Here is a 144,179-nt window from a genome sequence, read left to right as displayed (position 1 = left end):
AAAGAATGAATGAGCAAATGTATTTCTAGTTGCATGCTTGATGGTAGCAGACAAGCCTGTCTGCTAGAGAACAGTAGGACCAACGTCGGAACAGGTAGCTACGCTTTCTAAAAGCAAAGAGGTTACTATCCTTAGTATGGTCCTGTCCGTCCGTTGTCATGTTGGTATAGGAAGCTGCCCCTCTGGCCACTTCCGTTTGTATTTGTGAGCCACCCCTCAGGAAGGGACCAGTCAGTCTGTCCGCGGCGAGCGTCTGAAGTGGTAAGATCTCCGACTAAGCGCGTGTCTGCTAAGTCCGTAGGACAATGGAATTCTTAAGTTCAGCATAACTGAAAATTTAATCACCTTTATTTCAGGTTTAGCTCTAAAATATCTAATGTTATCTTAAATTGCAACGCAGTGTAATTCGAGTATGAAGTTCAGAATATCTCCCGGTAGTTGCTTTGTCACTACTTTGTGAGTAAAGTGGAACCACGTGTTGATGATCCGTAACTCTAACTAAGATCATCAATCTTCAGTGCGAATGTGCGTGAGATTATAACGTCTCGTCTTGACAATATTTTTCAATATAGCAACTTTTCTTTATGTTCAACCCACGTGGGGTGTACTTTGTGAGACCAGTACCACATGCTTATACAATTGTTTGACCCATCAGGTTAATAGTGAGACGATAGTAACCAGTTCGAGGATTTTTTTTGTAAATTGCGTTTCGATGTAATTTATTTCAATTATCAAAATTATTGTGGAGTTACACTCTTTGTGTAAACCAAGTTGATCACGTGACGCATGTGGTGTAAGCATCAAAGTGGCCCTCAGCTATTCTTTTCGGGAAGATTTCACAGAGAGTTAATATGAATTTAGTATACCAGTGTGTGGTAATTTCATAACGAACAGGATTGCGCTACGAAAGTAACTTCTTTGGGTGAAAATTGAATCGGTTGGTTGTGGTTAATTTCCTCTTGCATATGTTTCAACGTTCTTCGCGTGTTGTTTGTAGTCTCCCAATCTTGGCTCCCTATTTGATGTGTTCCGTAAGGTTACAAACTCACATTTACATAATCCTAAATAAGGCACTAGTTTAGTTATGAATCAAGTTTGATATACTGAAATTTTAACGGAACAATGATCAATGTTAAAATAAATGTCCAAATATACACTGATTTATTTCTTTTTATTTAAATTGCCTTTATATATATATATATATATATATATATATATATATATATATATATATATATAATCACCGGTTATCGTAAGATGAGTACTAAAAGATTATAATTAATGTTAGTCTGGTTGGGAATTTGGTAAGCTAGACTGGATACCTGGTGAAACAGTTGCGCAGTAATGCAAGGTTAACTTCCTCAGATAGCTCACAGCTTTTAACCCACTTTTATGGTCTTGAATATCAGCACAGAATTCGGAACAAATTAATGTAACAACATTACAAAGTCTTTTCGTCTCTGAGAACTATAGCGCCCTACATCCATTTGAACCCGCTTACAGTAAAACATTCAACTTTCTCTAGGATTTTTAACCCTCACCTTCCCCTCCACTACCAGACTGCCTATTCCTTGAATCCTCAGGATGTGTGCTGTCAACTTATCCCGTGTTTTAATAAAGTTGTGCCATAAATTTATTTTTTTCCCAGTCCGATTCAGTGCCTACTCTCTTGTTATTCGATCTCCCCATTTAATTTTCATCATTATTCTCTTGCACAACATTTCAAAACATTATAGTCTCCTTTTGTCTCAACTGTTTGTCGTCGAGGTCCCACTTTCGTACATGGCCGCACAGACACCTTCAAGAAACACTTCGTAAAGTTTAAATTTATATTCGATGTTAATAAACTGATGTGTCAAAACATTGTAAGCAAGAACTGTTACCTGCTGCAAGATGCTGTCGTGTCACTGAAGACATCAAGTTTGAAGAAATGCAGGTGGGGAATAGTGTTCAGTATTTCACAGGTGTGATGGTGCCTTTGTTTACCACAACAGATACCACACACACCCAGGTAAACGCCGCAAACAGTACACTGAGGTGACAAGAGTCATCGGATACCTCCTAATATCGTGTCGGAGCAGCTATGCCCGGTGTAGTGCAGCAACTGGTCGTTGGAAGTCCCCTGGAGAAATATTGAGCCATCCTGCCTCTACGGTCGTCCATAATTGTGCAGGTGATGCACTTTGTGCACGAAATGACCCCTAGAAGTGTACTGTAAATGCTCCATGCGATTCATGTCGGAAATGCGGCTGCCAAGTCATTCGCTGGAATTACCCAGAATGTTCTTCAAACCAATTGCGAACAACTGTGGCCCAGTGACATCCCATGTTCTCGTCCATAAAAATTCCATTGTTGTTTGGGTACATGAAGTTAATGAATTGCTGCAAATGGTCTCCAAGTAACCGAACGTAGCGATATCTAGACGATGATCGGTTCGGTTGGACCAAAGGACCCAGTCCATCCGATGTAAACACAGCTCCCATCATTATGGAGCCACCGCCAGCTTCTTCAATGTCTTGGTGACAACTAGGGTCCATGGCTTCGTGGGGTCTGTGTCACTCGCCAACCCTACCACCAGCTCTTGTTGTTGTTGTTGTGGTCTTCAGTCCTGAGACTGGTTTGATGCAGCTCTCCATGCTACTCTATCCTGTGCAAGCTTCTGCATCTCCCAGTACCTACTGCAGCCTACATCCTTCTGAATCCGCTTAGTGTAGTCATCTCTTGGTCTCCCTCTACGATTTTTACCCTCCAATACTAAATTGGTGATCCCTCGATGTCTCAGAACATGTCCTACCAACCGATCCCTTCTTCTAGTCAAGTTGTGCCACAAGCTCCTCTTCTCCCCAATTCTATTCAATACCTCCTCATTAGTTATGTGATCTACCTACCTAATCTTCAGCATTCTTCCGTAGCACCACATTTCGAAAGCTTCTATTCTGTTCTCGTCTAAACTATTTATCGTCCACGTTTCACTTCCGTACATGGCTACACTCCATACAAATACTTCCAGAAACGACTCCCTGACATTTACATCTATACTCGATGTTAACAAATTTCTCTTCTTCAGAAATGCTTTCCTTGCTATTGCCAGTCTACATTTTATATCCTCTCTAATTGGACCATCATCAGTTATTTTGCTGCCCAAATAGCAAAACTCCTTTACTACTTTAAGTGTCTCATTTCCTAATCTAATTCCATCAGCATCACCCGACTTAATTCGACTACGTTTCAATTATCCTCGTTTTGCTTTTGTTGATGTTCATCTTATACCCTCCTTTCAAGACACTGTCCATTCCGTTCAGCTACTCCGACAGAATTACAATGTCATCGGCGAACCTCAAAAAGTTTTTATTTCTTCTCCATGGATTTTAATACCTACTCCGAACTTTTCTTTTGTTTCCTTTATCACTTGCTCAATATACAGATTGAATAACATCGAGGATAGGCTACAACCGTGTCTCACTCCCTTCCCAACCACTGCTCCCTTTCATACCCCTTGACTCTTATAACTGCCATCTGCTTTCTGTACCAGCTCTTGTCAACTGAAATCTGGACTCATCTTACCAGGCCACGGTTTTCCAGTCGTCTAGGGTCCAACCGTTAACGAGCTCACGAGGGGCGCTGCAGGCGATGTCTTGCTGTTAGCAGAGGCACCCCCGTCGGTCGTTTGCTGCCATAGCCCATTAACGCCAAATTTAGCTGCACTGTCCTAACGGATACGTCCGTCGTATGTTATTTCCCGCAGAGTTGCTTGTCTTTTAGCACTGACAAGTTAAGGCAAATGCCGCTGCTGTCGGTCGTTGAGTGAAGTCCGTCGGCGACTGCGTTGTCCGTGCCGAGAGGTAATGCCTGAAATTTGATATTCTCGGCAGACTCTTCACACTATTCATCTCGGGATATTGAATTCCATGACGATTACCGAAAAGGAATGTCCCATGAGTCTAGCTCCAACTACCATTCCACGTGCAAGGTCCGTTAATTCCCGCCAAAGTGCTGCCAGTTTATACCTTGAGTACGCGATACTACCGCCTTCTGTATATGTGCATATCGTTATCCCATGGCTTTTGTCACCTTAATGTATTTTTTCGTCAATCCCATCAGTAACTCCTCGCTAGTTATTCGATCTCCCCATTTAATCCTCAACATTCTTCTGATGCACAAAATTTCAAAAGCTTCTAGTTTCTTCTTATCTCAATTGTTTATCCTCCAAGTTTCACTTTCGTTCTAGGCCACATTCCAGACAAGCACCTCCAAGTTCGACTCCCTAAAATTTAAATTTTTATTCGAGCTTTATAATCTTACGGACCAAAACATTATGACCAAAGGCAGCTGTCCGGCTGAAAGGTGCCATAGCGTCGGTAAAGACATCAAGTATGAAGCACTGCAGATGATCTGTGACAGTGTCCACATAGTTTACAGCTGTCACTGTGCCTTCGATTAGAAATACAGGAGCCTCGGGAGGCCAGTATAATACCGCCCCGCCAGCCTGCGTCTGTGGTGTGGTGTGTGTTTCAGGCAGCCACTGAAAAGTCTCTTTAAATAATAAAGATATGGACTGTAGTACTCTGTTGGAATAATAACAGCTGTGCAGTAGTGATAATGAATCGTAACAGAAAATTGTACTTTCGTAATGTGGAGGCAAAGGTGCCCTGTAAGAATAATTAATTGTCGTAATGGAAAGTTTTTCGTACTGTAAAAGTTACCAATCTGACTGCAAGAATTTTGAACATTCATCGCTGGATCTTGCAAGCAAGCAATTAAAGGTCTTTACATAGATAGTCAGGCAGCAGTTAGAGTTGACGGTAAATTGAGTTCATGGTTCAGAGTAGTTTCAGGGGTAAGACAAGGCTGCAACCTGTCTCCACTGTTGTTCATATTATTTATGGATCATATGTTGTAAACAATTGACTGGCTGGGCGAGATTAAGATATGTGAACACAAAATAAGCGGTCTTGCATATGCGGATGACTTAGCTGTGATGGCAGATTCGATTGAAAGTTTGCAAAGTAATATTTCAGAGCTGGATCAGAAATGTAAGGACTATGTTATGAAGATTATCATCTCCAAAACGAAAGTAATGTCAGTGGGGAAGAGATATAAACGGATTGAGTGCCAAATAGGAGGAACAAAGTTAGAACAGGTGGACGGTTTCAAGTACTTAGGGTGCATATTCTCACAGGATGGCAACATAGTGAAAGAACTGGAAGCAAGGTGTAGCAAAGCTAATGCAGTGAGAGATCAGCTACGATCTATTCTCTTCTGCATGAAGGAAGTCAGTACCAAGACTAAGTTATCTGTGCACCGTTCAATCTTTCGACCAACTTTGTTGTATGGGAGCGAAAGCTAGGTGGATTCAGGTTACCTTATCAACAAGGTTGAGATTACAGATATGAAAGTAGCTAGGATGATTGCAGGTACTAGTAGATGGGAACAATGGCAGGAGGGTGTCCACAATGAGGAAATCAAAGAAAAACTGGGAATGAACTCTATAGATGTAGCAGTCAGGGCGAACAGGCTTAGATGGTGGGGTCATGTTACCCGCATGGGAGAAGCAAGGTTACCCAAGAGACTCATGCGTTCAGCAGTAGAGGGTAGGAGGAGTCGGGGTAGAGCAAGGAGAAGGTACCTGGATTCGGTTAAAAATGATTTTGAAGTAATAGGCCTAACATCAGAAGAGGCACCAATGTTAGCACTGAATAGGGGATCATGGAGGAATTTTATAAGGGGGACTATGCTCCAGACTGAACGCTGAAAGGCATAATCAGTCTTAAATGATGATGATGATGATGATGATCGCTGGATCTGAACAGTTGCATAACTGAAAATAGGTACAAATCATTGCTAGACATAAACAGTTGCATAAGTACAGATCATTGCTGGACATAAACATTTTGTTACAAGCATATTGTTTGTGAATTATTAGGGTATACTCTCAGTAGTGCAAACTGCAATACAAGTGCAGACTATTAGTACAGATAGCAGATAGAATACATACATGCACTGCACAGAGTACTGTCCTAAGTAAAAAAAAATGTTTATCACCACCCTAGGTTGCGGCACAGAAAGCGTCCTCTGAGCACTAAAACCTGTAAATAACTGCTAACCATAAGTGCGTAGGCAAACTAATGACAGGTTGAGGGAAAATATCGCAGACCCACAGACAATGACTGTATAAATATTATTTGAAAAGCACAGTGAGACCATCTTGCAGATCCACTGGCACTGTAATCAAAAGTATTTGTTACAACTGACCAGTTCAGGACCATCTTGCAGTCCCACTGGCAGCAACATCAGAAGTATTTGAGAGAACTGACCAGTAAAGGACAATCTTGCAATCACACTGTTTGATATCACTGGCCAGTGCAGGATAATCTCGCAAACCACTGGCACTGACATCAGAAAACTTTGGTATTGGCAGTAACGAGGAGATAGCAAGCTCACAATGTGCTAAAAAATAGTCCATCCACACTGTAGCAAGAACCTAACCACTCATTACAAACATGTCTACACGAATCATTCTGAGTACGTATAGTCTTAAGTGCAGTACAGGCTAATCACAAGCCAGGGTATAATCAAATATAATATGAAAGCTAACAGTAGCCCCCAATGAAAATATTTCAATAGCTGTGCAGAGTGCAAATAAAATAAAAATGCTTCATTTAAAACAAGAGGGTATGTCTAGGAAATGAAATACAATGGTGAACTAGTATACAAATTACATCTAAAAACAAAATGAGAAACATATTTCCTTAAAGAAAAAAAAAACGGAATGCAGTACATATGAACACTGACGAAATGGCTTCAAACTAAGCAAGTAATGAGTTTTTCGAAAGTTTTTAAAGTCCACATGTCAAAGTATTGTGGAAACTTATTTGCTGTGTGACACGAATTTGCAACTTTAAAGTGCAAAATATCAGAATACAGTACATCTTAACACTAAAGAAGTGGCTTAAAAGTAAGCAAATAATCAAAGGTAGCAATGTCAGATAGAAAAGAGTATACATAAAGTCCATTAGGTCAGAGTATATACAAATGGCAATGGGAACACGCCGTTACATTCAGCGTAATGTGCAAACTTAGTTGCAGTATGACAAGAATCGTTGCATACAAAGTTATAGTGGTGGCATGTGAAAAATAGTTATGAAGAGTAAAGTATGTCACAGTAACATAAGACAGGTCTATAAAATAGTTGCTGTATACATTCAGAGAAGTGTGCAAACATAGTTGCTTTATGACGAGATACTTTCCATATGATTTCAAGAACATCTCTATGTTAACATAAAACATATTTATAATAATATCTAGGCTAACTGTCTCTGCTGAGTAAACACACACAAGGGAAAATAGGAGTTCCACTAACTATGAGAACAAATAGGAGATGAGGAGAAAAAAGCAGGTTTGTATAGCGCACTAGGCCTATTGTACCTGTGGAAAGAAGTAATTTAAAGTCATTGATCGTGCGTCAGCCAACATAGCAACAAGAAGTATTTGGCCAAAATAATGAATGTATGTCAGACTTGACAATATAAATATTATCACATAGCAAAAAAAGAGCAATCATCAGGCAACAAGAATTTAGGTATCCAACCACTGATCACCATAGGGAAAAAGAAATCAAGTCTAGCAAAGCAGCAAATCACTTAAAAAGTAACCATAATCTCACACCTTCTATACCAAGAAAAAAATATCATCATGAAATCTTAAGAAAATATCATCATCATCCTCATCCACACAAAGTCTCTCCTTACTATAAAATCTTCAAAAGAAATACATCATAAAGACTCATTGCAATACTAGAAATACATACAGAATATCATAAACATCATATTATTTGAGGACAAAGGCAGAGCCTGACCTATTCTCAATGCAGTAAGACTTTTAAAAAATGGATTAGTATCGACTTTGAAAATTCATCAGGGACAAAACCACGATACATGGTCTGCCAAAGCGTCTGCCACATGCGAAATACCTGAACGCTTACCATTTATTTCTGTATGTTCCAAGCTGACTGTACCAAGCTGCTGAATTACATAGATCTGACACTCCTTAACAAAATTATGGTAAGACGATAGGAAACATTTGCAAGCACAAGGTGGGTATGTAGCGGTTAAGTACATGAAGTTAAAATGTGTTGGTGGTAAAAAAAAATTACTAGACTAAGGTTCACCATAAAAATGAAAGAAAATATACGCCATAATCTATAATGTATCTGCTTATAGGTAATAAACCAATTGCAAAGCACTCTACAATCTATCTAAAACATGACAAATAAATGATAGTATGAGCTGCATACAACATTCTTGAAAAGACAAAGCATAGGTATGGAAAATGATAAGTCACAAATTAGGTGCAGTAGTATTAGTTGCGTGAGCATGTTGTCTGTCAAACTGTGTGTGTTTCCTAATTCATTCAGTACATGTGAGAAAATAATAGCTTCCACAAGAACGAATAGTCAATATAATGCAGTCGATCATTATTAGGCAAGATTAAAAATGTCATAATGAATATTAGTGATTAGACCAGAAATGTACAGCACTGTCAGATGTAGCAGGGCTGTAGCCTGTTGTGTTGCTCTCATACAGAAAAAAATATTTACCGAGTATATCCAGGTTTGCATAAAAATCTCAAGAAAGTGAAAACTGCATATCATACAAAAGAAACTTTAGTGTAGCAGCTACTATTGTCAACATGCCATGACTGATCCAAACTCATCTTTTATACTTATAAACCAGAAATATCATCACGTGAAATAAAATCTACTTCAACGATAACAGGGTCAATAAGCCATAACCATTACCTCAATATTGTTCATCATCATCATTATCATCTCATCAGTAAATTCACATAAAACATTATATACATAAGCCACATAAATCAGCCATATAACTATATTAAGTATCACCAGTAATGATCATCCACAAATACACAAGTATGCAGTAAACTTCATAACACAACTGATTTGAAATATGCCAAAATAAAATTCCCTGTTCTGTCTACATCAGTCATGTCGCACAAGTAAAACACCTCATAGCCATAAGTATAAAACATATAATATTGTACACGAAACTATTTCAATGACAATAGATCCTGAAAAAATGCAATTGTAGGTCTGAGCAAATATTCCTTCTGACAGTAGACAAAAATGTATGAAAGCAACAGGCTGTAGATAGCATGAGATGAATGGTAGAAAATTCTCCTGAGTAATAACAAAGTGAAACCAAATATAGGTACAAGTGCAAAGTTATAAGATAAGAAAAGACAAATAGGTTGTAGAGATATCAGTCCGGTAGCAATCCAGAACACAGAGGAAGTGTATTGTTTGTAAAGCTGTGTATGTGTGTCCTATTCATAGAACTCTTTGGCAAGTCACAAAATCAGGGAAAATCGAACATTATAAAACAATAAATAACAAAGTAGGTTGAGGTCATACGAATCCGATATGGAACAAATTCTCACTGTAGGTACGGTGTCTGTAAAGATGAGTGAGTGTGTCCCATTCGTGAAATTATTTGACGTTTTCAATATGGTATACAACAATGCTACGTTTGGTTCTTATACTTCCCACTTCCAAAGCATTCGGATGACAAATGCGACGAATTCTGTATGGTCCATTATAGCAAAGAAAGAATTTGCTGAACAAGACTTTTCCTTTATACGACAATCTGTGTGATCTGATGTGTACTTTTTGACCTACCTGAAATGTTCGTTTGATTCCAGAAGACTGCTGGTTTTGAATCCTCTTTTCTGCAGCCCGTTTGATGCTTCGTAAAGCTATTCCACAATTTGATGGTGTCGTAAGCAACGTGACTTAGGTATCGGTACAAGTTCTGTGTCCTGTGGCAGTTAGTTTTTCAGCACAAGGTACGAAGAAAGTAAGGTAGAAACGTTGGGAATAGAGTTGATAATATCCTGAAATGTTTAAATGTATTTGTCCCAATCTCTGTGTTTCTTGTGCCAGTACAATCTGCATAGTTTACCTACCTCTTTCACAATGCGTTCAGCTGGATTTGAAAAAGCATGATAGCGGGAAATGTAAATGGGCTTAATTTTCCTGCTCGAGAGAGTGCGAGTCCAGTAATTTGACCTAAATTGCCCGTTGTCTGAAATGACCTCGTCAAAGTGACCAACTTCTGTTAGAAAATTCTTAACAAAGGTGTCGGACACATTTTTGCGAGTCCTTTACGCAAAGTTGAGAATGAAACAAGTTTCGAAGTGAGCTCTATAATTACGAAAATATAAGAGAAGCCTTGTCCGCTGGTAACAATAGGACCGAATGAGTCGACGGCTGCTAGATGACGTAATTCCACAGGAATGATCGGATACAACTGAGCATACAAGGAAGATGTTGTTGTCTTGGGTTTCTGGCATAATTTGCACGTCATAACAACACGATGAATGCGTTTTCCATGTTAAAGAAATAAGACGTTTGACGAAGGATGATAAAGCATTTGGGGGCTCCATAATGAGCGTATGTAGGCCTACCAGATAAGTTTTGAATATACAACACACTGAAATTGGCGTGACAAAACTGTTGAAGAACCAGACGAAGTGTCACCAAGTGAGAGAGATAATGTATCAGGGACAATATTTTCAACACCGGGTACGTCTACCAAATAAGAAGTGACGGAATTTGGAAAAGGCCCACACGACTACTAAACATTCAAGCTGTTTTATTGAATAGTTACGTTCAGCTGGAGACGCGGCTAGCAAAAGCAATGCTTTTTTCAACAACAATGCCGTCTTATTCGCTCTCTTGAAACAAATAGACAACCATGGCCCTTTTGTAACTGACAGTGGCCAAACAGAAGTGAATAACCAGGATGAGAAAGTAGAGAAGGGTTCAATAAAGCTTGTTTTAAGCTGACAAATTCTTGTTGAGCTTGGTTGTACCAGAACTAGTTGGAGTTTTTGCCGCCAAGTTGGCACAAACGTGGGGTATCGAGAGCCTTGTAACACACAAAACGACAGAAAAAAATTACCAAACCGAGAAAACTGACTTGACGTTTGGAAGTGGATGTGGTGATGTCACGGACAGCTTGCAACTCATCCGGGTCCGGTTCAATGCCAGAAACAGATTTGACGTGACCTAAAAATTTGATGTTAGACTTGCCGAATTCAAATCTGCTGAGGTTGACTGTAGCAACATGGCCAGAAAAGACTTGCAACAAAGAATTCAAGGTTTCATTGTGTTCATACCTGGACTTTTCGGATATGAGAATATAATCGACATAAGCGGTAATCTTATTTTTCAAATGGTCCGGTAAAACAGAATTTAAACCTCTGATCAATGCTGCAAACAAAATGTTTAATCCAAACGGAAGTTTACAGAACTGATGGAATATCCCAAAACAGAGAAAGGCCATATGTTTGCGACAGTTGGGGTGCTATTCAGTCCGCCATAAACTGGATTTTAAATCAAGAGAGGAGAAAACTGTGACGCCTTGAAATTTCTGAAGAATATCCTCCAAGGTTTGCGGTCTATCGGTTTCCGGAATAATAATACTGTTAATTTGTCTCGAATCGAGAACAAGCCTCACTTACCATCTTTCTTCCGCACAATATGAAGCGGACTGTTATAAGGGCTGGCAGCCGGCTCAATAATATCTTGTTGAAGCATGGAATTTCTGAAGATAATCAAAAGGAATGGTGTAGTGTCGACCAACAAAAGTATTGTGGCTTAACTTGAAATTCAGAAAGAAAACCACGAATAGTGCCAGGTACATTATCAGAAACGTGAGCAAGAGTTTGTAAGAAATCCCGTAATTGTTGTTTATGAAAATCAGTGGTGGCTTTACTATTGTCAACTTCGCTCTGAATCGTGTCGAAAATGTGAATAACAGTACCGTCAACGTTGTGCTCACAGACCGGATCAGCAAATTTAAACCGTGTGGTGTACCGGTCGATATTTCTATTTGAGGAAAGAAAATGCAGGCAATTGATTTCTTGTTCCTCGCTAGAGAGGCGCTGATCAAAATTTAAAGATACCATATTGTCGTCGTTTTGTAATGTAATACAAGAGATGTTAAAATCCAGCACTGCTTTATGTCTGTTTAAGAAACGCCCAGAATGACTCCAGTTGTTAATAGTGGAACGATAAGAAAGTTGTCAAAAATGTGTGGCCTTGAGGAGAAAATTTTAAATGAGATTTGATTTTCAACGCTTTTACCGGGTACGGCACCATTTATTTTGATTTGATTGATAGGTAACATCGGACAAGAATGATCACAACTGCAGCGGTTGAATGCTGCGTCACTCATGACAGTAATGGGAGAACCAGGATACAGAACTGCTTTTAATACGTGTTTATCAATTTGTACGGTAATAACAGGACGATAAAAATGTTTCAGAGGCTGTTCTGTTTCATGTAACAGTAAATTCCTGATGTCTTCTAAGCGGATCATACGCTCTATAATGTGTGCGGAATGCGATGTTCCCTGTGTTGGCGCGGCTTCGACTTCATCTGACGCCTGGTCCGCTGGTGATTATTGAGTAGTGTCTGAATTGTTCCGTGCATTGGCAGATGCGACTTCAATGATTTGACCAGTACGCTGGGGATTTGAGTAATTTAGATTACTCTGTCGCGGGTGCAAATCTGAATCTTATTCATTTCAGCATAAAGACTGAGTTATGACACACGCTTCCCCCAACGATTCACCGTGCTTTTGTTCTCTGACTTGTCTACATAGTCATTCGGCAAGCGCCTGTGAATATCTGCGATGCTCTGGATTCTCGCCAAAATAAACTCAAGGACAGCTTTTTGCTTCGAACGCACCTCTGTCACAGACGCCATTTTGAAAGCTACATATAGCGCCGCCCACAGAACAACAAGAAAAGAGAAGCGCAACTCCCGTGTTTAAAGAGGGCAACACTGACCGATAGCAACGCCTCTAGTGGTATGGAGATGAACTAAAAAAGGATAAACATTGCGGGTTGCATCCCTCCTAGCTTATGTACGCTGTTTTTTTTTTCTTTTAATTTTCTTATCTCAGTTTTCTGGGCGTGCTATGTAATTATTTTGGGTAGCATCATAATAAAATAATAGCACACTGCAATACATCAGTGACAACCTATTATTCAGGACCATTTGTAGTCTAATTTAGCTGCAACAATTTTATTTAGCTTCAGCTATTTAAGCTACAAGCTTGTTTCGACTTACTGTCAGTTTCAAGTGTTGCGTCTAGTTTTTATGACGCGCAAAACATCCTGGAGCTCTTATAAGTTGGTAGAAATCAATATAAGTGTGTCAGTTTACAAGTCTACTCTTGACGTTTGCGTCTGACAGTCCCTGCTTCTATGATCTTTTCCTGAGCAGCAACTGTCTGGCGCAAACATCAAGAATACACTTGAAAACTGACACACTTATATTGATTTCTATCAACATATAAGAGCTCCAGGATGTTTTGTGCGTCATAAAAACTAGACACAACACTTGAAACTGACAGTAAGTAGAAACAAGCTTGTAGCTTAAATAGCTGAAGCTAAATAAAATGGTTGCAGCTAAATTGGACTACAAATATTTCTGAATAATCTCATACTTTGACATCTTATAAGCTGTGGGGTCAATGCAAGAAAAAACTATCATTAAGAGAAAAATCGGCAGTTAAAGAGGTTCAATTAAGAAATCTTTGTCACAGTGTTAATGAATGAAGAACTCTAAAATTTGTTACAATTATGTTTCATGACTAATTTCTGAGTAACTGCCCAGGAAACGTGCAGTACTGACCATTAATTTCTTGAAAAAGTTCCTACATCTTACAACTGTAAACGCATCAACACAAAAAAGAAGACATCAATATTAAGTACCAAAAATAGGAAAGGTGGATAAAAACAGTGAAATGAAAACAAAACTTACTTTTTATTTGTTAAGCACACAATAAAAATTTCACTATGAGCAACAGTTTCACCTGATTCACTACTGATATTAACAATTTCATATGGAACACCTGCCACATGTTTTGGAAACTCACCCCTGTTTAGCCTATGCTTAGTTTCATTCATAAAATTTTCCTCGAAAAAATTATCTTCACAAACAAAATAAGTAGCACAATTCACATCTGGTCACAGTTTACAAACACTTTTCCGCTTTGAAGCAATCCTTCAAGTAGTTTTGGAAACCTGTTGAAATGCTTGTTCCTAACTTTCTCCGTTGAACCGATGTAATATCCAGATGAACAACCAGGGAATTTACAGGAGTACTTCTACGTCAATCTGTTGTGTTGAATATTCTGAAAAACATAAAATTCTTCATCAAATAAAACTACTACTGACATATCAAAGTTACTTCAGTAAGCAAACAGAAATCACACAGCTTCATTCACGACAGGAGAGAATACATTTCATTTATAGGCTACGAGATTATTTACTGAAAATTAAATGTCTTACCTTAGGATTAATTGCGGACATTTTTTCTGCAGGAAATCTCTTCAGTTCCACTGTGAACTCTATGAAATTGAAAGTAATAAACGTGTTTATAATGAAGATGAGTAGTATGTAAATATGAAACATAATCAAAGACGACTGTAACCGTGGGCTTCAGTACAGAGCAAGACGATATAATATCAATAACCGCCATTGGACAGTTCTCATTGGTCAATTGCACCCTCGTTTGACCCATAGCGCCTCTAGTGGCCTGGAAGGAACTACCCGGCTTGTTGCCTCTTCTCCCATATGGCTTTCACCCCCGTGGCGCCGCCATCTATCGTAACTTCATTCAGCTACAGAGGCTGAAGCTAAAGTATTCCAGTATGTCCCACAACACAGTCGGCATTTTTAAACTGAAATTGACCGAGAAAAAAATGTGTTATGTTACATATTGTGTTGCATAACTTACTGAATGTCTCCCGTAGCCAATTGCAGCCCGTATAGTCGCTGGAATGACTGTCCATTCGCCTTTGCCCCCTTACGTGTGCTGATGTACAAACTTTAATGCCTGAAGTAACTTTCGCATGAGGTCTCACTGCCAGGTAACATAGCTAGATGAATCTTGGGCCACACATAGAAAGACTTGCCGTATGTAGTACAAAAGGTAATGGAAAGACATACGCAATTTGGCGAACAGAAATCGAACTTTTGTTGTTGTTGTTATTGTTGTGGTCTTCAGTCCTGAGACTGGTTTGATGCAGCTCTCCATGCTACTCTGTCCTGTCCAAGCTTCTTCATTTCCCAGTACCTACTGCAGCCTACATCCTTCTGAATCTGCTTAGTGTATTCATTTCTTGGTCTCCCTCTACGATTTTTACACTCCACGCTGCCCTCCGGTACTAAATTGGTGATCCCTTGATGCCTCAGAACATGTCCTACCAACCGATCCCTTCTTCTAGTCAAGCTGTGCCACAAACTCCTCTTCTTCCCAGTTCTATTCAATACCTCCTCATTAGCTATGTGGTCTACCCGTCTAATCTTCAGCATTCTTCTGTAGTACCACATTTCGAAAGCTTCTATTCTCTTCTTGTCGAAACTATTTATCGTCCATGTTTCACTTCCATACATGGCTACACTCCATACAAATACTTTCAGAAACGACTTCCTGACACTTAAATCAATACTCAATGTCAACGAATTTCTCTTCTTCAGAAACGCTTTCCTTGCCATTGCCAGTCTACATTTTATATCCGCTCTACTTCGACCATCATCAATTATTTTGCTCCCCAAATAGCAAAACTCATTTACTACTTTAAGAGTCTCATTTCCTAATCTAATTCCCTCAGCATCACCTGACTTAATTCGGCTACATTCCATTATCCTCGTTTTGCTTTTGTTGATGTTCATCTTATACTCTCGTTTCAAGACACAGTCCATTCCGTTCAACGGCTCTTCCAAGTCCTTTGCTGTCTCTGACAGAATTACAATGTCATCAGCGAACCTCAAAGTTTTTATTCCTTCTCCATGGATTTTAATACCTACTCCGAACTTTTCTTTTGCTTCCTTTACTGCTTGCTCAAAATACAGATTGAATAACATCGGGGAGAGGCTACAACCCTGTTAACTTTTGTTAAAAAAAACTGTGCTGAAACCGCGATTTATGACGGCCCCCTTGGGCATTATGAACCACAGGACATGCTTCATAGTTGGATCTGTGATCACCATGGACGGTAATGAACGTTTTCCAATGTGCTTCCGGCCGCCCCGGTAGCTGAGTGGTCAGTGCGACGGCCTTTCATGCCAAGGGGCCCGGGTTCGATTCCCGGGTGGGTCGAAGATTTTCCTCGCTCATGGACTGGGTGTTGTGTTGTCATCATCATCTCATCCCCATCCACGCGCAAGTCGCCGAAGTGGCGTCAACTCGAAAGACTTGGACCAGGCGACCGTTCTACCCGACGGGAGGCCCTAGCCACACGACATTTCCATCGTGGTTCCATGTTGAGCACAAGCCTGGTAGTGAGTACTCGTGGTAGGGAGTTCCATTTCTCCACCAGCAAGGTTGACAAATAAGAAAATCTTAAAAGTATCAACTGGAAAATAACAAGTGCTTATTAACAGCTCGACCTTACGGGCCAGGTAATAAATGAAATTAGTCAAATTCTGCAATAAGTAAGTAATGGCCACGAATTTATCAGCAAGCCAGTGTTAAGGGCCCCAGTACACTAACAAGGGAGGTTAAGTATTAAAACTGGATTTCAAAGCCTTAAGGGCTGTAGAGCTTCCAAAAGGGAGGCCTGAAGGGCCAATTCATCAAGGTAATTAATAAACAGCTCAGCCTGAAGGGCTGGCCGATGGTTAAGGTTAGGCAAATCAACAAATTTATCAGTAATCGAGCCTTAAGGGCCACAGTACATTTAGAATCCACATTAAGCATTAAAAACTATCTATCATACAGCGAAAGAATTCCCTAAAACTTAGCAACCTTAAATAAATCAATTGATAATATCCAGCTTAAAAGCTAGGAACAACAACACATGCATATACTTCTAAAAGGTAAACTTGCGTAAAATCTAAATTTAAAATGCAAACAATCGCACACCAACATGGCCATCAACTTTTCCAAAGTTTAACCATAGTTGTTGAGTATGAAATACAAGCAGCTGCAAGGCTACCAATCAGTCATCGTGCCCCAATATCATGGTTTACAATCTTCAGGCAGTACGAAACAGGAAAAATACAAGGCGAGCCCCAAAGAGGAATTAAATGATGCCCTTCAATTACAAATCATTAAACCGCAGCGTAAAGCTGCCACATTTCCCAAACTGGCGCAAAAGCCAGCAGCTCAATCGACACTGTTCATGTAAGTAAACATACAAATAAAATTCTCTAACCCTGTAACATTTTCAGTCTAAAAGGGGGCTGATAGTAACATACGGTGTTAAAACAATCCTTAAGATAAACACATGAACCAACAACTTTTAAGGTGTGCACAGCCACGTACATTACAAATTTCTTTTCTTTCTCTCACATACATAGAACACGTAGGCTTGGAACTGACTACCAAATTGGTCACAAGAATCTATAGACAGGCACCAATACATCAGTACCTAATTAGACAGTCCCCTAGTGTGACATGACAGTGCAACAGTTCAGATTCACAGCCTTTGACTCAACATGTTCTCCTATCCTCGTTGTACAGCATCGACCACGCCCAGAGTGCCTACTGCATATTTTAACCAAGCAATTCACGCTCACGTCGACGCCTAACCGAGGAACCAGCCCAGCAGTCCAAGAACAACCTACACACTCCAAGTCAAATTCCGCAAACGCAGTGCAGAACTAACATTCAACCTTTTTCCTTCATAGGTTCAGAACCGGCGAGCTAAACCGGTGGACGGAAAACACACAATGTCGGCGGCAGAAACATAAAGGAAGTCGCAAACAGCACCCTAATACAAGGCAATAGCAAGTCAAAAGCACAACGGCAATAGCGAAATATACTCAACTTCAGTCACGGAGGAAAATCTGCCGCCCTCAGTGCTCAAAACGTTCCCGCAGGAACCGTCCTCGGCGACTCCCACTATTCTCCGGAACAGCAACATCACAGCTCCTTATTTCAGTTCTCTTCCGACAAGAACAAGCATAATCGGAGCTAACGGCTTCTCCAAGTCAGGCATGCTATGCCACACAATCAATGCGCCCAAGCAACTTTATGCCTTCTCACACCATAACACGTGGAATGCCAAAATGATGACATTCGACAATACTGGACGTATTCTCGTGTGGAGAGAAATGGGAACATTTAAGCCCGCCGAGGAACATGTCGAATTTGATCATTTTCGCAGTGCACGTGTTACGGTGGGGAGGCATAATGTTGCCGGGCCTCCAAAACATTGAATACGGTACAATCACCGGTCAATGTTATTATGATAATGTTCTCGTTCTCGATGTGCGTCTTTTCAATGGTGATTTCCACCTTGACTTCATTTTTATGGAGGACGATGCGAGACCGGGTCGAACAGCGCAGATAGAAAAGCTGCTGGAACGAGAAGATATTCGGTGAATGTAGTAGCCTGCCCGTTCCGCAGACATCACAGTTTCGATTTCAGAAAGGCTGCTCGACTGCGAATGCTATTTACACATTCACTCATCAAATTGTACAAGCTTCAAAAAATAAATATCGCCAGTTGGTATTTTTTGTGGTACTCTCTAAGAAAAAGTCAAGTTTCATGGAACTGATGGCTTTACACATACCTGGTTTGAATCATACTTGACAAACAGAATACAAGATGTTGTGCTGAATAACTCAGACAATGTCAGAAAGATAGAAAATTTTAGTGACTGGGGTAAAATCCACTTGTCATTAACAATTTCATCAAGACTACCTCTTTGCCATTTTTTCCCTAAATCTGTTCTCCAAATCTGATGCCTTTCCTACCTCTTTGAGTCTTTCTATGCTTTACCTCTCCTTTGCCGTTGAAGAGTCTGGGAAACAAGGCAAGAAAAGAAATAGTCTACCTCTGTAACGAGATATATGACAAAGGGGAATGGCCTGAGGACTTCGCTTCAACAGTTATGATACCAATAGAGAAAAAGAGAAACACTAAAAAATGTGAAGAGCACCGGGCCATCAGTCTAATTTCTCATGCAGCTAAAGTCTTGCTGAGAGTGTTGAATAGAAGGTTATATGGTAAGCTGGATAGAGGGATTGCAGACGAGCAGTTCGGATTTAGAAGAGGAAAAGGAACAAGAGATGCTATTGGCCTGCTAAGAACTATAGGGGGAAGATACGTGGAAAAGGGTAGAGAAATCTTTGCTGTTTATAGATTTAGAAAAGGCTTTTGATAGAGTTCAGTGGAAAGGAGTAGATTGGAAAGAGAGGCGACTGATACAGAATCTATATTTACACCAGAAAGTAAGGATAAGGATTGGAAATGAAATGTCAGATGGAAGCAGCATTGGACGAGGTGTTAGACAAGGTTGTTGCCTTTCCCCACTGTTGCTTAACGTCTACCTTAAAGAGATTATTGCGAAAAGCTTAGATGGGAAAAGAGGAATAGGTATTGGTGGAAAGAGAATAGAATGTATAAGATTTGCTGATGACATGGTATTAGTGGCAGAAAGTGAGCGGACAGTGAATAACATGCTCAAAGATCTGAATGAAGCTTGTGTGGAATATGGGATACAAATAAACACAGCAAAAACAAAGATTATGGTCATCAGTACAGGACGCAGACTTTCCAGTATTAAAATAGGACAATCTACCATTAGACAAGTAAGTGAATTTAAATATCTTGGAAGCACAATAACTGAAGACTTGAGATGTCACCAGGAGGTGAAAACTCGAATTGCCATAGCGAAGGAGGCATTCAACAGAAAGAGGAGACTCTTATGTGGCGAATTAGATAAAGGACTAAGGAAAAGGCTTGGCAAATGTTTTGTCTGGAGTGTGGCACTATATGGGGCAGAAACGTGGACACTGAGACGAGAGGATGAAAAAAGGTTAGAAGCATTTGATATGTGAATGTGGAGGAGAATGGAGAGAATAAGCTGGATGGAAAGAGTGAGTAATGAAAGAGTATTGTAAAGGGTTGGTGAGAGAAGATGCCTGCTGAAGGTTGTAAGAGAAAGGAAATATAACTGGTTGGGACATTCATTGAGAAGGGAGAGCTTGCTAGTAGATGCTTTGGAAGGATTGGTTTGTGGGAGAAGACAGAGGAAGAAGGAGATACAAGGTGAGAGACGACATAAAGGGAAGAGGAAATTATGCAGACCTGAAGAGGATGGCAGAAGACTGGACAGCCTGGAGAACTACCATGTGAAAACCTGCCTTTAGGCAGAACACTGATGATGATGATGGTGATGATGATGGGGTAAAACCATAAAGTTAGTCCTACAGGTTTCAATTTCGGGTCTACTCCTATTCGTTGAATATGTGACTGACGTTCCACTTCACATTCAACAAGCAAAATTGGTACTTTTTGGGGATCCTTCTGGTGTTGTAATAAATCCCATCAGAGAGAAAGTAACAGAAGAGTTAACATATGATATCTTCCAAAGAATTACGATGTGGTTCTCGGAAAAAAGATTTCCTTAAATTCTGTAAAACACACACTGCGTTCAGTCCTGTACAACAAATACAGTTATACCAGCAACTGATGTAGCACATGAGCATGAGTCAGTAAATAGGGTAGAATGATCTAGAATTTTTGGTGTACATATATTGATAAAAACTTGAAGTGAAAGAATTACTCAACTTCTCAAACATTTAAATTCGGCTACTTCCTCTCTTCGTATAGTGCTAGTCTTTGAAACAAACGTATCAACTCCTGACATATTTTACGTATTTCCACTCAGTAATGTCGCACGGAATAATTTTCTGGGGTAACTCACCACTTTCAAAGAAAGTATTCATTTCACAATAGCGAGCATTAAGAATAGTATGTGGTATTCACCCGTGGATATCATGTAGTTACCTCTTGAAGGAACTAGGCATTTTAACTGTGCATTCACAATACGTATTTTCGACACTGAAATTCGTCATTACTAGTCCATCACAATTTGAGAAGTGATGTCCATACCAACAACACTCGAGGGAAAAATGATCTTTGTCACCCATCGTTAAAGCTGTCACTGGCTCAGAAGTCAGTACAATATGTAGCAACAAATACCATATTTTCGATCATTGCCCAATAACACAAAATGTTCCACAGGTAGAGAACCAAGTTTTAAATCTAATTTAAAATCACTTCTCCTGGACAACACCTCCTGTTCCATTGACGAAATTCTAATTAAAAAGCGGTAGCCAGATAAAAGCTGGTTTTTAAGTGTAGTTTCATGAGTAGGAAAAAAATGAAATTGTTTTCGTTAATATTAACAGTAATCGTATATACATGTCCTTTAAACTGACTCGTTCTACATCATTCCCGTAAAAGTAACTAATTTTTGTTCGCCTCAATGTGTATTTCTTTCGGTTACATTTTTTACTATACTGTTGCAGGTTTTTGCATCTATGTTCCAAGTTTCGTCGAGCTGTGTTGCTTGTTTACGACTCATCATTCGTAAGCAACTTCCGTCCTTTAAGTTTGTCACACCAGTGTGCTTCGCTGACCACGTCAAGTCACTGTGACGCCACCATTCGGCGTTCAGTGCTGCGGTAGGCCGTGGTCACGATGCGATAAGACATCAGCGTACTTTCCTAACGATCGTAACGTGACATGCTTATTTACACTTCCCTTTAATGCTGACTTTACGTTTCTGCAATGTCATCGTGATAAGGGGCAAATTTACCGGTGACTCATACCACGTCAAACGCCAACAACACTTTCTGTAAATCAAGATAAAAACCTGTGCGTGTTGCGTAGGTCGGAACCAATGATTCATTGGTCAGTGTGATAACCCGTCTTATAGCATTCCGATCATTATCTGGGCAGTGTAACATGTGTGTCATTGAGGAAACAAAGGCTTTGACTAAGATGAAAACGAAAGCCGGTCCAACGGAGAATGTTCGGTCTTTTAGGAATTACAGTGTTGAGAAAGAATGGGCACGATGTTATGACAATCCAAATAGTTTCCGATAACCTGCTGATGTTTTGTCATCAACCGTAAGATTGGTTTGACGACATTTTCGTTTATCGTCGATTGTTATTTATTGTCTTTATTTCAGCATAACTGTTATACCCCACATCATCTACGACGTCCCTTATGTGCTCATAGTTGTCAGGCAAGCGCTATCGCACTTTTCTTTCATTCCTTCATCTATAATCCGTAGACCCCCCCTCCCCCACTTCAACTGGTATGCAATGTACACGACCGTGATTAGATATACCTAAAATGACTGAGAAGCGACGATTCTGAATTACACTGTTCGTAACTATGTGAAAAATTGTTCAACTAATCATTACAATCGTAATTCAGCACTTCCTCTTAACGAAGACTGAAAGCAAAGAAATGTAATTACAATTATCAGCTTAGACTGGTGAGTCGAATTTATCGTTATCTGCAATTTGTATTTCAGTGAAATTCTAATCATGCAGTGAGATAATTCATTCGGCAGTCCCAAAGCTAGCTTATTATAATTAGACATGAGTTCTTGTAACTATGCCGTTCGTTGTGACCGAGCAATGCCGGCACGGTAGCTCAGCGTGTTCGGTCAGAGAGCTGGTTGGCCTCTGTAATAAAAAACTGAGTGGAAGGATCAACATACGAACTTGACCGGATCTCATGTGACGTCCGCATCGACCAAACACAACGACCAAACACGAACAAAGTGAAAAAAAAAATGCTGTTCTAGGCGCTTCAGTCTGGAACCGCGCGACCGCTACGTACGCAGGTTCGAATCCTGCCTCGGGCATGGGGGTGTGTGATGTTCTTCGGTTAGTTAGGTTTAAGTAGTTCTAAGTTCTCGCGCACTGATGACCTCAGTCCCATAGTGCTCAGAGCCATTTGAACCTTTTTTTTCCTTGTAACTATTAATAACATGTTTGTTGATGGGGTCAGACATTACTTCTAGTATTGTAAGGATTTTAAAATATTTAGTTAAGTCAAAGTTCATACTCAAAACTTCAAAATTCATTAAAATAATTATCTACCGAATGACAACTTAATGGATCAGAGCATTACGCTACATGATAATACTGAAGTAACATAAACTCACTATAATACTTCCCATGGCGAATTTTGATGGGCTAACTGCTACAAATACTTAAAATCACTCTTAATTTTACTTTATTCCAGCGATGCCAGTGAAGTTTAAAAAAAGAAAAAAACATCACGGGAGATAAGGATTAAATTCTGTAATAATGAGTTAGATTGTTGTGTTGGCAGAAGAGCCAACACCGTGTTACTAGAGGAGGCCGAAATGCAAGCGTTTTAGCTCACACAGGCTGCCGTGAGGAGGGAAGACCTGTACTGACGTGAGGTCTGGAACATGACGATGAATTAGAATTCAGAAAGCGGACGTAATTAGTTTGATACTTCACTTTAATCCATCAATGATGAACGTCGCTCTTGACGCTACATGATTCACAATTTTATCTGTTCAGAATACATGAATAGGGCCCCTTGCTAGGTCGTAGCAAATGACGTAGCTGAAGGCTATGCTAAACTGTCGTCTCTGCAAATGAGAGCGTATGTAGACAGTGAACCATCGCTAGCAAAGTCGGCTGTACAACTGGGGCGAGTGCTAGGGACATTCTCTAGATTAGACCTGCCGTGTGGCGGCGCTCGGTCTGCAATCACTGATAGTGGCGACACGCGGGTCCGACGTATACTAACGGACCGCGGCCGATTTAAAGGCTACCACCTAGCAAGTGTGGTGTCTGGCGGTGACACCACATAGATCACCAACAAGTTTAATCTCATAACAATGCACCAGCGGTATTTTCTGCCCTGTGGTCGTTAACGCCCCAGTTACCTACCTTTCCGGCAGTGTGTCTTTGCTCGTCGATGCTTTCCGGCACGGCGTGTAGTTCGACAGCCTTTTAAATTGTTTGGTTCATGTTGTGCATAGGCCGGTATTACACTATCAAATTTCTTTGTCAAAGATTTGATCAAAGATGTGATCCAATATTCCGTCCAATATATTTGACAAAGATCTTTGACGTAGCGCTAGAAGGGGTGTTACACTGTCATCAAACTTTTCGTCAAAGTTCAAGGTGGCAGACAACAACTTGTTATTAACCGCAGCAGTTCTCCGTACCCCAATTGTATTGTGTGCACATGCGGAAAAGAAGTGGGGGAAAAATGGAACCATACATACGAGGTTGACAGTCTTAAAAGTCCTGGGATTACAACTTGATAATAAATTCAGTTAGGAGGAGCACACCACAGAACTGCAGAAAGGCCTTAACAAATCTGTATTTGCAATTCGAGTGTTAGCAGACATAGGCAACATAAAAATGAAAAAGCTTGCATACTTTGCCTACTTTCATTCCATAATGTCATCTTCTCTCTTCTTGTGGTCTTCAGTCCTGAGACTGGTTTGATGCAGCTCTCCATGCTACTCTATCCTGTGCAAGCTTTTTCATCTCCCATTACCTACTGCAACCTACATCCTTCTGAATCTGTTTAGTGTAGTCATCTCTTGGTCTCCCTCTACGATTTTTCCCCCCACGCTGCCCTCCAATACTAAATTGGTGATCCCTTGATGCCTCAGAACATGTCCTACCAACCGATCCCTTCATCTGGTCAAGTTGTGCCACAAACTTCTCTTCTCCCCAATTCTATTCAATATCTCCTCATTAGTTATGTGATCTACCCATCTAATCTTCAGCATTCTTCTGTAGCACCATATTTCAAAAGCTTCTATTCTCTTCTTGTCCAAACTATTTATCGTCCATGTTTCACTTCCATACATGGCTACACTCCATACGAATACTTTCAGAAATGACTTCCTGACACTTAAATCAATACTGGATGTTAACAAATTTCTCTTCTTCAGAAACGCTTTCCTTTCCATTGCCAGCCTACATTTTATATCCTCTCTACTTCGAGCATCATTAGTTATTTTGCTCCCCAATATATATAATGACATATGGGATAATATTTTGGGGTAAATCTTGAAGTCAAACAAAAGTTTTCAGAGTCCAAAAGCGTGTAATACGTATTATTTGTGGAGTAAATTCACGGACGTCCTACAGAAACCTCTTCAAAGAACTGGGTATACTAACTACTGCCTCTCAGTATATATACTTCTTAATGATATTTGTCGTAAATAATATTTCTCTTTTTCCAACAAACAACTCAGTTCATACATACAATACCAGGAACAAAAATGATCTGCACAAGGACTTAAAAGCACTTACTATAGTTCAAAAAGGGGTCCACTACTCAGGAACACTCATCTTCAATAATTTGCCAGGAAACATAAAAAATTTAGTTAGAAATAAAGATCAGTTTAAAAGGAGCCTGAAAAACTTACTACTGGCCAACTCCTTCTACTCCATTGGCGAAATTTTTAATAGAAACAAATGGTGTATTGTATTTATTCATACTATTAGTATTGTTATTTCAGCTTTAAAAAAATCGACATGTTCCACATCCACAAGGATCTCCTCAGCACGGATCTATGGAACGAAAAACTAATCTAATCTGGGTGAAGCCGTGGGTTTTACGACGACACGATAAAAGCATTCAACAAAACTTGTTACGTGAGCTTACAGTGGAAGACGTCAAGTCGTAGATCAATTACTTAAGAATGGATGAGCATACATTTCTGTATGTGCTCAATGAAGTGTATCCTCATATCACAAAGCACAATATTCACTAAGAACTGCTACATCTTCAGAAGACAGGCTCACTGTAACACTCCGATTCCTTGCTGCAGGAGAGGGGTATGTTATGCTAGGTTAGGTTAGGTTAGGTCAGGTTGGGTCAGGTCAGGTCTCCAATCTTCTTAATCTATTTTTGTATTCAGGGTGCCTCACGTTGTAAAGCGCCTCATCAGCTTCAGACATCTCTATTAATTTTGTAGTTGTCGGCACACACCAATTGTATTTACCGGCAATGGTTATAAAAACACTACAGACGACAGAACGCTGCAGCGATGCTAGCGCTCCATGTGGTAACATGTCACATTGCAGTGAACAGAAGACAAGCGGTTTCTTTGATCAAATATACAGCGAGGCCCTAGATTTGATCAAATATTGGACGACATTTGACAAAGTCCCTATTACACTATCAAATATCTTTGACAAATATATTGGACAAAGATATTGGACAAAAAAATTTGATAATGTAATACCGGCCTTAGAGTGGTTATTATTCCCTTGACTGTTTTTAAACGCCAATTTCTCAAGACGTAGTGCTGTTCGTATCCTCGTCCTCGGCCAATATTTTCCAACGTTGTGCCGTTGAACGAACGGAAGGGAATTGGTTAAATTGTTGGTCGGTCCTTGGCCCGTCACTAGTTTGGGTTGCCATCCGATTATTTAACTTCAACTCTTGGCTACTTGTCTCACCTCACCTAATGTTTGAGCTACCTTCCCAGGCCGATCCTTGGAACACTTCTGAGCACCATTTGTTCTCTTTGTTTTAGATTGTGGTGTTCATTTTAGTTTGAAGTATTGTGCGAGGCCTTCGGCCGTGTATTGATACAGTTCTTTTTAAATTTTACATAACGGCTTTCAGCCGTGTTAAATTAAAATTCTGAAGATTGGTTTTTATAAAAAATTACCTTAAAATTAGTTATATCTGAAATTGTTTGGAATCCAGACCGTAAACCGTTAGTTGTTTGATGTGTTATGTGTGACCTTCAACCCAGGATTTACGTGAACCCCTTTTAATAAGGCCTTCAGCCGTGTGTATTCTTTAAAGGAAATTTTTTTTAAAGAAGTAAGGGGTTTATTTTATATTGTTTGCCTGACTTGTTTTTCAGGCCTTCAGTCGTTGTTTCAAATTTGTTTGTGGCCTTCAGCCGTGCATGAAGTTAATATTTCGTTAGTTAGGCTTTCGGCCGTTCTGTCGTAAATTTAAAAAGAAATTTCTTGGTTGAAAAAATTGTTTATTAATGTGTTATAATTATAGTTGTGCTTCAGACGTGTAGTGTAGGCCTTTAGCCGCTAATTGTTTTAAATTGCATGTTTTTCTTTTAAAAGGCCTTCAGCCGTTGTTTTTGGTGTGGCTTTGGGTCTTCAGCCCAGAAAGCATCTCAAGTTCTTTAACTAGGCCTTCAGCCGTATTGCTTAGTTGTGATCTTTTAAAAGAATGTGTAAATGAGTAGTTCTTAGAAAAATAAAGTTGTATGTTTGATTGTGCAACTCACAGTAACTGTGTACGGCCCCATCAAATGGCTCTGAGCACTATGCGACTTACCTGCTGAGGTCATCAGTCGCCTAGAACTTAGAACTACTTAAACCTAACTAACCTAAGGACATCACATACATCCACGCCCGAGGCAGGATTCGAAACTGCGATCGTAGCGGTCGCTCGGCTCGACTGTAGCGCCTAGAACCGCACGGCCACTCCGGCCGGCACGGCCCTATCCACAATCATAACTTTATCCTGTGCGCTCTCTACCAACCTGGTTTCATATAGAGTATCCTGTAAGAAATTACTCAATACATGTATGAAATTAAGGTGGGTCTTCAACATTTTTGACTTACGAAAAACCACTATCATTGAGTGACCGCTCCGCTTAAGACTGGGGTTGCAAATGATTTGGTTGCGTAGAAGAATATGCGATTTCTACACGATTGTAATATTGCTCTTGTTATCAATGGACAATTTAACAAACTCCGAAATTTACAGGGTAATTTTTCCCACCGTGTACAAACTCTGTAGATCGATCAGTGAGAAGATAGAGGACGGAAAGGTCAAATGAACTGAAGTCCGGAAATGCAGGATTTGTATGCTAGGGACTATTTATCCAATCATACCATGCTACTGCAGTCTAACACGCGCTATACCATGCAGCCATAGTTCCAGTATGCGTGAGAGTGTGGTGCTGTTCCTCATACGCCATGCTCTAGCGCCGTCTCCTGCCATTGTAATTGGTAATGTTGTGTCCGATTCACTTCTCTTGCTCACTCACCTTGTAGTGGATGTGATACAGCGTTGTACACAATGGTTCCGTATTCGAATCGAGAGCTTGCCGACTGGTGTCTACAGGGTGGCGCACGAAATGTGTTACCAATTGTTTCTTTCACAATTTACGACGCACATTAGATATCCCACTGGTATCTCCACAGCAGTATCAGCAGAGCTTGGAAAAACAAATGAGTTACGAAATGACGTGTAATTCACGATACTGCCGCTAGGAGACTAGTAAGCAGCAATGGCTGACAATGGAAGACTGACGACACAGCAACGATCGGCAGTTCTGTTACTGTTTCATGAAACGAAAAGTCTTGTTGTGACTCAGATGCGTTTTCGACAACAGTTTAACACACGATTGGTCCCTTGCAAGAAGACCATCCACAGGTTGTACCATAAATTTGTACAGGAAGGAACAGTATTGGAAGCGAAGCGACCTCGGCGTAAGCCTGTTTGTTCGCCGGAGAGTATTGAAGCGGTACGAGTTGCTGTACAGAGAAGTCCCGGGAAATCGTGTCGAAAGGCAGCAGTGCAACTGGGAATATCCAAACGCTCCATTCGACGCATTCTTAAAAGTGACCTCCATATGTACCCATACAAGATGACTTGTGCACAAGAAGCTCACTGAAGAACACAAGTGCCGGCCGTTGTGGTCAAGCGGTTCTAGGTTCTGGAACCGCGCGACCGCTACGGTCACAGGTTCGAATCCTACCTCGGGCATGGATGTGTGTGATGTCCTTAGGTTAGTTTAACTAGTTCTAAGTTCTAGGGGACTGATGACCTCAGATGTTAAGTCTCATAGTGCTCAGAGCCATTTGAACCATTTTTGAAGAACACAAGCAGCAGAGACTACTGTTTGCTTAGTGGGCGGAGGTTAGGGAAGAAACTCTCAACAACGTTTGGTTTTCAGACGAGGCGCATTTTCATTTAGACAGTGTGGTTAACAAACAAAATGTACGCTTTTGGGCCACTGAAAACCCACAAGTGCTTCACGAACGACAACATTATGCTCCGAGGATTACAGCGTGGGCAGTATTTTCCAGTCACGGATTTATTGGACCCTTTTTCTTTGAAGAAACTGTGAACATATTGAGCTTGTGCTGAGTTAGAACAAATCTTCGCAATAGCTTCATTCCAAAGCTTGTTGCTACTGCCTTGCCCTTGAACACGCCCTTCATGCAAGATGGAGCAAGGCCACATACTACAACACTGTTTTGGAATTTTTACACGAGCATTTCGACATGCGCATCATTTCACTCATTTTTCCAGGTCGCTTCAATGACGGACAAAATTGGCCGCCCATTAGTCCAGACCTCAATCCATGTTAATTTTTTCTTTGGGGATACCTAAAGGAAAAAATTTTCCCGGAACGTCCACGTGATTTAATGGAGCTCAGAAGACTTATTCTTCAAGCTTGCAGTGAAATTACGGAAGACATGTACCGTAGGGTAATCACTAATTTCAGTGTTCGTTTGAAGGAAGTTAGGAAACGAAATGGTGGATATATTGAGCATGTGCTGAGTTGGAACAAATCTCCATGGACGGCTCTTCATTGCAGTTTATGTTCCTTTCAGATTGTATTGACAATAAAGATTATATTCAAAAACAAAATGGTAACACATTTCGTGCGTCACCCTGTACTTGCTGAAAGGCAAATGGTAATGGGCAGCGGTCAGCACGGTTATATCAGGAGACCTATCCCCCTCGACAATACAACCACAGCATTCGATGTTTGCAATAATGTTTCGCCGTTTGTCTGAGTCAGGGTCGTCTCAGAAAGTAGGATATGATGAAGGTCGTAACCGAAATGCTCGGACACGAGACTTGGAGGAAAATGTGATTAACACTGCGGAAGGCAACCGCCATGTCAGTACCCGGCAGTCGGCCGGCCAGCACAGGAAAGCCAGACGACCGTGTGAAACATTCTCCACGACGACTGTTACTAGCCATATCTCTTACTGCGTGTCCAGGGCTTACTAGCGATGTAGACATTCCACACTGGGAGCAGTTTTGTTACCGGTTTCTTCACCAGGCAACCACGATTCCAGGATTTGTGTAACCCTTCCTATTCACAGATGAGACCACCTTTAAGCGGAGTGGTATCTTCAACTTCCATAACAGTCATTAGTGGGATAGTAAGCAGAAGCCCCATGGTATGGTGGCAGCTAATCATCAGCATCGATGCAGCCGGAATGTGCTGGTCGGGATAACAGGCGACCGTATTTTAGGACCAGTCTTCCTTCCACGTCGCCTGACAGACCAGAACTATCTGCGTTTCTTGCAGGTGACTTTGCCTTCCCTGCTGGAAGATGTGCCACCGATGATCCGAAGGGTCATGTGGCTGCCACATGATGGTGCTCCATGCCACTCCGGACGCATCTCGAACGTGTCTTCCCTGCTCGATGGGTCGGATGAGGGGTCTATGTGCATGGCTTGCTGGTTCACCGGATCTCAGCCCGTGCGATTCCTGGTTGTGGGGCCCTTTCCAAAAGCCTCGTGTATGCAGAGCCCATTTCAGATGTAGAGACACCGGAGCAGCGTATTCATGCTGCCTTTTATAAAATGACTTTTTTATTTAATAATATAAATACGAGATTTATATATGTCTTTGGAGAGAGAGAGATTTATTTTTGATTGAGATTTTTAGTTTAATTCGTAGCTGGTACCTGAATTTTGGTTGCTGCCTCCTTGAATGATCAGCTTCTGCACCAGTTGTTGACGTATTGCAAAATGGTTCAAATGGCTCTGAGCACTATGGGACTTAACTTCTGAGGTCATCAGTCTCCTAGAACTTAGAACTACTTAAACCTAACCTAAGGACATCACACACATCCATGCCCGAAGCAGGATTCGAACCTGCGACCCTAGCGGTCGCGCGGTTCCAGACTGACGCGCCTACAACCGCTCGGCCACACCGGCCGGCTGACGTATTGCAATTTGGAGGAAGTTAGTTACTTGGCCGTATTGCGGATAGCTCTGAGCCCAACTTTTCGTAGCTTTTCATACCTAAGGGACCACTGTTGCAAGTAAGTAAGTTCAAACAGCAATCTGCTTCTCGTGAGTGTGGTGTCACCGCCAGACACCACACTTGCTAGGTGGTAGCTTTAAATCGGCCGCGGTCCATTAATACATGTCGGACCCGCGTGTCGCCACTGTCAGTGATCGCAGACCGAGCGCCACCACACGGCAGGTCTCGAGAGACTTACTAGCACTCGCCCCAGTTGTACGGACGACTTAGCTAGCGATGCAACACTGACGAAGCCTCGTTTATTTGCAGAGAAGATAGTTAGAATAGCCTTCAGCTAAGTCAATGGCTACGACCTAGCAAGGCGCCATAGCAATTGATAGTTATCGTATGAAGAATGTCTCATCAAGAACGATGTATACAAATGATGGATTAAAGTTAAGTACTCCAGAAGCTACGTACTTTTCTTTATGGCATTCATCACGTATCCTGTTTCAGACCTCACGCCATCCTGCGTGAGCTTATAGCGTGCATTTCGGCCTCATCTAGCAATATAACAGTGAGAAAAGTAGATTGCTTGACACACCAACTTCCTTCAAACTACACGCCCTGCTACATCAAAATTGCCCAGTGAAGTTCAGCGCCATACTATTGTACAAGAATATAATCCAATTAAATTCTATCGATTGATAGACCGACAATGAAGTTCACCTCCTTTTCCAAAAACAAGATATTTCTATTCTCTCTTCCAAAAAATTTGTACACATAAATGTTTGGCAACTCTTACACATACTTCACTCGGCTTTATCACTAGAATATCAATTTTCGTTAGATGTAACAATACGTTCTGAGCGATGGCCTAGCAACACGTCCTCTTTCCACAGGATACAGATTAACAGTCCTTTTTTAAAATAAAATCAATTGTCTTTTTTTTTAGAGTCCATACTCAAAGATTCTCTAATACTATCGTTGCGGGGGTTGCGCGCTAAAGAGTTTCTTGCTGTCCAGCTGCGCTTCACTTCACTTCAAGTACTTTTTGAATCACATTTACATTTTTGGTATTTACATACATTACTGAGCTTCTCAGAATAAAATCAGGCACAAATTAGTTAAAGAAAAAAAAGCAGTCAGGCACACATAACATAAGACTTTGACACTGTTTGGATGCAGCCTGGCCGATGTGAACGTGCTAGAGTGTGTTCACGCATACGTGAAGGCACATGGAAACAATTTTCGAGCTTCTAAGTCAATGCTATTGACAAGTACGGCGTTTTATATAAAATATTTTGATAATCGAAAACGCACTCATCGATCATTGTAGGTTCCTTTCAAGTGACCTAGAACCGCAATATTTGGCAAGAGACTAGGTTCAGCAGCAATATTAGTCGATAAAACGCCAAAAGTGCTGATTTGTAATAAAATATCACGTAAAAGTTCCTTTTTTGCCATTTGTTTCCGACTACCACAATGTCCGACCATGAGATAGCACACCTTTCTCAGAGTTAGGGGTACAGGTACCGCCGGCCGAAGTGGCCGAGCGGTTCTAGGCGCTACAGTCTGGAACCGCGCGACCGCTACGGTCGCAGGTTCGAATCCTGCCTCGGGCATGGATGTGTGTGATGTCCTTAGGTTAGTTAGGTTTAAGTAGTTCTAAGTTCTAGGGGACTGATGACCTCAGAAGTTAAGTCCCACAGTGCTCAGAGCCATTTGAACCATTTGGTACAGGTACCGAGTGGAAGTTTATGTCACGTAGTAATATTTTCGGTCCCTTCGTTGTGTGCAAAACAGATGCTTCTAAGTAAACTCAGTTGATAAGAACAGCGATTTGTCACATATTTTGGTAATCGAAAACTCACTCGTCGAACATTGTAGGTTCCTTTCAGTTGACCTAGGACCGTACTTTTTGGCAAGAGACGAGGTTTAGCAGCAAAAAGTATTAATTTGTAATAAAATATGTAGATCGTGGATTTCCGGGTATAAGTTCATTAGACCTTTTTTCTTCCGTACCCTCTCATAGATCAGTCGCTAGCGTTAGTACACATTGGAAAAAATCACACTGTATATGTCACAATTCACCACTGCACCCTGGTGAGAGTGTGATCTATCTGTGCGGCGTAGAAATTATTTTCATGTGTCTCACACTGATGAATTACAGGGAGCGAAGCAACTTCCTCATACCATCGAAAGAGGTAACTGAACATTATGAAGTTAGTTAAAACTGCGTGTCTGTGTGTGTGTGTGTGTGTGTGTGTGTGTGTGTGTGTGTGTGTCTGGTGTGAGTGATCACGAGTTAAAGCTATAACGACGGATGATGCAGTTAGATCATTCTTTCGCTTACAATTAGATATCGATAATTGCATCTTTATATCAGTTCGGAATTTCTTTTATACTTGGACGTCCATTGTAATTATTCGTGAGTCATGGCAATGATTGCTACCACTTAAAAGCCGTGTTCATACTCAAGAGCTACTTCAAAGTTCAAATCTGTCAGCTGGCATTACCAGTTAGTGAACTATTGATTCAAGAGTTGAAATATCCCGCTGCTTCGAATTTTATCATTTTATCAGCATTAAATGGTATTATCTGTGTGAGTATGTTCTGTGTAGTCCGAACTCATGAGATTATATCACTTGCTATCCTGACCATTGACCTTAAGCATCACATGTACGTTGTTGTAGATACGGGGGCATCGCCGAACTGTTTGGGAAGACCCATCTATCTCAAGTAGCAGCCAGGGGGAGAGGGGAGGGGGGGGGGGGGGAATAGCAGTAAATGGGTTTAGAGGGACAGTCAAGGCGAACCATCTGCAGGAGCTGTGACTGTTTATTTGTTAGTTATTCCTCAAATGATACATACAGTTCATTTGCCAAATAAGTAACAAATAAACAGACACTTACACTGGTCACCAAAATTAAAGTAACAAACGGAAATTTTTTTAAGGTTGCGTTTATTTTGCCGCAAAACAGTGTAAACAGTTAATAGTAAAGTAAAAACAATTTAAAGAGTACAGAACGTAAACAAAAGCAACATGGGGAACGATGGACAAAAACGTTGTCCGTTTCTTTTTTTTCCAACTTAACAGATTTGCACACGTATTCCGACAACTGGTTAATGTGCTCGGTGTGAGATGTGACCACCTCTTGCAGCAGTACAGGCAAAACCATGACGGGACATGACGTCATCTATCTCGTGTTGAGGCAGCTGCCCTCATTCTTCCCTCAAAGTTGCTCACAAGGGCTGGAGAGTGACTAGTGGATGGTGACGTGACGCAGTTTGTCTTCGTGGTGCATTCCAGGCATGCTCTATGGGATTCAAATGGGGAGAGTGACCAGGCCACGCTGTGAGTGTCGTGTATTCGGTTTTACAGAAAACATCAAACAGCCGTGCTCTATGACGTCTAGCATGTAATGGTGCTTGAATTACGTAACCATTACGGCACCTCACCTCAACTTCTCGATACCAGCAATATTCTACTGTGTTTCTGTAAAGTAGTTAACATATTTCTGAGACAACATTCAGATTTGATTTCATTAATGTAGAGGTACTTTGATACATCGATATGTTTATATTGCAATGATATTATTCTTATGTGAATTCTTTCTTTTGTCACTGTGATCTTTGACGTACTTGTAACTCTCATTTTTGGGCGCGTACGCGGTTATTGGAGAGTCAAGTCTTGGTCGTCATGTTGAAAAGACGCAAATTGTAGTCAGTTTATAAAATGTGAAATTTAACAGTGAGGAAGATATTTTCAAGTATGTTTTATAATATGAAGTGATGTTTTCTGTGTTACGTAGTATTGCAACAAAAGTAATAAAAAAAGAAGTGTAACTTAAATTCAGAGTGCTGGTTACTTTTTTACATCACCATTGTGCTAACTTGCAAAAGTTTAATCTTCAAGAATGGTTTATGAAACTTTTGAACATCGCAGAATAACACCTAGGCCTCTTTGAATCCGAGCTTGGAATCATCACCACCTAGATTTTCGACGATTGAGCCATGAGTTCACAACGAGACCAGCGTGGGAAACACGAAAAGATGAGTGCCTAGTTTATCCATTATTTCATTAAATGACTTTAGTAACTGCGCTCTAATGACACCTGCCACGTAATATAACTTTATTGTTGCCAGAAAATGCAATATTTAGCAGCGTGAGCAACACTACAATCACAATTAATATCTGACCTTTGTTGTGGTAGGGTTGTTAGGAGCATTATCGTCCATCAATAGGAAGTCTGGGCTAACAGCACCTCGCAACAACCGCACGTGAGGTGCCAAGAACTGAAAGCAGTTAAACCTTGCCAACACACCCCCTTAAAATTTCATAAAGGGGCATTCAAGTGGTCAACATAATCACTGCCCACGCTATTGGGGATCCTCATCGATATCAATCTCTTTCCACAATGTTTGAGTCCAGAAATCATGATCCACATTACCTCCAGATGGGATTCGTTGAAAATCACTCTCTAGACCAAATCGGGGCACTTCTGATTAGATTAAATTAGATTAGTACTTGTTCCATAGATCAGGAATACGACACGTCGTAATGATGTGGAACGTGTCAGGTTAATAAAAGGTGTCTATACAAGATATTACATTAGAAAAAATATTACATGACACTCAATATTTTTAATTTTTTTTTTTGTGAGGGTTGGGAAATTACCCACTTACTATATCCAAAAATGCATCTAATGAGTAGAAGGAGTTGCCATTAAGAAATTCTTTTAATTTACTTTTAAATGCTGTATGGCTATCTGTCAGACTTTTGATGCTATTATGTAAGTGACCAAAGACTTTTGTGGCAGCATAATTTACCCCCCTCTGAGCCAAAGTTAGAATTAACCTTGAGTAGTGATGATCATCCTTTCTCCTAGTGTTGTAGCCATGTACGCTGCTATTACTTTTGAATTCGTTCGGATTCTTAAAAACAAATTTCATAAGTGAATATATATATTGTGAGGCTACCGTGAAGATTTCTAGCTCTTTAAATAAGTGTCTGCAGGAGGATCTTGGATGAGCTCCAGCAATTATTCTGATTACACGCTTTTGTGCAATGAACACTCTTTTACTCAGTGATGAGTTACCCCAGAATATGATGCCACACGAAAGCAGAGAATGAAAATAGGCGTGGTAAGCTAATTTACTCAGATGCCAAAATTTGCAATGACCCTAATAGCATAAGTAGCTGAACTCAAACGTATCAGCAGATCCTCAGTGTGTTTTTTCCAGTTCAACCCCTCATCAATGCATACACCTAGAAATTTTGAATATTCTACCTCAGCTACCGATTTCTGATCGAAGTCTATATTAATGATGTCATTCCATTTACTGTGTGGAACTGTATATACTGTGTTTTGTCAAAGTTTAATGAGAGCCCATTTGCAGAGAACCACTTAATGATTTTCTGGAAAACATCGTTTACAATTTCACCAGTTAATTCTTGTCTGTCCGGTGTGATAGCTATACTTGTATCATCGGCAAAAAGAACCAGCTTTTCATCTTCGTGAATATAGAATGGCAAGTCATTAATATATATTAAGAACAGCAGAGGACCCAAGACCGAACCTTGCGGCACCCCATTCTTGATTGTTCCTCAGTTTGAGAAATCACCAGTTTTTTTACATATTATGTGAACTGAACATTGCATATTCTGTGTAAAGAACATTGCCCCGCTATTCGACCGTTCAGGCAGTATATTGACGGCCCCTCTGTAGACGTTCCCTTCTGCGAAGAGGCGGCATCGGTATACACAGAGCAGGTCTCTGACAATAAAACCAAGATTGCCGAAGCCTTGTGTACACTGTTTGCCTCGATACATCACATCCAATGGATGCTGCGAGGTCATATGGCAGTTGCCGTGCAATATTGAAGTGTACCATCATGGTCTAACATTCAAGTAACGGCCTTCTCTTTCTGATGCCTCAAGTGGTCGGCCTTGCCCTGGTCTTTGGGACACAGTTTCGGTCTCTATAACCCACATCCAAGGAACAGCAGAATGGTTTAAATTTAGCCATCCAGCCACATAAGTTTGCGACTGTGCTGCTTCCGTTTCTTCTATGACCCTTCAAAGCAGAGAGCCTCGTAGGCGTCTTTTTTGTGCCATACTGCACCGTCTGTTTTTGTATGCCCATCCTTTTAGCAGGAGGTCTCTGGGACGACGGCCGTTTACTATCGTGACAGAAAATAAAAACACCTTTGCCGTCCTTATGATTTTATTTTATTTTGTCGCTATCGGTTTCAACGCTTCATTGCGTCATCTTCAGGCTGTTTTTATTGCGGTACAAGTTTATTTCATCCCCATGTATAACCCATCAGTTGGCAGCACTACTGGATACGCAAATAATGTGTCAGCACTGCAACCATCAACTGCCAACTGTGACTGTGTCAGCGATTGTGGATGTGGGACTACCCGGCAAACAAAATGACGTGACCACCTTACAAGGTAAGCTGCTGAAATATAGTGTTACGTAAACGACTGCAACCGGCTGGTCACGCAAGAGCAATACAAACACTTGGAAAACAAATGTCCAAGTGGTCTACAACAATTTCTACGTCCTTTCAACTTTCAAATGACCTTGTTTTCCTCCTGCCACTTCTAAAGCCAACATCTTTCGGCGGAATAAATACGGAATTTCCATTTTGTAACGTACTTTATATAGAACAACGAATCTTCGAGAAGTAACCGAAGCCCTTAATAGATCAAGCTCAAAGGGAACCTGAAAAATCAGTTATAATAAAACAAAAATGATGCACAATCGACACAGTGAAAATCAAATTGTGTTAAGTAATAACGAAGCCATAGGAGTTCTTGGCGACATTTTTGTCTTTTAGGTCACATAAAAAAATCACTAGATGGATAGCAAAAGAAATGAACAGCTAAGCAGAAACATCCTGGGACGTTCTCGGTAAATACTGTAGATTTCGAAACGTTTCTCCTAGTGAATCTGAAATGAAAAGTGTGCAGGTAGCTTGTGCATTATCAGCTTAGACGAATGACAGTTAGAGACAGACGTTCAAAATAATACTATACAAGAACTGTGTGTTCATCAGCAAGCAATGGACAGATACATCTAGGGAACTATTAGGTCAGGTAGAAACAACAAGCAATGTAACAGGGAGCGGAATAGAGTGGAAGACGTAATTAGTTTCAAAATTTACCGTTTGTATTGTGGTTTGCATTTTACGTATATTACCCGACAATGCGAAGGGGGAACGCAGCAGAAGCAGGAACTAACATGGTCGCCTGTCTAAGTACAGTCCCTCTCCTGTTAAAATACTGCTCGTTGTTATGTCGCAGTGCAAGCATAGCGAGTGGGATAAATGTCCTCGCAGTCATTTAACGTGATTAAATTTGTTGACAATGAGAAAGAGAAGGGATTGATCGTGCCTGCTGAGAGGGCGACGGAAAGTGCAGCCAAAATGTTAAAGCTGAGAAACGGAATTGTTTGCAAAATTACGTAAGGGCAGACAGGAAACCTACAGGAGCGGAATTCAACTTTAAAGGTCAAATAAGGAGAAGCAAGGTGCTTACAGTACGTAATCCAGTGGCGACATGAATAAATGTACGATGCAGTGCAACATTTTTTTCTGGAAACAAGTTGGTTTTACTCATGATTCCCCATTCTTTCGGCTGCAAAGCACTATACAAGGTGATTTTTTCCCTCCGTGTACAAACTCCAGTGACTGATCGATGAAAGGATACCGAACAAAAGAGATATAATGAACTTATGTCCGGATATGCGTTTTCCATGCTAGAGACCATTTATTCAATCATGCATTGTTACAGAGACTGCGCTCTAATATGCGCTGTACCATGCAGCCAGGGTAACAGTATGCTGAAGAAGGTTTCCATGTACTTCAGAGTACGCGTGTACGCGCCGTAGCATGTTCTGCCTCACACTTTCACATCGGCCAGGCAGCATCCGAACAGTGTCAAAGGCAGCACGAATACACTGCTCCAGTGTCTCTACATCTGGAATGGGCTCTGCATACACGGTACTTTTGACGTCACACCATAACTATCGCACGAGTACAGATCCGGTGAACGAGCAGGCCATGCAACTGGAACCTCTCGTCCGAACCATCGATCAGGGAAGACACGAGTAAAATGCGTCCGGATGTTGACGGCGAAGTGGGCTGGAGCACCATCGTGTAGCAGCCACGTAACCCTTAGAATCATCAATGGCACTTCTTCCAGCAAGGGAGGCAGAGCCACTCGCAAGAAACGCCGATAGCTCCACCATGTCAGGCGACGTGGGAGGAAGACTGGTCCCAAAACACGGTCACCTGTTATCCCGACCACCACATTCCGGCTGCACCGGTGCTCATGATTAGCTGCCACCATACCGTGGGGCTTCTGCATACTATCCCACTAATGACTGTTATGGAAGTTGAAGGTACCACTCCGCATTAAGGTGGCCTTAGCTGAGGATAGGATGGATGACACAAATCGTGGAATCATGGTTGCCTTGTGAAGAAACCAGTGAGAAAACCGCTCCCGATATGGAAAGTCTATCGCTAGTAAACTTACCCTGTACTGGCAGGCCAACTGCCTGGTACTGACACGGCGGTCGCCCTCCGCAGTGTTAGTCACATTTTCCCCCGAGTCTGGTGTCCGAACATTTCGGATAGGTCCTTTATGATTTCATGCTTCCTAAAACCACCCTGTCTGAGACAAACGGCGAAAGCCGGCCGTTGTGGCCGAGCGGTTCTAGACACTTCAGTCCGCAACCACGCTGCTGCTACGGTCGCAGTTTCGAATCCTGCCTCGGGCATGGACGTGTGCGGTGTCCTTAGGTTTGTTAGGCTTAAGTAGTTCTACGTCTACCGGACTGATGAGCTCAGTCGATTTGAACTGTTGTGAGAAATTGTTGATGTCGTCGTTTAGCAGATGCTGCATCTGTTTGATGTCTCTGGTGCTCATATTGAACAATACGATATTGCAGTGCCTATGTTGATGAAAAGAACGATGGAATTTTCCTTCGAACTTGCATGCATGTCCGAAGCTACAAAAACTGTGGCGACTACAGCCATTATGATAAACATGAAATGTATTCACATTTGCGAATATGAACAACTACCATATGTACAAGGTAATGACGATGGTGAAAATGAGTCGTCTTTCCCTTATAAAGCAGATGGTTTCTTATATTCACAAGTTTGAATACGTTTCATTCATACTGAACAAACAGTGTAAGCGACTGTTTACAATCAAATCAACATTGACTTTCTCACTTGTTTGACATTTTCTGCAAACGTTCTGTTCCCAATCTCTTACATATGGGAATATTTCTATACGTCTTTTTTTTCACTACTGGCCATTAAAATTGCTACACCAAGAAGAAATACAGATGATAAACGGGTATTCATTGGACAAATATATTATACTAGAACTGACATGTGATTACATTTTTACGCAATTTGCGTGCATAGATCCTGACAAATCAGTACCCAGAACAACCACCTCGGGCCGTAATAACGGCCTTCATGTGCCTCGGCATTGAGTCAAACAGAGCTTGAATTGCGTGTACAGGTACAGTTGCTCATGCAGCTTCAACATGATACCACAGTTCATCAAGAGTAGTGACTCGCGTATTGTGGCGAGCCAGTTGCTCGACCACCATTGACCAGACGTTTGCAATTGGTGATAGATCTGGAGAATGTGCTGACCAGGGCAGTAGTCGAACATTTTCTGTATCCAGAAAGGCCCGTACAGGACCTGCAGCATGCGGTCGTGCCTTATACTGCTGAAATGTAGGGTTTCGCAGGGATCGAATGAAGGGTAGAGCCACGGGTCATAACATATCTGAAATGTAACGTCTACTGTTCAAAGTGCCGTCAATGCGAACAAGAGGTGACCGAGACGTGTAACCAATGGCACCCCATACCATCACGCCGGGTGATACAACAGTATGGCGACGACGAATACACGCTTCCAATGTGCGTTCACCGCGATGTCGCCAAACACGGATGCGACCATCATGATGCTGTAAACTGAACCTGGATTCATCCGAAAAAATGACGTTTTGCCATTCGTGCACCCAGGTTCGTCGTTGAGTACACCTGTCTGTGATGTAACGTCAAGGCTAACCGCAGCCAAGGTCTCCGAGCTGATAGTCCATGCTGCTGCAAACGTCGTCGAACTGTTCGTACAGATGGTTGTTGTCTTGCATACGTCCCCATCTGTTGGCTCAGGGATCGAGACGTGGCTGCACGATTCGTTGCAGCCATGCTGATAAGATGCCTGTCATCTCGACTGCTAGTGATACGAGGCCGCTGGGAACCAGCACGGCGTTCCGTATTAACCTCCTCAACCCCCCGATTCAATATTCTGCTAACAGTCATTGGATCTCGACCAACGCGAGCAGCAGTGTCACGATACGATAAACCGCAATCGCGATAGGCTACAAACTGACCTTTATCAAAGTCGGAAACGTAATGGTACGTATTTCTCCTCCTTACACGAGGCATCACAACAACGTTTCACCAGGCAACGCCGGTCAACTGCTGTTTGTGTATAAGAAATCATTTGGAAATTTTCCTGATGTCAGCACGTTGTAGGTGTCGCCACCGGCGCCAACCTTGTGTGAATGCTCTGAGAAGCTAATCATTTCCATATCATAGCATCTTCTTCCAGTCGATTAAATTTCGCGTCTGTAGCACGTCATCTTCGTGCTGTAGCAATTTTAATGGCCAGTAGTGTACATTCACAGCACCAGATCTGCACCTATTGGCCAAAATTGGAACTAATTTTTTCCCAGTATAAATATGTTCCACAATAACACATTAGTGGATCTATCGAGTTTGACTGCCACATGATAATTACAGCTCATACCGGACATCTGTGAGTAGTGCCCTATAATTATAACCACTTGGTATGTTTCCTTACGTTTTACATTTCCGACGTTCATCTCTTTTGAAATTAATTTATGGTTTTCAACTGGTTTGTTGTCATTATTGTTAACGAAATAATGTTTTTCGTTTTTAGCATAGGTTTACAGCGCACCCTGTAACTTGGTTGGTATAACGAACAGTGTGTTGTAACCTGCCTCATTAGTGAACAGGGTGTGTTTCTTTTTTTTTGCCTATTTTTAAAATGTCATAAAATGGTTATTTGTTTACATTTTCCGCTTAGTTATGTAGCGCCAAGATATACATTCAGACTGCAGCGTAGGTAGACATAGTCTCTACCAGAATGGGTATTTTATTACCATCTAACGTTAATTACTTTGAAATAAGTTTAACCTAAAGCAGTTATCTGTTTCTTGTTACTTTTACGGATCGGAGGTTGGCCATTTAGGAACTGAAACTAATAACAGGTTGTAGAGTAATGTACTTTTACGATCAAGACAATTAAAAAATATTACAATTTTTTTTAAAGGGATGTTAGAAATTCAGAGGGTCAATGTATGCTTTCCCGGCGTATACAGCTGGCGAAGAGTTCTCGGGCTTCCAGCCGGGTGGCGGTGTCTTCAAACTGCGACGTTTCGACGAGTGACATACTCGTTATCTTCTGGCGAAGTGCCGAGACTTGGTGGATGCCGGTCCCTTTATACCTGCGGTGTGCCCCCCACCACCTGGCCGCGGGAGGCTGGGTCCAGTGGAGCCGGCGGGCGGGGTGGAGGGGGAAGCGGGTGCGCCGTTCGTGTCTCCGTCAGAGCATTCCTGTCGCGTCTCGTGAGCTGGACGGTTCTTGGTGCGTTCCTGGCGTATTGCGGCTAATGCTGGATTTCAGGCCGCGCTCAGTTGATAACCTTCGTCCCTGTTCACAAGATTCTCGTGGACCCGTATTTCTATTGATCCTTTGATGACGCTGTCCCAATAGCTCCCAGCTCGGCACAGCACCCTGGTGTTCTCGAAATCAAAGGTGTGGTTTCCTTTGATGCTATGTTCAGCTACAGCAGATTTCTCTATCTGTCCAAGTCGGACGTGCCTGGTGTGTTCCTCGCACCTTTTCGAGATGCAGCGCTGCGTTTGTCCAATGTACTGTACACCACATTCGCACGCAATGCTGTATATACCAGGTGAGTTTGAGTGGGTCTTTAGCTGAGCCCAGCAGCTCTTTCGTCTTCGGCGGTGGTCGGGAGACGGTATTTATGTTTGATTTTCTCAGTAGCCTCCCGATTTTGGCTGATATGGGCTCAGCTAAAGACCCACTCAAGCTCAACACACCTGGTATATACAGCATTGCCTGCGAATGTGGTGTACAGTACATTGGACAAACGCAGCGCTGCTATAGTCAGGACTATAGGGTGGGTAGGTGATTATGTTCCTCTGAAACTTCTAACAACCCGACCACAACAAAAGGCCAAAAATTAATTATGATTGCAGTGTTGCTCACGCTGCAAAATATTGCATTTTCTGGCAACAACAAAGTTATATTATGTGGCAGGTGTCATTAGAGCACAGTTGATAAAGTCATTTCTTGAAATAATGGATAAACTAGGCACTCATCTTTTCGTGTTTCCCACGCTGGTCTCGTTGTGAACTCGTGACTCAATCATCGAAAATCTAGGTAGTGATGATTCCAAGTTCGGATGCAAAGAGGCCTAGGTGTTATTCTGCGATATTCAAAAGTTTTATAGATGTGTTTCATAAACTATTCTTGAAGATTAAACTTTTGCGAGTTAGGATAATGGTGATGTAAAAAGTAATCATCACTCTGAATTTAAGTTACACTTCTTTTTTATTACTTTTGTTGCAATATCACGTAACTCGTTTAAAAACACCACTTCACAATATAAAACTTACTTGAAAATATCTTCCTCACTGTTAAAGTTCACATTTCATAAACTGACTACAATTTCCGTCTTTTTAACATGACGACCAAAGCTTGACTCTATAATAATCGCTTACGCGCCCCAAAATCAGGGTTACAACTATGTCAAAGACCATAGTGACAAAAGAAAGAATACACATAAGAATAATATCATTGCAATATATACATATCGATGTATCGAAGTACCTCTACATTAATGAAATCAAATATGACTGTCACAGAAATATGTTAACTATTTTACAGAAACACAGTAGAATATTGCTGGTATTGAGAGGTTGAGGTGAGGTGCCGTAATGGTTACGAAATTCAAGTACCATTACGAACTGTTGCAGGAGAGCAACGGTTTGCCGAGCGATGTGTGGGCGAGCTTTGTCACGGAGAATGTGTACGCCCTTGCTCAACATTCCTCTTTTCCGGTTCTCAATTGCTCGTTTGAGTTTTTTCAGAGTCTCACAGTACCTGTCAGCGTTAATTGTGGTCCCAGCGATTCAGCTTCTGAACAGCATGGCGGCGAGCTGGTATGACATGGGCATACAAAAACTGCCACAGCGTCTACAAAAATGCATCGACAGAAATTGTGATTTATGTCGAAAAATAGCTAAATGTTTAAACTGATGTAAACCATTGTAGAAATAAACAGGTCTATGTACTTATAAAAAATAGGAGGCCTTACTTTTGGGATTACCCTCATAGTATAGCCTTCTTCAGAAGTCATAAAAAATTGTCAAAATAACATCTAGACCAGTGATACAGTCAACACACAAACTTCAAAATTATGCAAGTGAAAACATATTTCTTATATACACACTAATAAATGAAAAATGTGTTAGCCCAGCGCCTGTGTCAAGAACAATAAAATTAAACTTCCTGGCAGATTAACACTGTGTGCCCGACCGAGACTCGAACTCGGGACCTTTGAATGTCGCTGGCAAGTGCTCTACCAACTGAGCTACCGAAGCACGACTCACGCCCCGTCCTCACAGCTTCACTTCTGCCAGTATCTCGTCTCCTACCTTCCAAACTAATCTCGTCTCTTTCTGACAATAAAATTACTTCGACAGACTCAAACCTGTTTCGAACATAGGTAAAATTACACATGGCACCGTATGTCCTCCTTCACTACCTCTGTTATACTGGGCGCACGGTCATCAAGTATGCTGCACCCAGTGTACCATAGGAGGCGCTCACCACAGAGAGCTACGTCCCATCGTTTATCAGGCAACTAGTCAATACATACGACAGTAAATTAATAACAAGCCTACATGTGCAAATGAAGGACCATACACTTATTGATACAAATGTCCAATACGATCATTATACGATCATTATAGTGGAAGAACATTAACGATTTCATATAACAATGTTTGTCATATCACAATTTGATACAAGACCCTTGTAAATAGGCGGAAAAATAAACTCCTCCTGCTGCTGAAAAGCTACCATGAGGTGAAGAAGAAGACCATGAGCTAGAGATGTCGTTCTGCTTCACGAGGACAGCAAACTACGGCACTTGCGGAAGAAAGCAGTGGTACAAGAGGTGTGGCGCAGCTGATATGATAAAATAAGAAGCCTCATTCTGCAGCAACTGGATGGCACAAACATTTGTCAATCAGCTAAGATGGTCATCTCCCTCGAGGCAGACCAGGATGGGGAGGATGTTGGGGAAAAAGAGACTCTTGCGCCATTCGTTGGTGTTTTATGCCCTCTGCAGCATGTGTATATAACTGCGACTGAAATTGTAATGGATGCTGTGGATAAGTCCGTGATCTGAAGTTATTGTGTTGAATCCCTTTAAATATTAGCGAGCAGCAATATTTGGTGAGTTGGTAGATGCGCACCGCAACAATACACTATCATATGAAACACCGGTTATGTGGTACAGGTCCTTCCAGTCTGGCCAAACAAATCTGAGTGTTGAAGAATGAAGAGGCACACATGTTGAAACGTCCCCTTAGAAAAATTTATGAATGAGCGTGCTGATAAACCTCTTACGTTACTTGATTTTCAAACAGCTGAGCAGAACTGAAAGTACTCAGACATTTCTCTCTTTACTTATTCTGATCAACACTAAGCTGACACACAATATTTTTAGCGCAACGCAATCTGACTTTCAATAATCCCTACAAAAGAATGGCCCTGACTAACAATAACCTATACCTTTCATGAACCACTTACCTCACAAAAATCTTCCTTACTCGAACTACTGCAATACAGCGTGCGCCAATACTGCAAGGTAAATAAAAGATTCTAACTACTGAAGGCACTAACTACTGATAGGCATAGTTAGCAAATGAAAGATTTTGATAGAAAACAAACAATGAATTTACCTTAATAGTGTTCAAAAGTCATTTTTTATATATATATATATTTCATGACATCCAGTCTTACAAATTTACTGTCTCTGATGGACACACGTCCAGATCATCCTATCTCAAAACTCCGCCATCCCTCTCCCCACATCCACCACTGCTGGCGGCTCACCTCCAACTGTGCAACGCTACGCGCTGTTAACAGCCAACTGCCCAACACTACAATAGCAAATTCCAACAATGCAAACCAGCCACAGACTGCACACAGCATAGCCAGTGATTTTCATACAGAACACTACGTGGCGTTACCAATATAAAAACCTAAACAGCCTACTTACATAGTCCCCATGCTCCCCACAAAAAAATTTACAGAAAATCACTGGCTGTGCTGTGTGCAGTCTGTGGCTGGTTTGCTATCAGTAGTTAGTGCCTTCAGTAGTTAGAATCTTTTATTCAGCTGGCAGTACTGGCGCACGTTGTATTGCAGTAGTTTGAGTAACGAAGATTTTTGTGAGGTAAGTGATTCATGAAAGGTATAGGTTATTGTTAGGGCCATTCTTTTGTAGGGATTTTTGAAAGTCAGATTGCGTTGCGCTAAAAATATTGTGTGTCAGTTTAGTGTTGATCAGAATAGGTAAAGAGCGAAATGTCTGAGTACGTTCAGTTCTGCTCAGCTGTTTGAAAATCAAATAATGTAAGAGGTTTATCAGCACGCTCATTCATAAATTTTTCTAACGTTTCAATGTGTCTGTGAAAAAGCAGGCGTTGCTAGAAATGTGGAGGTTCTGGTGCTCGAAGATGAAGGTAACACTATCGAGATTGCAGCGGAAAAAGTGCAAATCGTTCACAGATCAGTTTTCAACAAGTTGTACGACATTTTTCACGAGACAAAAGTCGTGCCTGCTGGATTCCATGAGTGTTCAGAGCCATTTAAAGAGCCCGCCGGGCCGAGGCAACACCTGAAATGCTTCAGCTGGCTCAATCCGATCCAGATGACTTCTTTACTTCCTTAATCTTCACGTAGAAATGCTGAGTGTATAAGTATGAACCCGAGACAAAGGGGCGAAATAGTCAATGGAAAAATGTGAATACATCACTGTCCACAAAGGCGAAGACTCAACCATCACCATCCTGTGTCCTGGGGACACAGGATACTTTTTTGTATTCCATTGTTTGTGAAAATCTACACCTATGTACTATTTCTTTTGTATATGTTTTACAATACTGTAGTTTGTCACAGTTAGTGCAGAATATTTTTCAAAAGTATCTTGAACAATCTAGAATCTATTTATGTTTATAAAAACAATAATTAAAAATGGTTCTTAAAATTCAAGTGTCATTTAATCTCATAACACGCATGTGAAGAGGACCAAGTTTTTGCCGTATATGTATGCTATATTGGCTGAGATAGTAAGCCTTTTTAATTCTGCACATTAAGTATGTTAATCAATATAAAAATTATTGTGTTTTGTATTTTAATTTTTAGGCTATTTTTCCTGTTTAAATATTGTTGTATTTCTCTATAATTTAGTCGAGCTGCGGTAAAGTTTAGGTTTGCTGGATAGGTAAAGACAACTGCACGTTAGAAAAAAATGGTGCAATGCTTTATAAAGTTCAGAAGACATGTGTACTTAAAATCCGAAAAATTGCAAATTGAGATTTGAGTCATATTAAAATGTGCCTCAGAACATTGCTGAACCATAGTATTCATCCTCCTGCAATTCTTCATCTCCAAACTTCCTCCTGTACACTTTTTTACTCCTTTTTACTTTATTGGTGAATGTATGTTAATTATACATTTGTCCACATGCTTCAGCAGAAGTAACTATAAAATTCTGTTTGTTGTGTAAGGTTACTAGCGAGATAAATACATTTTACAAAAATTAATGCATAATTGCTTAAAACAAATTATATCCGCCTAGCAATACAATTTTACATTTAATTCATTGGTGTGCACATAATTTTGGGGGATACTGCGACATAATTTCTTAATGAGTTATTGATTGTCGAAGCATCTTCTTTGATAAAGGAAGTGGCGAAATGTTAACAATATGACGGTATAGGTTGCCTAAAATTAACTAAACAACAAATTAGTATGTTTACTAGAAGATTTTAGTCATACCTGAATAAATATTACGTAGGTTCTCTCAATAGTATGGACTGCTCTGCGTGTAAACTAGTTATCTCAGAATTTTCTTTTATCGAGTTTCTTGGTGAGTGGCATTTTTAGTAGTTACTGCACACTAACGAACTTCTACGATCACAAATATCTTTAGCATTTAATCAATAAACTTCCAGTAGGAAGTGAACAAAACTCTTCAATAAAGCCAAAATAAATGGGAGCAAACATGATCATTTACAGGTGCTGGAAACCAGCAATCTTATCAACACACATAATACAGGGTGGTCCATTGATAGTGACTGGCCCAAATATCTCAGGAAATAAGCATCAAACGAAAAAACTACAACGAACAAAACTCATCTACCTTGAAGGGGGAAAGCAAATGGCGCTATGGTTGGCCCGCCGGATGGCGCTGCCATACGTCAAACGGATATGGTTCAAATGGCTCTGAGCACTATGGGACTCAACATCTGAGGTCATCAGTCTCCAAGAATTTAGAACTACTTAAACCTAACTAACCTAAGGACATCACACACATCCATGCCCAAGGCAGAATTCAAACCTGCGACCGAAGCGGTCACGCGGTTCCAAACTGAAGCGCCTAGAACCGCACGGCCGCACCGGCCAGCCAAACGGATATCAACTGCGTTTTTTTTTAAATAGAAACCCCCATTTTTATTACATATTCGTGTAGTACGTAAAGAAATATGAATATTTTAATTGGACCACTTCTCTCACTTTGTGATAGATGGCACTGTAATAGTCACAAACGTATAAGTACGTGGTATCACGTAATATTCCGCCAGTGCGGACGGTATTTGCTTCGTGATACATTGCCCGTGTTAAAATGGACCGTTTACCAATTGCGGAAAAGGTCGATATCGCGTTGATGTATGGCGTGCTATGTATGCTGCTCGGTATCCTGGACGACATCATCCAAGTGTCCGGACCGTTCGCCGGACAGTTACGTTATTTAAGGAAACAGGAAGTGTTCAGCCACATGTTAAACCTCAACCACGACCTGCAACAAATGATGATGCCCGAGTAGGTGTTTAAGCTGCTGTCGCGGCTAATCGGCACATCAGTAGCAGACAAACTGCGCGAGAATCGGGAATCTCAAAAACGTCGGCGTTGAGAACGCTACATCAACATCGATTGCACCCGTACCATATTTCTGTGCACCAAGGAATTGCATGGCGACGACTTTGAACGTCGTGTATAGTTCTGTCACTGGTCACGAGAGATTACGGGACGATGACAGATTTTTTGCACGCGTTCTACTTAGCGACGAAGCGTCATTCATCAACAGCGGTAACGTAAACCGGCATAATATGCACTATTGGGCATCGGAAAATCCATGATGGCTGCGACAAGTCGAACATCAGTGACTTTGGTGGGTTAGTGTAGGGTGCGGCATTATGGGAGGAAGGATAATTGGCCCCCACTTTATCGATGGCAATCTAAGTGGTGCAGTGTATGCTGATTTTCTACGTAATGTTCTACCGATGTTACTACAAGATGTTTCACTGCATGACAGAATGGCGATCCACTTCCAACATGATGGATGTCCGGCACATAGCTCGCGTGCGGCTGAAGCGGTATTGAATAGCATATTTCATGACAGGTGGCTTGGTCGTCGAAGCACCATACCATGGCCCGCACGTTCACCGAACTGATGTCCCCGGATTTTTTTCTGTGGGGAAAGTTGAAGGATATTTGCTATCGTGATCCCCCTACAGCGCCTGACAACTTGCGTTAGCGCATTGTCAATGCATGTGCGAACATTACGGAAGGCGAATTACTCGCTGTTGAGAGGAATGTTGTTACACGTACTGCCAATAGCATTGAGGTTGACGGATATCATTTTGAGCATTTATTGCATTAATGTGGAGTTTACAGGTAATGCCGGCCGCGGTGGCCGAGCGGCTCTAGGCGCTACAGTCTGGAACCGCGCGACCTCTACGGTCGCAGGTTCGAATCCTGCCTCGGGCATGGATGTGTATGATGTCCTTAGGTTGGTTGGGTTTGGGTAGTTCTAAGTTCTAGGGGACTGATGACCTCAGAAGTTAAGTCCCATAGTGCTCGGAGCCATTTTACAGGTAATCACGCTGTAACAGCATGAGTTCTCAGAAATGATTAATTCACAAAGGTACATGTATCACATTGGAACAACCGAAATAAAATGTTCAAACGTACCCACGTTCTGTGTTTTAATTTAAAAAACCTACCTGTTACCACCTGTTCGTCTAAAATTGTGAACCATATGTTTGTGACTATTACAGCGTCATCTATCACAAAGCCGAAAAGTGGTCCAACTAAAACATTCGTATTTCTTTACGTACTACACGAATATATAATAAAAATGGGGGTTCCGATTTAAAAAAGAACTGAGTTGATATCCGTTTGACCTATGGCAGCGCCATCTAGATGGCCAACCATAGCGCCATCTGGTTTTCCCCGTTAAGCTAGACAAGTTTCGTTTTTTGTAGTTTCTTCGTTTGACGCTTATTTCGTGAGATATTTTGTCCGGTCACGATCAATGGACCACCTTGTATATCCTAATCGAAATCACTAGAAGCAGAAATTTTCCAGTTTTATTATTTTTATTTTTTAAATTTTTTTATATGAAATACTAGTGGTTTTCCTTAACTTGAAGAGTGGGAACGTACACGACTGTGACTTTAAAATTTAGTTCATAGGGGTCATTTTTCATTCGAAGCCCAACAAAGTACATATCAGTGTAATCAGGAAAGACACTACAATTTAATGAAGTAACCAAAAAATCTATTTTTCTGTTGTCCTGAAATTCCCTGTGTTCTTCATGGCGAAATAATTCAATAATATCGGTTCGCGTCAGATCAGTACTTACATGAAATGACATTTGATTTGTCTCGTAAGCCAGTTCCCAGTCTTTGCCACTAGTGTTGAAGATCTTGCATTCCTGCATTTTGCGAAGACTTTTCTAAGAATGGAAGTTTGCTGACATAAAAATATGTCTTTAATCTGTTTGTGTTTAACAAAATCACAAGTTAGTGTTGTGTCGACATGTCATTCAGCTTCTTGTGACGTGTTTGTATCCCACAAAAGTGAACAGTGTCTACAGAACAGAAAGTGCTATGATAAAACACATTAGGTTTGCATTTTCATATATGTGTGACAAGGACTGTCCAAGGCCACAGTGTATTGTTTATGGCGACATCCTTACTAACAGTAGTCTGAAACCTTCTCTATTTAAACGTCATTCAGAAAATGAACACTCTGCCCACGTAAAAAATTCTGCTGATATTTTTACGTGGAAAGCTGAGTGGAAAAATGATTTAACTACTTTCGTATCCCAAGATTTTAAACATGGCTGCAACAGCAACTGTTGAAATTCTTCACGATAAAGGATGACTGCAACTGTTTTTGGCTGTCATCCTTTGTCGTGAAGAATTTCGTATCCGTTGCAAACAGTGACAATGAGGATGTACTTGAAGCGTCTTATCGCGTTAAGCTACAGAATTGATAAAACTGCAAAACCTCACTGAGTCCCTGAATATTTCATGCAGCTATGAATAAATGATATAGTACGGTGCATGCTTGGAGAATCTTTCACAATACAGTCAACATTGTGCCACTGCCCGCCAATATGATCAGCCGCCGGATATGTCAAATTACGTCGAAAATGAAACTTTGGGAAGTGTTCGATTCAACTTGAAGAAGCCAGTTTGTTACTCTTCGTCCGTTACATTAACGTCGAGCGGGTAGAAGAGAAGTTACTATTCTACAATAAGGGAAACGACAAATACTTCCGCGAAAAATTCACTAGACTGGACTCGCTGTGTAGGTATTTGTTCAGATGGTGCGAAATCTATGGCAGGGCGTAATGCTGAATGTACTGCCAAAGTGAAATCGGTAGCGCCCAACGCTTCTTGGACACATTTTTGCATGCCTGATGGATTGAAATCTGTTATGGACGAAGCAGTGAAAACAATTAATTTTATTAAGGCTCACGCTACAAACTGCCGCATCTTTGCAGTGCTTTGAGAGGAAATAGGAGGCATTTATAGGTGCTGAAATGTTCAAATGCGCTGAAGTCCTAAGGGACCAAACTGCTGAGGTCATCGGTCCCCAGTCTTACACACTACTTAAAACAACTTAAACTTACGCTAAGAACAACACACACACCCATACCCGAGGGAGGACACGAACCTCCGGCGGGAGGGGCCGCGCAATCCGTGACATGGCACCTCGAACCGCGCCATCACTCCGCGTGGCAAGTGTTCATTCTATCACACTCAAGTTACGTGGCTACATGATGCTATAACTATTTCCAGACTGTATGAGCTTGAAGACGAAGTTAACGATTTTCTCACCAGCCACGGCTTCCACAAAACAAAGTGCATGGAAAATGAAATCTGGATTCAGCCTTAACCTTATTTGGCAGACATTTTCTCATAAATTAACAGTTTAAATCACTCTAGGGGTAAAATATAAACGTTTATATTGTGCAAAACCGTATCGAATTATTCATTAAAAAACTTAATGTTGTGGTTGGCAAGAGAGCCAACACCGTTTTACTAAAGGAGGCCGAAATGCACGCGTTTTAGCTCACGCAGGCTGGCGTGAGGTCTGGAACATGACAAGGAAATTAGAATTTAGAAAAACGGACGTAGCTGGTGGAATACTTAACTTTAATCCGTTAATGGTGAACGTCGGTCTTGACGGTACATGATTCAATATCAATAGTAACTGATAATGGCGCCTTGCTAGGTCGTAGCAAATGACGTAGCTGAAGGCTATGCTAAACTATCGTCTCGGCAAATGAGAACGTAAGTAGGCAGTGAACCATCGCTAGCAAAGTCGGCTGTACAACTGGGGCGAGTGCTAGGAAGTCTCTCTAGACGTGCCGTGTGGCGGCGCTCGGTCTGCAATCAGTGATAGTGGCGACACGCGGGTCCGACGTATACTAACGGACCGCGGCCGATTTAAAGGCTACCACCTAGCAAGTGTGGTGTCTGGCGGTGACTACACACTTAATTTTTTACGAACTGTGTTGCAATAGGAATAAAACTGAGTGTTTTGATACCCTTCACGACTTCGTGGTGGAAAATCATCTTTCTTTGACGAAAATATCAAGAACAGTGTTAAAGGACATTTGAAGGAACTTGATAACACCTTCAGATATTTCCCCGATATGTTCAATAATGACAATTGAATTCGCAGTCCCTTCGAAGAGTTACCAATTTTAGAATCCACATCAAGCGTTAATGATAAAGGGCAGCTTCTTGAAATTTTCACTGATTTTCAGTTACTCGAAAGCTATAAATCTTTGTCATTAATTGATTTTTGGTTAAGTTTAAAGGAGTTCCCAGTGCTAGCGAATAAAGCCGTAACGGTTTTATTACTTTTTTCATCCACATATTTCTGTTTAAAGTCATTTTCTTCATATGCCAGAAACTGACTATGCTGAAAGTGATTTGAGACTTTATTTAACTTCTGTGGTTCCTGACTCCAAAGCTATGTGCCATGTAAAGCAGGCGTAACTTTCTCAGGTGAGTAATTACAATGAAAACTCGTATTTAGTATTGAAACTAGGACTGCACGTTTTGTGCGACTGTGCATGAACTACTGGCGCAGTGCAGAGATTAGCCAGTGCTGCCGTCGCAGTACCCAAGTGATACGAGTGCCATGTCGCTGCAGTGTTGGCAATGCAGACTCGGTGACTTTAGATGCAGACAGCAGTGCAAGCTGTTGCTAGTCATGCTGCATAGTGCTGATTTCAATGTGCAACGAACTCATGAACCATCTGACAAACAAAATTACTCTGAAGAGGTTGAAAAATCAGCCAACCAGTTGCAAACAAAGGTTCATTAGCCCTTGACCATCATTATCTTGGTTTTAGTTTATCATTATCTCGGTTTCATCTGATAATTGTACCATCATGCAATGTAACAAGGCCACTTCAACCTAACTAACCTAAGGACATCACACAACACCCAGTCATCAAGAGGCAGAGAAAATCCCTGACCCCGCCGGGAATCGAACCCGGGAACCCGGGCGCGGGAAGCGAGCAAATGTCAATGAACGACACAGTAAAGAGAAATGGTATCGACAAATGCCACTTATGTCACACATTCATATTGGTTATATAATGGTAAGACAGAGGTTTACGAACCAGATTTTAAATTGTAAGACATTTCCAGGGGGAGATGTGGACTCTGACCACAATTCATTGGTTATGAAATGTAGATTAAAATTGAAGAAACTGCAAAAAAGGTGGGAATTTAAGGAGACGAGACCTGGATAAAGTGAAATGACCAGAAGTTGTACAGAGTTTCAGAGGGAGTGTCAGGGAAGGTTGACAAGAACAGGGGAAAGGAATACAGTAGACAGATGAAATAGTGTAGGCAGCAGAGGATCAAATAGGTAAAAAGACAAGGTGTAGTAGAGATCCTTGGGTAACATAAGAGATATTACAAAAATGCACTAAACGAAACAGGCGTAAGGGAATACAAACATCTAACAAATGTGACTGACAGCAAGAACAAAATTGCTACGTAGGAATGGCTAGAAGATAAAATATAAGGATGTAGGGGTGAGAAAGATGCTGCCTATAGAAAAATTAGAGAGACCTTTGCAGAAAAGGGAACTACTTTTATGAATACCAAAGGCTCGGATAGAAAACCAGACCTAAGCAAAGAAGGTAAAGCAGAAAGCTGTAAGGAGCATACAGGGGCTCTATACAATAGAGTTGTATCTGGGGACAATATTATGGAAATGGAAGAGGACGTATATGAAGATGAGATGGTAGATATGATACTGCTTGAAGAATTTGGCACAGCTCTGAAAGACCTAACTCGAAGCTAGGCCCCAGGAGTAGACGACATTCCGTTAGAACTACTGATAGCCTTGGGAGATCCAACAACGACAAAACTCTTCCAGCTGGTGAGAAAGATGTCCGAGACAGGCGAAATACCATTAGACTTCAAGAAGAATTTTATAATTCCAAAGAAAGAAAGAAAGTACTGAGATATGTGAAAATTACCGAACTATCCGTTTAATAAGTCAAAGTTGCAGAGGACTAACACGAATTCTTTACAGACGAATGGAAAAAACCGGTGAAGCTCGCATGAGGCAATACTGACACTACGACTTGTAGAAGATAGGTTAAGGCAAGGCAAACGCACGTTCATAGCTTTTGTAGGCTTGGGGAAAGCTTTTGACAATGTTGACTGGAATGCTCTCTTTCTAATTCTAAAGGTGACAGACGTAAAATACATGGAGCGAAAGGCTATTTACAATTTGTACAGAAACCAGACGGCACTTGTAAGAGTCGAGAGGCATGCAAAGGAAGCAGTGGTTGAGAAGGGAGTGAGACAGGGTTGTAGCCTATCCCAGATGTTATTCCATCTGTATATTGAGCAAGCAGTAAAGAAAACGAAAGAAAAAGCTGGGGAAGGAAGTCCAGGAAGAAGAAATAAAAACTTTTGAGATTTGCAGTTGACATTGTAATTCTCTCAGAGACAGCGAAGGACTAGGGAGAGCAATTGAACGGAATGGTCAGTGTCTTGAAAGGAGGATACAAGATGAACATCTATAAAATAAAAACGAGGATAATGGATCGTAGTCGAATTAAATTAGGCGATGGTGTAAGAATTAGATTAGCACCAAAGACACTTAAAGAAGTAGATGTGTTTTGCTGTTTGGACAGCAAAATAACTGAGATATCGAAGCAGAGGGGATATGAAATGCAGACTGGCAATGGCAAGAAAGGGGTTTCTGAGGAAGAGATGTTTGTTAACATTGAGTATAGATATAAGTGTCAGGAAGTCTCCTCTGAAAGTATTTGTATGGAGTGTAGCCACGTATGGAAATAAAATACCGGTGGCAAACAGTTTGCAAAAGGAGAGAATAGAAGCTTTTGAAATGTGGGGCTACAGATGAAGGTTAGACGGGTAGATCAGGTAATTAATGAGGAAGTGCTGCACAGAATTGGGGAGAAAAATGTTTTGCGCACCCTGACTAGAAGAAGGGGTCGGTTATAGAACACGTTCTGAGATATCAAGGGATCACTAATTTAGTACTGGAGGGAAGTGTGGGCAGTGGAGACCTAGTGATGAATACAGTAAGCAGATTCAGAGGGATGTAGTTTGCAGTAGTTACTCGGACATGAAGAGGCTTGCACAGGATAGAGTAGCGTGGGGAGATGCGTGAGATGCATCAAACCGGTCTTCGGACTGAAGACCACAACAACAACAACAACAAATATCGTGAGCTTGGATAGCACACACTAGGAGAATGTCTTTATGTAAACATAAATTGGTAGTGTTGTTCTGTTTGTGTGCATCTCTGTCTACACGAACAGGAAGAAAGGTGTATTTTTAAGGCTAATTCTTGTCGTACAATCTGTTTCGTTTGTCCCATATATAACACATCCTTGTGTTACTGATCGTGAGTGAGGTACTACTCTGCCAGTGCCAAGCTCTCCGAAGTTCTGACTGACCGCACGACTTGTGTATTTCCAACCCTGGCTCTGAATGCTTTGCAGAAACACTATAGTTACGGAATGGAGCATACTGTATGGTTTCCTGTAGGACTTGGGCGAACACCATGACATAGCCAACCCGGAACGAAACAAATAAGGCATCTTTGGCAGTACAAGAAAGATATGTGTAGATGTCCACTCCGCACCACCTCACAGAAAAACTTTACAAAATTTTTTCCTATATTTCTGAGTGATATGTCACTTCTGTGCTATTCGTTTCGAAGTCTTGATTACAATTCCAGCAAAGAAATTCATTGGTGTGCCAGCATATGTATGTTATAAACATGTTCCTCGATATCTGCATCCGGTGACGCCTACAGATGAGTCTACAAGGTCTGTTCAGACGGTGTTTGTTTTTTCTGTTGTAAATGTATGGATGTATATATTTACTTTCAGTGGAGTATTCACCTAAGTACACTACGGCTGCATTCACTTACTAAAATGCTCTCTATGCTGCAAATTCATCGATTCGCCTGCAGGACAGTGTGGTGTAAATGTAAATCAACTTTATTACTGTTAAGTGTATCAACACATGTGATTTTTCTCTACCTTCTCTACCCAGTGAATTATATAGGTACAACATTAGTACATGTATTTTTTAGATTGTAACTTTGTCAGTTTGCCACTAGGACACACTGATGCCAAATGAAAATTATGATATATATATATATATATATATATATATATATATATATATATATATATATATATATATAGTAAGAGTTGAAAGAGTACAGAATAAGAAATTTATTGTGTGACATTTCGTTTATTAGGCAACGGCCTTGCCGCAGTGGATACACCGGTTCCCGTGAGATCACCGAAGTTAAGCGCTGTTGGGCGTGGCCGGCACTTGGATGGGTGACCATCCAGCCGCCATGTGCTGTTGCCATTTTTCGGGGTGCACTCAGCCTCGTGATGCCAATTGAGGAGCTACTCGACCAAACAGTAGCGACTTCGGTCAAGAAGACCATCATAACGACCGGGAGTGCGGTGTGCTGACCACACGCCCCTCCTATCCGCATCCTTCTCTGCGGATGACACGGCTGTCAGATGGTCCATCATAACGACAGAGACAGCGGTGTCTTGACCCCAGTGCTGCTATTTAGCTTATTAGAGTATATGTGACTGCGAGAAAAAAAAACCTACTTACATGAAGAAGGGAAATGTGCTTTGTCAGGACGACACTAAAAATTACATGTATTCCTGAACCATTACATATAATTCATGTCGACATCAGTGCTAGTGTAACACCTACAACATAATATCCTACATTTTTGTAAATATTAAAGTATTTTACGTAATCAGTTGTCTCCGAAGGACAGATTTTTAGAACTTTATTGTGGTATCACTGATTGAAATCGTTCCAGCCTTTGTCTTCTGTTGATGAGCGGTTTAATCGGCTTCTATCTTCCCCTTTTCTATGTCAGCACTCAAGCAAGCAGGAGGTCAATAATGACTGCTCTCATTAAATATTATTTTTACTCCAGGAAGATGGATCACGCTCAGGACATGTACTAGGCTACATTTTTGAAGCATAAAATTAAGGTAAAGCGTACCTCTACACATTTCTTATTTATGCATTTGGTCAGCCGTTAATCGCTCATTGTTAAAGGACTGGACATATATGAGTTCTTAAGTACGGCCTGAGAGAGTAAGAAATTTATTGTGTGGCGTTTCCGCGTATGGGAGAATATCCAACTGTGAGAAAAGAAAAACTTCTGTTATACTCTGGAGTTTGTGTTCAAATGGTTCAAATGGCTCTAAGCACTATGGGACTTAACATCTGAGGTCATCAGTCCCCTAGACTTAGAACTACTTAAACCTAACTAACCTAAGGACGTCACACACATCCATGCCCGAGGCAGGATTCAAACCTGCGACCGTAGCAGCAGTGCAGTTCTGGACTGAAGCGCTTAGAACAGCTCAGTCACAGCGGCCGGCGGAGTTTGTGACAACTGTCTTGCTTGCAAACACAGTTGTATTTGATTCATAACTACGTAGTGTAATGATCTAGACCGATATTTAAGTATCTGAAATACACTGGCGGAGAAAAAAAATTTGCACTTCGTTTTTAGTGCGTGGTGTAGTCTCCATGGGCGGCAGTGCTGGCGCTGACTGGCATCCAGTGGATCGTACAGATGGAGAATACTGTCCAGAGCTGCGATATGCCACGGCTGCTAGATCTGTTCACGTTGTTTTGTGTGAGTTGTTAGTTGACAAGTCGAATGAGTCACTTCTCGTCCCATCATATCCCGCACGTGCTCGAGTGGAGACAAGTCCAGAAATCTTCAGTATGTCCATCCATTTAGCAGGAGGTCCCTGGGACGACGGCCGTTTACTATCGTGACAAAAAACACGTATAGCCGTCGTAAGATTTTATTTTGTTTTGTCGCTACCAGTTTCAATGCTTCATTGCATAATCTTCAGGCTCTTTTTGATGTGGTACAGGTTGATATGGTCCCCATGCATAACCCATCAGTAGCCAGCATTACTGAATACGCAGATAATGTGTCAGCACTGCAACCATTAACTGATGGTTGGAGTGCTGAAACATATAATCCCCATGCATAACCCATCAGTAGCCAGCATTACTGGATATGCAGATAATGTGTCAGCACTGCAACCATTAATTGATGGTCGGAGTGCTGAAACATATAATCCCCATGCATAATCCACCAGTAGCCAGCATTACTGCATATGCAGATGTGTCAGCATTCCAACCATCAATTGATGGTTGGAGTGCTGACACATACGATCCCCATGCATAACCCATCAGTATCCACCATTACTGAATATGCAGATAATGTGTCAGCACTGCAACCATCACCTGATGGTTAGAGTGCTGACACATATAATCCTCATGCATAACCCATTACTAGCCAGCATTACTAGATACGCAGATAATGTGTCAGCACTCCAACCATCAATTGATGGTTGGAACGCTGACGCATATAATCACTATGCATAACCCATCAGTAGCCAGCATTACTGAACACACAGATAATGTGTCAGCACTGCAACTATCAACTGATGGTTGGAGTGCTGACACATATAATTCCCATGCATAACCCATCAGTAGCCAGCATTGCTGGATATGCAGATAATGTGTCAGAACTGCAACCATTAACTGATGGTTGGAGTGCTGACACATATAATCACTATGCATAACCCATCAGTAGCCAGCATTACTGAATATGCAGATAATGTGTCAGCACTGCAACTATCAACTGATGGTTGGAGTGCTGACACATATAATTCCCATGCATAACCCATCAGTAGCCAGCATTGCTGGATATGCAGATAATGTGTCAGAACTGCAACCATTAATTGATGATCGGAGTGCTGAAACATAATCCCCATGCATAATCCACCAGTAGCCAGCATTACTGCATATGCAGATGTGTCAGCATTCCAACCATCAATTGATGGTTGGAGTGCTGACACATACGATCCCCATGCATAACCCATCAGTATCCACCATTACTGAATATGCAGATAATGTGTCAGCACTGCAACCATCAACTGATGGTTGGAGTGCTGACACATATAATCCTCATGCATAACCCATTACTAGCCAGCATTACTAGATACGCAGATAATGTGTCAGCACTCAAACCATCAATTAATGGTTGGAACGCTGACACATATAATCACTATGCAGAACCCATCAGTAGCCAGCATTACTGAACACGCAGATAATGTGTCGGCACTGCAACTATCAACTGATGGTTGGAGTGCTGACACATATAATTCCCATGCATAACCCATCAGTAGCCAGCATTGCTGGATATGCAGATAATGTGTCAGAACTGCAACCATTAACTGATGGTTGGAGTGCTGACACATGTAATCACTATGCATAACCCATCAGTAGCCAGCATTACTGAATATGCAGATAATGTGTCAGCACTGCAACTATCAACTGATGGTTGGAGTGCTGACACATATAATTCCCATGCATAACCCATCACTAGCCAGCATTGCTGGATATGCAGATAATGTGTCAGAACTGCAACCATTAATTGATGGTCGGAGTGCTGAAACATATAATCCCCATGCATAATCCACCAGTAGCCAGCATTACTGCATATGCAGATGTGTCAGCATTCCAACCATCAATTGATGGTTGGAGTGCTGACACATACGATCCCCATGCATAACCCATCAGTATCCACCATTACTGAATATGCAGATAATGTGTCAGCACTGCAACCATCACCTGATGGTTGGAGTGCTGACACATATAATCCTCATGCATAACCCATTACTAGCCAGCATTACTAGATACGCAGATAATGTGTCAGCACTCCAACCATCAATTGATGGTTGGAACGCTGACGCATATAATCACTATGCATAACCCATCAGTAGCCAGCATTACTGAACACGCAGATAATGTGTCAGCACTGCAACTATCAACTGATGGTTGGAGTGCTGACACATATAATTCCCATGCATAACCCATCAGTAGCCAGCATTGCTGGATATGCAGATAATGTGTCAGAACTGCAACCATTAACTGATGGTTGGAGTGCTGACACACATAATCACTATGCATAACCCATCAGTAGCCAGCATTACTGAATATGCAGATAATGTGTCAGCACTGCAACCATCAACTGATGGTTGGAGTGCTGACACATATAATCCCTATGTATAACCCATCAGTACCCAGCATTACTGGATATGCAGATAATGTAATAGCACTCCAACCAGTAATGCTGGCTACTAATAGGTTATGCATGGGGATTATATGTGTCAGTTCTCCAACCATCAGTTGATGGTTGCAGTGCTGACACATTATCTGCATATTCAGTAATGCTAGCTACTGATGGGTTATGCATGGGGACCATATCAACCTGTACCACATCAAAAAGAGCCTGAAGATGACGCAATGAAGCATTGACACTGGTAGCGACAAAACAAAATAAAATCGTTACGATGGTTGTAGTCGTTTTTATTTTTTGTCACGATAGCAAACGGCAGTACTGGTTGGAGTACTGAGACATTATTTGCATATCCAGTAATGCTGGCTACTGATGGGTTATGCATAGGGGTCATATCAACCTGTAACACATCAAAAAGAGCCTGGAGATGATCCAATGAAGCGTTGAATCTGGTAGTGACAAAATAAAATATAATCGTTAGGATGGCTGCAGGTGTTTTATTTTTTGTGAAGTCCAGAAATCGTGCTGTGCAGTGAAGGTGCTACACGTCTGGACAAATGCACTCTACGAGACAGTGCTCACCAGGTCTACGTCGCAATCAGCGTTCATTCCTGAAAACCACAACTTGCCATTCCATCTTCCAAGTGATCCTCTGACGCCGCCAGTCGAGCCGTGTACGTCGATGCTGTGGCGTGACGCTCTAGAGATGCGCGTGCCCGTAGTCTCACTGCTAATAACCAGTTCTCAAGCGTACGTATTGATACGTCTGGGCTCACAAACCCTCCTGTCTGTGCTGTTGTAGCTGTACGATCTGGCACTGCTGCACTTACAAGACGACGGTCCTGGCGGGCTTCTGTGCTGTGTGTACTTCCAGAACCTCGTCTGCAAGTGTCTTCACATTCACATAGCCACTGACACCAGCATCCATGCACAACTGAAGGATTATGACCAACTTGTGAGTTAATTCTTTGAAACGACAAATTGCGCCTCTCGGAAGCCCCTTTCAAACTCAGTGGCTGCAGGAAGCACAAGTCTGTCTCCGTGGCATAGTTTCCTGCTTGCTCCACATTTCTGAACCACACTGAACCTTCTGGCTGTGAGCATTCCCTGTTACAGAGTAGATATGCACTGAACAGCCGAAGAAATTGGTACACCTGCCCAGTATCACGCATGGTCCGCACGAGCATACAGAAGTGCCACAACATGAAGTGGTATTGACTCGACTAATGTCTCAAGTAGTGCTGGACGGAATTGACATCATGAATTCTGCAGGGCTCTCCATAAATCCGTAAGAGTACAAGGTGGTGGAGATCTCCTCTGAACAGGACGATGCAAGGCACACATGCTCAACAATGTCCATGTCTGGGGAGGTTGGTGGCCAGAGGAAGTGTTTCAACTCGGAAGAGTGTTCCTGGAGCCACTCTGTAGCAATTCTGGACTTGTGGGGTGTCGCATTGCCCTGCCGGAATTGCTCAAGTCCATCGGAATGCACAATGGACATGAATGGATGCAGGTGATCAGTCAGGCTGCTTACGTGTCACCAGTCAGAGTCGTATTTTGACGTATCAGGGGTCCCATATCACTACAACTGCGCCCGCTCCATACCATTACAAAGCCTCCACCAATTTGAACAGTCCACTTACCACATCCATTGATTCATGAGGTTGTCTCCGTACCCTTAAACGTCCGTCCTCTCGATACAATTTGCGAGACACGAACCTCCGGTGGGGGGAGCTGCGCGAATAGTGACAAGACACCTCAGACCACCAGCTTGAACATTCCCCTGCTGACATGTAGGGTCCATGGAATCATGAGGTTGTCTCCATACCCAAAGACTTCCACCCGCTCGATACAATTTGAAGCGAGACTCGTCCGACCAGGCAACATGTTTCCAGTCATGAACAGTCCAATGTCGGTGTTGACGGGCCCAGGCAAGGCATAAAGCTTTCTGGCGTGCAGTCATCAAGGGTATACGAGTAAGCCTTCGGCTCCAAAACCCCATATCGATGATGTTTCGTTGAATGGTTCACACGCTGAGACTTGAGAGCACAGCTTTGAAACCTCCAGCAATTTGCCTAAGAGTTGCACTTCTGTCACATTGAACGATTCTCTTAAGTCGTCGTTGGTCTCTTTCTTGCAGTATCTTTCCCCACCGCAGCGATGTCGATTTGATGTTTTACTGGATGCCTGATATTCACGGTGCACTCGTGAAATGGTCGTACGGGAAAATCCCAGCTTAATCGTTACTACGAAGATGCTGTGTCCCATCGTTCGTGCGCTGACTGTGACACCACGATCAGACTCACTTAAATCTTGATAACCTGCCATTGTATCAGCAGTAACCGATCTAACAACTGTGGTAGACACTTCTTGTCTTGTATAGGCCGAATAGTTTGAGTAGTGTGTAAGTCTAGGGACCAATGACGTAAGCACTTTGGTCCCTTAGGAATTTACACGCATTTGAACATTTTGAGCCGTATTCTGCCTGTTTACATGTCTCTATATTTGAATACGCATACCAGCTTCTTGGGTGCATCAGTGTAGATGGTGCTTTGGCAACTATGCGACTACGCTATCTTTTGGCGGATGACACTGAAACCATCATCAGCACATTTACTATCGTGCCGTCACCGGATGAAAATCGACGTCCTCTTCCCAGGTGTATACTAACATATTAAGTAATTTGCATCATCCATTCAATTAAATTTTTGGGTATTTAGAACTCTCATTTCGTATTATTGTTATTGTGTGGGGTGTTATGGACTTTGCAAACACATATTTCGTCCTATCCGGTCAACATCAAATATACCAGAAAGGAACCTGGAAGGTACCAGGTACGTTCTGGTACATTTGATGTTGATCGGATAGGACGAAATATGATTGCATTTGTGAAGTAGTAAATTAGTATCTTTGTCATTTCAGGTCTGAAGATGGTTCTAGAGGAACCGAAACCGGTCATGTGAATAATCATTTTTGCAATCAAGACGGATTATAAGTAACATTGTTACGGACTTCTCTGTGACTTTTCGTTTAACAAGATATTGCCAAATTTCTTGTTGCCGCTCTGTCTTGACTACCTCAATACAGATGGTGTTCCACTGTCGCCATAGCCTGCACATTATCCAGATCTCTCAGTCCTTGAACGCATCAGGTCACAGGCTGTGGTGTCACCGCCAGACACCACACTTGCTAGGTGGTAGCTTTAAATCGGCCGCGGTCCATTAGTACATGTCGGACCCGCGTGTCGCCACTTTCAGTGATAGCAGACCGAGCGCCACCACACGGCAGGTGTAGAGAGACTGACTAGCACTCGCCCCAGTTGTACGGACGACGTAGCTAGCGATGCACACTGTCGAAGCCTCGCTCATTTGCAGAGCAGATAGTTAGAATAGCCTTCAGCTAAGTCAATGGCTACGACCTAGCAAGGCGCCATTAGCAGTATATTGTCTGAAACTATAGAGTCTCACTTGTCTCGTCAATAGCGATGTACCAAGGATGGATTAAAGTTAAGTATTCCAGAAGCTACGTACTTTTCTTTATAGCATTCATTACGTATCCTGTTACAGACCTATCTCTTGCCTGCGTGAGCTAAACGCGTGCCTTTCGGCTTCCTCGCATTGTGTCTAGGCTGTCTTGCTAGACACAACACAGGCAGCCAAAGACTGGCACGCCATCACTGACCAACAACTGTGATTAACCGACTCTACTACAGAGTTAAGCAACGTGGAATGATGTATCTGTATCTGTCAATCAAAATCAGTTTCACTCAATCCTGATCTGCCTTAGAGCCGTTATGTCTGCCTCAGGAGGGAGATCTGTGCACTAAATTTCACACCCAGCGCACCCCCCCCCCCCTCCCCCCGACCCCAAATCACCTAAAAATTTAATTATGTGTTCTTCATGTTGCACTTCGCACAAACTTGATAAAATTTCGTTATTTTATATCACTCCTGTAGTTGCATTTTGAACTGTCAACTGTGTACATGTACAGCAGGGCCGGCTATGGGGTGCCACACTTCATGTTGGCCAGGTGCGCAAGTCAAGGCTCGGCCTGTCTCGGCTTTCTTCGGTTCTTCTCGGAAGTACCCAGAAGAAGGCGGCGTTTCATGCACGAGGGTTGTCCAGAAAGTAATGCGCCGCATGCTTTTTCTCAGACGGAAATAACGCTGAGAATGCGAAACGTTACGTATATACACTACTGGCCATTAAAACTGCTACACCACGAAGATGACGTGCTACAGACGCGAAATTTAACCGACAGGAAGAAGATGCTGTGGTATGCAAATGATCAGCTTTTCAAAGCATTCACCCTAGGTAGGCGCCGGTGGCGACATCTACAACGTGGTGACATAAGAGGAGAGTTTCCAACCGACTTCTCACACACAAACAGCAGTTGACCGGCGTTGCCTGGTGAAACGTTGTTGTGATGCCTCGTGTAAGGAGGAGAAATGCGTACCATCACGTTTCCGACTTTGATAAAGGTCGGATTGTAGCCTATCGCGATTGCGGCTTATCGTATCGCGACATTGCTGCTCGCGTTGGTCCAGGTCCAACGACTGTTAGCAGGGTACTACGCAACGCCGTGCTGGATCCCAACGACCTCGTATCACTAGCAGTCGAGATTACAGGCATCCGCATGGCTGTAACGGAACATGCAGCCACATCTCGATCCCTGAGTCAACAGATGGGGACGTTTGCAAGACAACAACCAACTGCACAAACAGTTCGACGACGTTTGCAGCAGCACGGACTATCAGCTCGGAGACCACAGCTGCGGTTACCCTTGACACTGCATCACAGACAGGAGCGCCTGCGATGGTGTACTCAACAACGAACCTGGGTGCACGAATGGCAAAACGTCATTTTTTCGGATGAATCCAGGTTCTGTTTACAGCACCATAATGGTCGCATCTGTGTTTGACGACATCGTGGTGAACGCACATTGGAAGCGTGTATTCGTCATCGCCATACTGGCGTAATACCCGGCGTGATGGTATGGGCTGCTATTGGTTACACGTCTCGGTCACCTCTTGTTCGCATTGACGGCACTTTGAACAGTGGACGCTACATTTCAGATGTGTTACGACTCGTGGCTCTACCCTTCATTCGATCCCTGCGAAACCCTACATTTCAGCACGATAATGCACTACCGCATGTTGCAGGTCCTATACGGGCCTTCCTGGATACAGAAAATGTTTTACTGCTGCCCTGGCCAGCACATTTTCCGGATCTGCCACCAATTGAAAACGTCTGGTCAATGGTGGCCGAGCAACTGGCTCGTCGCAATACGCCATTCACTACTCTTGATGAACTGTGGTATCGTGTTGAAGCTGCATGGGCAGCTGTACCTGTACACGCCATCCAAGCTCTGTTTGACTCAATGCCGAGGCGTATCAAGGCCGTTATTACGGCCAGAGCTGGTTGTTCTGGGTACTGATTTCTCGGTATCTACGCACCCAAATTGCGTGAAAATTTAATCACATATCAGTTCTATTGTATTATATTTGTCCAATGAATACCCGTTTATCATCTGCATTTCTTCTTGGTATAGCAATTTTAATGGCCGGTAGTGTATTATTTGAAGTATCCTGAATGAGCGCGTCAAGTTTCCGTCACTTCCGACAGATAGCGTAGCTGCAAGACAGTTTCAAAATGCCGTCTGTAGGTAATGTACATTACAAGCAACGTGCCGTCATTGAATTTCTCACTGCAGAGAGCGAAACTGTTGGGAATATTCACAAACGCTTGTGCAAAGTCTATGGCGCATCTTCTGTCTACAGAGATACAGTTGGCCGCTGGCAACAGGGGGTGAGGTTATCAGAAGGCGCTTCGGTGGAGTTCGACGAATTGCAGCGGTCGGGGAGTCCATCCACAGCTGTCGCACCTGACACACCTGACCTAGCCTCCTCTGACTTCCTCTTGTTTGGGCCATTAAAGGATGCCATTCGTGGAAGTCATTCTGAGGACGATTAGGAGGTGATTCACACAGTGACGCATTGGCTTCGCCACAGGTATTGGTACCGATAGGACATACATGCCCTAGTTTCACGCTGGAGGAATGCCATAGAAAGGGATGGAGATTTGAGGAAAAATAGGGTGTGTAGATAAAACACCATTTTTCGTTTGTGGGATTCTCATTATGTTTAATAAAGAATTGTGGAAGCAAAAAAATGCAGTGTATTACTTTCTGGGCAACCCGCATAGTACTTTGATGTAGCATTTTTTGGTCGGCACAACTCTCTTCAGCTCACCAGAACCGTGTTGTCAGCGCCGTCTGTCCTTCGCTATTTGTTAGTGGCATAAAGGACGTTCAGAGGTCCTGTGGATGTTTCCACAAAAAGAGACAGTCGGGCGATCTATCGTCACAAGCCCTTAAAAATTGGAATGACGGAAGAGGGGGATCAGAATTCTCAGTATACAGGGCTATTACAAATGATTGAAGCGATTTCATAAATTCACTGTAGCTCCCTTCATTGACATATGGTCACGACACACTACAGATACGTAGAAAAACTCATAAAGTTTTGTTCGGCTGAAGCCGCACTTCAGGTTTCTGCCGCCAGAGCGCTCGAGAGCGCACTGAGACAAAGTGGCGACAGGAGCCGAGAAAGCGTATGTCGTGCTTGAAATGCACTCACATCAGTCAGTCATAACAGTGCAACGACACTTCAGGACGAAGTTCAACAAAGATCCACCAACTGCTAACTCCATTCGGCGATGGTATGCGCAGTTTAAAGCTTCTGGAAGCCTCTGTAAGGGGAAATCAACGGGTCGGCCTGCAGTGAGCGAAGAAACGGTAGAACGCGTGCGGGCAAGTTTCACTCGTAGCCCGCGGAAGTCGACGAATAAGGCAAGCAGGGAGCTAAACGTACCACAGCCGACGGTTTGGAAAATCTTACGGAAAGGGCTAAAGCAGAAGCCTTACCGTTTACAATTGCTACAAGCCCTGACACCCGATGACAAAGTCAAACGCTTTGAATTTTCGGCGCGGTTGTAACAGCTCATGGAAGAGGATGCGTTCAGTGCGAAACTTGTTTTCAGTGATGAAGCAACATTGTTTCTTAATGGTGAAGTGAACAGACACAATGTGCGAATCTGGGCGGTAGAGAATCCTCACGCATTCATGCAGCAAATTCGCAGTTCACCAAAAGTTAACGTGTTTTGTGCAATCTCACGGTTTAAAGTTTACGGCCCCTTTTTCTTCTGTGAAAAAAACGTTACAGGACACGTGTATCTGGACATGCTGGAAAATTGGCTCATGCCACAACTGGAGACCGACAGCGCCGACTTCATCTTTCAACAGGATGGTGCTCCACCGCACTTCCATTATGATGTTCGGCATTTCTTAAACAGGAGATTGGAAAACCGATGGATCGGTCGTGGTGGAGATCATGATCAGCAATTCATTTCATGGCCTCCACGCTCTCCCGACTTAACCCCATGCGATTTCTTCCTGTGGGGTTATGTGAAAGATTCAGTGTTTAAACCTCCTCTACCAAGAAACGTGCCAGAACTGCGAGCTCGCATCAACGATGCTTTCGAACTCATTGATGGGGACATGCTGCGCCGAGTGTGGGAGGAACTTGATTATCGGCTTGATGTCTGCCGAATCACTAAAGGGGCACATATCGAACATTTGTGAATGCCTAAAAAAACTTTTTGAGCTTTTGTATGTGTGTGCAAAGCATTGTGAAAATATCTCAAATAATAAAGTTATTGTTGAGCTGTGAAATCGCTTCAATCATTTGTAATAACCCTGTGTATTATGCAGTAGCGTAAGCGACGGCTACTGCAAATTTGATACGAAATGATATTTTAATACCGTGCAGAAAGAATTTAAAGATTTAGTTGATAATGAAAGAGCACAAAATTGCAATGATCGACAGACGGGATTCATTGTTGCCCATCAAGATACACTTTGTGCTAAATTTGTAGGCATGTAGCACGTGAAGAAATTGGTGCTACGAATAGTAAAGTTTCTCATGTTGCACACTGTCCACTGTCATTTGCAACAGTTTCGATTGAATTGAATGAAGCGTAAACAGGCATTATATATTATGGTAAAGTACGTTGGTTGATTTGAGGAACATATCTGGAACGGTTTTTTTATTTCAAGCTCGCTATTGTTGAATTGATGAAGGAAAAAGAGTGAAGGAACGAAAATTACAACATCCTGAATGGATTTGGAGACCTCACATTTTAATTGTACTAGACCAGATTAGATTAGATTAGATTAATACTAGTTCCATGGATCATGAATACGATATTTCGTAATGATGTGGAACGAGTCAAATCTTCCAATACATGACATAATTAAGTTAATTTAACAACATAATTAAGTTAATATAACAAACTTTTTAATTTTATTGTTTTTTGAATTTTTTTTATAATTTTTTGTTTGGTTTTTTTTCTTTTTTGTTCTTAATTTATATCTAAAAATTCCTCTATGGAGTAGAAGGAGTTGTCATTCAGAAATTCTTTTAATTTCTTCTTAAATACTTGTTGGTTATCTGTCAGACTTTTGATACTATTTGGTAAGTGACCAAAGACTTTAGTGGCAGTATAATTCACCTCTTTCTGTGCCAAAGTTAGATTTAATCTTGAATAGTGAAGATCATCCTTTCTCCTAGAATTGTAGTTATGCAAACTGCTATTACTTTTGAATTGGGTTTGGTTGTAAATAAAAAATTTCATAAGAGAGTATATATACTGAGAAGCTACTGTGAATATCCCTAGATCCTTAAATAAATGTCTGCTGGATGATCTTGGGTGGACTCCAGCTATTATTCTGATTACACGCTATTATTCTGTGCAGTAAATACTATATTCCTCAGTGATGAATTACCCCAAAATATGATCCCATATGCAAGCAATGAGTGAAAATAGGCGTAGTAAGCTAATTTACTAAGATGTTTATCACAAAAATTTGCAATGACCCTTATTGCACAAGTAGCTGAACTCAAACGTTTCAGCAGATCATCAACGTCTTTCTTCCAATTTAATCTCTCATCAATGGACACATCTAAAATTTTTGAATATTCTACCTTAGCTATACGCTGACACTGCCCACGGTAAGACACTGCAAGGTGAGAAACAGCTTCTTTCTGAGTTTATGGGGACGCATTTAAAGAGAAAATCGCATTATAGAATGGACACATTCTGGCACAGACCAGTTCCCTAATCTCACAGCCGTTAAAGAATACGCGAGGTTTGAAGAATTCATTGTGGCCTTAAAAGGACCGCAAGAATGGTTTCCTAAACGTTTTGAAAACACTACCGGTATTACATCTGTTTTCGAGCTCTTTTGTAGACCGTTTGCCGTTTCAGTTGAAAGCTCCTGTGTGCATGTACAAATGGAACTGATCTGCAAGGTCATTCCCGTTTTAATGAAAAAACCTTTTACGTTAAAACTGTCCAGGACGACAACGTTCCTTTCCTCACGTAGAGTTTTCACACCCCGATAATGAGGTTGCAAAAGTGCTACAATATTTCAATCGACATATTTGGGAGACATTTTTCCTATTATGAAATAAATCATGATTACGTGTCGACTAGAGTGCGAAAATCCGAGAAATTGTCTGCGTCTGTTCGTATGCCGACACTTCGTACCACATAAAAATTATATTATGTCTTCAGCGCTCCAAAAATAATACTGAAAATCTGTTTATGTGATCTGTGTTGTTGCGAAATATGAAACACAAAACCAGGTCATATGCAGTGCGACTGCACAGCCGTTTAAATGTTGCACATCCCTCCCCCCCACCCCACCTCCCTTCTCACTCCTTATGCTCAGGCAGCGTGTCGTGGTGGTGGGGGGGGGGGGGGGGGAGTTCTATGACACTTATGACAGGGCATGGATCGCAGCACAAATTCTTGGCTGCCATTGAAATAGAAATCATACTCGGGTCCTTTTCAATTATTTTAAGTGCGCTGGGGAGAGGGGAGGACTTGAGGATAAAACTCCACTGATTCTGGCAGTAAAAGAATAAATAACTGCCCAGTAAGCCATGTTTTTTTCTTAAATCATTCCATGTACATCACAACACTCCACCATAAACATGTGAGGACATGTTTGTTCGGTTCCTCCTCAGTTTTATTCATCAGATCTCGCATTTACTTTGTAATGTACAATGTTTTTAAATAAAAATTGTTGCGTATGCTGCCTCTGTGACCTTTACGGGATCACGAATTTTACATTCCAGAAGAACTTACACCAGTTTGTTCCATTGCACTTGGGTTCAAATGGCTCTGAGCACCATGCGACTTAACTTCTCAGGTCATCAGTCCCCTAGAACTTATAACTACTTAAACCTAACTAACCTAAGGACATCACACACATCCATGCCCGAGGCAGGATTCGAACCTGCGACCGTATCGGTCGCGCGGTTCCAGACTGTAGCGCCTAGAACCGCTTGGCCACTCCGGCCGGAGCACTTGTGTTCACTAGATTCAAATTTCAAATAAATTACAGCAATATCAAATGAACATAGTTTCCTTATTCGTGTTGTATTCTAAACATTACTGCAAATATGAGACCCATATTTCAAAAGTGATGACATTTGTTGGTTTTTTTCATTTCATTTACACACAAGCTACACTGATTCACGTTTCAGCTAAATTATTTCTCGAAAACAAGAAAAAAATTTTGTTTTATCTTAAATCAATTGAGGGTCTCAGCTCTGAGAATTTTCTCTACAGTGTGGTTTTCCCGATTCTTAATTTTTTTTTCGATCAACAATTGAAACTGATTCATGTTCTTCAAAAAATGTTATGCGCTAAGTTTGAAATTTTAATAATTACTAATTTGAGACTATATTATTGTAATGTTTTGTAATTGAACTGTTGATGCAGTTTCTGCTTTACTATCATATACAAGAGCTGTATGCCAGAAAAGAGTCTTGTATTAGTTCCTTGTATTTTTTTATTTATATTCGGGTTCCATTAATACAGATGGTAAATGAATTAGTGGACTATGGAACGAGTAAACGTTTTCATTAAAATCAGTACAAAGACTTAAACTTTCAGAACTCATACGTTCCAGTTTGGTAATATTTCCACTCTCTCTTGATGTCATCAATCAATTCCTGAATCTCTTCATACTCCTCAAAAGCATCCCTCGCCACCGCCAAAGACTCGACAATCATCTTCAGACTTTGCCCCAAGTTACCCTTTTCGTTATTCAAGAAAAGGGTCAACTCTTGCATCAATCTGTTGATTTCTCCCCGAGTAAGACTTATCCTGCCGACTGCACCTCTAAGTCTCCAGAGCAGTTTGCACATCCTGGCCTGCTTAGGGTCCATCCTTTCTAACATACTTTCTGCCATTTGGTTCACCATCTCGTTCAAGAGCAGCTGTCCAGCAATCTTCCAGAATCCAGCCATCGTTCAGGATGGGTGCTTCAGCCTGAAAATAGAAGAGAACAGCCATTACTAACAGTTCAGCAGCAAATGGTACCAGTACGGATATCCAGCGGCACCCAGTAATCAAGTGTTCCCACTTTGTTAAGGTTTTGCGGCCATCTTTAGTAGCGCAAGAAGAGAGTCCGAAGTTTTGGCGAAGCAGCTTTGGAGTTTAGAAACACCAAAAGTCGCTAAAATTAAACGAGGCTCCTCAATCCAATAGAATTTATGTCAGACTTTATACAGAACTTACAGCTGGGATAGCTCACTTTTGAACCATAATATGCTGTCGATCCCTCGAATAAAAAGCTGTGTCAAGAGATCGGAAAATGTCACTGGTCACCCTCGTCTAGAAGAAAGGCGACAGAAGTGATCCATAAAACTACCGTCTAACTCAGTGGTGTCATCCTCAGAGTAAGAAAATATTTTGTTAGCGTCCACCTGCATAGGGAGAAATAATCGTCATAATAAATTAAGAGAAATCTGGCTCGCACGGAAAGTCTTCGTTTTTCCCGCGCGCTCTTCGACATTGAAATGGTAGAGAAGTAGCTTAAAAGAAGGTGGTTCGATGAACCCTCTGCCAGGCACTTGATTGTGAATAGCGGAGTAGTCATTTAGATGTAGATGTAGATGTAGATGATTCCTCCACCATGCCTGCCTAATGTGTTTTATCAATTCGCCTTTCTTCCCATCTGCTCTTGCTGAAATGGGCATTGGTATTGCGTAGCTTCATGTCCTGACTGTGACCCAGGCGTAATTAACTTTGGCCTTTAGCTGAATCACTACGATTATGATCAAGCTAGTAATAGAAATTAAGCACAATTGGGGAGATTACAAAGCTTTGTAAATGAGTCTTATACGGGCCCGAAGAAACAGATCTGTACATCTAAAAAAATCATTTTGGGTATGTATATACGTCTCACAATGGTACAAGTATCATTTACTATCTGAAAAGAAGCACGGTGGGAGGACGAACGACCTGCTTTTCATAGGGGCGGAGGTGGATGTGAAAAAGGATTGATAGAAAAGCTTACCTCAGGAATTTTGAAGGAATTTCCGTCACCTAGGAATGGAAATGGGTGAGTAGCCGTCACATGTAAAAATATTCAATAAAGAAGGGTATTAGTATTGAATCCATAGTTTTCAGTCTCGCTAGGCTCATTGGTGAGAGCGCCAATGACGTTCCAGCCCAATGGGTGGGAGGGTGGAGAGGGGGGTGGTGAAGCGAAGGGTGGTAATACACGTATAAGCATATGTCCGTAACCTCTGAAGCGCTTTCTACCAAATTTGGCATACGTATCGCCTGCTACATGGGAAAAAAGTTATTGTGGAAGTTAGACAGTCCTAGAACACAGATGGCTAAGGGTGGGGTTGGAATGGGGTCGCATAAAAGCATAACTCTGCAACGTCTGGAGCAACTTCAGCCAAGTTTAGTGTATGCATGACTCATCATTTGCATGAAAATACTACGGGTTGAATACACCGCTGCTATCCCAACGGTTGAGATAACATGTAAAATACTTGAAAACGATTTTTTCGTGTTTCTCGTATTTAGTTCACTTGGAATACTTTCAACATATGAATCACAATCTGCCTTTTATTTGTGTTGGCCGGTGCGTCGAATAAGTTACGACAGAAATGCAGTGAGTCAGCGTTTTTCTGGGCCAAAGATCATGACACCTGACTGAACACACTAAGGATAGATTCCATATGGCCTAAGATACCACGTACATTAAACACCCTCTCTGGAACCGCATGGCATAAAACAATTGCAAGAGAGTTGCCAGCGACTTTACTTTCTCTCGAAACGACTACCAGCTATTTCTGTCACTATGACTCAAACGAAGCGAAAGTCTATATAAAGGACGCGGAAAAACAATTCGACGAAACGTGTAGTGCAGAAAGAAGAAGGAATTTTAGTATAAGACCTAGGAGTCGCAGATGTACGAGAGAATACGCATTTTTCATTTACTTTGACCTTTTTAGGACATATCTAAACATTTTACTTTGACCTTTTTAGGACACATCGAAACATGAAACACGGGCGTGGTTTTCACTTCTAAAGTGCTGTATGGTACGTCAGCCAAGTAAGATACACGTGTCTGTGAAGCTTTAAGTTTTTCTTGTTCTCATCAAGCCGATTTTTTAGTTCAAACGTATTGTTTACGCATACATTTTCTGTGAATTACATTTCATTTTGAGTGAAGAGCCCATATGACAAATCTCAATTCAGCTCCTGTAGCGCCGAAAATATTGAAATGTGACCGGAACTTCCAATACTCAAATTATTTTGTATGTTGCTGTCTTTGTGTAGTACACTCTTGGACAAATTGTTTTTTCGCACTATATATGTGACATATGTGTATGCCACTGGAAAGAAGTTAGTGTTGAATAAAACCGTCAGATAAAACCGCAAGAAGCTCACGTGTTGACAGATGTGATAGCGCTGAAATGAGTGGCACGGGGTACTTACACTGTTCAACCAGTTCACTTTATTGGACTAGAATTCATTGTTCGGTTTACAGGACAAAGGCCAACAGTAAACGCTGAAATATACGAGAAATGAAAGCGAGCGAGAGAGAAATTCTGTCAGACGATGCTAAAACGGCAGCACAACTTTTAATGTAACCTGAGCAACAAAGTGGATGATTCTGATGTGCGGTTGCAGTATTTATTAATCAATTTGTCTTCACAAACGAGAAAATATACACTGAGGAGACAAAATTCATGGGATACCTAATATCGTATCGGATCTCCTTTTGTCCCACGTAGTTCAGAAGCTCGACGTCGCATGAACTCAACAAGTGGCCGAAGTGCCTTGCAGAAGTACTGAGCCATGCAGTCCATAATTGCGAAAGTGTTACCAGTGGAGGATATTGTGCACGAACTGACCCCTCCATTATGACCCATAAATGTTCGATGGGATTCTTGTCGGGCGACAAGGGTGCCAAAAATGTCCAGAATGTTCTTCGAATCAATGGCAAACGTGACCCGGTGGTGCATTGTCATCAACAAAAATTCTGTCGTTGTTTGGGAGCATGAAGTCCATGAGTAGATGCAAACGGTCTCCTAATAGAAAAGCATAGCCATTTCCAGTCAGTGATTGGGTCAGTTGGACCAAAGGACTCAGTCCAGTCCTTGTACGAACAGCCCACACCATTATGGAGCCAGAACCAGCTTGCAAAGTGCCTTGTTGACAACTTAAGTGCATGGGATCGTGGTGCTTGCGCCACACTCGAACCCTACCATCAGTTCTTACCAACTGAAATCGGGATCACATTACTGGTCCATCTTTTCCAGTGGTCTAGGGTCCAACCGATGTGGTCACGAGCCCTGCAGAGGCGCTGCAGGCGATGTCGTGCTGTTAGTAAAGGCACTCGCGTGGGTTGTCTGCTGTCGTAGCCCATTAACGCCACATTTCGCCGCACTGTCGTAATGGATACGTTCGTCGTACGTCCCACATCGGCTTCTGTCGTTATATCACACAACACTGCTTGTCTGTTAGCACTGAGAACTCTACGAAAACACCTCTGGTCTCTGATGCCTATTGCTGGTCTTCATGTTTTACGTCGCGTTTTACGTCGCGGTTGGAGCAGATTTCCACCTTGGCTCCTCCGGAGACCCCGACGTATTTTAGATTTGACTAATTTTAAGAAAGATAGCACACCAGATTTTACATTCCAATCTCTGTTTTTTAACATTTAGATGTGCATCACGGTTTCACCGTCGTTTACACTGATGGCCCCAAACAGGAGAATTTCATTGGTTGTTCGGTAGTGTTCCCTGATCATGTTACGCGGATTCGCCTCCCTGATGAATATACCGATTTCGCAGCAGAGCTCCACGCGATCCTGAAGGCACTGGAACAGATGAATCGTGTTTAGGGCAATCGATTTCTTCTCTGCTCCGATTCCCTCAGTGCCTTACAATCACTGCAGAATATGTACCCAACTGAGGAGATGGTCCAGCTGATATATGACCAACTGTACTTGCTGCAACGGCGGGGTAAGGAGATGTCCTTCTGCTGGGTGCCTGGCCATGTAGGAATATGGGGCGATGAACAAGCCGATCGGGCTGCCAAGGAGGCCTGCAGAGAGCAGGATGTGCTCCAGTGTCCTATTCCCTTGCAGTCTGTCATCTCTGCACTCCACAGGAAGTGCATGGAGTTGTGGGAGGAAGAATGGCTGGCGGTGACGGCCAACAAACTGCGGTTGGTCAAGCCAACAACTCGACCGTGGCGTTCCTCCTGACGGTTGTTCAGGCGGGAAGAGGTGGCCCTCACACGTCTTCGGATCGAGCACTGTCCTCTAAGACATAGCTTTTTATTAGGGCGGGAGGATCCTCCGATTTGTGATGGTTGTGGTGTACACATCTCTGTTCTGCATTTTATACTGTGATGCAAGGGCAGAAGCACAAGCTGATGGGGATCTGCCTTGTGTTTTAGCAAACGATGAGACGTGTCTGTCTAGGGTTTTGAAGTTTTGTGATGTGTCTGGACTCTGGCCTAAACTTTTCGGCTGGAGGTTTTAATGTACTGTAGCGTGTCTGACTCCTCCCTTTTTTCCTTGCGGTCAGCCAGCCACTGCTATACCAGGTGCATTCAAGTTCTAAGGCCTCCGATTTTATTTCTAATTAACCACTCACCCGAAATCGATGAAACTGGAGTTACTGCTCGACGTAATCGCCCTGCAGACGTACACATTTTTCAAAACGCTGACGCCATGATTCCATGGCAGCGGCGAAGGCTTCTTTAAGAGTCTGTTTTGACCACTGGAAAATCGCTGAGGCAATAGCAGCACGGCTGGTGAATGTGCGGCCACGGAGAGTGTCTTTCATTGTTGGAAAAAGCCAAAAGTCACTAGTAGCCAGGTCAGGTGAGTAGGGAGCATGAGGAATCACTTCAAAGTTGTTATCGCGAAGAAACTGTTGCGTAACGTTAGCTCGATGTGCGGGTGTGGTGTCTTGGTGAAACAGCACACGCGCAGCCCTTCCCGGACGTTTTTGTTGCAGTGCAGGAAGGAATTTGTTCTTCAAAACATTTTCGTAAGATACACCTGTTACCGTAGTGCCCTTTGGAACGCAATGGGTAAGGATTACGCCCTCGCTGTCCCAGAAAATGGACACCATCATTTTTTCAGCACTGGCGGTTACCCGAAATTTTTTTGGTGGCGGTGAATCTGTGTGCTTCCATTGAGCTGACTGGCGCTTTGTTTCCGGATTGAAAAATGGCATCCACGTCTCATCCATTGTCACAACCGACGAAAAGAAAGTCCCATTCATGCTGTCATTGCGCGTCAACATTGCTTGGCAACATGCCACATGGGCAGCCACGTGATCGTCCGTCATCATTTGTGGCACCCACCTGGATGACACTTTTCGCATTTTCAGGTCGTCATGCAGGATCGTGTACACAGAACCCACAGAAATGCCCACTCTGGAGGCGATCTGTTCAACAGTCATTCGGCGATCCCCCAAAACAATTCTCTTCACTTTCTCGATCATGTCGTCAGACCGGCTTGTGCGAGCCCGAGGTTGTTTCGGTTTGTTGTAACATGATGTTCTGCCTTTATTAAACTGTCGCACCCACAAACGCACTTTCGACACATCCATAACTCCATCACCACATGTCTCCTACAACTGTAGATGAATTTCAATTGGTTTCACACCACGCAAATTCAGAAAACGAATGATTGCATGCTGTTCAAGAAAGCAAAACGTCGCCATTTTAAGTATTTAAAACAGTTCTCATTCTCGCCGCTGGCGGTAAAATTCCATCTGCCGTACAGTGCTGCCATCTCTGGGATGTATTGACAATGAACACGGCCTCATTTTAAAACTATGCGCATGTTTCCACCTGTTTCCAGTGCGGAGAAAAAAAATTGGAGGCCTTAGAACTTGAATGCACTTCGTATTGTTTTAGCTCCCTCTCCCACTTTCTTCCTGTGTTGTCCATGTTTCACTGCTGACGACGTGCTTCGTCCCAAGCTTCGGTGGGGGTAGGCACATATTTTTCAAACCTTGTCACCTGTGTTTTATGTTCTGTTTTATCTTACTGTTCTAAGTCTTTTCTTGACACCCATCTCACTATGTTACTGAGTGGACGCTGAAGACCTTGCTGTCGTGCGCCCAAAAAACCCTCTTCTTCTACTACTACTACTGATCTCTGTCCGTCAGCCACTGCGTTGTCCGGGGCGAGAGGTAATGCCTAAAATTTGGTATTATTAGCACGCGCTTAACACAGAGGCTTTCGGAATATTGAATTCTCTAACGATTCACAAAAGGGAATGTCACATGGGTCTAGCTCCAACCATCACTCGTGCAGCCATAATCACGTCGGAAACCTTTTCACGTGAATCACTTGAGTACAAACGACAGCTTCGTCAATGCACTGCCCTTTTACACGTTGTGTAAGCGGTAGTACCGTTATCTGTTTAAGTGCATATTGTATCCCGTAACTTCTGTTACCTCAGTGCATGCTTAAACGGGTTGTTCGTTGCAAAACGACAGCAGCCTTCTCTTAACTTCTGACAGTACTACAATATGGCGCCTAAGCTTTCCGTACATGTGCCCTGGAGGGTAGCTGTAGCTTGTGATGGTACTTGAATTACGTAACCATTACGGCACCTCACCTCAACCTCTCGATACCAGCAATATTCTACTGTTTCTGTAGAATAGTTAATATATTTCTGTGACAACATTCAGATTTGATTTCATTAATGTAGAGGTACTTTGATACATCGATATGTTTATATTACAATGATATTATTCTTATGTGTATTCTTTCTTTTGTCACTATGATCTTTTTCGTACTTGTAACTCTGAATTCTGGGCGCGTAAGCGGTTATTAGAGAGTCAAGTCTTGGTCGTCATGTTGAAAAGACGAAAATTGTAGTCAGTTTATGAAACGCGAACTTTAACAGTGAGGAAGATATTTTCAAGTATGTTTTATATTGTGAAGTGATGTTGCAACAAAAGTAATAAAAAAAGAAGTGTAACTTAAATTCGGAGTGCTGATTACTTTTTTTACATCACCACTGTCTTAACTTGCAAAAGTTTACTCTTCAAGAATGGTTTACGAAACACATCTATAAAACTTTTGAATATCGCAGAATAATACCTAGGCCTCTTCGCATCCGAGCTTGGAATCATCATCACCGAGATTTTCGACGAATAAGCCATGAGTTCACAACGAGACCAGCGTGGGAAACACGAAAAGATGAGTGCATAGTGTGGTGTCACCGCCAGACACCACACTTGCTAGGTGGTAGCCTTTAAATCGGCCGCGGTCCGTTAGCATGCGTAGGACCCGCGTGTCGCCACTGTCAGTGATTGCAGACCGAGCGCGGCCACACGGCAGGTCTAGAGTCTTCCTAGCACTCGCCCCAGTTGTACAGCCGACTTTGCTAGCGATGGTTCACTGACAAATTACGCTCTCATTTGCCGAGACGATAGTTAGCATAGTCTTCAGCTACGTCATTTGCTACGACCTAGCAAGGTGCCATTACCAGTTACTATTGATGATGTAAAACATGTACCGTCAAGAACGATGTTCACCAATTATGGATTAAAGTTAAGTATTCCAGAAGCTACGTACGTTTTTTACTAGTCTCATTTGCGTGTCCTGTTCCAGACCTCACGCCAGCCTGCGTGAGCTTAATCGCGTGGCTTTCGGCTTCCTCCTAGTGGGTTGGCTGTCTTGCCAATCCACAACACCTAGTGTATCCATTATTTTATGAAATGACTGTATTAACTGTGCTCTGATGACACCTGCCACATAATATAACTTTGTTGTTGCCCGAAAATGCAATATTTAGCAGCGTGAGCAACACTACAATCATAATTAATTTTTGACCTTTGTTGTGGTAGGGTTTTTAGAAGCTGTCGTTAGAAATGCGTGTCGCCTTCTTCCCAGAGGTCTACAAAGTGAGCCAGTAACGGGCACTGGTCGTTTTGGATGCTGTTTAAAACCTCGGTTCCAAAAGAACAGTCGGCAGTTCGATGACAATACGTTTAAAGCTGGCAGAAGCTCTTCTCAACCAACGAAGCGAGTGAATAGTCTGAAAGCGGGCAGGACATAGTGTATGTCACTGAATCGAAAGGAAATGATTTATAGAATGAAAACAAATACAAAAGAAACAACAGTAATGACACTGGGAGTAAATAAAAAGGTAAACATAATGCTGAACGGAGAAGTATTAGAACTCCTGCAAATCTTTAAAGAACTCAGAAGCAGGACTGAAGCCGACTGGATGTGCAGCACAGAAATTAAAACCCGAACGGCAATGTAGACACATTCATCTTAAAAGAAACGGTGATCTGCAGCAAAATGTATATGGATTTAAGGAAAAGGCTAATAAATTTTTTGCCTATATGGATCTGAAAAGTGTACACGGAGGCAGAAAAGCACTGAAAGGTCAGAGGCATTTGAAATGTGGACAGCGCGGAACGTGGAAAAATAAATTGGTTGGACAGAGTGAAAAATGAAATGAGATCAGTGGAAGAGCAAAGAAATATTTTTCTTTACTCATCATTCTTCTGACTGCAGTTTTAATCTGCCAGGAAGTTTCATATCAGCGCACACTGCTGCAGAGTGAAAATCTCATTCTGTAAACATCCCCCAGGCTGTGGCTAAGCCATGTCCCCGCAATATCCTTTCTTTCACGAGTGCTAGTTCTGCGGGGTTCGCAGAAGAGCTTCTGTAAAGTTTGGAAGGTAGGAGACGAGATACTGGCGAAAGTAAAGCTGTGAGGACGGGGCGTGAGTCGTGCTTGGGTAGCTCAGTTGGTAGAGCACTAGCCCGCAACAGGCAAAGGTCCCGAGTTCGAGTCTCGGTCCAGCACACAGTCTTAATCTGCCGGGAAGTTTCAGTCTTCTGACTGGTTTGATGCGGCCAGCCACGTATTCCTCTCCTGTGGCAACCTCTTACAGAAGCACTTTCAACCTCAATTATTTATTGGATACATTCCAATCTCCGTCTATAGTTTCCGGCCTCTACAGCTCCCTCTAGTACTTCAGAAATCATTCCGTGACGTTTTAACAGATGTCCTATCATCCTGTCCCTTCCCCTAGTCAGTGGTTTCCACATATTCCATTCCTCTCCTATTCTGTTCAGAACCTCCTCACTCCTTACGTAACAGTCCATATCATTTTCAACATTCGTCTTTACTGCCACATCTTAAATGCTTCGATTCTCTTCTGCTCCGCTTTTTCCACAGCCCATGTTTCACTAACGTACAATGCTGTGCTCCAAAAGTACAAACTCAGAAATTTATCCGTCTAATTAAGGCCTATGTTTGATACTAGTAGACTTCTCTTGGCCAGGAGTGTACTTTCTAATTTTGATATCCTCATTTCTCCGTCCGTCATTGGTCATTTTGTTGCCTAGGTTCCAGAATTCCTTAACTTAATCAACTTCATAACCATCAATCCTGAGGTTAAGGTTCTCGCTATTCTCATTTCTGCTACTTCTCATTACTTTCGTCTATAACTTACCTCTATTTTTCTCGGAATTTCGAACATCTTGCACCATTTTACACTGTCGAACGCTTTTTCCAGGTCGACAAATCCTATGAACGTGTCTTGATTTTTCTTTAGTCTTGCTTCCATTGTCTACAGCAATGTCAGAAGCGCCTGTCTGATGCATTTACCTTTCCTGAAGCCAAAGTAATCGTCATATCACACATACTCGATTTTCTTTTCCATTCATCTGTATATTATTCTTGTCAGTAACTTGAATGAATGAGCGATTAAGCTGATTGTGCGATAACTCTCGCATTATTCAGCTCTTAAAAAGTCTTCAGAATTGATATTTTTCCGGAAGTCAGATGATATGTCGCCAGACTCCATACATTCTACACACCAACGTCACTAGCTGTTTTGTTGCTACATCTAGCAATAATTTCAGTAATTCTGATAGAATGTTATCTATCCCTTCTGCCTTATTTGATCTTAAGTACTCCTAAGCTCTCTTAAATTCTGATCCTAATACTCGAGCCCCTATCTCTTCTAAATCGGCTCCTGTTCGTTCTTCGATCACTCCAGACATATCGACCTACTCATAGAGGTCTTCCGTTTACTCATTCCACATACCACTCTCCTGTCTGCATTTAACAGTGGTATTCCCGTTGCCTTCTTAATTTTACTGCCCTGGTCCACCTCGATAGCTGAGTGGTCTGCGCGACGGACTGTTATGTCAAGGGGCCCGGGTTCGATTCCCAGCTAGCTTGGAGATTTTCTCCACTCACAGACTGGGTGATGTCTCTTATCATCATCATCTCATCTCCATCTACACGCAAGTCGCCGAAGTGGCTTCAAACCAAAAGAACTGCACCAGACGGCAGGTCTACCTGACTGGAGACCCTAGCCACACGACATTTCCATTTTTTTACCACCCTTGCCTTTAATTTCAGCGAACGTTGTTTTCACTTTCCTGTATGGTGTCAGTGCTTCCGACAATCATTTCTTTCCGATTTCTTCACAGTTTTCATGCAGCCAGTTTAGCTTCCCTGCACATCCTGTTTATTTTATTCCTCAGTGACTGGTATTTCTGCATTCCTGAACTTCTCTGAACGTTTTTCTGCTTCCTTATTTCATCTGTTAACTGAAGCATTTCTTCTGTTACCCCTGGTTTCTTCGCAGTTACCTTCTTTGTACCTACGTTTTTCTTTCCTACTTCTGTGATTGCCCTTTTTAGAGATGTCCATTCCAACTATAATGCATATTGGGCTATTCCTAAATTATGATCTATGTCAGCTCCTGGGTAAGCCTTACAATCCATTATTCGATTTTGGAAACTGTCTGACCATGATGTAATCTAACTGGGACCTTCCCCTATCACGTGACCTTTTCCAAATATATCTCCTCCTCTTGTAATTCTTGAACAGGGTATTCGCTGACATTTCATAGAGAACTCAATTAGTCTTTCTCCTCTCTCTTTCCTTGTCCCAAGCCAAAATTCTCCTGACTTCTTCTACTTCTTCCTCTACAGCTGGATCCAGTCCCCAATAGCGATTAGATTTGCACGTGCCTTTATGGTCTGTCTTGGGCAGCGGCTTTGCCACAGTGAATACACCGGTTCCCATCAGATCACCGAAGTTAAGAGCTGTCGGGCGTGCATGGCCCTTGGATGAGTGACCATCTCGGCCACCATGCGCTGTTGCCATTTTGCAGGATGCACTCAGCCTTGTGATGCCAATTGAGGAGCTACTCGACCGAAAAGTAGCGGCTCCGGTCAAAGAAAACCATCATAACGACCGGGAGAGTGTTGTGCTGACCACACGTCCCTCCTGCCCAGATCCTCAGCTGAGGATGAAACCACGGTCGGATGGTCCCGATGGGCCACTTGTATTTTTTTTTACGTACTGTATTATCCCTTGAATATCCTACTTTTTCTATCTCTTCATCTTCAGCTTGCGACGTCGGCATGTATACCTAAACTATCGTTCTCCTACTCCCGTTATACCATTTTGTGCTACTGTTGATATTACCCTATACTCATATGAACAGAAATCCTCGTCTCTTTTTCATTTCACTACGCTGCCCCATACTGTATTTAAACTGAACCTTTGCATGTCCCTTTTCAGATTTTCTAGCTTCCCTACCACGTTAAAGCTGCTGACATTCCACGCCCCTACTCGTAGAACGTTATCCTTTCGTTGGTTATTCAAGTTTTTTCTTATGGTCACCTCCCCTTTGGCAATCCCCTCTCGGAAATCAGAAGCCTTTGCGATCATCATGATACTTTTTCAATTACAGGCCACATGTCCCGTGGTTACATTTTATGTGTCATTAATGTAATGCCCGCATCTCGTGGTCGTGCGGTAGCGTTCTCGCTTCCCACGCCCGGGTTCCCGGGTTCGATTCCCGGCGGGGTCAGGGATTTTCTCTGCCTCGTGATGGCTGGGTGTTGTGTGCTGTCCTTAGGTTAGTTAGGTTTAAGTAGTTCTAAGTTCTAGGGGACTGATGACCGTAGCAGTTAAGTCCCATAGTGCTCAGAGCCATTTGAACCATTTTTTTTCATTAATGTAATGGTTTCCATTGCCTTCTGCATACTCATGCCGTTGATCATTAGTGATTCTTTACTTTTTAAGGGAATTTTTCCACCGCAAGGACAAGAGAGTGCCCTGAATCTTAACAAGGCCGTTGGCAGAATGAGGGTGACTTATTATGCAAGAAGTTTCAGCCACCAATACTGATTATTAACCAAAATTTAAGCTGTGGCTGGTTTCGAACCCAGGACGTTTTTATTACTAATCAAAGACGGTATACCTTGAGACTTACTGGATGCAGTTGAAAAGAAGGAAACGAATCTGTATTGGACATATATTAAGAATAAAAGAGGGTGTTATAAAAACAGCCTTGAAGGATGTGTGGAAGGAAAGAGGTGGCGAGGGAGGAAGAGATTTCAGAGTATGGATGATGCAGCGGATGGCACGCATACGTCGTGTGATCAAAAAGTAACGAGAATTTTTAATTTCACTGGCTGCACACATCCGACTTTCAAATTCCTATTTATCTTGTTGGTACATATGCTCCTGATTTATATGTGCATTTTTAGGTGTTTTGAATATTTGCTGAAGGTCGAAAAGGTTATATGCATTTTCGAGTGCTCGGCGAATTTTTACTCTCAGAAAAGTTGGATCGGAGAATTTGCATTAAATTTTTTGAGTGTGTGCTTTAGTTTTATTAGGTCTGTCCACATTCGTTCCTTTTAATGTGTGTCAGGGCGCTGATGACCTCGATGTTGAGCGCCCATAAGCCCCAACACACACACACACACACAGAACCGCGAATGGACGTCTTTTTGACACCAATGAAGAGATAAAAACAGAACCGCTGGAGTAACTGAAGACCACAACGAAAAGTGTGTTCCAGAAGTGCTTCCAAGATTGTAAAAAGCGCTAGCGCAAGTCGATTACACACCGATGAGCCAAAACATTACGACCATCCATTTAATAGCATGTTCTTCCACTTTTAAAACGCACTATAGTATTGACATGGGTTCTACAAGCCCTTGACAGTATTCCACTATTATATCAGATGTCTATGCACCGGATGGTGGTTTAAAGGCAAACAGTTGGTGCCCAATATGTGTTCCAACAGGTACAGATCAGGCACGTCTGATGACCAAGACATCGATGCCATTCACTGTAATGACCCTCAAACCACTGTAGCGCAATTCTGACCTTTCAATAGGGGTAATTATCCTTCATCGCCATAGGTCGAGACTCCAAGGATGAAGCGATGCACCTGGTCTGCAAAAATGTTTATGTAGTTCACTGCAGTCACGATGCCTTCGATCACCACCACAGATCCCATGGAACCCAATTCAATGTGTCCCATAGCATAACTGTGTCTTTACCGGTTTGCATCTACGGAGCTGTACATGTTTCGTGCAGCTGTTGCCCTGGAGGAAGGACCCAACATCGACCTGGTGTAAAAATAATGCGATTCATTCGACATACGACGTGTTTCTATTGATCCTTGGAGGAAACTCAGTGATGTTGTGTCCACTGCAATCATAATTGCCGATGTCGTTGAGTTAGAACAGCAACACGCAAGGATTGTGTGATGAGGAGCTCCTTGTTCAACAGTGACCTCTCAACAGCCTGCTCTGAAACACGGCTGCCTGCACCAGCATTGTTCGCTGTCGTCAGACCTGCCACAGATCGCTGCCTATCTTGGATTGCACAGTGAGTGATCCTCTAACATCCACGTTTTGTGATGAGACGTGATCGTCCAATACCATACGACCTCCTCCTTACTTCAACATCCTTCAACCACTCACGACAGCAGTACGCCAACAGGCGACCACCAGTTTTTCGTTTCCAGCCGCAACGCCATAACAATGAGCTGTTTGTCAGAACCACTTATACCAGTAGATTTCCTCACTCGCGGCCCGTATCTTCGTTCTTCGCTGTTATGACTGCCCACTCGTTTCTCTTCTGATTGCCTTCCTTCCTTACTGCGTCACATGCCCGTAACATCACCAGCAAGCATTGAACCTCGCGGTGGGCGGTGGTCTTAATGTTTAGGCTCATTAGTGTATTTCATGGGGATTACTTTGAAGAGGACAAAGTTGATAATAAAAAGAAATTCCCGTTACTTTTTGATCACACATCATACACCAACCAGCATTAAGAAGGAAGCAATGGTTAGCGTGAAGTGAAGATGCATGAGACTGCAGATATAGCAGAAAACTGATGACAATGACCTCGCTAAAGGCCATTGTACACATAAAGCTACACATCTCCAACACAGAAGTGGAGGCACGCTGGGTGGTCCAGCTAGTCGCGATTTCGCCTCTTTCCAAATGGTGCGATGCACCAAATTCAGCGACATCCCAGTGACGTGGTCGAGCCTCACACATGGAAGATGTAGTTCAAGGCCGGAAGTGATTCTCTGATGTTTTGAGGTTGTTCTTTATATCACAGGTTGGACCAACTCATTCATAGTACCATGAACATGAGCCAGAATTTTTATTTCTGCTTTATCGGTGGCCAAGTGTTGCCCTTTCTTCTACATCTTCACAAGTGTTATGCTGCGGACACTCGATTTTCAAGGCGACAACAGTCCTGTTCACAGGCCTGCACCTTCGACCTCAGGCTTCCTATATCACCTCGAATGACCCAATAAGCTACCTAAGTGTAATCCCATACAAAATGCCTGGAACCATCTGTAACACTGGTTGCCACTTAGCAAATAATATTTCCACTGTTTGGTAGTTCCATGAGATCATGAATGAGTCGCTTAAGACTGTTTGACACTCCCGAACTAGCTTATGGACTCCCTTCCTCGCCGAACTGTGGGCATTATCAAAAGTAACGGTTTTAGCGTGAGGCCTCGAAGGGATGATTTAATTTTCGTTTGATTTGCTTATTTATGAGGGTGGTCTGGTAAATTTCCATGAAATAATGGAACATTTCTGTTGTGCCATCACGGCTGGTAAGCTTGATTGTTCCAAGGATCGTATAAAATATTTCGACACTGTATAGCGTACACTTCATTGCTGACAGCCACTTGAATTGGTCAGTATGTGAACTGCGATTGAAAATTAAGAAAAACGAGTTTCGTGCTAAACATTTTAATTTGAAGGGTTACACTGCCACACAGATCAAATCGGAACTGGATAAAGTTCCCGCGGACTCTGCACCATCATTGAAGACCATTTACTTTTGGATTAATAAGTTTAAATGTGGTCGGACAAGCACCAAAGATGAAGCGCGCTCTGGCCATTCAGTTGAGGTCCCCACAAAGGAAACCACCGACAAAATCCATTATATGGTCCATCGAATACAAAAATGCTGAGACTGTATGCATCTCAACTAAGCGAGTGCATAATATTCTGCATGGAGAATTAGCTGTGAAGCTGTGTGTGAGGTGGCTGCCACGATTGTTCACAATCGACCAAAAGCGTATCCGCCACAATATTTGAGTTGAATGTCTGGTGACGTTGTATCGCAATCCGCAAGAGTTTTTGCGCCGTTTTGTGACTGTTGATGAAACCTGGATCCATCGTTACACGGCAGAGTCAAAACGGAAGTCAAAACAATGGGCAGAGGCAAAGACTATTTTGTCAGCTGGTAAGGTGATGAGCACTGTTTTCGGTATTCCTAAGAAATAATCCTCTCAGATTACTTGGAAAAAGGCAGAACCATAACTGAACCTATTATGCTTCAGCGATGCATCGTTCGCAACTTGCGTTGGCTGAAAAAAGACCAAGGTTGGCAAGAAAAAAGTGCTCTGTCGCCAGGATAATGCATCATTCCACACAACAGTGATAACAATTGCGAAAGTAAATGGGCTTTGCAGTGGTTCGTCATTCAGCCTATTCTCCAAACTTAGCCCCAAGTGATCTCTTCCTGTTGCATAACTTGACGTGTTGGCTTGCAGGCAAGAAATTTTCATCAAACGTGGGAGTTGTAATTACAGTCAACGAGTATGAAAAAGCTGGAGGATCGCTAGACGAAATGTATATCCCTCGAAGAAGTAAGATGAGTTTACGAAACAATTTTTTCTCGCTTTTTTAGCAGACTTACCAAACCATACTTGTATGTAGGTTTATGATGCATTCTTGTTTGGCATGCTAGCCATTATATAGTTTATTCATTTTGCCTGTCTGAGCGAGTGTGACTGGGCATGCGCATTCTGTAATGTACACCCCCTCTGAGTGAAGGTTGTCATCAAATTAACGTGTAGAAAGCGTACAACTACCATTTCCGCTCATCAGGAAGAATGAACAGAAATTCCACCTCAGGGGAGAAGAATGTTGCCCGTAAATGTTTCGCTACACATTGCCTCTCCTCTGTTGACTCTGCCTGGTTATCTTGTGTGCAGTTACATCAATGCGTTGCAGTTAGTGGTAATCTGGCACGTATGTGACTGTCCACAAATTACTGTCGTGTTTTTACAGTTGTGTGTGTGTGTGTGTGTGTGTGTGTGTGTGTGTGTGTGTGTGTGCGTGCGTGTGAAAGAAGAGAGCAAAACCCGGAGAGAGACAGACATGGATACACGGATACAAATGTGTGTTCATTGCGTAACTGTGTATCCATGTTTCTATCACCTGCTGTCTTGTTATATTCCTCAGTCCAAAGACCACTTCAATGCAACTCTGAATCTGCTTACTTTAGTCAATCCTTTGTATGCCTCTATAGTTTTCACCACCACACTCCCCTCCTTTATTAAATTAGCTATTGTTTGATGTCTCAATATGTAACCCACCACCTAAGTGCTTCTGTTATTGTCAAGAAGCTCTTTTCTAATCGATTTCATTCACTATCTCTTCATTCTACCCCTCTAATCTTCAAAATTCCTCTGTAATGCCTGATTTGAAAAAAAAAAAATGGTGTTCCCTTCTAGTCTGTAGGGGAGAATGTTGTATCTAGTGTACCAAGCAACATATTATGTTCGTGGTCCACGTTTTAATCTAGTGACCGATTTTAGAATCACATCAGGGATTGCCCATTACAGACAGCCATAAGCAGTTCCCAGAATTTTCTTTTATGTTGTGAGAATGAGAATTGTGTTTTGTGAATAATTTCTAAATATTTTTAGTTCCACACCTTCAAGTTCTGCATACGCAATTTATTTAGATTATTTTGAAGACACTGTCAATTTTTCAGTTGCAGGATTTCATGGTGAGTAAAATTATCCATACATTTTTAAAACTAGTTACATAGCGTGTGGGCAGCCAAGCCATACCTCTTCAGCTCTGCACCTTCTCGTACCTTGAAATGGAACAAGCTCTTCTACCTCGGAACGTATGACATTTCCAAAAGAACTGGGTTTCTTTAATGTGTTAACAATTTTACTTGTCGTGAAAACAGAAATCTGTGTTAGTTTTGAATATACTCTATTTTAAAATGTATTCAACTTGTAACTGATTTTTGGTAATACTTCCACTTAACCCAATGTCGCTTACTGGTTATTGGGGTGAAGTAGAAAATAATATAACAGAGAGTATATTAAATACAGCATCGACAAAACTTTCTTGATTGCGACACTTTTAAATTTCAATAGAGTATTTGGTGCTAGAATTCAACAGCCTTGCTGCAGAGGTAACACTGGCTCCCATTTGATAACTGAAATTAACTGCTGTCGTGTTTGGCTGGATCAGATGACCATCCGGGTCTGCCGAAGGCTGTTGGCAAGTGGGTGCACTCTGAACTTGTGAGGCAAGTTGAGGAGCTATTTGACTGAGAGGTAATGGTTCCGGTCTCGTATACTGACAACGACCAAGATAGTGGAAAGCTGACCTCATGTCCTTCCATACCTACAGCCAGAGAAACCCATGCGCTACGGATGACACGACGGTCGGTCGGTATGTTGGCTCTTCAAGGTCTATTCCGGACAGAGGTTTTATTCGTTCCTAGGCATGTAACTCTGGCGTTTGGAAAATAGTTATTTTTCTAGAGCAGTTATCATAATTGCAGAACATGACTACAGCACATTAAAAGTGATGTCCATCATTTAAAAATAGAAGTACAAAATATATTAAAATTCTATTGCACAGCTAGGTAGAAGTGAAAGTCTGATAAGTGTTCCAGGGTGTAACACTCTCCCCCACTGTCATTCGTACATTGTCGCAACATTGCCGCAAAGGTGGGAGAGCATGAGGCGTAGCGCCTTCGCATCGCTCCTGTCACTTGTTAGGACGATATCGTTATAGGCATGAGTCATCGACAGATGTCACCAGCTGACATGGACCTGAGTTACAGAGCTGCACGTAGTTGTACTAGTAGGCGGCAGAGGTCAGCAGTTGACGGACAGTGTTAGCAGTCGTAGTCAAAACAATGTTGTAAAGTTATGTTTGTATAATTTTTAATGTATTTGCATAATTATAGTTGTTTTATATGTGTAGTAATTAGCAGTGTGAGTGTTGTATGAGTGAAGAAGAACAGAAGTAAATGAAAATTGTTTTGGTTATTCACGAAGTACCAGTTAAATTATACAGGGGATTTACTATAATTAAATGTGCAGTCAGTGTATGGTACTAATAAATCGTGAGTAGAACACAAATTAATCGGTAATTTCAGAAGGAGTAATTTTATATTTGATACTTTTCTAAATTTATTTATTTAGCAATTGCCATAGAAAGAAATGTTTTACTATGATTGGTCATTGAAGTAAAGCGCGGGTTAGCGTGGGATAACCTGATTTGCTGTTTGTGATATCAGCCAATCAGAAAAATGCAGGCTCGCGCCAGTCTATGCTGGGAACAAAGCCTTTGGTGTGATCTAGGGGGGTCGGGGCTGAGGGTTCGAACTAGTAACATCTCATTGAAAGCAGCTCCGACGAAAGTACTGTAAAATCACGGAAAAATGCTAATTACGAGTTCGCGAAGTAGCACGAAGTGCATTTGAGTGAACGGTACAGTGGAAGTCGTGTGGAATTTCGGACGGAATATCAAAATTATTGCTTTTGACTGGTAGTTAAATCCGCGTGGCGTGTTGTGCGATCTAAGACTGGAACAGGTTTTACGTGTAGAGCAGAGTGCACAACAATTGAGCGAGCATTTTCATAACTAAACGATCCGGTGAACTCTATTAACTTCGGTAACGGGTTTAAATACCATAAACTGGCGATGTGTGTGATTGTGGTGTGCGTGTGAACTTTACACTGTGTTGCCACTTAGTACGGACTTGGCAGTATTAACTGTAATCTTTATCGTAAAAATACACCTGAAAATTTACATTACCAAGCTAAAACTTTTATTTCAGTAGCTAGCCACATCCTGTTTACCGGACAATTCAATGAATGTTGCGACCTGCAATAGACAGTAGTGGTGTAGTATTTTCTACTACAGCTTTTAGCTAGACAAATTAACATTGCTGGACACTGGCAGGGCGGTAAAAAAGTAACGTGCTGCGCCGCAAGCTAAAGGAGGCCCGTAACAAATGGGTTATGAGCAATGAGACCGATGACAGAAATAGTTATTTGAGACTGAGGGGAGCAGAAATTAGAGCAAAAACTGCTATGTGGAACTTTAAATATGAAGAAATTAATAACTGCTTAGGAGTTCAAAGTCCAAAGAAGCATTGAAGGTCATCAAACAACTAAGAATTAATGACAGTAGTAGTATAAACGTACAGCTGCTAAGCCTACATAGATGGAAGGTACACTATGAAGAACAGTTTAAAGATGATCGATCCGAATTTCAGGACTTTGCAGGCAGCGAACACGGCACAGGCGGTAACGTGGATGTACAGAATACAGCTAAGCAATTCAAAAGTGGCAAATTACCAGGACCTGGAGCTTTATATATGGAGTTGTTGAAGGCCAGACTAAACGTGCAATTCGAACATCCCGCAAAGCTATTTAACCTTTGTCTAAGTGGAGAGGAAATCCCTGAGTAGCTTAAAGAAGGGCTCAGCACAACAGGAAGACAAGGATGACTGGGCAAATTATCGAGTCATCACAGTGCGCAGTTCGTCATCGAGACTATGTAGTAAATTGAGAAAGTAGATGAACACATGGCTTTCGGACAGGAAGGTCTGTATCGATAATATTTGCAGCATTAGACTGACAATAGACTGGCACATAACTTGGAGATACACATGGTTTCTACAGACTTACAGAAAGCCTATGACAGTGTACCACTTTCTAGGACGTGGGAAGCGATGAAAAACCAGAACAGTCACACATGTTATGCACAAACCGTTAGAAATCTGTATTCAGATAGAACTTGTCATGTTAAAGTTGAGAAGCTACTACCACAGAAACTTAAGGTTAGCAAAGGACTAATACAAGGATGCTGTTTGGTGCCAGTTCTCTTTAAAATATTTCTGAACGAAGCACTGAAGAATTGGAAAAGAAAGTGAAAAATGTGGGATTTAAAGTAGATGACGTGGTTTTGTTCTCCCTGAATTTCTCTGACAATCAGGTCATCTTCGCCAACGAAGGAGAGGATGTATATTCTATATTAAGAAAGCTTAAAGAAGAAAATGAACAGTGTGTCATGGAAATTAATTTTGCAAAGACTGAATACTTGGTTGTCGGAGGTATAGGAAGAGATATTCTGATGGATGATGGAAATATAGCGAAGAGTAGACGTTCATATAAATATTTAGCGAAACTACCCGATGTTATTCAATCTGTATATTGAGAAAGCAGTAAAGGAAACAAAAGAAAAATTCGGAGTAGGTATTAAAGTTCATGGAGAAGAAATAAAAACGTTGAGGTTTGCCAATGACATTGTAATTCTGTCAGAGACAGCAAAGGACATGGAAGAGCAGTTGAACGGAATGGACAGTGTCTTGAAAGGAGGGTATAAGATGAACATCAACAAAAGCAAAAAGAGGATAATGGAATGTAGTCGAATTAAGTCGGGTGATGCTGAGGGAATTAGATTAGGAAATGAGACACTTAAAGTAGTAAAGGAGTTTTGCTATTTGGGGAGCGAAATAACTGATGATAGTCGAAGTAGAGAGGATATAAAATGTAGACTGGCAATAGCAAGGAAAGCGTTTCTGAAGAAGATAAATTTGTTAACATCGAGTATAGATATAAGTGTTAGGAAGTCGTTTCTGAAAGTATTTGTATGGAGTGTAGACATGTATGCAAGTGAAACATGGACGATAAATAGTTTGGACAAGAAGAGAATACAAGCTTTCGAAATGTGGTGCTACAGAAGAATACTGAAGATTAAATGGGTAGATCACATCACTAATGATGAGGTATTGAATAGAATTGGGGAGAAGAGGAGTTTATGGCACAACTTGACTAGAAGGAGGGACTGGTTGGTAGGACATGTTCTGAGGCATCAAGGGATCACAAATTTAGCATTGGAGGGTAGCGTGGAGGGTAAAAATCGTAGTGGGAGACCAAGAGATGAATACACTAAGCAGATTCAGAAGGATGTAGGATGCAGTAAGTACTGGGAGATGAAGAAGCTTGCACAGGATAGAGTAGCATGGAGAGCTGGATCAAACCAGTCTCAGGACTGAAGACAACAACAACAACAACAACATTTTGGATCAAGGAAGAAGCAGCGAGGAAATAAAGCAGAGAACAGGAAAGGGAATGGTGACAAGTACTAGTTGCACGCCATTATTTGGAGTAAAAAGATGTTAAAAAAATTTGAAGAGGAGGACATAAGAAACTATAGTTGAGAGCATTGCTCGGTATGGTGCTGAACTGTGGTAAGTCTCAGGGTCAATGAGAAGACATTAAAGGCAATTTTAATGGAGTTTTGGAGACAACGTTGTGAAGTAACAAGAATAGACAAAATAAGAAATGAAGAGGTATGAGAACAGATGGGAGTTAAAAATGATATTGTAGACACAACTGAAAATAAAAGGTTAACATGGCGTGGATACCTAAGAAGAATGACAAAGGAAAGTTAGTCCTCCAAAATGTGGCACTGGAGACCTCCACGACACAGTAAAAGAGGAAGACCCCAGTTACATCGGAGCAGTGTAGTGAGGCATGCGTTGCAGGGCAGGGCCAGGCAGGAAGGGGATTGGCAGGATAAAAGGAGACGGAAACTAGGATCCGAGAGACGCCGTATGATGTAGAAAACTCGCAGAAAGAAGGAGAGTGATAATTTTACGTCTCTGGGAACGGTACAAGATGCCAAGTGCACTGAAGGCTCAATGAATTTAACACGCAGTGTATGCAAGGTGGTTGTGAGAAGCTTTGGAGACTTTTTTTGTACTATGAGTTAGGTCCACTCATTCAGGTTACCATGGCCATAAACCAGGTTTTCTTTTTTTTTTCAAGATTTTCTTTTACATCTTCATGATGTGTTTGCTGTTCACACTCCTGCCTTCTACAACAACAGTACCCATATTTACTGGGTACACACATCCATTTCTGATCTGACGAACACTTAGTGTTGTGTACATAGTTCCACGTAGTCAGCGCATACACAACTTTCCCACTAGAGTGAGCATCGCTAAGCAGAACAGTGCAGGCGCAGCGCTCGTCCGTCTCTGCACTACGAGATGGCGCTGCCATAGAGACGGACCAAGTTCTGCTTCCGCCGATCCACGTATGCTGGCCGCGGTGGCTGTGCGGTTCTAGGCGTGGCAGTCCGGGACCGCGGGACTGCTACGGTCGCATGTTCGAATCCTGCCTCGGGCATGGATGTGTGTGATGTCCTAAAGTTAGTTAGGTTTAAGTACTTCTAAGTTCTAGGGGACTGATGATCTAAGATGTTAAGTCCCATAGTGTTCAGAGCCATTTGAACCATTTTTGATCCACATATTAATATGTAACGCAGCCAATGAGATTGCTGCTAACGTAGAACCTTTTCTCCTCGCAGATCACACTCGTGCAGTGATACATGAATGCGCGAGGTATTATTACGAGTGTACAGACCTCCGATTAGTCAGTCTGCATTTGTCTGCACTAGTCTCTACCTGTCTGCATTTGTCTGCACCAGTCTGCATTTGTCTGCAACAGTCTGTACGAGTTCTACATTTGTCTGTACCAATCTATAGTCAAGTTTCAGTCTGCGCCTAATAAGATTACCATATTCCTGTACGTAACCATGAAGATAAATGTATAGACACTTTTTTTAAGTATCAGAGATATATGTGAGAATAAGATTAACGTACCAATACCAAAGGAACGTCAGATTGTCAATTGTAAATAGCATCCAGAACCAAGTGAAGTAACTTTTATGCTTGTTATTATTTTAATAAATGTGTGTGAAAATAAATCAAGTTCTGTTTAAAGGTGGTTATCGTCAATCTGCTACTCTAAGTGTGCAAGCGGCATTTCCATCGTCTGACCTAACGGCAGAAGATAAACACGCCCCGATAAGACCACGAGACATATTGCTGACACTCACCTACTTCGTTAGAGTGACAGGTCAAATAATCTGATGGTGTGTGTACTGAAGGTCTTACAGTACGCACACCACACTGAGGCACCTCATCGAAACTTGACTAGCACACAAAAACACGTGATGGTAACCTTTACAAATGTCTGGGACTATTTGGTCACTAGATGAACTGTAACTGTCAACATCCGTGCAGTTTCATAGTATGCCAGGTCTGTTCATTAGTGGACTCTTCCACGCTAAACTGAGTCATTTATCATGCTTAAGACGGTTTTAGGGTAATGTCTCCTGGTTGTGACTAACTATGCTGAAGGAAAAACTGACAACACTAAAAGATAATTAATACAAATGAAATTTCAGGAATGTATATGTCTAGGTAACACTGCAAAGTCACAGGCTAATGTAAGTGGGAGATAAATCATTGCAAATGTGAAATGCTAATACATTAATATCTGGTGTAACTGTCAGAATGTTGAATGCAAAAGGGCATGCATTGTGTTCTATAGTTGCTGGATGTCAGATTTTGGGGTGGAGTTCCATGACTGTTGCAGTTGGTCAGGCAACACGGAGATACTTGACGGTGTTTGTGGACGAAGCTGCGGTTGTGCGGTTGTTGTCCGATGATGTCCCATTGAAATGTCCCCTTAGAAAAAATTAAAAAATGACAGTGCTGGAAACCTCTTACATTATTTGATTTTCAAACAGCTGAGCAAAACTGAACGTACTCAGAGATTTCCCTCTTTACTTATTCTGATCATCACTAAACTGACACACAATATTTTTAGTGCAACACAATCTGACTTTCAATAATCCCTACAAAAGAATGGCCCTGACTAACAATAACCTATACTTTACATGAATCACTTACCTCACAAAAATCTTCGTCACTCGAACTACTGCAATACAGCGAGTGCCAATAATGCCAGCTAAATAAAAAATTCTAACTACTGAAGGAACTTACTACTGCTAGGCATAGTTAGCAAATGAAAGATTTTGATAGAGAACAAACAATGTATTTACCTTAATAGTGTTCAAAAGTCATAATATACTGGGTGATCAAAAAGTCTGTATAAATTTGAAAACTTTATAAACCACACAATAATGTAGATAGAGAGGGTAAAATTGATACACATGCTTGGAATGACATGGGGTCTTATTAGAACAAAAAAAAAACTAAGTTCACAAAATGTCTGACAGATGGCGCTGGACAGCAAAACGTCAGTGACTGCGCATGACAATCGTGTATAAACGGAGCTGTAATGAGAGAGAGAATCAGATGCGCCAGCAGTCGCATGTTGACGTTACCTGAAAAGGCGCTTTTAGTGAAGCTGTATTATCAGAATGGGGAATGTGCGAGTTCAGCATTACGATCCTACCGCCATAGGAAGGGGATTCGAACGGGTAAAGGTCCGTTGACAAATGCAGGTGTGGCGAGAATGATTTCAGAGTTCGAAGCCACGGGTTGTTTAGACTATAGACCCCGTAGTGGCCGACCGAGCACAAGGTGTAATGCTGCTGAGACAGTTCAGGAAGAAATGGAGACTGCAGCGGGTTCGCCTATGCACGGGGAAGTCAGCGCTCGTGCAGTCGCACGTCCCACCGGCATTCCATACACTACTATTTGGCTGGCACTGAGGCGTACCCTCCGATGCCATCCGTACAAAATCCATCGGCATCATGAACTGTTACCTGGCGATTTAGTGAAGCGGAGGGCATTTGTGGTGTGGGCGTTTCAAAAGATGGTGGAATATGACGTTTGGTTGAGTAACGTTCTGTGGACCCAGAAAGCTCATTTCATGTTCCGAGGGTCTGTCATCGCCCACAACTGCAGAATTTGGGCTACCGAAAATCCTAGGACTGTCGTGGAAACTCCATTGCACGACGAGAAAGTCACAGTATGGGTTGGATTTACCACATCTACCGTTATCGGGCCTTTTTTCTTCGAGGAAATGCGTGATTCTGGTTTTGTAACTGCTACCGTGACGGGTGAGAGGTACGCCGATATGTTACAGAATCGCATCATCCCCAGCCTGACTGATAAACGCCTGCTGGAACGTACGATGTTTATGCAGGATGGGGCTCCACCCCATATCGTTAGACGCGTGAAAGATCTCTTGCGCGCGTCGTTTGGTGACGATCGTGTGCTCAGCCGCCACTTTCGTCATGCTTGGCCTCCCAGGTACCCAGACCTCAGTCCGTTCGATTATTGGCTTTGGGGTTACCTGAAGTCGCAAGTGTATCGTGATCGACCGACATCTCTAGGGATGTTGAAAGACAACATCTGACGCCAATGCCTCACCATAACTTTGGGCATGCTTTACAGTGCTGTTCACAACATTATTCCTCGACTACAGCTATTGTTGTGGAATGACGGTGGATATATTGACCATTTCCTGTAAAAAACGTCATCTTTGCTTTGTCTTACTTTGTTATGCTAATTATTGCTATTCTGATCAGATGAAGCGCCATGCACAATTCGCATGTTTGGAGTGAGGATAACCCACGTGCCACAGTTACTAGCGCTCATCCAGTGCGGTTCTTCATTAATGTGTGGGTCAGTGTTGTTGGGGACTATTTAATTGGGCCGTATCTGCTACCTAGGCTATTAAATGGCAGCAGGTACTATTACAATTTTCTCGCCAGAGCATTGCCAGAATTGCTGGGAGACATCATGCTCCCTACAAGACAACGCATGTGGTTCCAACATGACGGGGCGCCGGCCACATTTCAGTCGTCGTGTGCGTCGATTCCTGGACCGACGGTTCCGAGAGACGCGGATTAGCAGAGGTGGTCCTGTACCATGGCCTGCTCGATCCCCAGATACGTCCCCTCTGGACTTTTTGTGTGGGGGGAGATACACAACCTTGTTTACGCAACTCCTGTCGTATCAGAAGAGGATCTGGTTGCCTGGATAGCAGCAGCAGCTTGAGTAATTCAGGATACTGCTGGGGTTTTTGCCTGTCAGACAGAACATGATCCGACGGTGTTACCTTTGTTTACGTGTCAATGGAGGCATTTTTTAAAATCTACTGTAATTGAAATTGGGTTGTGTTAATGTGTTGTCTCTTGGTCATAAAAAATGGAAGAGTGTTTGTTGGTTTAATTAATTTGCCGCCAGAGAAATCTTCCTCTACCGATTTAAATACTCCTCATAGGAAAAAATGACATGTGGGAAAAATATTTATTTTGATGTCCCCTACAACCTCCCAGACTTTCTCGGTTTAAATACTTTTCACCCTGTATATTTCAGGTGGGGCAGCCACAAACATCTCCATTGTAACGGCGACTAAATTTCGGGTTTTTCATTCTAATAATCAATGTTAAAATATAAACTCTTTGCTCAGTAGATCACCCTTCATTTGTTGCTCCATTAACGAAGACGTGATAGTTAATAACGTTTTTGGATGTTAGTTCTTATTTACTAATACACACGTAATTATGGAAATAACTTTAGTTTTTTATTAACAAGACTCAATAATAATTAAATGATCATGAATGATTGCGTTTAGCATAGAGGCAAAAAGAGGGTTGATCCTACAATTACTCTCGGCAATTACGGCAACTAAAATGTGTGTGATTTTTATATTTCGTCACTCAAAGATATTATAGCAAGGGCTATGGTCCGTTACTATATGTCGATGCAGTCATTCAAACTTCATACGCGTTTACTTTCACAAAGATAGGTGTCCGGTTCCGTTATTGTATTCAGTTTAAGTCCCTTTATAGTCCCCAGACCCTATCATCAGTTATTCAGCATCTAACAGAATTTAATACCGAGTGCTACTTTTTCTCACCCACACAATTCCTCAGATATTCTTAGTCCGTGGCCTTATGGCAAAAGTGTGTCCCATAAAAATTAACTATAGTCAATTTTCTTGCAGTTTAACAAAATTTCCCTGATCCCTTCCGTACGATAACACACTAAAATGCCCGCTATATCGCAAGCCGCAGCAACGTAGACTTATTCAGAGCGCAGATAACAAGAGAACTGAACTAACAATACCCGCGCATGGTTTATACAGTAGAATATGGGAAAAAAATTAGTCGCGTTAAACCCTCGATTTCCCTGAAGCGCTACTATCCTGCGGGCGTTATTCTGATGAGAGATTATACATCGATAATTTTAATTAAAAGTATTTAGTGCTATTAATTATTTCTGATATTATAGATCATCTCTCTCCTATATCAGAATAAGCCTGACAATATTGTTCTTGAACATTTCCAGAATGAGATTTTCACTCTGCAGCGGAGTGTGCGCTGATATGAAACTTCCTGGCAGATTAAAATTGTGTGCCGGACCGAGACTCGAACTCATGACCTTTGCCTTTCACGGGCAAGTGCCTACCAATGTTTTTTTGTCTTTTTTTTCTTTTTTTTGTAATCTCATTTTGTTCGTTATTGTTCGTTTCAATTGTTCGTGGCGGACGTCACCTGACGCTCGTTGAAGTTAGTTATTAATCCATTCACTCAGTTTTTTTTTGTGTATTTAGAATGTAGAATGTTGGTTTGCTATTGGCTGTTGAGTAAACTGACCAATGGTACAGCAATATTCTTCGCGCGCCTTTCTCTGCTGGTAGAGCAGACTTGGAGTATTCTAGGGAAGAGTCGAAGCCTAGCAATTAAACATCGGACGTGTGTATCAGTAGTTCCGATGGAAATGATAAGTTGCCGGGTCTAGCAGTGTTACATACATCAAAAGTGTTGGAAAGTGACAGCATAATTATTCCGACAGGTGTGTAGAAATTTCGGAAATTTTAAGTGAATTTTGTGACGAAAAAAGACATATATTCCACGTGGCGTATTGAGCAGGTCGGTGGCTAAAAACTGTGACTGCATTTGGTACCGACAGAATTAATATTTGGCGAGCATTATCAATAAAAAAAAAGTATTTTTGTAGCTATTACGTTTTCGGGAAATGCAACACCATAAACTTGCTAACGTCAGTCAAAGGGATTATGAGTGACTCTGTTATGACTAGCACGGGCTCGGCAGTGAAACGTGTTCACCTAAATTTCAGAATACATTAATTGAGGATGAAATTTCCAACCTTTCATTTGTGTGAAAACTTTCTCCCGAAACGTAGATTAGTGACTTCAATTACAGCCTGGTTCACGTCGAAGTACAGTAGGTTTCACTCGGCTTTCCTACTGATGATCTGCTGAGACAATGTTCACATGTAGGTGCAGGTTCGTCGTAAAGGGACGGAAAGAAATACGCGGCCGCATGGTGATCGACTGAGCACGGCAGCTAACCCTCTGACCAAACACGCTGAGCTACCATGCCGGCAAAATTGTGTGCCGGATCGAGACTCAAACTCGGGACCTTTGCCTTTTGCGGGCAAGTGCTCTACCAACTGAGCTACCCAAGCACGAATCACGCTCTGTCCTCACAGCCTTACTTCTGGCAGTACCTCGTCTCCTACCTTCCAAACTTTACAGAAGCTCTCCTGCGAACCAGCAGAACTAGCACTCCTGACCTGCAGAACTAGCACTCCTGAAAGAAAGGATATTGCGGATACATGGCTTAGCCACAGCCTGGGGGATGTTTCCAGAATGAGATTTTCACTCTGCAGCGGAGTGTGCGCTGATATGAAACTTCCTAGCAGATTAAAACTGTGAGTCGTGCTTGGGTAGCTCAGTTGGTAGAACACTTGCTCGCGAAAAGCAAAGGTCCCGAGTTCGAGCCTCGGTCCGGCACACAGTTTTAATCCGCCAGGAAGTTTCATATCAGCGCACACTCCGCTGCAGAGTGAAAATCTCATTTTGAATATTGTTCTGAATTAAAAGAGAGGTTATAAAATGATGGGGTTTGGGGTCAATGGACTACACGTTGTCCTTGAAGGAAACGATTTACGAGGTGCATTCTAGTTCTAAGGCCTCCGATTTTTTTTTCTAATTAACTACTCACCCGAAATCGATGAAACTGGCGTTACTTCTCGACGTAATCGCCCTGCAGACGTACACATTTTTTACAACGCTGACGCCATGATTCCATGGCAGCGGCGAAGGCTTCTTTAGGAGTCTGTTTTGACCACTGGAAAATCGCTGAGGCAATAGCAGCACGGCTGGTGAATGTGCGGCCACGGAGTGTGTCTTTCATTGTTGGAAAAAGCCAAGAGTCACTAGTAGCCAGGTCAGGTGAGTAGGGAGCATGAGGAATCACTTCAAAGTTGTTATCACGAAGAAACTGTTGCATAACGTTAGCTCAATGTGCGGGTGCGTTGGCTTGGTGAAACAGCACACGTGCAGCGCTTCCCGGACGTTTTTGTTGCAGTGCAGGAAGAAATTTGTTCTTCAAAACATTTTCGTAGGATGCACCTGTTACCGTAGTGCCCTTTGGAACGCAATGGGTAAGGATTACGCCCTCGCTGTCCCAGAACATGGACACCATCATTTTTTCAGCACTGGCGGTAACCCGAAATTTTTTTGGAGGCGGTGAATCTGTGTGCTTCCATGGAGCTGACTGGCGCTTTGTTTCTGGATTGAAAAATGGCATCCACATCTCATCCATTGTCACAACCAACAAAAAGAAAGTCCCATTCATGCTGTCATTGCGTGTCAGCATTGCTTGGCAACATGCCACACGGGCAGCCGTGTGGTCAGCCGTCTGTATTCGTGGCACCAACCTGGATGACACTTTTCGCATTTTCAGGTCGTCATGCAGGACTGTGTGCACAGAACCCACAGAAATGCCAACTCTGGAGGCGATCTGTTCAACAGTCATTCGGTGATCCCCCAAAACAATTCTCTCCACTTTCTCGATCATGTCGTCAGACCGGCTTGTGCGAGCCTGAAGTTTTTTCGGTTTGTTGTCACACGATGTTCTGCCTTCATTAAACTGTCGCACCCATGAACGCACTTTCGACACATCCATAACTCCATCACCACATGTCTCCTACAACTGTAGATGAATTTCAATTGGTTTCACACCACGCAAATTCAGAAAACGAATGATTGCATGCTGTTCAAGTAAGGAAAACGTCGCTATTTTGAGTATTTAAAACAGTTCTCATTGTCGCCGCTGGCGGTAAAATTCCATCTGCCGTACGGTGCTGCCATCTCTGGGATGTATTGACAATGAAAGCGGCCTCATTTTAAAACAATGCACATGTTTCTATCTCTTTCCAGGCCAGAGAAAAAAACCAGAGACCTTAGAACGTGAATGGACCTCGTATAAGAGTCCTTTGTGTCACTGCGGTTTCGACTGCTGCTCAAATCGCTGCACATGCAGTACGATGCGCCAGAACCATATGCCGAACACGATGGTCAACCCTCTTGGTAGTGCCATGTGGCTGTCAACGGCCCAATGTTCTTCTGCATGTACATTCTCGTGAGCAACGATTCTGGTAATGATGTACATTGGCTACATTCCTGCCAAGTCTTTCTGCGGGGTAGAAGAAGGAACATCCAACTTTCTGTAGCCCATAACACGACCTCATTCACTCCCAGTGAAGTGTTAACAATGGTGTCTTTGTTGCCTTAAAGGCGTTCCTAACATCAGTTCACCAAGTCCAGTCTCGAAAGTGACACAAAAATTTAAAAATACATGAAGTAGTTCACAAGTGCAGCGTCCAAGGAAAAACGTTCAGCAGTCGGGAACTAACAGAGTTGAGAGAAACGGCACACGTAAACGGAGGAGCAAAATTGACGAAACACTGAATCACTAACACAATGGCACACACAACACTGGCGACGATCTCCGGCGCGCGAATGTTCACTTGACGTGTACGAGTCTGGGGACCTGCAAAAAGGGGAAAAGGGGGGGAGGGTTTAGATGCCAGTGGGAGAGGAGATGGGAGGGGGAGGAAAGAAGGTAGGGGGTTGGGGAAGCCCAGAAGGAGGAGGGAGGGAGGAAGGGAGGAGGGAGAGAAGGGAGAGAGGGTGCCCTTGGGAAAAAACACAGGGTGCGGTAGAGGAGGATCAAAGTTGGTAGGAGGGGTAGATGATGAGGGCACCATCAGGAAGGGGGAGTTGGTGGAAGCCACCTTGGGCGAGGGTATGGTGAATGGAGAAATGGAGAGCAGGTGGGATGTGGGAATGCAGGCGCAGCACCAGACGGGGATAGGAGAGGATGGGAGAGACAAGCGAGTGAGGGGGCTCAAGTTTGCGGGAGGTGTAGAGGATCTGTATCCATTCGAGGAAAAGGAGGAGGTGCGAGAATGGGATGAGGTCATATAGAATTCACCTAAGGGATGGGAGTTGGATGTGATAGGCGATGCGGAGTGCATGGCATTCTAGGATATGAAGGGATTTGTAAAAGGAGGGGCAGAGATCCAGGCGGGATGAGCATAGCAGAGGATAGGGCGGATATGGGATTTATTGGTGTGGAGGATGGTGGAGGGGTCCAGACTCCATGTGTGGCCAGAAAGGAGGAGACGGAGTTGGGAGTGTGCCTTGGCTTGGATAGTCCGGAGATGGGGGGTCCAGGAGAGGTGACGTTCAAGGGTGACACAAGATACTTGAGGGTGGGAGTGAGGGTGATAGGATGGCCACAAATGGTGATATAGAAGTCGAAGATACGGAAGGAAGAGGTGGTTTTACCTACAATGATCGCCTGGGTCTTGGACGATCAAGACAGTTATAGCGCGTATTTACTAGACTTTCGTCCTCTTAGCAGCGCTACTAGCGCCACTCTCATACGACTGGCGCGAAATTTGAATAGACGTAATTTTTCAGATGTAGAAACACATCTACAACATTTGGTTTATATCGCGCAACTCCTTCGTAGTGCTGCAATTTTTTCTCTGTCAGTGAATTTGTCCAGTGTGCTTAAAACCGACTGACACTGGCAAGGTGTGTTACTTACCTTTGGTCTCTGTCATTTACGATGTTTTTACGGCGACTGTTATCACACAGTGTTACATAGCTCCTAGTGGAACCATTCCATGTAGACAGGTTGGACAGGCCGCACTGATACACCACGTAGTACGATCGTGAGCATGCCCAAATACAAGAGATCCTCTCTGGATTTCTGTTACACTTCCACATCGTCCCGGCTTCCTGCATGGATTCCATAAATCTGACTGCCACTTACATACCATTTTTGTGCTACGACTTACATCAGCACTGGACAGTCACGTGACCATCTGGTTCAGTTCAGCACCACTGCAGTGCTCCACGGCGACCACTGTGCTGTTTTAAGGGAGTGACTGATCTTCTTTCGTAAGTTTACCAGGAATCTAACGGGACTGACAGAGAGAACATCTAGCCAGTGTAACCCTTCGCTCACACTCACCTTGCAGATGTTCCGGCGCTGCCTGTGCGTGGTTCCTTGTTGGCACTGTTCGGTGGTTGTCACTGCTGGCCAGTTGAAGGGTGCTTCTCTTCAGAGAAGGTCTGACCCTGGGCTGGTTACTGCCGCAGTGCGTAGAGCTGAGAGCGAACTCCCTCAGTCAGAACAGACGCCAACTGACAGAAGACACCCTTTTACGATCGGCTGTTTAGCTTACAGGCGCAACCCGGGCCAGACCAAGTCCCTCTGGAAACGAGAAAAGAGTTAGAACTCACATGCCACGAAAATGTCCTCTTTCAAGGAATATCAAACATCCATGAAAATCATGCCCTTTTTGGCACGATTTTTTTCACATAAAAGTAGCTGTTCCCGGTCATGCATTACTGTTCTCGGTCTGGTTAACTGGAAATAAAAGAAAAGAAAAAGCACATGTTTCTAACATTTATAGCAATTGGTTATACATCCTTAACTCATTCCCCTCCCCCTGTCTCTGCCCTTCTCTTCTTCCCATCCTCCTTCTCCTCTGTCTGTCCATCACCGCCGGCCGTTGTGGCCGAGCGGTTCTAGGAGCTTCAGTCTGGAACCGCGCGACCGCTACGGACGCAGGTTCGAATCCTGCCTCGGGCATGGATGTGTGTGATGTCCTTAGGTTAGTTAGGTTTAAGTAGTTCTAAGTTCTAGGGGACTGGTGACCTCAGATGTTAAGTCCCATAGTGCTCAGAGCCATTTTTTTGGTCCATCACCCCCTCCCCCTCTCTCTGTCCATCTTCTCCTGTCTTCTCTCTCCATCTCTTCCTGCGCTTTCTGCCTCCTCCACTTTGTATCCATATCCTCCTTGTCTACGTCCACTTGGTCCTACTTATATGTCTGTTTCCTCTTCCCCCTCTCTGACTCTGTTTATTTTTTTTCTGTAAGTCCAGGTCCTGTAGTGGTATTATAAGCCGATAAGCCATAAATACAACGTTCCTGTATATTAACAATGTATCACTGTACATATATATATCCAAAAGTTTATTATTGTGCAAAAATTTGAAGGGAAACGGTCAAAAAGTATTCCCCTGTGTAGATTTCTGGATGCACATGGTGTCGTATGGTCCTGCTGGAATTGGCCAAGTCTGCCGGAATGCAGCAGGTCATCAGATAGGATGCTTACATACATGTCACCTGTCAGAGCCGTATCTAGGCGCATCATGGGTCCCATATCACTTAAACTGCACATGCCCCACACCATTACAATCAGAATTACGAGCAGAACACTTATGATTAAGCCCACTAACTAAGTAACATACTGCATACCAAATGGGGGGCAATGATTATGCGTGAAAAACAATTTATTAACTGGAATTATAATCATGGAGTGAACAGCACTATTCAAAACCTAACAATTAACAGAGAAGCCCAAGATGATGAAATAATGTGTTGGTACAAGTTTAAATGGAGAAGCCCAAGATGATGAAAGAAAATGTTGGTACAAGTTTAAACACGCCTAGAGTCTCATCCGCTTATCTCCCACATTAGTAGCCCATAAACTGAAAACTTATAATTAATGTCAGGCCGATACCAGTCAGAACTCCATAAACACCAAACATGCATATCTGGTAAGAACATCTTAGTACTCCCTATAAGCTGTATGGAGAAGTAAAGGAGAATGCTGCCAAATCCCACTCACGAAATGCCATTAAGAAGCGAGCAGGGGCCTGTTTAAGTTTGGGCCTAAAAATGTAACCAGCTAAAAAATGATATGCTGACGAATAGATAATGCTAAATCACACTATAAGGAACCAATTATAACTTCACAATCCTAAGTATAATTTCAGAGTATGAGCTAAAAAATCTATAAACAAATATTTTATTCTGTTGTGCTGGGTGTACACGGAAATTTGTCTTAACGCTGCTAGTTTCATTTTGTAGTTTTAAGTGCTTTTATTATTATGAGTCACTTTCTGTAAAGCTTACTCTGTAGTACTCCTTGAGATACACAATAAGTGTATTATTATGCATGTGCCTGAAGATCGCATAATGGAATGCCGAAACTGGTAGTAAAAATAAAATAAAATAACACCTCAACTGCACAGCTGTTGGCGAATTTCATTGCTAAATACTTGAACAGCCGCTGTCCCATGTCCACAATGGATCAACAGAGAACGAAATCATAAAGTTGAGTGAAAAAAAGGCTTTAAAATATTGACATTAATTTTCAGGGTGAAAGGGTATCAGTGATAAGATTCTAGGATGACACCGCTGTCCACAGTCAAAGTGGGGAAGAACCGCATGACCTGTCACATGGAATGAAGAATCTACTCATTTAGTGTGACTATTTTTATGGTATTGTTGCAGTGTCTGTAGTTCTTATCAAATAGGCGAGTAGATTGCACTTTGATTATGAATGTGGTGGCACCACCATTTGAGATAGGAAAGTTAGATTCAGTGCAATATTTCTGAGAGCACAAGTTACAGCTAGGTGCGGCCCTGTTGACAGTAAGTTACGCTGACCAGCGGTTGCGAAGTAGAATGGAGGCCACACGGCCATCAAACCGCTGAGAAGAGTAAACACAGCGGTTAGCATGGCGCGAGTTGCAGGCAGAAGGGGCCCACTGGTGCAACCTAGGTGTTATTAGTACAATGACTCGGAGCGGCACATTAGCAAAACAGTGGCACACAGCCAGATATAAATAGATGCCGGTTTTCTAACGAGGGGATTCAAGTGTGGCAGCTCTCCTGGACGGTGGGTCATGTTACACCACTGGCTACACATAGCAGCAGATGGGGGACGGGGCGCCAGCATTGCAGTCTATGTCAGATCACTGGTTTGACCATCTGAGGCCAACCCAGGGTCCGTATCAGCCAGTGGCAGGCCACTCGACGGCTCACTACTGTGGGCTATCTGGTTGGCTCCCAACACATGCCAGAGGCACCCTGAGGTGAAGGCCGCTGAATCATCTGCCGGCACATCCTTATGTCAAAACACTGCGGCTGTACATGGTCGGCACGCTGCAGAACGTTGCACTGGTCACTGAGGTAGCCCTTCCGCGCCAAGCTGTTTTGCAGGCATCGAAGTGGCGTCCTCAGCATTGCGGTACCCTTTGAAGCAGACAGGGGGGAACGCAGCACTCGGAATAATAAAATACTTGAAGATCACAGCCAAGTTTTAATACGGCAGATCCTGACAGTTTCCATCCGTGTTGTACATTCCTCCACCGAACGCGAACATCTATATTTGGCAGTGATGGCAACATTTGGTGTCAGAATAGTTGGTGTTGTCTGTCCCACCACCTGCATTACAAAATGTGGTGACTGCTGACCAATTTTTCTTTTTGAGTGTTGGATGTTTTCTTTCTTGCGTTGTCAGAGTAAGTGTTAGTGTGTTTGGGGCAGTAAGATTTTTTTTTTCATGGCATTTAATTACTTTTGTATTGGGTTGAGTATGATGTTTTATTTATATCCTCCTAAAATGTAAGATGAGATACTGACCTGCAGGAAGTCAGTTTATTTTTGTAGTTAAATGTTTTGTTTCTGTGGGATTTTGTAGACTGAAATGGGACTAACTGGGAACGAAAGCAACACAATGGCAGAGTCAACGACGCAAGGTGTGTCGGAGCCAGAAGAGGTACGGATTTGGTTGGAAAAGGCAGCACAATTAACAGCGGACAATAGGCAGTTGAGAAGTCAATTAACATCTAGGAGTGAGCGGGAAACTGCATCAGATCAGTCCTTGTTGCCTAGGGTGCTGCTGCAGGAGATCGATCCACCTACCACAAGTTTGATTATTCCATTTTCTGGCAAGGCATCTGAGGATGTGTGTTCGTTTGTGGAGGACTTGGAAACTTCAGCTGTGATGAATGGTTGGTCTGATGAACAGCTGTTACATGTAGTCAAAATTAGATCAACGAGTGAAGTGAAGACATATGTAAGGTGTTCTCAGGCCTAAGGAAGGCAGGACAGTTTAAGCAGTTGAAGGAGGGGCCTTTACAGAGGTACAAGAGATAGAATAGCGCTCGGTACCTTAGGGATAGGTTGAGTACAATGACGAAGAGACAGGGAGAGGTAGTACAGAAATTTACTGAGAGAATAAGAGAAATTAACGAGTATACTTACGAGTTCGGTCAGAGCGATGAAGCAAATGGTGTTCTGTTGCAGGAGGCCGAGCAAAGGGCACTTGAGGTATTTTTGAGGGGGGTTACCGGCGCATATAGCGAGGAAAGTGCTTGAAGGGACTCCGAAAGATTTGTATTCGGCCATTCAGTAGGCAATCCAATGGAGGAAATAGAGATGGCAATGGGGGTATGTGACAGACAAACAGTGTTTACAGTGGGTATAAAATGTTGATCGTATGGGACATGTGCAGAGGCAATGTACCCAGCCACCGAGGAATGGAAGAAGGGGTAGAAATCACGGCGTAGAGGATGGAAAAGTGGAGTTAGTAGCGGTGGACAATCGTTAAACGGCCCAAGACTCACCTAAGGGAGCTCCCATTTAATTTCAATGCTACAAATACGTACTCAGAGGTGGAATGTTCAGTAGTAGGATCCATAGCAACTTGAAGTTTAATATTTTGTTGGACACAGGGGCGCAAGTGTCAGTGACTATGAAGAGTGTAATGGGACAAAGGAAGTTAGACCCACCACATTACAGGTTGCGTGGAGTGGAGGATAAGGAGGTCACACCTTTGGGGCCAGTGCCGGTTGACTTTCGCATAGGGAAATTCCGATTTGATGTATGCATGGAGGTAGTACCATGGGTAAGCGACGGCTCCGACATGATCCTAGGAGTAGATTTCTTGCATCAACCTCATGCCAAAATTGACCTTGGACAACGAACTGTGGAACTTGGTGGAATGTTATTTCATCTAGGGGAAACTGTTGTCGATGCAGAGCTGTTGCGAGGGGCGTTCAACGTAATGAACAAGCCAAATCAGCTGCGTACATTAGCATTAAGGCTTAATTCACGTGAATGTGTCTGGTGGCACCGGAAAGTAGCTTTGTGTAAGTGTAGAGTCAAGTCTAGCTGTGGATAAGATACGTGTTATTGAACCATTGGATCCATCACGTTGTTTTGTGAAACGTAGTATTGTACGAGTACAAGAGGGAAGCGATGGGCGAGTAGTCCCGGTGAATATGGATAATTTAGCACTGTAGACGCGAGTTTGGGAAAAGGGGTTTCAGTAGCGAATTTGGATGTACCAGATAACTAAGACTGGTATTCGAGAGGTAGGCGTTGCGATCAACTACTAACTGCCGATAGAACTGCATTGCATAACAAATTTAAGCATTTGAAAGAAGGAGAAAAAGAGTATATGGAAGAATTGTTGTGGGAATTTAAGGATTTGTTTTTTCCGCGAGGGCCGTTACCTTGGGAATTTAAGGATTTGTTTTTTCCGCGAGGGCCGTTACCAGCAACTCCATTAGTTCAACATAGGATAGCAACAGGGAACGAAGCACCTGTTTATTGTAAACCATACTGAATACCGAGGTATTTGCAGCTGTTTGTGGAGGGTTTCATTGATCAGCAGCTTGCGGACGGTATTCTAGAGCATAGTAATACTTGCTGGCGAGCGGGCATTGTTGTTGTGCATAAAAAATCTATGGATGGAACTAAGAAATACAGGTTCTGTTGTGACTACCGATACCTCAATAATAAGACAGTAATGGCTGCATACCCCATTCCAAACATATCGGAGACTTTGAATCACTTAGGACAGTGCCAGTACTTTTCTATGATGGATTTGACAAGTGGTTATCTTCAGTTAAAGGTGGCTAAAGATGTTCGTCCAAGACCTGCTTTCTCTACTCCTGGAGGCCATTACCAGTACATCAGAATGCCATTAAGTTTGAAAAACGCTCCAGCAACATTTCAGAGGTTGCTAGACAGTGTGTTGAGGGGTTTGAAACCACTGCACTGTCTTGTCTATTTGGATGACATTATAGTGTTTTCAGGTAGTATGGAGTAGCACAGACGGCGGTTAAGGGAAGTCTTTATGAGATTAAGAGCAGCTCGTTTGACGTTGAGCCTGGAGAAGTGTCATTTTGCATTGGAAGAAGTGAAATATTTAGGTCATATCATCAGTAAAGACCGAGTTGTGAACAGATCCGAGGTTGGTACAGGCTGTAAGGGATTGTCAGGAGCCGAAAATAGTTAAGGAAGTGAAATCATTCCTCGGAATTTGCAATTTCTTTCGAAAGTTTGTGAAGGATTTTGCAGATTTAGCACAGGCATTGATGCGATTGTTAAGGAAGGGTGTGAAATCTGAGTGGACAGAAGAGTGTCAGAAAGCGTTTGACAAACTGAAAGAAGTGTTAACTCCGGTTCTTGTGTTTCCAGATTCTGAAAAGGAATTTATTCTAGCATGCGATGTATCGAATCAAGCATTAGGGTGTGTTCTTAGTCAGGAAATTGATGGGAAAGAACATCCTGTAGCCTATGAGTCTAGGCAGTTGAATGCAGAAGAGAGGAATTACTCAACAACAGAGAGGGAGATGCTTAGCATAATCTATGGAATCAAATATTTTAAATGTTAATTATATGGGAGAAGATTTCGGGTAGTGACGGATCATGCTGCGTTGAAGTGGTTGTTGGGGTTGAAGGATCCGTCGACTAGACTCGCTAGCTGGGCTGTGAGGATTAGTAAATTCGACTATGAGGTGGTGCACAAGCCTGTGAAGAAGCACGGTAATGTGGATGCACTGAATAGAAAGGTCATAGGTTATGACCTAGCAGTATGGCAAAAATTACAGGCCGTGGACCACGATTAGATGCAATTTAATATGTACATACGTCTTCTGTCCAGGGAAAAGAAGTTAGCGCCAAGGGTAGTAGTGCCAGCGAAGCTGAGAGATGAGGTTTTAAAAGAAGCACATGATTACGTGTTATGTGGTCATGGTGGGACTAGAGCGACGAATAGGAGAGTGGCAGAGAGGTATTGGTAGCGGGGCAGGAAAGTAGATGTGGATCAGTATGTCAAGAATTGTATACCATATGTGCAGAGAGTAGATTTGAGTCGGAAACGGATTCAGCTGAAACGATTGCCGGAAGCGATTTGTCCATTTTCTATGTTGGGAATTAATGTCTTAGGACTTTTCAGTTGAACATCATCGGGGAACAGATTCGTTCTGACAATAATAGACCATTTTTCGAGGTATGTGGAGATGGTGGCTATGCCAAATCAACAGGTAACCATGGTCACACAAGAGTTAATAAACAACTGGATTTTGAAATTTCGTGTACCAGAGACAATAATTACTGACCAAGGGACCAATTTCATGTCGGGTTTAATGAAGGAACTGCGTAAATTGTTGAACGTAAAGAAATTGAGGATGAGTGTGTGGCATCCACAGGCGAATGGAAGGACAGAACAGGTACACAGAACAATCGGGAAGATGCCGAGTTTTTTGTGGATTCTGCTCACTGTCATTGGGACGAGTATTTGAAGCATATTGCATGTGCATACAACGCAAAAATCCATACCAATACCGGTTTGTCTCCGTTGAAGTAGTGTACAGGCGAAAAATGGCGTCACCGTTTGATTTATTGAAGCTCCAGAAAGGAAGGACCGCTGAATCTGTAGATCAGTTTGCACGGACAATTCGGGATGTTTGAAAACAGGTACAAAAGACGAATGTGAAGGCTTTGGAAAGGCAGGAAGACGCAGTGAAGCGGAAAGGAAGTTTACCGCAGTACACAGTAGGGCAATGGGTAATGCTATCCAGCCCCATATGCCAAAAGGGAAAATGAAGAAGTCCGTCACGAGGTATCAAGGACCATACCAAGTAGTTGAAACAACATTCCCCGTTAATGTTAAGCTTCAGCTGCCAACTAGAACAACGATAGTACACATTGGGCAGTTGCGGCCATTTAAGGGTTGTCCAGATGTGATTCTGGGCATGTCACAGGAAGGGAAGATGAAAAAAGAGAGTGGAGAGAGGTGTGAAGCACGGGGAAAACCAGAAAGACAGAGTACAGCATGATGTACCGTATGCTTTGCGATCCAGAAAGTAGTAGAGTATTTGTAGCTTTTGATTTATTGTTATGTATCATTGGGTTTGCGTAGATTAATTAGCCATTGTATTTTCATATGTTGTACGTGTTTTCGAGTATTGTGAGCCTGCTGGGACAGCAGTCTTTTTGAAGAGGGAGGAAGGGTTATGGTGATCACTGTCCTCAGGTCACTGACAAGGCGAGCGTTGAGCAAGTTGGCAAAAGTAAAAAACTAAGGAGGTATTGCTGATCTCGGCATTTAACAGCTGGTACACCGAGATGTCAAGGGAGGAATTACGGATCTGTCATAGAGGGTAGGTAACGGTATGTCCAGCCAGGGTGATAAGCACCAATCCCGTCACATGCACGGTGCAGTTATTGTTAGTGAGGACGAAATAAATGTGCTGTCCAAGGGACATCGTGGAGCCAAAATTGAGCTTGCAACGGGTCGGGATGGATTGCATCTTCTCCACCTACGAAAACTTTATAGCAGTAGCAAGTTGCTTTGAACAGGGAGTATTTGCAGAAGAGAAATGTACAGAGCTCGAGGGAAGCGGAATTTTAATCACTGGAACTGCGTGTAACATAATAGGACCAACCTTCCATCTGCTAGCATCAATTTCAGGGGTCACGCACTTGAATGTTACACAGCCACAGCTGTACTGGCCAGAAGCAACTTTAGAGTTTTTGCCAAGACAGAAACTGACCTTGTTAAATCAAACTCTGGAGTCAGGACTGTTGAGATCCGTAAAACCAGTTCATTTCAGAGCAAGAGGGTGCATATCAGCTGAGCAACTTGTGCAGCATGTCGTTCAATATAGGGAAAGTGTTGTGTACATAGTTCCGCGTAGTCAGCGTGTACACAACTTTCCCACTAGAGCGCGCCCCTCTAAGCACAACAGTGCAGGCGCAGCACTCTTCTGTCTCCGCACTACGAGATGGCGCTGCCTAAGAGACAGACCAAATTCTGCTTCCGCTGATCCGTGTATTAATATGTCACGCAGCCAATGAGATTGCTGCTAACGTAGAACCTTTTCTCCTCGTGGATCACACTCGTGCAGTGATACCTGAACGCTCGAGATATTATAATGAGTGTACAGACCTCCGATTAGTCAGTCTGCGTTAGTCTGCATAAGTCTGTAGTCAAGTTTCAGTCTGCACCTAATAAGATTACCATATTCCTGTACATCAGAGATTTGTGAGAATAAGATTAACGTACCAAGACCAAAGGAACTTCAGATTGCCAGTTGTAAACAGCATCCAGAATCAAGTTACGTAATGTCTGTGTTATTTATTATTTTAATAAATGTGTGTGAAAATTAATCAAGTTCTGTTTAAAGTTGGTCACCGTCAATCTGCTACTCTAAGCATGCAAATGGCATTTCTATCATCTGACCTAACGGCAGAAGATAAACATGCCACGATAAGACCACGAGACATATTGCTGACACTCACCTACTTCGTTAGAGTGACCAGTCAAATAATCTGATGGTGTGTGTTCCGAAGGTCTTACAGTATGCACACCACAGAAAGGCAACAAGTAAAGATTTCTATGAGCACCTCTGTGCCATGTGCCATCACAGCCTTAACTTTGTTGTGTTTTGTTTTCATTCTGATCAGGCACAGAGCCAATTCCAAGAGGGAACCGATGGTAGTCAAAATCCCAGTTGATTGAGTACCGAGGGCGTAAGACAGGTAGGTAAGGGGTTGATCGAGTATAAAGTGGAATTTTTAAATTTTATCTCATATCATGGGTTTTAAGAGGACAAGATCACATCTAAGTTTTCTAATAGTAATAGTAAATATGCCATACGTACATGCCGACCCGAACAAATTTAAGAGTAACTAGGGGTCGACCCGGGGACCTGGTTTCAAGGGGGGAATAATGTAGTGGCACCACCGTTTAAGATAGGAAAGTTAGATTTGGTACGATATTTCTGAGTGCACAAGTTACAGCCAGCCGTGGGCCTGTTGAAAGTAAGTTACGTTGACCAGAGGTTGCAAAGTAGAATGCAGGCCACAGGGCCATCAGTGCGCTGAAAAGAGAAACGCAGTGGTTTGCATGGCGCGAATTAGGCAGAAGGGGCCCACTGGTGCAACCTAGGGGTTATGAGTACGTGACTCGGAGCAGTATATTAGCAAAATGGTGGCACACAGCCCGATATAAATAGATGCCGGTTTTCTAACGCGGGGATTCAAGTGTGGCAGCTCTCCTGGACGGTGGGGCATGTTACACCACTGGCTACATGCAGTAGCAGACGGGGCACCAGCGTTGCAGTCTATGGCAGGTCACTGGTTCGACCCTCTGAGAGGCCAATGCTGGGTCCATAGCCAGCCAGCGGCGGGCCACTCAATGGCTTGCTACCACGGGCAGTCTGGTTGGCTCCCAACACATGCCGGAGGCATCCTGAGGCTAAGGCCGCTGAGTCAGCTGCCGGCACATCCTGACACTGTCAAAACACTGTGGCTATACACGTCCGACACACCGCAGAATGTTGCCCTTCTGCGCCAAGCTGTTTTGCAGATAGTGAAGTGGCGTCCTCTGCATCGTGGGACCCGTGACGCAGACAGGAGGGGAATGTGGCACTTTAGCTGGGATTAATATAATACTTGAAGATCGTGGTCGAGTTTTAATACGGCGCATCCTGACGGTTTCCATCCACGTCCAACATCCCTCCACCACACGCCAACATCTACCTTTGGCAGTGATGGCTACATCAATTAGATTTCAAGAGCAGACAAGTGCCTGGATTAATGGACAATCAGCTTAATAGCTCATGTATCAAATGGTTCAAATGGCTCTAAGCACTATGGGACTTACCATTGGAGGTCATCAGTTCCATAGACTTAGAACTACTTAAACCTAACTAAGGCCCATATTACACTATCAAATTTCTTTGTCAAATACTTTTGTCCAATATCTTTGTCAAAGATATTTGATGATGTAATAAGGAACTTTGTCAAATGTCGTCCAATATTTGATCAAATCGAGGGCCTCGATGTAGATTTGATCAAAGAAGTCGCTTGTCTTCTGTTCACTGCAATGTGACATGTTACCACATGGAGCGCTAGCATCGCTGCATTCTGTCGTCTGTAGTGTTTTCATAAACATTGCTGGTAAATACAATTGGTGTGTGCCGACAACTACAAAATTAATAGAGATGTATGAAGCTGATGAGGCGCTTTACAACGTGAGGCACGCTGAATACAAAAATAATTAAGATTGGAGACCTAACCTAACCTAACCTAACCTAACCCTCTCCTGTAGCAAGGAATCAGAGTGTTACAGTGAGCCTGTCTTCTGCAGATATAGCAGTTCTTAAGTGAATATTGTGCTTTGTGGTATGAGGATACACTTCATTGAGCACATACAGAAATGTATGTTCATCCATTCTTAAGTAATTGATGTACGACTTGACGACATCCACTATAAGCTCACGTAACAAGTTTTGTTGAATGCTTTTATCGTGTCGTCGTAAAACCCACGGATTCACCCAGGTGTGTTTCCTTTTCTTCCCCCGCTTCTCTTCCGCATGAGAACACAGTTGTGGTACATGCAACTGCTGCGGTTAACAACAAGTTCTTGTTGTCTGCCATCTTGAACTTTGACGAAAAATATGATGACAGTGTAATACCCCTTCTAGCGCTACGCCAAAGACCTTTGTCAAATATATTTGACGGAATATTTGATCACATATTTGATCAAATCTTTGACAAAGAAATTTAATAGTGTCATACCGGCCTAACCTAAGGACATCACACACATCCATGCCTGAAGCAGGATTCGAACCAGCAACTGTAGCAGCAGCGCGGTTCTGGACTAAGGCGCCCAGAACCGCTCGGCCACATCGGCCGGCATGTATCAAAGTTGCAGATAAGAATAACATACAGAAGAATGGAAAACAAAACTGAGGAGCAGTTAGATGACGATCAGATCGGCTTTAGGATAGGTAAAGGCACCAGAGAGGCAATTCCTACTTTGGGCTTGATAATCGAATCCAGACTGAAGAAAAATAAAGACACGCTCATAGGATTTGCTGATCTGGAGTAAGCAATCGACAATATAAAATGATGCAAAATGTTACAAATTCTGAGAAAATAGGGGAAATCTATAGGAAACGATGGGTTATATGTAATATGTACAAGAAGCAAGTGTGAACGATAAGAATGGGAGACCAAGAACAAAGTGCTGAGATTGAAAAATGTGTAAGAGAGGGACGCAGTCTTTTTCCCCTACTTTTCAATATATACATCGAAGAAGCACTGACAGAAATAAAAGGAAGGTTCCAGAGTGGGATTAAATTTCAAGGTGAAAGCATATCAATGATAAGATTCGCTGATGGCATTGCTATCCTCAGTGAAAGTGAAGAAAAGTTAGAGGGTCTGTTGAATGGAATGCATGAGTACAGAATATTAATTAAGAGTAAATACTAACACGAATTCTTTACAGACGAATGGAAAAACTGGTAGAAGCCAACCTCGAGGAAGATCAGTTTGGATTCCGTAGAAATATTGGAACACGTGAGGCAACACTAACCTTACGACTTGTCTTAGAAGAAAGATTAAGCAATGGCAAACCTACGTAGACTTGTAGACTTTCTGCTTTTGACAGTGTTGACTGGAATATTCTGTTTCAAATTCAAATGGTGGCAGGGGTAAAATACAGGGAGCGAAAAGCTATTTACAATTTGTACAGAAACCAGATGGCAGTTATAAGAGTCGAGGGGCATGAAACGGAAGCAATGGTTGGGACGGGAGTGAGACAGGGTTGTAGCCTACCCCGATGTTATTCAATCTGTATATTGAGCAAGCAGTAAAGAAAACAAAAGAAAAATTCGGAGTAGGTATTAAAATCCATGGAGAAGAAATAAAAACTTTGAGGTTCGCCGATGACATTGTAATTCTGTCAGAGACAGCAAAGGACTTGGAAGAGCAGTTGAACGGAATGGACAGTGTCTTGAAAGGAGGATATAAGATGAACATCAACAAAAGCAAAACGTGGATAATGGAATGTAGTCGAATTAAGTTGGGTGATGCTGAGGGAATCAGATTAGGAAATGAGACACTTAAAGTAGTACATGAGTTTTGCTATTTGGGGAGCAAAATAACTGATGATGGTCGAAGTAAAGAGGATATAAAATGTAGACTGGCAATGGCAAGGAAAGCGTTTCTGAAGAAGAGAAATTTGTTAACATCGAGTATAGATTTAAGTGTCAGGAAGTCGTTTCTGAAAGTATTTGTATGGAGTGTAGCCATGTATGGAAGTGAAACATGGACGATAAATAGTTTGGACAGAAAGAAAATAGAAGCTTTCGAAATGTGCTGCTACAGAAGAATGCTGAAGATTAGATGGGTAGATCACATGAGGAGGTATTGAATAGAATTGGGGAGAAGAGACGTTTGTGGCACAAGTTGACGAGAAGAAGGGACCGGTTGGTAGGACATGTTCTGAGGCATCAAGGGATCACCAATTTAGTATTGGAGGGCAGCGTGGAGGGTAAAAATAGTAGATGGAGACCAAGCGATGAATACACTAATCAGATTCAGAAGGATGTAGGCTGCAGTACGTATTGGGAGATGAAGAAACTTGCACAGGATAGAGTAGCATGGAGAGCTGCATCAAACCAGTCTCAGGACTGAAGACCACAACAACAACAGATAAAAATGACATTTTCAAATCGGTATAGTACGAGAAACAAAACCAGACATAAATGACACTTTAATTGCAGATCAAGTTCACTGTATTGTAAATAATAAATCTAGAATTCAAGTTTCACAGAAAATAGACATCTAATTCTGATAATTAATTGTCAACCATATTTTTTTCAGGTGGTTCTCGACGATGGTCCAGAAGATGATACTGAGAACAGCGAGAAACTTTACGTCAGAATCAGGGATCACAAAGTAGGTGGAGGCAAGGAATTCTGCTGTCTGAGAAGCAAAATAGGCCACAATGGATGGAGCAAGGATGGCATTTAAAGCAGACTAGCACTGGAAAAAGAGGGCATTCCTGGGCAAGAGAAGTCTACTAGAATCAAACATAGGCCTTAATTTCAGGAAGAAATTACTGAGAATGTACGTTTGGAGCACAGCATTGTATGGTAGTGAAACATGGACTGTGGGGAAACTGGAAGAGAAGAGAATCGAAGAGTTGGAGATGTCACTTTACAGAAAAATGTTGAAAATTACGTGGAGTGATAATGTAAAGAATGAGGAGGTTCTCCGCAGGATCGGTGAGTAGAGGAATGTATTGAAGACACTGACAAGAAGAAGGGACAGGATGATGGGACATCTGTCACGACAGCAGGAAATAACTTCCATGGTACTAGAGTGAGATGCAGCACTACATCCAGCAAAGGCTCTGTCCAGGTATAGTAGAGGTCAGCGAAGTGAAATGGACAAAAGCCTAGGATTTCTGGTAAGATGAGCATAGGGTAGTATTAACAGCAGCAGAAAATAGTATATCGGGAGTAGGATTCATTATGAATAGGAACGTAGGGCAGAGAGTGTGTTACTGTGAACAGTTCAGTGACAGGGTTGTTCTTATCAGAATCGACAGCAAAGCAACACCGACAATCATAGTAGAGGTATACGTGCTGACGTCGCTCCCCAGACGATGGCTCCAGGTGGAGGTCAAGCATGTCTAGCACGCAGGAACACTACTGGCCATTAAAATTGCTACACCACGAAGATGACGTGCTACAGACGCGAAATTTAAGCGACAGGAAGAAGATTCTGTGATACGCAAGTGATTAGCTTTTCAGAGCATTCACACAAGGTTGGCGCCGGTGGGGACACCTACAACGTGCTGACATGAGGAAAGTTTCCAACCGATTTCTCATACACAAACAGCAGTTGACCGGCGTTGCCTGGTGAAACGTTGTTGCGATGGTCGAGATCCAATGACTGTTAGCAGAATATGGAATCGGTGGGTTCAGGAGGGTAATACGGAACGCCGTGCTGGATCCCAACGGCCTCGAATAACTAGCAGTTGAGATGACAGGCACCTTATCCGAATGGCTGTAACTGATCGTGAAGCCACGTCTCGATCCCTGAGTCAACAGATGGGGGCGTTTGCTGGACAACAACCATCTGCACGAACAGTTCGGCGACGTTAGCAGCAGCATGGACTATCAGCTCGGAGACCATAGCTGCGGTTACCCTTGACGCTCCATCACAGGCAGGAGTGCCTGCGATGGTGTACTCAACGACGAACCTGGATGCACGAATGGCAAAACGTCATTTTCTCGGATGAATCCCGGTTCTGTTTACAGCATCATGATGGTCGCATCCGTGTTTGGCGACATCGTGGTGAACGTACATTGGAAGCGTGTATTAGTCATCGCCATACTGACGTAACACCCAGCGTGATGGTATGGGGTGCCATTGGTTACACGTCTCGGTCACCTCTTGTTCGCATTGACGGCACTTCGAACAGTGGACATTTCAGGTGTGTTACGATCCGTGGCTCTACCCTTCATTCGATCCCTGAAAAGCCCTACATTTCAGCAGGATAATGCACGACCGCATGTTGTAGGTCCTGTACGGGCCTTTCTGGACACGGCAAATGTTCGACTACTGCCCTGGGCAGCACATTCTCCCGATCTCTCACCAATTGAAAACGTCTAGTCAATGTTGGCCGAGCAACTGGTTCGTCACAATACACCACTCACTACTCTTGATGAACTGTGGTGTCATGTTGAAGATGCGTGGGCAGCTGTACCTGTACACGCCATCCAAGCTCTCTTTCGCTCAATGCTCAGGCGTAACAAGGCCGTTATTACAGCCAGAGGTGGTTGTTCTGGGTACTGATTTCTCAGGATCTATGCACCCAAATTGCGTGAAAATGTAATCACACGTCAGTTCTAGTATAATATTTTTGTCCAATGAATCCCCGTTTATCATCTGCATTTCTTCTTGGTGTAGCAATTTTAATAGCCAGTAGTGTTGGTTGGTTGCATATGCTAAACAGCCCTCCGCCGGCCACTGTGGCCGAGCGGTTCTAGGCGCTTCAGTCCCGAACCGCGCTGCTGCTACGGTCGCAGGTTCGAATCCTCGCTCGGGCATGGATGTGTGTGATGTCCTTAGGTTAGTTACGTTTAAGTAGTTGTAAGGGACTGATGACCTCAGACGTTAAGTCGCATAGTGCTCAGAGCCATTTGAATCATTTTGAACAGCCCTCCTTCTAACCAAAATACGGGCGTCACTGGGACTGAGGCATAACCAGTTGTCATCAGAAAACACAACAGAACTCCCCCCGGCTCTCCAGTGAGCTATAGCTTGACATAACTGAAGTCGCAAATGGTGGTACTTTGGGGTCAGTGGAATGCACATTACATTGCGTCTGTCTCGCTGCTGTCTTTGGAGCAATAGATTTGTAACAGTTCGTTGCGTCACTGCGGAGCCACCTGCTGCTCAAATTGCTGCTGCAGAAGCCAGAGCCACATGGTGAATATGCTTTCGTGTCAGTAGTGCCACGTGGCCGTCCGTAGTCCGGTCATCTTGCGACCGTACATTCTGTTAACCACCGCTGCCAGCAGTTCTGTACAGCTTTACTGCTAAGTCTTTCTGCAGTATCACAGAGGGCACACCCGGCTTCTCGTAGCCCTATTAGAGATTTCGTTTAAATTCAGTGAGGTGTTGATAAGGGCGTTATTGTCGCTTAAAGGCATACCGTACTGACTAACATCAACTCATCTACATCAAAGTCCATACTCCGCAAGCCACCTCACGATGTGTGGCGGAGGGTACCTTGTGTACCTCTATCGGTTCTCCCTTCTATTCCAGTCTCGTATGGTTCGTGGAAAGAAGAAGTGTCGGTATGCCTCTGTGTGGGCTCTAATCTCTCTGATTTTTTCCTCATGGCCTCTTCGCGAGATACACGTAGGAGGGAGCAATCTACTGCTTGACTCCTCGGTGAAAGTATGTTCTCGAAACTTCAACAAAAGCCCGTACCGAGCCTCTGAGCGACTCTCCTGCAGAGTCTTCCACTGGAGTTTGTCTATCATCTCTTTAACTCTTTTGCGATTACTAAATGATCATGTACCGGAGCGCGCTGCTCTCCGTTGGATCTTCTGTATCTCTTCTATCAAACCTATCTGGTATGGATCCCACACTGCTGAGCAGTATTCAAGCAGTGGGCAAACAAGCGTACTGTAACCTACTTCCTTTGTTTTCGTATTGCATTTCCTTAGGATTCTTCCAGTGAATCTGAGTCTGGAATCTGCTTTACCGACGATCAACTTTATATGATGATTCCATTTTAAATCACTCCTAATGCATACTCTCAGATAATTTATGGAATTAACTGCTTCCAATTGCTGACCTGCTATATTGTAGCTAAATGATAAAGGAATTTCTTTCTGTGTATTCGCAGCACATTACACTTGTCTAAATTGACATTCAATTGACATTCCCTCCACCATGCGTCAATTCGCTGCAGATCCTCCTGCATTTCAGTACAATTTTCCATTGTTACAACCTCTCGATATACCACAGCATCATCCGCAAAAAGCCTCAGTGAACTTCCGATGTTGTCCACAAGGTCATTTATGTATATTGTGAATAGCAAAGGTCCCACGACACTCCCCTGCGGCACACCTGAAATCACTCTTACTTCGGAAGACTTCGCTCCATTGAGAATGACATGCTGCGCTCTGTTATCTAGGAACTCTTCAATCCAATCACACAATTGGTCTGATAGTCCATATGGCCTTACTTTGTTCATTAAACGACTGTGGGGAACTGTATCGAACGCCTTGCGGAAGTCAAGAAACACGGCATCTACCTGGGAACCCGTGTCTATGGCCCTCTGAGTCTTGTGGACGAATAGCGCGATCTGGGTTTCATACGATCGTCTTTTTCGAAACCCATGCTCATTCCTACAGAGTAGATTTCTAGTGTCCAGAAAAGTCATTATACTCGAACATAATATGTGTTCCAAAATTCTACAACTGATCGACGTTGGAGATATAGGTCTATAGCTCTGCACATCTGTTCGACGTCCCTTCTTGAAAATGGGGATGCCCTGTGCCCTTTTCCAATCCTTATCACGTCCAGTCTCAAAAGTAACTACGGCTCACGACCGTTACAGCGCGTATTTCAAGCAAACCTGATTTGCCTCCTCACAGTCAGCTACTAGCTCCACTCTTGTACGACTGGCGAGGAATTTGAAGAGATATCATCTTTCAGATGGTCCGGCCCCCTAGCTAAGTGGACGCCGGCACGGTAGCTCAGCGTGTTTGGTCAGAGGGTTTGCAGACCTCTGTAATAAAAAAAAACTCAGCTAATCGATCAATAACGAACTTAAACGGATGTCTTACGACGTCCGCCCCGAGCAGATGCCACGAACAAAAGCGAACAAAATGAGATTAAAAAAAAGAAAAAGTGGTCAGCGCTACGGAATGTCAATCCTAAGGGCCCGGGTTCGATTCACGGCATGGACTGGGTGTTGTGTTGTCATAATCATCATCATCATCATGTCATCCCCATCGACGCACAAGTCGCCGAAGTGACGTCAAATCGAAAGACTTGCACCCGACGAACGGTCTACCAGACGGGAGGGCCTAGTCACACAACATTTATTTTATCTTTCAGATGTAGAAACACTCTCACCAACTTTCGTTTGCGTCGTAAACTTCCTTCTTGGTGTAACTTTTTTTTGCCGTCAGTACGTCTGGCAAAAGTTGGCTGAATTATGACCTGTCATTTCAAATGGTTCAAATGGGTCTCAGCACTATGGGACTCAACTTCAGAGGTCATCAGTCCCCTAGAACTTAGAACTACTTAAACCTAACTAACCTAAGGACATCACACACATCCATGCCCTAGCCAGGATTCGAACCTGCGACCGTAGCGGTCTCGCGGTTCCAGACTGTAGCGCCTAGAACCGCACGGCCACTCCGGCCGGTTGTCATTTCAAAAGTTGGCCGAAATGTGTCCTATTTACTGACGTGGCTGGGTAAATGCCCCGGACATTTATAAATCGGCATTTGCCTGGGACTTTCTCTAAAGCAGTTTTAAATGCCCAAAATTTATCAATTTATAAAGAAGTAGTTTTTCAAATTTTTACTCCTAAAAATCTATAATTTACCAGTTAAAATAAGGGACGGGACAATACTCCCAATGTTAAAAGTTAATAAATGTTCACACTTAATCATAAATTTAGACAACTTTGTCCGCTGGAACGCAGCGGTCTGGTGTTATACCTACTCTGGTTAAAACAAGTCAAGATCGCAATAACATTCGTTTATTATGATCGGTTTCGGCTTGTATTAAAGCCGTTCTCAGATTTTTAGGGCCTCCCTTGGCCGGTGCTGGCAGCTCCTCTGTTTTTCACGTGATACCACAATCGTACACTTTTGTTTTAACCAATGTTTCCACTTAAACGTACCTATATTCATTGCCTTTATTACTAAGAACGAAAGGAAGAGAGAAGCATGCTTTTTTTACTAGCCCCCACCCCCCCACCCCGAAGTACACGAACCAAGGAAGGGAGCGTGTTGCTGACTACTACCCTCCTTATTTTTACAACAGGTAGACGAAAAAGTAAACAATACGATACAGCTTATGGCTGGGGGCGTTGACCTTGCTAACAATCGAGTAACGGAAAGCTGAAAACAAAAGTCGCATAGCTGGGCAATAAGTTACGCGCAGAGGTGCCACACTGACAGCGCGAAGTGACAGAGCGTATTTCCAACTTACAGCGCGAGGCGCTCGTCTGTTAAAACATTAGAGAAAGTATCACGCTTACTCGTGAAGTGTATCGTAGCGCACCGAGTATGGTTACTAATTATGGTCAATCACACGATAGTGGCCGGAACAGCCACAGTCCTAATAGTGTACCGACAATGCTACCTAGGATTCCGGGGGTGGCGGTACAGGCACCGAATCTCATAGCAGAGTGTGGTGTGCGTATTGTAAGACCTTCGGTACACACGCCATCAGATTATTTGACTCGGCGCTCTCACGAAGTAGGCCAGTGTCAGCAATATGTCTCGTGGTCTTATCGTGGAGTGTTTATCTTCTGCCGTTAGGTCAGCCGATAGAAATGCCACTTGCACGCTTAGAGTAGCAGATTGACAGCGACCAACTTTAAACAGAACTTGATTAATTTTCACACACATTTATTAAAATAATAACCAGCATAAACATTACTTAACTTAGTTCTGGATGCTATTTACAATTGACAATCTGAAGTTCCTTTGGTATTGGTACGTTAATCTTATTCTCACATATCTCTGATACTTGACAAAGTGTCTATACATTTCTCTTCATGGCTATGTACAGGAATATGATAATCTTACTAGGCGCAGACTGAAACTTGGCTACAGACTAATGCAGACTGACTAATCGGAGGTCTGTACACTTGTTACAATACCTCGTGCGTACAGGTATCACTGCGCGAGTGTGATCCGCGAGGAGAAAAGGTTCTACGTTAGCAGCAATCTCATTGGCTGCATTACATATTAATACGCGGATCGGCGGAAGCAGAAATTGGTCTGTCTCTAAGGCAGCGCCATCTCGTAGTGCAGAGACGGACGAGCGCTGTGCCTGCGCTGTTGTGCTTAGCGGGGCGCGCTCTAGTGGGAAAGTTGGGTACGCGCTGACTACGCGGAACTATGTACACAACACAGAGGAAAGCCTACTTAAACATGGGCAATTCCGAATTTTTAATAACGAAAAGAAATCGGTTCACCCAGTCATTCTCACTAAATGTTTTAGGAATATCTTGCCCAGTATGAGGACAGGAAAGCAAACAGTTCAGTTTATTATATCTCATACACAGGGAGATGCTGGACTTGGGGCAAATGAGGCAATGGATAGGTATCACAATACTGAGCAATCTCAAAAGGCTTTCTTAGGCTAGTATTGGTCAACGAGTATTCAGGAGAGATTAAGAAATGAAGTCTATTGGTTAGAAATACATAATCGCAGACACAGTAGTCTAAGGAAATATTTTGAGAAATACATTAGTAAGACCAGGTACTGGGATGAGCCAATGCCTAGTAAAGATGTGATCCGGCTGCTAAAGATGCAGCTGCCCTGACATATCAAAGGTAAGTTAATTAATGTTGACGAGGAGGATTTGCACAAATACCGATCAGTATTTGACAAGATTGATTTGGTATTAGAGGAGACGAAGGCAAAAAAAAAGTGATACAAATCATACGTCTTCTCCTCAGAAAAAAATGGCAATAGAAATAACAAACAAGGCCACAATAATAACAATAGTAAAATTTGTGGTCAACCAGCCTGTAATGGAAGGCAAGCGAAAGGCGATGGTTATCTGCAACCGAATAGAAAAAAGTGGCATGACAGACCCAACACCAGATACCAAAGCAACAGCAAGAACCGAAACCAATGGCAGAGTAATTTCTCGCCACAGTGTCTAACAACCCTACCCCAACAAAGGTCCAAAATTAATTATGATTGTAGTGTTGCTCACGCTACTAAATATTGCATTTTCGGGCAACAACAACGTTATATTATGTGGCAGGTGTCATTAGAGCACAGTTAATAAAGTCATTTCATGAAATAATGCATAAACTAGGTACTCATCTTTTCGTGTTTCCCATACTGGTCTCGTTGTGAACTCATGGCTCAATCGTCGAAAATCTACGTGGTGGTGATTCCAAGCTTGGATGCAAAGAGGCCTAGGTGTTATTCTGCGATATTCAAAAGTTTTATAGATGCGCTTCACAAACCATTCTGGAAGATTAAACTTTTGCAAGTTAGGACAATGATGATGTAAAACAGTAATCAGCACTCCACATTTAAGTTACACTTCTTTTTTATAACTTTTGTTGCAATATCACGTAACTCACAAAACATTACTTCAAAATATAAAACATACTTGAAAATATCTTCCTCACTGCTAAAGTTCACATTTTATGAACTGACTACAATTGGCGTCTTTTCAACATGACGACCAAGACTTGATTCTCTAATATCCGCCTACGCGCCCAAAATTCAGAGTTACAAGTACGTCAAAGATCATAGTGACAAAAGAAAGAATTCACATAAGAATAATATCACTGCAATATAAACATATCGATGTATCAAAGTACCTCTACATTAATGAAATCAAATCTGAATGTTGTCCCAGAAATATGTTAACTACTTTACAGAAACACAGTAGAATATTGACCGAGCGAGGTGGCGCAGTGGTTAGACACTGGACTCGCGTTCGGGAGGACGACGGTTCAATCCCGCGTCCGGCCATCCTGATTTAGGTTTTCCGTGATTTCCCTAAATCACTCCAGGCAAATGCTGGGATGGTTCCTCTGAAAGGGCACGGCCGACTTCCTTCCCCATCCTTCCCTAATCCGATGAGACCGATGACCACGCTGTCTGGTCTCCTTCCCCAAAACAACCAACCACAGTAGAATATTGCTGGTATCGAGAGGTTGAGGTAAGGTGCCGTAATGGTTACATAATTCAAGTACCATTACAAGTGGAATCAAAACACAGGTCCACCACCGGGACCGAACAGTGAACAAAGAAATGAAAATCGCGGAAGAAACGTAAATCAGCAACATTGGCCAGCACAGCAATCCAGTGTCAGCACAGTGGAGGTGTCAGACGACAAACGTCCAGGCCCCTCCCGGACAACAAACTGGTTCCGACCGCAATAAGCTCCCTATTGTTGGTCGGCGGGCGAAGTGGGGGCACACCAAAGCAGACTCGAGAAACCGTTGACCTGCTGCGATATGATGATGATATCGCAATGCAGGATGAATTATTAAACGAACCTAGTAAGTGCAAAAGCAGCAATCTAGAACAAATGTAGGCTGTGATGAAAACGCTGATAGAAGATATTACAGTCGACGCGTGCATTGATACTGGGGCGACTAGTAGTGTTTTGAGTTTGGAACTGTATGACAAATAAAATACCGACTTATCCAGTACAGAACTGTCTGGTATCTGGAGCTATTGGGGCACAGGCATAAACAGTTAAATTCCAGGTACAGGTTGACCTGAAATTTAGGGGCGATGCGATCAAATGCACTTTCCTAGTAGTAAAAGATTTATCAGTAGCTTGTATCCTGGGTTGTGATTTCCTAAGCTGCAAGAAGGCGAATATTGATTGACCTTTCCACTGGGGAAAATAGTTTAATGTAAAGTGGAAGGGGAATTGTACTGGATATGGTCAGAACGAAAGACGTACATGGCAAATATTGCCAGAGTATTCAAAACAAATGCCGCGGATTAAAGATTTTACAAGTTAACTAGTCCCTGGGGTTGTGAAGCACCTGAGTGGGTTGAAAATAAATAAATCGCCAGGTCCTGATGGGATACCAATTCGGTTTTTCAGAGAGTACTCTACTGCACTGGCTCCTTACTTAGCTTGCATTTATCGCGAATCTCTTGCCCAACGTAAAGTCCCGAGCGACTGGAAAAAATCCCAGGTGACGCCTGTATATAAGAAGGGTAGAAGGACGGATCCTCAGAATTACAGACCAATATCCTTAACATCGGTTTGTTGCAGGATTCTCGAACATATTCTCAGTTCGAATATAATGAATTTCCTTGAGACAGAGAAGTTGCTGTCCATGCATCAGCACGGCTTTAGAAAGCATCGCTCCTGCGAAACGCAACTCGCCCTTTTTTCACATGATATCTTGCGAACCATGGATGAAGGGTATCAGACGAATGCCATATTCCTTGAATTCCGGAAAGCATTTGACTCGATGCCCAACTGCAGACTCCTAACTAAGGTACGAGCATATGGGATTGGTTCCCAAAGATGTGAGTGGCTCGAAGACTTCTTAAGTAATAGAACCCAGTACGTTGTCCTCGATGGTGAGTGTTCATCGGAGGTGAGGGTGTCATCTGGAGTGCCCCAGGGAAGTGTGGTAGGTCCACTGTTGTTTTCTATCTACATAAATGATCTTTTGGATAGGGCGGATAGCAATTTGCGGCTATTTGCTGATGATGCTGTGGTGTACGGGAAGGTGTCGTCGTTGAGTGACTGTAGGAAGATACAAGATGACTTGGACAGAATTTGTGTTTGGTGTAGAGAATGGCAGCTTACTCTAAATATAGATAAATGTAAATTAATGCAGATGAATAGGAAAAAGAATCCTGTAATGTTTGAATACTCCATAAGTAGTGTAGCGCTTGACACAGTCACGTCAAATAAATATTTGGGCGTAACATTGCAGAGCGATATGAAGTGGGACAAGCATGTAATGGCAGTTGTGGGTAAGGCGGATAGTCGTCTTCGGTTCATTGGTAGAATTTTGGGAAGATGTGGTTCATCTGTAAAGGAGGCCGCTTATAAAACACTAATACGACCTATTCTTGAGTACTGCTCGAGCGTTTGGGATCCCTATCAGGTCGGAATGAAGGAGGACATAGAGGCAATTCAGAGGCGGGATGGTAGATTTGTTAATGGTAGGTTTGATCATCACGCGAGTGTTACGGAAACGCTACAGGAACTTGGGTGGGAGTCTCTAGAAGAATGGAGGCGTTCTTTTCGTGAATCGCTACTGAGGAAATTTAGAGAACCAGCATTTGAGGCTGACTGCAGTACAATTTTACTGCCGCCAACTTACATTTCGCGGAAAGACCACAAAGATAAGAGAGATTAGGACTCGTACAGAGGCATAGAGGCAGTCATTTTTCCCTCGTTCTGTTTGGGAGTGGAGTAGAGAGAGAAGATGCTAGTTGTGGTACGAGGTACCCTCCGCCATGTACCGTATGGTGGATTGCGGAGTATGTATGTAAATGTAGATTTGTGATAACTGGAATTACGCACTTGGGGTGTATTAAACTATACAATAGCAGTGACTAATAATACGTGCATTTTTTGCCCATAGCGAATTCCCATCTGTGTGTTAAACAAATAATACCCACGTAATGGAATTTGTTTCGTGGTCACTCCTTCGCGTTACGAGCCGTTCTGGGAGACGACAATGCAGGAGGCTACGCCGATGCAGCCTTGGCGGACGGTATCGCGGTTAAATGTCAACGCGTGCGGGGGGGGGGGGGGGGGCGGCGGTGCCTGCCTCCACACCGATACTACGCACGTTCCCGCCGTGCGTATCCATGATGACGCAGCATCGACTACGCGACGCCGAGCCTGCAACGTCCCACGAACATTCGACGGCCGACGACCACGCCTTCCAACTGGCGAACCATCGACCACCGGCATTGTCATACAACTGTAAAATTATGTATCTAATCGATAAAAATGCAAACTTTGCAAATCAAGAATGTACACCTTATACTATTCGAAACGCTACTAACAGATAGATGATAAAGGATAGTCTGTTTTGCTCCGCCTAGGTTTTCCGCGGTTTCCCTTAGGGCCCTCGTCCGAATGGAGAGCGACTAAATGGAAATGTGCGCAACTTCTGTTCATAACGGACTATCCTTGCCAAAATAAAATATATTGTTCAAAAATATATGTACCAATAATGCTAAAATTTTGTAACCTTGTTTAATGGTGTTAAGTGTATTGATGTGAACTCCAAGTATCAGACAATCAGAGAAATCTATGACAAATTATGTTAAATATTGTGATGCGAAGTGAAAACTTAAGTGAAAGTGCTTCATGTGACGTAATGTAGAATGCCATGCCCGGACATTAGAACATGTGAACTTGGCCTTCCAGGGGGCCTTATGACGTCCCATGGCCCATATTATGAGAATTATAAATTTTAAACATTTTGCCACGATTTTAAGCAATTGTATTTGTCATATGTAAAAGAAACTCTATTGAAAGTCAAGGAATAATGCGATTATAAAGAAAAACTATTATCTGTAACATAACTATTATTATTATCTTAGTTCTTTTTGGTAACGGCGTGAAACACAAAAGCGCCGGAGGCTCTTCTCCTTTGCCTTGTTCTGATAGGACGTCATTGTGCGCAATCTACATAAGGTGTGTACAAGTTTTATTATTTGAACAGTGAGCTCCAATATACACCTAAAGTATTCCCGATGTTCATTTTAACTGTAACCTGCACCACATACCCTGTTTGCTTGTCGCATAGTTTTTAAAAGAATTTCAGACGCCGCGCCGGCAGCAAGCTGAATATCGCTGGACGGCGACAACTGGCCGCAATTAAGGGGCAATTTGAAATTACGTAATTATAATCCCGGTCTTTCCACAGGCGACACTGGAGATCGGGAACATTTTCTTTCATTTATGATCTATAGGAAAACTGTACAGCGGACCAGACCTGTCTGAAAACATCATGGAAGAAGAAACAGAAGTAGATGCACACAACATAGGTGAACCTATATTAAAGGTAGAGTTTGAACTAGCTCTGAAAAAATTGAAAAACAACAAATCGCCTGGTATAGACAATATCCCAGCCGAACTTCTGAAATCTGGAGGAGCAAAACTGAATCAGGAGTTGTATAATCTTGTTTTCAACATGTACGAGCAGGGTAAAATTCCTACAGACTTTGAGAAAAACATTATGGTCCCCATTCCGAAGAAGGCAAATGCTACAAGATGTGAAAATTATAGGACACTCAGCCTAGTTACTCACGCCTCTAAAATATTAACCTCAATTATCCTAAAACCCATAGAACAAAAAGTCGGAGCTACACTCTCCGAAGACCAGTTTGGATTCCGGAAAGATAGAGGAACCAGAGAAGCAATATTTGCTCTAAAACTAATAATAGAGAAACGACTAGATAAGAACCTGAAAACATACATAGCTTTCGTAGATGTAGAGAAAGCCTTTGATAATGTTAAATGGGATAAGATGTTACAGGTACTCAAAAGAGTAGGAATAGACCATAAGATAGAAAAATGATATGGAACCTGTACAAAAACGAGACAGCAGTTATCCGTGGACGGACAAAACAAGAAGAGTTGCAGATACGGATAGGTGTCCGGCAAGGTTGCGTGCTATCCCCTGTTATCTTTAACCTATACATTGAAGAGGCACTGAAAAAAGTAAGGGAAAATTCACAGACAGGTGTAGTAATTCATGCCCAACGAATAGATATGATAAGATATGCCGATGATATAGCTGTCCTGGCTGAAAGTGAATAAGGATTAATGCATGGTGCGACAGCTGGCAGCTTTCCCTAAACGTAGATAAATGTAATATAATGCGCATACATAGGGGCAGAAATCCATTCCAGTACGATTATGCCATAGGTGGTAAATCATTGGAAGCGGTAACGACCGTAAAATACTTAGGAGTTACTATCCGGAGCGATCTGAAGTGGAATGATCACATAAAACAAATAGTGGGAAAAGCAGGCGCCAGGTTGAGATTCATAGGAAGAATTCTAAGAAAATGTGACTCATCGACGAAAGAAGTAGCTTACAAAACGCTTGTTCGTCCGATTCTTGAGTATTGCTCATCAGTATGGGACCCTTGCCAGGTTGGATTAATAGAAGAGATAGACATGATCCAGCGAAAAGCAGCGCGATTCGTCATGGGGACATTTAGTCAGCGCGAGAGCGTTACGGAGATGCTGAACAAGCTCCAGTGGCGGACACTTCAAGAAAGGCGTTACGCAATACGGAGAGGTTTATTATCGAAATTACGAGAGAGCACGTTCCGGGAAGAGATGGGCAACATATTACTACCGCCCACATATATCTCGCGTAATGATCACAACGAAAAGATCCGAGAAATTAGAGCAAATACGGAGACTTACAAGCAGTCGTTCTTCCCACGCACAATTCGTGAATGGAACAGGGAAGGGGGGATCAGATAGTGGTACAATAAGTACCCTCCGCCACACACCGTAAGGTGGCTCGCGGAGTATAGATGTAGATGTAGAAGATCTTGTAGTCCTACTGAATAGAATGGATAAAGTTATGGGTGAAGAATATAATATGAGAGTTAATAAAGCAAAAACAAAATTAATGGCATGCGACAAAGAAGATCAAGTGAAAGTCCAAGTTCATGTAGGCAATGAACTGCTTGAACAAGTTGATGAATTTACTTATCTGGGCAGTAATATTACCAGGGATGGAAGGAGCAAGGCAGAAGTGAGAAGTAGAATAGCTCAAGCAAAGGCTGCTTTTAACAAGAAGAAAAACATATTAACATCTAAGAGCATCAGCCTTGAAACCAGGAAAAGGTTTTTGAAATCATATGTGTGGAGTGTGGCATGCTATGGGTGTGAAACATGGACTCTCGGGACAGAGGAACAGCAGAAGCTAAATTCTTTTGAAATGTGGTGCTATAGACGCATGCTCAAAATAAAATGGATCGACAAGGTCACAAACGAAGTGGTTCTGGAAAGAGCAGGTGAGAAGAGAAGCTTCTGGAGTTTCATTGTTAAAAGAAGAGTGCAATTTACAGGCCATCTATTAAGACATAAAGGACTCCTGAACACAATCATAGAGGGATATGTCGAGGTAAAGAGACCAAGAGGAAGACCACGACTGAGGTACATGGATCAAATCGTGAAAGATGTGGGATGTAACACCTATAAAGAAATGAAGAGAAAAGCTGAAAGACGCACAGAATGGAGACAAGCTGCCATTGTAGCTGTTGCAAACCAATCCTTGGATTGACCACTACAGAAGAAGAGAAGAAGGAAACTGTTATTTTCAAAGTGCCAAACGATTTATTCAGAAGATTTATGTTACGTGCAATAGGACACATATTTTTGTCCTGCACTCAGACGAAATTAAATCACACGTAGGTCCTACGTACTGAAAATGGTGAAATACTTTTGTGTGTGTGTGTATAACCTATAATGATGAACTGTTTTTGAGCACGGATTCGTCTAAGTAACTTCAACAGGATCCTACGCTACATTTTTGTGTCAGTAAAATCTAGTAACGATCTGTGCCTTCGCATGTCCTTGCAGTGAAACCAAAATTAAATAAAGTAAAACCCCACATTCACACTGCATTCAACAACACATGCATTAATAGGTTATATATATATCACACACCTTAACTCTCAAGCAGTTTTCTCAGCTTGGTTACCCAACCATTACAGAAGAAGTGTTGCAAAACATCCTTCCAAATACAAAATATCCCCTAAAATTTTTTTTATAAGTGCCGCTTAGCAATTAATCTTTAAAATGCATAAATGCCCAGGTGTTAATGAATTTTGGGTAGTTGCCCAGGAATTTATTCTGGGCATTTGGCCCAACCTGTAAATGCCCAGGCATTTTACACCACTAGTCCTACTACTAAAAAAGGTATAAATACAGGTATGACTTCATAGGCACAGTAAACTCTTCCCAGTACCATATCATGAAAATCTGGGCCCCAGTTACGACAGCCAATTTAAAGTTTCTCATCATGAGAAAGAGTAATCTGTATGTACTTCAAAGAAATCTTTTATAGCCAGATCGGCTTCACTTTATTGACCGGTTTCGACAGGTACGACATATATCTTCAGATCTTCAGAAACATTTTTGATTGTACATCATGCTCTATAGTGCATTCATTACTCGTGCCCTGTTAACATTTTAATGGAGATTATATTGCACATTTTTGAGAAATCTGTGGTATATGAAATGTACTCTCTACTACAATGTTAGCATGGCATGAATAATGAATGCACAATGGATCATTACGTAAAACCAGAAAAAATTTGGAAGATCTGAAGATGACAGCCTTACCTGTCGAAACCGATCAATAAAAACGCAGTTTTGAATGTAATATTGTCTCTAAAAGATTTCTTTATGCCAACTTATCCGCCAATCGAAACTATCACTCTGGCCATGTCCGTGTGTCACTCGATCTTCCGGTTTGAGTGCTTTCACTTAATGTGAGACAGTCAGCCGAGACAAGTCTCTTACAGTTACGTCAGTTATGTGAATGTTTTTCTCACTCACAAAGAGAGGTCCTCAGTGGTACAATCGACTTCTTGAAATCATCTATACCGTGATGTAGGTTAAGGTCCCAAGTTTCACACACTGCGGCCATTCACACTCATCGGCCCTCGTTTGTAATAAAAAAAAAAAAGAAAAAAAAAAGTAGTTCTGAATTTTGATCCTCTCCAGCTTTAAAAACGAGCTCTTGCAGAGGCTATTCGTACAGCAGTAACATTTAAGGTACAGGTCTCACGTTCAAGAGTGGCTTCAAGTCTTCTTCTCTGGTGTTCTGAGAATTTTTATTTTTAAATCTTCATCGAAATGACTGATCATTATTTTTATTCGATTAAATATATTTTTTAAAATTTGTGATGCTTTGTCACGTCATTTTAATTAACCTTTTTAAATTGCTCTCATTTTTTCCTCCTGACATTCTCTTTCTACTTGGAATACGTGTGCATATGATTTTAATTATTTTATGTATTAACTTCGATTTAATTTCTGCCGTTTTATCATCTTATATTTTTGCCCATGTTATTCCATTCAGTGTCTCTGTTCCTCGTGTTCCTTGAATTTCGTTTCATTTATACTTCTTTCTTTCGTTTCAATCATCATCTGTGTTACTTAGTGCATAGCGGAATTAGAAGTAATGTTTTTAATATTTTTTTGACATTAACCATCCCAAAAAAAGAACATTGCAACGAAAAATTCATTTTTGATACAAATGAACGGTTAATATAAATACTTGAATCGTCTTTTTTTAAAGAGCTATATCGGCAGTTGAAAATGTTTAAGTATTATGACAGACAAATAAAAAAGTAATTAAATTGACATGTACAGAAATCCCAAGTGGAAGAAGTAGTCTAGGAAGAAAAATGAGAGCAATTGTAAAAATTAATACGGTGATAAAATGATGTGACACAGCATTAGAAATAAAAAAGTTACATTAAACACGTTTAATCGAATAAAAATAATGATCACAGTCATTTCCAAAAAATTAAAAAATGATAGATTTGAAAACACCAGTCCACAACCTTCTTGCATGTCAAGCCTGTACTTTAAACAATGTGTTAATATCCCTTTTCTAAAACTTATGAGCATTACGCTAATTGATGAATTCTTCTCGGGTTATCTGCCGTGTGGTGGCGTCGTCTTGTCGCAGCGTTTCAGTGAGTTTCGTACCCATCATCTTCTGGCAAAGACGACGCCATCACTCGGCTGATAACCCGAGAAGAATTCATCAGTGGCATACGCCGAGAAAGACTGCAATCGCATAGTACGCTAATTTTTTCTTCAATTACTCGCAAATGAAAGTTTGAAACCTGGGACGTTAAACCTACATCACCGTATAATTCGGATGATTTCAAAAAGTCGATCTCACCGCTGTGAATCTCTCCTTGTCAGTCTTCTACGGTTACATCAGTTATGTGAATGTTTTTTTGTTTTCAGGGTCACTCAGCCTTTTTCCGTGCCGGAGTTGGCGCCACTGCAGTCAGCCCCCTGTTGCCGCCAGGAATACAGTCGTCGCGAGGAGGTAACCCCACCGCTGGCGCAACTTTGGTGCCCGCGGTCTGCAGTAACACGCTGCATGCACGCCACCTCCTCGCAACAGCTGCTTTCCTGGCCGCAGCAGGAGAATCGCGTGGAGCGCGCGGCACGCATGCTCAAGACGCCAGCCAGTCAGGTTTTTTTTTTCCAAGTAAAATAAAATTTTATTGTCGTTAAACAACTTAGTGTTGTAATAGACAGCGTCAAAAAATACAAGGAAAGGTACCAAAACACAATACAGTACATACATAGTTTTTTTTTTGTTCTTTTTTTTTTTTTTTAAGAGCTACCAATTAGTTTTTAAAAAATATACAGAAAAGTATTTACAGTTATACATCTCCTTGGATCAAATTTGTCACAGAATATGACACCGCCTATATTTTCACTACATGCTATAATCATCATTCATTCTGGAGGCGTCTCAAGCTTTCTTCGAATTCCGGAATGTTGTAGGTTGTATTCATAATCAGCCAATTTTTTTAGTTTCTTCCCTCGTTGCTGTACTGGCATTTCCCTCAGTGTTGTAGGCAGTTTGTTGAATAGCTTAATCGCCATGTAGTATGGCAGTTTTGGGTTTTCTTTATCCTTACCTGGGGCGTGTCAATGTAATGTTTATTTCTTGTGTTATGTGAATGTACTTCTCCACTTTCTTTGGTTTTCTTTGAAGTCTATCAGACAGCGGTATATGAATATTGCAGAGAGAGTCATTATCTTCAGCTCCCTGAATACTGGTCTGCGCGATTCATTGTCGGGTAAGCCCTTTATACCTCTAACTGCCCTCTTCTGCCACTTAAAAACTTCCTGAGCCCCTGAAGAGTTCCCCCAATTTATTATGCCATAGACCAGGTGCGAGTGGAAAAAGGTATAGTATGCCTCTAGCATTTGGCTCTTACTGACACAAGTCCTAAGTTTGCGCAATAAAAAAATTACTTGCATAGTTGTTGCGTATGTTCGCCCCAGTTCAAATTCGGGTCTAAATAAATTCCTAGCAGTTTGACATATGTGTTTACCGTCCTTTCTGGATTCAACTTACTCAAATGAAAATATATTGTCTGTGTTTTATTGCCCTTTAAGACCAATTTATTGCTTTGCAACCATGTGGTGGAGTTTTCTACCATGTCTGTATTTTTGTCCTGTAAAGTTTCCAGATTTCCGTCTGATGTTATTAAGGTGATGTCGTCAGCATATAGAATTGATTTGTCTGGCAAGTTATGTGGGAGGTCATTGATATACACTAGAAAGAGAAATGGGCCAATTACTAATCGTTGAATAATTCCGGTTTCAATTTTGAGTATGTCTGATAGTTGGTTCTCGATTATGACCATTTGCTGTCTGTTATCAAGGTACGATTCTATTAGCGATAACTGTGAGCCCTTTATTCCGTATAGTTTTAACTTAGATCTCATGGGAAATAGTGTCGAAAGCCTTACTGAGGTCTAAGAATGTAATACTTGTATCCCTATGGAAGGGGAACTTGCATGCTCAATTTTGTATCCTCAACGATACATCATCTTAATTACTTACATGTTAGCTGCACCTAGAACAACTTAATTCACGGCAATGGAATAGTCAGATTTAGACGGTGAAAATAAGAATTAATCTATTCAGTACGTGGCCTGGCGCGTAAAGCGTTATGTCGTGCAGTCATCAAGGGTACATCTGTGGCCCTTCAGCCCCGAAAGCCTATATCCATGATGTTTCGTTGAACGGTTAGCACACTGAAACTTGTTGATGGCCCAGCACTGAAATTTGCAGCAATTTATGGAAGAGTTTCACTTTTATCACGTTGAACGATTCTCTGCACGTTGGTCCCGTTCCTGAAGGATCTTTTTCCGGCCGCACCGATTCGATGTTTTACCGGATTCCTGATATTCACGGTACAATCACGAAAAGGTCGTACGTAAAAGTTCCCTCTTTATCGCTACCTCGGAGATGCTGCGTCCCATCACTCGTGCGCCGACTATAACACCACGTTCAAACTTACAGAAATCATGATAACCTGCCATTGTAGCAGCAGTAACCGACCTAACAACTGCAGTACACACCTTTTTTTGCCTTATATAGGCGTTGCCGACAGCAGAGCCTTATTCTGTCTGTTCACATACTTCTGTATTTGAATACGCATGCCTATACCAGTTCTTTGGTGCCTTAGCGTATAATAATTGCTATAAGAATGAAATAATAAGAATTTAAAAACACTGTAACCCCGAAAATACCTTACACTCATATCTTACATAATAAAGCTACGAGACCTATTGTGAAACCCAGTTGTAATTTTACTAATAATATAATTCCCTTGTGCCCCTAACTTGCCAAGGAACAATCACATAGTAACCTTCTATGGATATGGCAAGATAAATGAAAAAATAAGATAAAGTAAATAAAAACAATATTCGGGTTTCGAAACGAGGCGCAAAATTGACAGACCGCGACACCAGTTCCCCTCAGAAGCTCTGCGGGGAAATCTAAACTACGTCGAAACTTTCCACGTCGTTTTCTAAGAAACAGTCGAGTATCTTCGGATAAACCGAGACACGTGCTCGCTTCTTTTAACTCCTCTTCCTCTGAGCGAAGCTTCAGGGTAATTGGGTTACGGCACTTCTGTCCTCCAGTTAAGGAGTACTGGAACTATCCTCTAAAATCCCGCGCAAACCAGCAAGATTCCAACAAAATTATGCGGGATTGTCAACGTAAGTACTACTACTACTCAGTCTAAAATATTTGTTTGCATTGTGTTCGATCATTATGAAGGATAATAAAGTTTAAATAGGTCTTTTCTAACATCGATTTTCTACCGTAGGGCACAACCATCCCAAGAATCGTTCACTACGAGGGGTTACAAAGAGCAAAAAGTTATGTAAGCTTCACACAGATGTGCACCTTGTGAACAGCCGTTTAAAGATGAACTTGTGTGTTCGAAACCGGTTATGGCGCTCTGGTTGCTGTCTTTTTCTTTGAAAGAATCAACCTCCACTAAGAAATGGTTACAGCTCAAAGAACGAATGAATACGTCGTTTAACAGACAGAACAAAACTACACACTGGTTTCACTTGAAAAGACGGAGTGAATAACTCACTTAGTATGCAAAACTACAACAGAATGTCATAACTATTTTCATTCGGTCACTGCCACAGGATGGTTGCAGTCGAAAAAGTGAGTGAATGCATGAAAATAATCCAACAGATACGTAAAACTACAACCGACGGAAAAAAACAACTGAATACTACAACTGCTACGAAAAACTAAAAGAACTAAAGAGTCGTTCGTTTCCCATTAACAGACTCAATCGAGCGCTTTCATTCGGTTGTTCCCATTACTTGGCAGAAGATGTCTACAAAGACCCGCGAATATTGTTAAATAATAGACAATAGGATTCACAGATAATAAAGGGGCATTTAATTGAAAAAGTAGGCCAACACTGGGGGACAGTCCTCTGGTGTGAAACGTTCGGTTCTAACTAACCACAGAGGTCACAAATTAATATAATGCATAACACACTCTCTCACAAGAAAAAAAATAAAATAAAATAAATACGCCAAGTTTCAAATGAAACTAATTACAAAATAAAGATACCAAATAATGAAGAAATTGTATAGTGCTATAGTTTAAGAGATGAATAAAAAACATTAATAGTTAAAATCATACTCTGAAAGTCACACCTAATAAGTACAAAGAAATTTAAGGTGTAGAGAAGCGAAAGTTTCCTTAGGAATCGTTAGCTGCAGGAAGAGCAATATACGAGAAATCTGCTTACCAAATGTCTACAGAAAGAAGTCAGTTACAGCTAGCGCATCAGTTCTAATTAGCAAAACTCCTTAATTATTCACATTCAAAAGAAACAAGGAAGTCATGCAAAAAATAAAAGAAAACCTTGTGAACTATTCATATATCTATCAATAACATATAAGGAAAGCTTTTGGTCCAATAATAAGCATGTACGTGGATTTCGAAACAAATGTGAAACATTCTGGAATACTAAAAGTGTTACAAGAACAATAAAGTGCACATTGCTTATCGAATAAACAGAGTAGGTGATGACAGGCTAGTAAACTACATCTTTAAGTATCTCTGGAAAAAGGAACAACAAACAAACTGAATCAAAGAAATGGGAGATAAACGCTTCTAAATATGTAAGAATAAAAAAGAAAAAACAGAAAGAACTTTCCAAACGCAATGCATTGAGAACAGAAGCGTTTTTGGACAAAAGCTGTAAGAGGGCAGTAACGAACTGTATGGAGAGAGACGAAGAAAATGACACAGTTAAATGTCAAAAGAATTTGAAAGGAAAAGAAAATGAAAAAAAAAATTATAAATGGTGCATAGTCCTTAAACAACTGAAACAAAAAACTAACATTACCAAAATGTTAAAACCAGTCAGGTAAAAATTTACACGTTTGGTTACTTTGTGCATAACACAGAATTACAGATTAGAGATAATTCAAGAAAAGCAAAATAAAGAAAAGTCACTACAGAAATTATAGAAACGGTACAGAGAATATGTATCTGCAAAATTTACACGATAAGACAATATCTAAATATGTTCAACAGCTGTAAAACGGATAACAAATGCTGCTGGAAAATAGACAGCGAAGGCGAAATCTGAATTCAGAAAACACACTGTGAATTAAACGGTAACCACGCGAGGAAAACTCCATAAAGAACAGTTCCACCTCAATAGGCAAAGAAACAAAGCGTTTTCGGATCTCCAGCGAAATTAATTCTAACGGTTGTGACATTTAAGACCAAGGACGATTTACTCACCGTATATACAGTGAGGACAGAACCCAGTGTGCTATCTACAAGAGAAAGGTAGTAGTTACCTCCACCCATGCGCAGCATCCAACCGATCGACTCAAAGTGTGCCAGTGCTATCCCTGCAGCCCGTTATAAGACCTTGTAGGCTTTACTACAGAGAGCAGGGACTCCCTCTGCAGCTGGGAGACTGCAGAAGGTTCTAGGGGAAGCAACGGGGATTCCCCGGTCGGTTCTGCGCCACATACCGCCGCGTGCGGCTAAGCGGCCGAGAGGCAGCTGGGTGATTCCCGGACAGACTCGGCAGTGGCACTACATGCTGACTGGCTGCTTCTGACCAGCTTGCTTGAAAATAAGGCACTCATTCGCACACCTTTTGCGCTGCACTTACTGCTGAAAACTGTTCGCTGTAGTTGTAGGGTCGCACAATAGATTCGTTCTGCCCGCGCCAATACAGTCTAGAGCGATCGTGTAAATGCATCGTCTACTCATTCATTAAATTTTATAGCAATACTAGAACCAAAATCACAAACCGCTCCGTCTACCAGAATTAATTTAATCGTTTTTCTGTGACGGTTTTTGGCAGATGTTCTTTTCTTAATGCCAAGCGGTCGAGCAAATCGTAAGAGGCAGTAGTTTCATCCAGGTCCACAAGTCGCGCTGTTGTCGACTTTGCTATTAACGTCGGCTACTAGATGGCCATAGCGTCTCTGCTCTCCTGCGGCATCGATTCCCTCCATCCACGAGCTCTCTCTTTTATATCCAGGGTGACGCCAGACATAAAACTGAGGAGATTGCACCATTACGACACTGTCTTGCTTATTTTTCCTACGTATAGTTCGTTACAGTATATGAGTAGCTACTTTTCAAAACGCATTATGTCATAAAAAGTAAATTTTTCAGGAGAAGCGAAAAACGTATACCGCAAAAAATATTCGATTAATTTTTACAAATTTTACACCATACACTCAGGTAGGGCCGTGGATCAAAATGTGTTTGATACAAGGAAATTGCTTTTTATACTTTCGAGCTATGAGCACTTTAGTGACGGACAGAATGTGTTTTGTTGGGTTCTGTTGAACAATCTGACTTTTGATGTAAGCTATTTTGGACATAATGCGTTTTGATTAGTTTTCAGTGACACAGAATTGATAAAAATACTTTTTATTGTTTGAAAATACGTTTTTTAGCATTCAGTAAAACATTTTAACACCAGAAGTAGGAACAAAAACGAAAATGTGCTTCATTTACAATAATAAATTTCACAATGTTTTTCCCAAAACAGGCTCTTCTTCTATACAATAACAAATAGTATCTTGGGCAATAAGTTCGTTACATGGACGGCTGATAACTCATTGAAAAATTCAAGTATTTCATTTTCTCTCCACTTGTTTCCATACCTAAGGCTTAGTAGTTTTTCCACATCATCAATCATCACTGATGAGATTGAAACAAGAAAGGAATGGCGATGTGGAAAAACTACTAAGCCTTAGATATAGAGACAACTGGAGAGAAAATGAAATACTTAAATTTTTCACCCAGATTAACAGCCATCCACTTTGGAGATATTTGGTACTTTGACCAAGCTGTATCCACGTTTACCTAATGGCAAAAAGCGCTTTGAAGGTTCAAATGGCTCTGAGCACTATGGGACTTAACATCTATGGTCATCAGTCCCCTACAACTTAAAACTACTTAAACCTAACTAACCTAAGGACATCACACAACACCCAGTCATCACGAGGCAGGGAAAATCCCGCTGGGAATCGAATTCGGAAACCCGGGCGCGGGAAGCGAGAACGCTACCGCACGACCACGAGCTGCGGACGTTTGAAGGATCATCAGAATAGTAGGTAATGTGTGTTTTGATTTTCACATCAGTCACCCTTTCACCTATCATATATTTCTTCAAATGGATCACTGATGCCATCTACTAGCCTAAAAATCATACTTAGTTCCTTGAAATCAAATACTTCCCAGTCTTTCCCTAAAATCCTTGTTTCGCCCACTTCTGCATGAACATTATCGGACGTGTTTGGATTCAATATTTCTGAAATTTTACGAAGTTTGTTTTCTACTCGTCCAAATACTCTGTCAGGAGTTAAAACGTAATGTCCTCGAACTGGAAAGCAGAGAAGTACATCAGTCACATGCATTGGGGATTCTTTGAATAACCCGAAAGCAATTTCATGTATAACGTGTTGATTTTTGTTTTGGCCAGCGCATCCATCCGCGAACAGTTGAGAAATGTGACAGATGTGTCAATGGTAAATTTCTTTAAGAAATCGGTGATGGCTGAGGAATTTTCTTGTGGCCATCTACCTGCCTGCATTTCATTCCAAACGTAAATGTAGTTTCTGTATCTGCCACATTTGTTACACAAAAGAAGTACAGTGATGTCTTGAATAGTATGCCTCGCCAAGAGATACTTTTGGGAGAGATTGTACCTGTTGTAAATCAGAGGCAAATGTCAAGCTACAGTCACACGTTTGCTTCATTAATTTATGAAAAGCTCTAGCTCTTAATTTATATGACCCAAGTTCAATCATTAGCTTATTGTTTGTGTTGATGGCTGTAGCAGTTTTCATTTGGTGATACATTCTATGGCAGAAGATACAGGTATCACATTCTGGAGTTCCAAAACCTAAATTATATTTTATATCAAGTATTTTCGTATAAAATGTTTTCTTCACTTTCAGATCAGATATGACTGAATTGTTATACATGAGGAAAAGTTTGTTTATACTCAGGTCATATGGCAGGTAAAGGTGCTGGCTCTTATTTCTGGAGTAGCGACTCTCCCTTGCTTGTAGATATGAAACAAATTCAGTTACCTTTTTCCTTTTTGCACTATACTTTCCTGCTTTATGGTCTCCTCCTCTCTTGTCAAGCAATCCTTCACTGGTTTTAAGGCCATTGGCGATGGTATGCACTCTTCTTTGACCAATGCCGAAAAGCTTCCTGAAGAAA

The 144,179-nt window shown here is 42.2% G+C and overlaps 1 long non-coding RNA gene and 1 pseudogene across 2 annotated transcripts; one reads left to right on the top strand and one right to left on the bottom strand.

Moving 5' to 3' along the window:
- The first annotated feature begins 57,367 nt into the window (after nucleotides 1-57,367).
- LOC124551392 lies at nucleotides 57,368-57,484 on the top strand (annotated as a pseudogene).
- A 14,679-nt stretch (nucleotides 57,485-72,163) lies between these two features.
- LOC124551141 lies at nucleotides 72,164-141,400 on the bottom strand. Of its 2 annotated transcripts, none has more exons than XR_006967782.1 (3): nucleotides 141,278-141,400; nucleotides 105,180-105,422; nucleotides 72,164-72,665 (listed from the first exon to the last, which is right to left on the bottom strand). It is a non-coding gene; the product is annotated as an uncharacterized LOC124551141 (long non-coding RNA). The 2 variants fall into 2 exon arrangements; XR_006967781.1 differs by having other exon boundaries at nucleotides 141,219-141,323.
- Nucleotides 141,401-144,179: the final 2,779 nt, after the last annotated feature.

This window comes from Schistocerca americana, chromosome 9 (assembly GCF_021461395.2).
Source record: "Schistocerca americana isolate TAMUIC-IGC-003095 chromosome 9, iqSchAmer2.1, whole genome shotgun sequence".
Classification (NCBI taxonomy): Eukaryota; Metazoa; Arthropoda; class Insecta; order Orthoptera; family Acrididae; genus Schistocerca; species Schistocerca americana.
Note: the sequence above shows the minus strand (reverse complement) of the source record. Positions and strands in the feature narration are given on the sequence as shown.